The following is a 141,425-nucleotide window of genomic DNA, read 5'->3' on the forward strand; positions in this document are numbered from 1 at the left end:
TAAAATAAATGCCCCAAAACAACCCGGAGGGGGAAAAAAATGCCTGCCTCTAACCCAATAAGAAGCAAAATTAAGACCTCTTTCTTTTAAACAATATTCAATTTTTTTTCATATTTATTTTCACATTTATATTCATAATGTATATTGGTGTAAATGTAATTTATATTCTATATTACTTATTTATATTTCTAGTTTTGTACATATCTTTATATATCGATTATATATTTATATATTTCGATTTATATTTATATAATGCTTATATTGTGTAAAATAAAACCCCTACCTCTACCCAAATAAAAACAAGGACTTTTCTTTCACACTGTATTTCAAGTTTTTTAATTTCTATTTTTCATGATTATATTCACATTTACATTTAAAAAGTATATTGATGCATAGTGTTATTTATATTATATATTACATCTCTACCATAAAGATATATAAATATCATTATATAAACATAAACTCTTTATATATTTTATAAATATAAAAAATATAAATAAAAATATATCTATCTTTATATATTGATTATATATTTCCATATTTGGAACTATATCAAAATAATATGTATATTCATATTATCTAAAATAAAACCCCTGCCTCTAACCAAATAAAAACAAAAAAAGCCCTTTCTTATGTATATTCATATTATCTAAAATAAAACCCCTGCCTCTAACCAAATAAAAACAAAAAAAGCCAAGCCCTTTCTTTTAAATTATTTAAAATTATTTTAATATTTATATTTTTCATAATTATACTCACATTTGCGTTTGTAGTTTATATTGATAAATTACGTTTATAAATATATATAATACACATCATCATGTAATATAATTTTTTTACTTTTATTACATATCACTTTTATTACATACACATTCACTTAAATTTTTAATTTTTATTTATATCTTTAGGTATTTATGATGTGTTTCTACACTTAGATATCTACCGTTATTTTCTTTATATTTATATTTTTTATAATAAAACCTCTGCGTATTACCAAATAAAAACCAAAAACCCCCTTTCATTTAAACTATATTTAAATGTTTTTATATTTATATTTTTCATCTTTACGTTGACATTTACGTTTTTAAGTGGTTATATATTACATTATAATACATTGAGATTCTATATTTAGATATATAATATTACATATAATATGTTATAATTAAATAAGATATATACACTATAATTTGTACTATGTATTGTGTCGATTTATATTATTTTGTATTTATTGATATTTAGATACATCGTATATAAATGTATATATTTATATACATAGTATATATTTATATACAATATTTTCCCCCTTCCACTTAAAATAGAGCACAGGGATTCTCCGTCACCCCTGTGATACCCCTAACACCCTGGAAAAGGCAGGTTTTCATTTCACCAATACCCTTAAAACCACGAGTGAAATATATCACAAACTCTTAAAATACAATTTATACACTCTTGTCCAAATTACAGTTAAGCCACAACAATTAAAATTACTAAAATCATTACAAAAAAAATACTTGTATAATATTAATATGTAATATTAATTACAAAAAAGAAACCAAACAAAAAACCACAAAACCACAAAGAAGTTGCCTCAAAGTATCAAAAACATAGTTTAAAACAATGAACACGACTAAGACCAACATAACAATAGATCAAAAAAAATACATAATCACTCGAACACAAACATAGTTTAAAACAATGAACACGACTAAGACCAACATAACAATAGATCAAAAAAAATACATAATCACTCAAACACAAATTTACTCCTCTAGATCAATTCCCACGAGAGCGACAAACTGGGTCCGTTGGCCAGTTGATGAGGGGGTCTCGGCATAATACCACCGGAACGCCTAAAGCACACAAACGAGAACGGAGCCTAAGTGTTGCACCAGAAATCGAGACCTGAGCAATACCAACTGCTTCCATCCACCAGTCTCTGCTCACCTTGCCCACTTACCTGACTGCTAATGTCCGGCTTTACTTCCTAAAAACAAGGACGAACAACAATGCCGTAACACAGTCACCGTGTACACTTCTTCTGCAAAGACAAACAGAGACTGACCTGAGCCCCTCAGCACTGTGGGGCTTGTCCTTTACGTGGCCTAAGAGAGGTCACCTCTTGCACATCCTCACCTCCAGAGCTGACTCAAAAATTGTGGGGGGGATAGAAATATAAGAAAATATAGTGCAGAAAATAATCTCACCCCTAAGGAGCTGCAGCTGGGCCAATTACCAAAGATTAGGAACAGGCCTGACTTTAACAGGCCACAGCTGTGACCAGTGAGAAGAAGAGTGCTATAAAAGAGGGGGTTGGCTGGTTGAGAAGGGAAATGGAGCTAGTAGGTACTTTGTGAGGAAGAAGGAGTCGGTGCTCTGAGGGGCTGCCCATGAGAGAACGCTGAGGTATGAAACTTTTGCATTAAGATAACAACAAAAAAGTTCTCCCAGTACCTTGCTTTCATCCCCCCTGCATGTCACAGCCCTTGACTTATCTCTCGAGCATCCTGGGATGAGAATCCACGTCCGCTGCAAAGGAAGGCCGCCTCCCTCGCTGGCAATTTCCCGCAGTCACCAAAAGGAAGGCCGCCTCCCTCGCTGGCAATTTCCCGCTGTCACCGGGCTGTGGCCCCTTGGTTACGGCTACAATCAGGAACGCCAAACGTCACTGCACCATCTTAGCCGCACAGCTGCCAAAACCCAGCAAGCCTGCTACTCACCATTCTCCTAAGGACGCCCGGCTCCTCGGCCCGCACGCTGCGGCTGCCCTCAGAGGCTGACCCTTGCAGAGCTGCGCTCTTCACAGCAGTCTCACCACTGAACCAACCAACCACAGCCTCAGTCAGGGTTGTGAGCTTCCCTGGTTGTCAGGTACAGGCATCCCTGGCTGGGCTGGGAATGCTCCAGTTATCCCTGTGGGTGTGGACCCTAACCCTCCACTATTGCATCCTGCTTAGAGCTAGCATTACACTTACTGTGGGCACCTGTGGGGGTTCTGGCCTTGTCCTGCTTTTGGGTTGCTGTTTAGGGTATGGGTTGGGATGGGGTGAGGGCTGGTACACCTGTGTTCTGCCTGGTGCTGTTTAGGGTATGGGTTGGGATGGGGTGAGGGCTGGTACACCTGTACTCTACCTTATATCCCAACCGGTACCCCTGATATTCACTGTGTGCTCTCTAGCCCTTGAGTTGTTCACCTCTAAAGTCTCTCTCTGACACTGTCAAGCTTACCTGCTATTTATTCCTTTCTTCTCAGTCTCTCATTTACTGTTTCTGGCCTCTGGCATCTGTCTATTGCCCTGGGGCCCCGGCCTTGCTGTTCGAGATGCCTCTCACCTGCTCGCATGGTGTTTAAGGTAAGGGCTAGGGCAGGGGTGAGGACTGATGTACCTCTTCTCAACCTTATATCCTAAGTTGTACCCTGTATTTTTGCTGTGCCCTCTCTAGCCCCTTTACCCCTCTCTCTGTTCCTCAGTTTGTGACCTGCCACCCTTGAGCCCACCTGCTTAGCGCTGCCTCCCAGCTTATTCCCACCTTTCCTTTTTTCTTTTGGTTGAGTGCTGTGATGGTCACCAGCTCTCCTGCTCACCGTCGCTGTAATGGTCAAACGTGTGGCCAGGAACCGCCATCTAAATCAATGTATCTATTTCTATATATCGATAATCTGTCTCTGTAGCCGGGAGGGGCGTGGCCTGCTGATTATTACACGGTAATGAGGGGGCGGGGCGATGTGCCGATATAATGAGGCGCGTGGGCGGGGCGAAGGGACGTGCTGGTGTTCGGGATGAGTGGTGGGTGCTGCCGCGCTGGGGGCGATGGAGCGATTGGAGCAAAGTTCTCCGGAGCCTCCTAACAAATCCTCCTGCCTGACAAAACTCCGGCCCCAGCACGGTCTGCACTCAAAGCTTGTGATGAACATTGCCTTGGAGACTGGACGCGACCACGGCAAAAAAGAAACCAGCTGGGAGTGGGACAAAAGGAAGCTCAGCAGGGCCGGGGAGCGGGGGGCTGCGGGCGGTACCGCGGGCTGCGCTCCCGCCCGTGTCCGCCCCGCAGCGCTGAACGCGGGGGTCGCTCCCTGCCGTGCCAGCGGCGGCTGTGCCGGGAACGGGGAAAATCCCCTTGGCTCGGGCAGCTGTGGAGCCTGCCTCCGAAACAGACCCTGCTGGGCCACGCGAGCGGCTGGGGGTGGTGGGCTTGTTCAGCTGGAGATTGAGCTGGGAACTCTTTAGGGGTCCGCAGCTTCCGCCCGAGGGCTGGCTCTGCTCTCTGCTAACCGTGATGGGACCCAGGGAACGGCTGGAGCTCTGTCAAGGTTAGGCTGAGTATCACGAAAAAGTGATGGGACCCAGGGAACGGCTGGAGCTCTGTCAAGGTTAGGCTGTGTATCACGCCAAGTTATTCCCCCAGAGGGTACTGGGCACTGCCCAGGCTCCTCAGGGCATGGGCATGGCTCCAAGGCTGCCAGAGCTCCAGGAGCCTTTGGCTGTACAGCGCTCCCAGGGATGCATCCTCAGGGCATGGGCATGGCTCCGAGGCTGCCAGAGCTCCAGGAGCCTTTGGCTGTACAGTGCTCCCAGGGATGCACGGGGTGGGGTTGTTGGGGTGTCTGTGCAGGGACAGGGGTTGGACACGATGGTCTTTGTGGGTCCCTTCCAACCCGCGACATTCCAGGGCTCTATTCCATGACTGCAGCCAGCAAGAGGCCGGCTCCAGACGGCTCCCACCGAGCCGAGGCGCTGTGAGTACGGCAGCCCTTTGCCGAGCGCGGTGACTCAGTGGCGGCTCAGTCCGCACGGCTCTTCCTGACCCTGTCCCTGGGGTTCTGCTCCTCTTGGCAATCCCTCAGCGGGACTCGGGCCTGGCCGTGGCCCGCACACGGCTCGGTTCGTTTAAGCCGCAGCTCCGTCCCCGCTCGGCCCCTGTGCCCGCCCCCGGCACCTCCCATCCGGGGCGGGCGGCGCAGTGCGGAAGGACGCGGGGCCGGGAGGAAGCGGATCCCGCCGGCTCCGCGGCACCGGGCGGGGCGGGCNGGCCCCGTGGCTCGGCCGTGCCGCAGGGCGCGGCGGGGCCGGGGCCAGGCCGGGGCCGGCGGTGCGCGCCCGCTCCGGAGGTCACGGAGCTGTCGGGAAGGGAGGGCGGAAGGCCCCGCTCCGGAATGAGAAATCCTCGTTCTCTGCGTTTTCCCGAGCCTTAGCACGGAGAATTTGGCTGCTCTCGCATTTGTTTATGGTTTGCTGCAGTGTGAGAGTTCTGTGGGGTTTTTTTTGAGATCTCACTCGCGTGTGGCTGGCGGGCAGCGTCACCAGTGACACTGCGATGTTTCAGCCGCCGCAGGGCAGGGTTTGCATCCAAACCAAACGCTCCTTTCGTTAAAAAAAGGGGGAAAAAAAAGCTGAAAATAGATTGACGTTTTTGTACGGTCCTTTAAAATGTCTTGATGGCTTCAGTGTTTAAAATATTCTGTCCTTTTGTGCAAGGGCAGAATTAGTGAAATAGATCTAAAAAAATTGAAGGCTCCTGCTCTGCTTTTGGCACTAGTTTACCATTAAGGTGGCATTTTTCTTCCATATTGCTGGTAGCTGGAAAACCTTTTAGTTTTTTTTTTGGGTAAGAAAATTTTTCTGAGAAATCCTACTAATTAAGTATTGGGAAAGAAATTGCATTAAACTAAAATAGAGTGGGATTAGGTTTAGGTGTGTTCCTTGAGAAGGTGTTGAGGCCCTGGCACAGGCTGCCCAGAGCAGCTGTGGCTATCCCTGGATCCCTGGAAGTGTCCAAGGCCAGGCTGGACAGGGCTTGGAGCACCCTGGGATAGTGGAAGGTGTCCCTGCCCATGGCAGGGGGGTGGCACTGGATGGGCTTTAAGGTCCCATCCAACACAAGGCAGTGTGGGGTTCTGTACAATTCTAGTTGTCTCAAAGGAGCTTTTAAATAAATCCAGACTTTGAAAGGTGTTTTTCTGGGTAGTTCTGGTTTTGAAACACTGTTTTGCTGTCTTTAGGTAATCTCTGTGGTTTTTTTAGACATAGATAAACTAAGTCTCATGAGGTAGAATGAGGGAGCAGGGGATTTTGTTGTTAGTTTTTGCTGAACACGTTAAATCCCTAGGAAAGGCCGTGGGTCAGACCAGCCCTGCGGGAGGTGTGTGGGAGCGCAGGGAGGTTTCACTAACATCATCTTGTGTTGGACAGGCTGCCTGTGCTTGAGGCAAAATGGCTTTCAGTAAAGGATACCGAGTCTATCACAAGCTGGATCCACTTCCCTTCAGCGTGATCGTGGAAACCAGGAACAGAGAAGAATGTCTCATGTTCGAGTCCGGAGCTGTGGCTGTCCTCTGTGAGTCGCTCTGTTTTGATAACTGCTCTGTTAGAAAGGTGGCAGACTTGGCGTTGTGTGAGCTGTTTCATTTGGGGAATGGAAAGAAGCAGCTGTTCTGTTGTTCTGTTTGCTAATGGAGAGGCTTCTGATTTAAATGAGAAGAGACATTTTCTTCTCTTCATCTGTTGAGAGAGAATTTTGCACATTTCATTACGTTTCTTTATACATCCATATTTTCATGTCCAGTAAGTTTTCTTATAATTGCCTCCAACATCACCTTGTTTCTTGGTTTCTAAACAACCCTATTTTGAACTTTGAGGAGCTAATTCTGATGTTGTATTTCATAGCAATAAATTCTGTATTCTTAAATGTTGTATAATAATTTGGTTTTATCTCATTTTGTGTGATTTTTGATAGCTTTTTGGTTTTTGGCTTTATTTTGTCCCTGTATTTTTAACCTCCCTCAAGACTTGGCATGGCGTGATCTTGTAATAAAATGAATAATATATGGAGCAAGATGTCTTGCACCGTGAAGTTATTTTTGCGTGTTTTAAGTGAAGAATGCATGAGATATTTCCCCAAATTTTTGCCCCCCTCCCCCTTTTTTTTTTGTTGGAGAACACTGAAATGAAAAGTGCAGAAGAGAACCATAAGGGCTATACATAGATTTTTAAAATATGTAGAATTATGACATATGTTTGTTTTTTAGGAAGTCAAAGCACCTGGTTGCACAGCATGTCTGAGCTTGATTTTGGCTTTTCTGTAGAAAAAGCTAGAAAATGACTACCATTATTCCATGGTAGTAGTTTTCTCCTTAGGCAGCACCTCTTAGAGGCTAGGCAATGACTGATGTGGTTGCTGCAGCTGTATGATTGTCCAGGTGAACAGGGGGTGCTTTTCTCCTATTTCTAAAATTCTGGGTTTTTTTTCTGGTGCAGTTTATTCTTACTATGTATTTAAGTCATCTCCTTGGCTTTGGTAGCAGTATCCATAAGGCACTGTGGTGTGGATTGGGAATAAGTGTCCAGTCATGAAGGCAGCAAACAGGTTTAGTGCAAGCCATAAGGTGTTTTGAAGATTTGTGGAACAGGTTGTTTTATCCTGTGTTTAGTAATTACAGAACATGCTTGAGCTACTTAAGGGCTAACAGATGAAAAAATATTTATTCCTGAAGGTTATGCTGAAAGAGGGCAGTAAGTAATTTCTTGTGCTGGGATACACTGCAGGCACCTGGATAAAGGTCCTTTCCTAAAAATTAAAACCCATGTTAAAGTTCTTGTCCACTTCCCGACCTTGTTACTGAGCAGAGGAAGCCAGACCTGGAGAAGTTTGGAAGCCTCTCTCCTCTTGGGTTCTGTACTTAGTGGTAGCTCATTATTAATCTCAAAGCACTGTCCTTGGAATTCTAATTGGTAGGTTACGTCATAGCAAATGTTCATACTCGGCTGGAAGTAGTCACAGAGTATTGTTTTCAGTAAGCTTAACCAGGAAACTGGTTACTCTTTTTCTGTCTGGTACATGGGCATAGTTTTCCACTGAATATTTAGCAGTGGCATTTTTCTTTTAATTCCCTCTGTTTTATTTCGGTATAATTCCCTAAATTCTTTAGGCACTGATACTTTTCTTAATGGTTGGAAGATCACACTTTTAAACTGACAGCAGAAAAAGCCCAGGAGTCCCCTACCTCAGGTTTCTTTCTTCTGTTTTTCTGCTTGCTGTTCCCATCTGGTATCTGTTCTTTTAAATGCATATTTAAAGGTGTACAATTATTAGTACTCGGGAAGATTTGTGAAGTGTTACTTCTCTATCTCGCTGGTCATGTCACAGAATCCAGACAGAAGATTCCAGTCTGTAGCTGTACAAACTTAGAGGTATTTGTACAAATAATAGACCAAGTTAATGCAATACTACTGTCCCTTGGGAAAGATTTCCCATGTTTGTAAAATCTGTGTGAACAGATAGAAAAATGGTCAGATCAAGTGTGTATCAATTTAAATCCAGAACAGCATCACTTTAAACTGTCAAAAACTTCTGGGTTTTGGTGATGGTGCTACCACTTTTTAGACTACAAAAATTGACGATACTGACCCCAAAACTGTTAGACATCTTCCCGAATATTTTAATGAATACTGGAGATGAAGTAACATGTTTAGCCTTATACCTGATCATAGTTCTGCCTGTATGTAGAGTGGGTAATATATGCACAGCCTAGTGAAATACATTTTAGCATCAAAACTGATTCATGTGGCTCAGTTCTGAGAGCCTTAGTGCACTGCACCTCCTGGAATATCCATGTACAGAAATTTGGCGTTGAAATGGGCTAAGAGAACGGAGTGGAAGCTTACTGATCCTTTAAACATCATCTTAAAGGAAGCATGTCTGTCATTTTGCTGAGGGAAGGAAAACTGCTTTAGCCTTTCCCCCGTGCCCTCGGTGAGGCATTGCAGGATGATTCAGAGGATTTGGTTCAGCCTCGGTAGGAAATGCTGCATGGCTCCGATGGTGGGTGATTTTCAGTGCGTGTGCCATGTGCTGTTCCAGTCAGCCAGGATGGAAGGAAGCAGGGAAGGACGGTCAAAAGGATAGTTCAGAGGTGGTGGTTATATATGACCCTCAGTCTGAACATGGGCTTCTCCTGGAGGTGTTCTGTGTGGATTAACTAATGTTGCTGTGACTGAAACACCTGAGCCATACTTTGCTTTCCTTTGTGCATTTAACACCTCTTTGGTCAGCACGGTGCTGTTATTGGGTTATTGGAGTATGGGGGATCCTTCTCAAAGCCTGGTGAGAGCACTTGGGTTTAAATGTCAGCAGCTTCACTGCTGATTTGTTTGGAATTTAGTTGGAGTGTGTCATAGATTGATTTTTTCTTACTTTCCACGTGAAATGGGCAGTATATTCTTTGAACTAGGCCTCTCTGAGATGCCTTAACTGGAAGGGTTTCCCTGACTGGGCAGGAGTGTGCTCTCTCCCTGCTGGTGAGTCATCCCCCATGAGTGCTAAGCTGTCTTTGCTCCTGTCGCCTGCCATGGAGAACATTCTGTCTGGGAGAACAGGGAGCTGTGAGCGTCACGCACATCCTTGGACTGCAGAGTCACAGCGAAGCTGAGCAGAGAGCAGGTGTGAGCAGGAGGAGGCACGGTGCCTGCCTGGGCTCTGGAGCTGAAGTGGGAGCTGTGGTAACCTGTGTGCAGTGGGCACTCTGGTAGCTGCTCACTACCAGGGCTAGCAGAGCTGCTCAGACCATGTCGTAGTAAGGACATTCATCCATGCAGTTAGACCAGGGTGGTCTCAGCAGGCCTTGAAAAGTAATCTGGCAGGGTTTTCTCATCCCCCCATCCTGAGCTGAGCCAGTACTAGAGGTGTGTCAAAAAAAGATGTATCAAAAGTAATAAAATAGTTCTTTGGCTGGTTGATTTAATAGATGAAAGTGGTGAGTCTCTGTTCAGATTTTGATGTCCCCTCTGTGGTAATATTCGGGTGTTAGCTTTAATTTAAATACCAAAAATCTAGAAGCCCTAATTTGACAAATCCCTGGAAAACCTTAATCTTAAAAGATCAAAACCAAATTGTGTTCCTAAATTTTTTGCAGATTTTTCAGAATCTAAACCTTTTAAAATGACAGTTCTATGGACTTTCTCGTCTAATGTAAGTTAGAAGTCTTGGGCATGAAGGAAATGCACATAATTTCAGGATCGTGGTTTTGTTCCCAGCTCAGAATCCCATATTCTACCTGGAAACTGTAGCCACTAACTAGAAATGTGCTGTCTCAGGGCCCTCTGTGAGCACACCAAGAGAACCCAGCCAGAGACAGCCTACATGGTGGCTTTCAGTGTGATCTGAGCCTTTCAATTGTTAAAACTGGGAAACTGATTTCTGGATCTGGAATGAAGCAGAATATGTGTTGAATCAGATTATCCCAAAACCAGGATTGTTGATGGGGCTTCATTTCTGTAACACTGGTAGGGCTGATGTATTCCCTTCAAAATAATTGAATTGTTCACCTTTCTTGTGAGAGTTTGTGATTGAGAAGGTGTGCTTTTTGCAGATGGCATTTTAAAATGCTGTTGGCTGTTAATCCTTAACAAACGGTGAGTTGCAATTTTGTTGTTTTTCTCTTGACACTGCGAATGGGGCTTCCTGGCTTTCTCCAGAGGTACATGGCAAATTGATTTGAAAATCACTTGCTAAGTGTTGTGATTTTTGTGGCGTTGTTGTGTTAGTTTGGTTTGGGTTTCTTGATATTGCTTAATAGTGATCATGAAATTATAAAATCTTGCCATTTTTGGAGGGTTAAAGATAGGGGTAAGTAGGACTGGTGCCTTGGGCTTCCAGAGAGCAGACTTTGGCCTGTTCAGGAGACTGGGTAAGAGTCCCTTGGGAAGAGAATGGAAAGGAGTGTGGTCAAGCTGTGTCTTCCTGATTTCATCTTGGTTTTCAGAAGCTTCAGTGCTTTTCCTTGATGTTGTAACACTCCTGACCACAGGAAGTTCCTTACTGGGCACTGCCTCAAAAGCAGAAGCCTGGGGTTGGTGGGCATGGACCAGGGCAGGGTGTAGGAAATGATGCCATATTGGATTGCACATTCTCCCATGTGCCTTAAAAAGCAAATTGAAACACTTAGATGGTCATTGTGGAAAGGCTTTGAGTTCACACTGAATTAGGTCCAATGTAACTGAAAAATGTGGCATGAAATACTTCTGGTTCTTGGGCACTTTAAGAAAATAGTAATTGGCTACCCACAGTAAGTTGCTCTATTTTTATTTGGTTAGTTGGTTGGTTTTTGCAACCCTTTGCTGCTCTATTAGCCTTTGTTGGCCTTTTTTGTTGGTCTGAGTTTGCAAAGCCCATGTTACTTAATTTACTTTGGGCATTTACTTATTAAGGCTTAACAAGGATATCCAGCATTCTCTGCAATGGAAGGAGAGAATAAATCCATCTAAGACAGAAAAGGCATTGTTCTGACAAGTCAGTAAATCCCAGCAAGCACCTGTAAGAAAAATCCTGCAGAAGTTTGAAAAGAAACCTGATCTTTCTATGATAATTTCAAATGTGGAGGAAGAACACAGCAGCTTTCTGGTTAGGGAAAACAGAGTTTAGAAGAGTATCTTAGTACCATTAAAGCCTTCCTCAAAAACATATTGAAGGAACCAGGGTCTGAAGTTCAGAAGTTCTTTCCAGCCCAGTGGTCTTCTGGTTAAGAAAAACAGTTTGGTGATGCTAACAAAATGTTTTTAGATTAGCTGCAGGTTCCTAAAACTCACCCTGGGTGAGGACTTTAGAAATACATTCTCGTGCTGCTATAAACCTATTTTTATTGTATCTGTATTACAGGAATATTAGTGCAATATGGTAAAGAAACTTTTAAAAATCTACTGAATAAAACATTGAATGGGGTTGGATTTTAAGCTGTGGTTGAATAATAGTTTAATGTATTTTAAATTGTCTCATCCACTTTAATAAAAGAGCTGGCGGGTATTTGAACACAAGCGGTAGGCTTGTGCACAGGCAGGGCTATACTAATCTTAGGGGATGCTTGTTAGGAAAAGCAATTCTAAGTAAAATATAGGGTTTTAAAATTCTAAACATAGAATTTTTATTTTTTTTTATAAATAAAAAATAAAATTTTAGAAATTTTATTCTAAATGACATAGCTAATGTGAGAGAGAGCACAACAGAATGCCAGAGCAGATAGGCATTTTGATTTACTCATGTCATGTCCGGGGGTTTTTAGTGTAAAAGCAAAATGGTGCTGATTGTTGGTAACCATGGAATCTTGATCCTTGTCGATCCAGTGGCAAAGCTGGAATTGTTCATGTTGCCCTTCTGGTCTTGGTCATGAGCAAAAGCTCAGGATGGGTGGGCTGCTGCTGCTCTGCAGCCAGGCTTCTGGCCTGGCTGTTCTAGTGCTGATGAAAAGGCTAAAATAGACGCCTAACTCCCAGGAGAGCAATGGCAGATATACTTTAATTTCTTCTAAAATATGACAGGGTTGTTTTGTGGTTTTCTTTTCAAAACTGTCTGTGAAAATTGTCTTCCTAATTCATCTAAGACCTGGGTTTTAAATACCAGTTTTTGGGACCTGCAAGACTTTTGGTCTGCTTGGAATATATCTAAGATAAAATGGACTTGGATAGTCTTGTTCAGAGGTAATACTGCCACATGATGGTTTTATTATTGGAGGAAAAGGGTAACTTTTTTCCATTGAAAAAGCAACATTAGGCACTAATTTTAAGTACAGGAGAACATTCTTAGATGTGTTGTTTGTCTGTGCTCTACATGCTTTTTATAATAAGAGATGATGTTGTTAAAAATGCCAGTGTTCTCCTTTAATATCACTTGGAGTTTTGCTTTTTTATTGCTTAAAAACATAGCATGATCGTACTTTGTCACAGAATCAAACCCTCATTTTCCATTATAAAGTGCCATATGCTCATACATTTTGATTTCATTCCAGAAGTGTCACGTAAGCAGCCGCTTTTGTAATCCCTCAGGTTCTCAGTTTGGAGTGGCTCGTTCTTGCTGCCATAGTATTGGGGCTTTTACATCAGCAAATCTTGCATTTTCTCTCCACAGCTTCTGCAGAAAAAGACACAATCAAGAATACGTACTCCAAAGTCATGGATGCATATGGGCTCTTGGGTGTGTTAAGATTAAATCTCGGTGAGTCAAATATGTAAAACTTGAGTTTTTCATTTGGGGCAGAATACAGTGCTGCTCCTGTAAGAGCAGATCTTTGCAAAGAGGAACAGGGCTTATTTTTTTTCTATTTGTTTGGTTTGATTTTTTTTTTCCTTTGCAGAGCAACTTAGAAATTTGGAGCGCTCCCAGAAATGAGGGAGTGGACAAAAATAACTTCTGTTTTTGCAATATCTGTTCTTTGCAGAGTAGTTTCTCCTTTTCTTTTGTAGAGCTTGGGAATGTGTTCTTGGCGTTGGCTCTCTTTGTTTTTCAGGCAAACCGGGGTGGGGGCACATGAATGAATCAACATCTGCTCCGCCGAGATCCACTCTTTCCTGTGCCCTTTCTTGTTTTGCAGGAGACACGCTGTTACATTATCTGGTTCTAGTAACAGGGTGCATGTCTGTGGGGAAGATTCAGGACTCTGAAGTTTTCCGGGTTACTTCCACGGAGTTTGTGTCGCTGCGAGTGGACCCCACGGACGAGGATCGTATTTCGGAAGTGCGCAAAGTGCTGAACTCTGGGAACTTCTATTTCGCGTGGTCTGCAACTGGTGTCAGCTTGGACCTGAGTCTCAGTGCTCACCGCAGCATGCAGGAGCACACCACTGACAACAGGTTCTTCTGGTGAGTTCAGAATTGGTGCAGCAGGTGTCACAGAATGAGTTCTGCTGCAAACTAATGCCTGGCAAGTTTTTATCCTTGCCTTTCCCAGCTCTTACATGTACACCTTTCTCCCACAAATCTTGAGAAGGAATAGCATTACTTGAGCTCTAAGGGCGGAAGTATATTACTAATGACAGGATGGTTTTGTGGCCGCTTGGAAGTTTCTTAATTGGAAGACACGGATTTTTCACTGCTTTTATTGTGTTTTCATCTGAATATCTCCTGTGATGTTGTGTTTCAGTTCTTGTGCCTCTTAATTCTTCATCAATTGTGTCAGGTTTTTAAATGGGTGTGGTAATGAAACTTCAAAGAAAAAAGTTACTGATTTTTAGTATTTTCTGGATTCTAAAATGGTGTGGTGGTTATAGATTGATTCCAAGGGAGTTTCCAACACATGAAAGCACTTTAAAAGTTTTGTTCATCAAAAAATCATGATGTTGCAGCTTTTGTTGAGACAGCAGGTAGGCTCTGCTACAGAGTGCACTTTGCTTGGCTGCTGCACTCACTATCCTTTTACTGGATATTTTTGAATAAAGTATTGTTTTCACATAAGTAATATTTAATAAGAAGAATACTGCTCTTTCTGTTGATCAACAGTTTAAATAATGCCAGTAATGGACACTGACATGTCAGAAATTTTGTTCAGCCTTTGTTGAAAATGCTCTGTGTGTCCAGGTGCCTTGCAAAGGTGCTGAAGACTTGGCTTTATACTGTTGGAACAGGTGAAAAGCTACATCCGTTCCCCCCACTGGGCAAAATACACCAAATCACCTCCAGCATATGAGCCAATGCATCTCTAGTCTTAGCTGCTGTTTTGATCAGCTAGAGGAATCTGATCAGAGTGAAATATAAGAAAATTATTAAGGTAGGAAATAAGCTCAGGTGTGCAGAAACTTTATTTCCTTGATGTAGGTTTAGAAGGGTTGTAGAAACCTTGCTGTTGGAGCATGCATCTAGAAAAAGATGCATAAACTGATCCATTCATCAAGGCTTGAGAAATGATGCCTGTTGACCCTGTCCAAATAAGCTGGGCTGATTCTGACCCCTGTTGTAAAACTTTGGCAGTGACCTGCTTCTGTGGTTTTTTTTTAGCAAGGACCAGTCCTCCCAGGAGGTAGGTGGAATGTCCAGATTCCAAAATCTAGAACTGTAACCACTGTAAGTCAAGAACAGGAAGTATTCTGCATATGCACTTCAGTGAGCTTCCTGTGGATTTTTCTGTGCCGAACATTGAGGCTTAGAGTGCCCAGGGCGAGAATATTGTTTGCTTTCAATGTCCTATTATAATGCACCTGTATACTTAGGTTTAGGATGAAAAGGTTAAAATAAAAGAGCTTCCACTGTTATAATGAACATGCTGTTTGCAATTCCAGTAGAGTTCTCTGGGCAGAGACACAACCAGACATCTTCCTGGAGTTACTTTTCTTTGCTTTGCAGAAAACTTTGCTCCCTTCTTATACAAGTGAATGTTTCCACAGAAGATCAAAAGCCAAGCCCCACTAGAGTGAGGCAAAAAATTTTCACAAAACCTGAAGTTATTCTTAGTTACAGCATTGATTAGTGCTGGTAAATGCACAGGTACATTCAAAGTGTGGATATTCCTTTCATGTGAGCAGTAACTGCTATTAGAGAATCATATATGCAGTATATAAAGTTGTAGCTCTCAGCCCTGAAATGGGTGTTTAAAGACATTTGAGAACCAGCTGGCTGGAAATGTATTCCTGGAAGCCTGTCTGGTGACTGGCTTAGGATTAGGTGGCATATAATGATGGCATATAATGAGAGTATTTAATGTATATTGATAAGAATTTCCATTCCAGCTTTATGTTGTGGTGGTGTGAGATTGAATGGGGCTTTACACACTACAAAAAAGTAACCCTGTCATTGGAATCCTGCCATGCTTTCCTAGAGTCTGCAATCTCTGGCTTCTCAAAACAAGGCTAAGCAGAAAAGTATAAACAACTTGGAGTGTTGTTTTTTTTGATGGGTGACAAGCAAGGGCTACAAGGGTTATTATTTTAAGGTCATGGAAATTCATAGCTTCACCCCATCTTCTTATTGTGCTATTTCAGGAAGATATTTAAGTGAGAGTTACATTACAAAACTATAGCATGCCTCTTTTCCTGGTCTTGTGTTACTAAGTGTGAAATGTAAGGAGTTAGTAGTTGGCTTCAGAGTTGGAGCTGAATTGTAATTCCTTGCGGTTGTGTGATGGTTGTTTTCTCCCTGACAGGAACCAGTCGCTGCATTTGCATCTGAAGCACTACGGAGTGAACTGTGACGACTGGTTGTTGCGCCTCATGTGTGGAGGAGTGGAGATCAGGACCATTTATGCAGCTCACAAGCAGGCGAAGGCTTGTCTCATTTCCCGGCTGAGCTGCGAGCGGGCTGGCACCCGATTTAACGTCCGTGGAACAAACGATGATGGTCATGTTGCCAATTTTGTCGAAACAGAGCAGGTATGTTATGCTCCAGAGCCCACAGCTTGGCTGACAAGCCAATGTAAGACCCCAGTCATCGCAATGATGAGATTTTTGCTCTTAATCAATGAATCACAAGTCAAGTCTACCACCAGCAGATATTGGAATAGTTTCTTTGAGGCTAAATTAGGAAGCTAAGTAGGTTATGTAATTTGATGATCTTGGTTTTTAATGTGGCTTATAGTCAGGGCATGCCTGGGTCTGAGTTGCAGTAGCTTAAGAAGGTGCTGAACTCCCGTGGGTGGCTGTGCTTCTCCTGAGCCCCTTGAGCTGCATGGCAGCATGTGCCACTTCTGGCCTGAGCTAATCTAAAGTAAGAGAAACAGGCAGAAGGGATTGTTGGCAAATACCAAAACACCGGTGCCTTGTGGCTCAGCATTCCACTTAGCACAGCTCCTCTGAAAGGCAGCTTGTAGAGCCACTGTCATTCTGCTGCCTTGGATTTTCATGGCTCTGCCCTCATTACACAGAAATGTGAGAACTTGCTAAATCCTTCTTTGCTGGCTTTCCTTGGCTCACTTCCTATGGTAGCCTATTCCCGAGTGGTTGTTCCTGTGGCTGTGTTCGTGCTCCTGGCTTTCTTTGGCTGACTCGCTGGCTCCTTCCAGAACCCGGGTGACTGAAGGAGGACTTCATGCGGGAAGGGCTGTGCTTGTACACTCCAGTTTCAGGAGTTTAGTCAGAACACTCTTGTTGCACTTTCTCTGCCCAAGTTTGCTAGTGTGCCAAGGTTGCTGAATGGCTGTGGTGTGTTATTCCACTTTAGTTTTCCTTTCCTGGGTACTTCATGGCCCATGATATGTTGGTTTCTGATGCAGAAAATCTGTGCAAGTGTTCTGAGTAGGCTGCATGGTGATTTTCTGTGCTCTGGTGTTCATTTTAACTTTTCCTGCAGGAAAGTTTCACCAAGTTGTTTAAAACATATTACTCCTAGTGCAGAAGTTACTCAAGCCCAGATAATAAAAGCTGTATTTCCTTACACATTGTGAATTCTGCAAGGCAGCGTGAGCAGGATGGAACTCTTTGTAGGAGTTGTTCAGACTCTCAGAAACAATATTTTAGCTTGTAGCGTGCAATATGTAACACACAAATATATTTTATTTGCTCCATGTTTAGTTAAGGCTAAGAATTCTAAAACCTTACACTGTGATAATTATTAATACTATGCTTTACTGTCCTTAACAGGTGATATATTTGGATGACTCTGTGTCATCTTTCATACAGATTCGAGGATCTGTTCCATTATTTTGGGAACAGCCAGGACTACAGGTATGCAGGAGATAGAATTATTTGATGAATTAAATCTTATTCATGTCCTTTTAAACATCATCTACTAGCCTTTGGGCTCTTCTTCACAGCTGACTGTGAGGATGAGGTGATCCTTTGGGAGCATCTTGGTGCTATTGTGTCTCACCAAGCCTGCTTCTCTCAAGTCTAAACGTTGCTTTGCACACGACTTGAATGTCCATTCCTTTTTCCATGTCTCCTCTTTGAAGTTCTTTTTCCTCTTAAATGGCATATCTAAGGGCATCCCAAGAGGCTGTTTTCTTCTGAATTGCCCTTGAGGAGAAGTCTTCTCAAGAAGTCAATAAGGATCAACAGTTACTGTAATAGGATTTCATCACAATTTTCCTGAAAGAGGGACTGATTCAGCTCCTATTCCTGCGACACAGTTTGTGCAGGAAAGGTTAAAGTTTGTGCCTTACAGGGACTCTAGGTTCTTTAGATGTATACCAGCATTTTACTCAAAACAAGACCATTTATTGTACTCTTGGTGTTGTAGGTGGGATCCCATCGTGTCAGGATGTCAAGGGGTTTTGAGGCGAATGCACCAGCTTTTGACAGGTAAAAAGCATCTAAAGTTTTTGCTAATGCACTAAAAACCTGTGATAAGTTCTGCTGCATCACAGAGGTGGGATATGTTATTCCAAATGGGAGGCTTTGTTTGTACAAATATGGAATTCAGCAAAGCTGGGAACTTCCTGGGGATTACTGATGCCTTTCAATGCTTTGTTGGAAAGTGTGAATAAAATTTATTTTGGATGCTTTGCAACTTCTCAGTGTTGCAGGTGTTGCTGTTAATTTTTTATGTGCCAGAAAATGACTGTGGATTTTTTCTTCTGTTAACAGGCATTTCCAAACTCTTAAAAATTTATATGGCAAGCAAATTATTGTAAATTTACTTGGGGCAAAAGAAGGGGAACACATGCTTAGCAAAGCCTTTCAGGTAAGTATGGCAGTTGTTTCACTGTGCATATCCTTGGAATTTACTTGTTTGCAATGAAGCTTTTATAGAGCCTTTGGAAACCAAACCCCCAGGTATGCTGTGCTCTGGGAGCTAAATTTGCATTTATCATAACACTTAAGCACTGCTTAAGATGCTTGATGTGAAATGAATTGTTAAAATCTCTACATAATTCCTGTTTGATTCTGTTCAGATTGGTTACTGTACTGGAAAATTATAACAGCAGTGTAGACAATGTTAAGCGATTTTTAGTTATTATTTTTGTATTTCATGCTTACTAGGGCCTTTTTGAAAACATAAGTCTTTTTTACACTATGAAATTGATGAATAAATACATTATACTTTGATATTTAATGCTGTGATGTTTCTCAAAGATATTTCTTTTGAAATTAATGGGTATATCCCCTAATTTTTTTAAAAATACAATTTATCAATTTAAATATGGAGCTGCTTCGTGATGAGCAGGAAATGTTTGCTCAGAAGATGTTAACTATAAGTGGCTGCTCTCATGAATTCCCACTGACGAGTTAAAAGAAAACGTCATGCTGCAGTTCATAAACACTGACTGACTGAGGAGTTCTGTCTGAAGCCAGAGAAGATGTCAGCAGCCATCTGTTACTTCCCTCTCCCTTTTCCCTCTGCACTGTAGTGATGGAATGGCTGGGGCATTCACTGGGATATTTGCTGTACCGGCTCTCATGGTGGGAGACGGGAGCATTCCCAGATGTGCATTCATACCCAGGGCTTTTCCAACAAACATTGTGTGGGCACTTAAGGGTTTTTCAGGGAATATTAGGGAAAGCTTTGCTCGAGCTGCTCTGCACAGCAGCCTAAATAATTTGGGTGGGTTTTTTGCTGGTAGTAGTTGAAGTGTGTACTTGATCCCTGTTGCTGACCAGCGTGTCAGTGACTGTTGGTGAAAAGGGGTTTCCCTGAAACAGCCTTTTCCAGGTGAAAACATTTGAACAGCAGAAGAGGCCATGGTGACCCCTGGGGTAGTAAGGGAAAAACCTGACTTTGTGACAAGGAAAACAAAAATACACGTGAAATATTAATCAGTTCTGAGTGATTCATTTCAATGGTGATAAAAGTTTTGTAATTTTACCTAAAAGAAAGCTAATAAAACAACTTGGAAAATATTTGTAATCTCTTGTTCAGCTCCTACTTCTGTATGCTCAGGTACTGGTATATTTATACTGTTTTTTTCTGTTTACAATGCCAGAGCCATTTGAAAGCATCTGAACATTCAGCTGATATCAAAATGGTGAACTTCGACTATCATCAGATGGTTAAAGGTGGAAAGGCAGAAAAACTACACAGTGTGCTTAAACCTCAAGTCCAGAAATTCTTAGAGTGTGGATTTTTTTATTTTGATGGAAAGGAAGTGAAAAGGTTTGTGTGTATAACTTTCCTCAGATTAAATTGTGGTGCTGGGATGTGTTTCACTCCTCAGTAAGAAGATAAGAGTAAGGATGTTGCTTCTGTTATTGTGGTTTTTGTGTATCCTCAGTGATCCTTAACAGCTGAAATATGAATCACCTATTTTACTCTGATAAGATCTTGTCTCATCCTGTGTATTTTCTGAAAATCTCTAAAGAGGATCTCTGTAATACATTCAAGGGGCAAGAATTAATTTCAGGTCTTTCACCTCAGGATTTTGTGAAAACAGTCGCTAGTCCTTTTTCTAGCAGGCAGCCACATGGAATTAATGTCTATTTTTCCATCTTCCTATATAACAGGCAGAGTATGTCCCTCAGTGATGGAATGTGCCATTTTCTGTGTTGTAAATGTTTGTATTCAGGACACTGTTTTTGACTGTGCCTGGTTCCCCCATTTGAGAGACTCCATTCTCTGAAAGTGGGCTTGAGATGCACGTTTCCTGCTCTGCTGTGTACTTACTCCTGATTCCTGGAGCAAAGGCTGTGCTTATCTCAGCAGGAAAAGGGAAGCAGAGATAGAAGTAGGCAGCATTCCTTCTCTTCTCCCTTCCACACCCTTAGTCCTTTTAACTAATGCAGAGCAGGGTGCTGAGTGAGGCTCTCCCTGAGAAAGAGGTGCTGAATGATGAGCTCCAAAAAGCTTTAAAAGTGGTGTATTTTTTTTTTAATTGGGGGATTCAAATAATGCCATCACAAATTAAAATTCAACAGACTGAAAGCAAAAAAAGTGGCTTGTGACAGTTCAAAGACTTGTGTTAATAAAAGGTAGTTATGTGAGTTCATGGACTGTCTCCTTTGGGAAATGGCAGGCTTTTTGCTTTGTATTTCAAATTAAATGCAGAGATAGTAATGAAAAAAAAAATGGAGGAAGTTCTTCAGAACTTGCTGCGGTTTGTAGTTAGGTCTCTAAGTAAAGGTGCTGAAACCATAATGGCTTTGGTGGGTCAAGTGTGTAGTGGGAATGACAAAAGTAAGGGATACATGTGTGTCTTTGGGAGAGCCATTAGAATTTTGTACTCCTAGCTGAGCAAGCAGCACGTGGATGCTGCTTAACAAGATCCTTTTGAGAGCTTTCTAGCAGGAATTACTGGGCTTTTTCCCAAAGGAAGTGGAGCCATTCCGAGTGCTTGTGGGCTTCAAACATGCCTTGAGCTAAAGGGGGGAGGCTTGTTTTCGCTTTTTATAAGCAAGTGGTGAGGCATTGGAATTGGCTTTAGTTATATCATAAATTCTTGTTACTTTTAGTTAAATAAAATTCAAGAACTGACTCGGTTCTTTTATTATTTTTGTTGTAGTTATGACTTATTTCTCTCTGAAGTTTTTTGGAAGTGTGTTAGTTGAATTGTTTGAAAAGAAACCTTAATCTTGCATGACACTTAACCAAGCAAGCAAGGAGGACTGGGAGAAACCAAAGCAGAAGGACTCATGTTATTTACAGAAAATGCCTGCACTGTGCTCAGTGAGCACTTGAAGCTCCCCCTCTGCTGCTGACACGTTTATAAATGTCCTTGTGGGGCAGGAACGTCACACTGGCAATGCCCTGATTTGCTGCTCCGGTCCAGATCTCCCTGTCCCTGCCCCTGTTGAGGAGATGTGTGTTAAATGAGTTATTTCAGTTGTTTTCCCTCTCCTGTTGTCCTTGGCACAGATCCCAGAGCGGCACTGTCAGGACCAACTGCCTGGACTGTCTGGATAGAACAAACAGTGTGCAGGCCTTCTTTGGCTTGGAGGTAGGAAACCCACATCCAGCTGCTCCTCTGGGGTACCTGGGCTGGAAAAGGAGAGTCCCTTCCCTGGGAAGGGTGAATGAACTGTTCACAGGTGTACTTCTAGTGTGAGCTGTTTCTTGGTCTGACTTTCAGAAAGAAGCCCTTCAGCATGTTTGAATGTGAAAAAATATGGATGCTGCAAGGTCAAACCTAGGAAAATCATTATCCTTCTGTTTTCTGAATTTTATAGAGTTCGAATTGTCCTCTTAAGAGGAATTTATGTGACAACTTACAAGGTGTCAGACCTGATTCTGGAATATGTAGTGCCTGGCTGCTGTATTTACGCAAGTTTTCTGTGGCATAAGACTGTCTTTTTACATTCTTGATGTGTAGAGTACTTACATGTCAAATGTTGCTATTTAACTTTGTTTTTTTCCCTTCATATCCTTTTAAGAACTGCATAAATACAACTGTTTTTTAAACCAGGAGTGCCAAATTTTTTAGCAATGAGAATTAAATTATGATTTCAGCTGAAGTATGAGAGCTAGAAGTATAGAACTAATTAATAAGAAGGGAAATGGTTAATTCCGAAGAACTGCTTACTTAAATTTAAAATTCTATTAAATGAGATATATTAATTCTTACTTTAACACAGTAGATACTTAAAATAACAGGTACTGAACTCTAGATGACCCCCTAAAATAAGAGCAAGCACCCAATTTCTGAAACTTCTTGTATATTTCTTGCTAATTTTGTTTTGCAAGTTTGCTTTTGTGTCTTTTGTTGATTCCTGCCCAACCTTCAGAATTTTGCCTTTGCCATTCTGTGTCTGTTATTTGAGGCTTCTTCTTGCTGTCAGACACCCTAAGGTTTTAAAGATTTTTGAAAAGCTCTTGCAAATAGCTTTTGTGTTTAGTTTGGTGAACTTCAAGATGAAAACATTTACAACTCAGCTACATAATTTTTTCCTGTACTACTATCTATCTTCAAAGGAAAATGCAGTGTTAGTGCTAAATTACGAGTATAATGCAGCCTTTCAAGCATGTTATGCTGATACTTTGCTCAGAATTACACATATAAACCCAGGATTTCTGGGGTTTTATGCACATATGCTGAAAAGTATGATGGGCCTTTTAAGAAATATATTTGAAGTGGCAGGGTTTGTTTTTGGTTTGGTTTGTTGGGGTCTTTTTGCTAATGCTGTCTTCACCTGTTACAGATGCTAACAAAACAGCTGGAGGTATTGGGATTAGCTGAGAAGCCTCAGTTAGTTACTCGCTTTCAGGAAGTTTTCCGATCCATGTGGTCTGTGAATGGTGATTCTGTCAGTAAAATTTATGCGGGGACTGGAGCCCTTGAAGGAAAAGCAAAGGTAAAGTACATCTTCTTAAATGCTTTAGCAGTGTTCAGTATGGGTTTTAATAAATTCTGCCATTAATTTAGCAATTATGAGATTTTCTTTTAAAAATGTGCTCTTTGTAATTCTATAACAATCCCAGACAAAACCCAACCAACCAAAAAAATTAATTTGAAACAGTTGGTTCTGTTGATAACCAGGTCATGTTCCTCTACATCCCTTCCTAGCCATGCTTCTGCCTCCCACAGAACACTATTGTGTATGAATGGATAAGTCTGAAATCTTCCATTGCTTTAGAACACAGTTCAGAAAAATGTATTCAAATCAGCTTTAGTTTCTGTGAATATTTTTACTTTTCTCTTGGTACCTCTCCTGCTATTATTTCAGTTCCATTTACAATATCTCCTTTTCAAGTGTGTTTGATGGGAGGTTGTTAATGTTTTTAATGTTTAATAGTGTTAATACTAATCTAGTTGTAGCCTGGTGGGTTTTGTTTGCATGTTTGTCCAGCTTTTTCTTCTTAGTTCTGCAGTCACTGAAAAAACCCCAAATTTTGTTTCTACCCTGCTTTTTAATACTGTAAGAACAGTTCCATGCTCCATGACAGTGTAATGTTTCTCTTCAACTTGTCTGGGTTGATGCTTGAGTTGTTCCCATTTTCTACTGCTGCCTTTTGGGTTTTTTTCTCACAGTGTTGCTTTTTTGTTTCCCTAATCCTCTCCCTTGCCAGGTGATACCTGTCAAGACAAATGTTGACCCGTAGCAATTTTTGCCCTTAGTTCCTTCAAGAATGTCTTTTCATGCAATTCTTTCTGCTAAAGTATGTGTTGCTTCTCATTCCATGTTACAGCTCATGTAGCCACAGCCAGCTGTTTTGGATTTTCCATCATTTGTTCATTGACACTGTGCCAGGGTCCTTCTCCTCATGCAGGAGGTGTCACAGCAAAATACATTAAAAAAAAATCAACTTGTTGCTTGTTCTGCCCCTTGACTGGTGCACACAAGACTTCTTCATTTGGGAATTGCTTGTATTCTACTGTAGAGTGGAATTTGGTTCAAGACGTTTAGTTTTATTTTCTTACAAAAATGTCACCTAGACTGCCAGGAAAACTGCAGTAACTATTTTATGGAGTGTCTCCCATTGTCTTACTTTTGCCATTCAACCTTCTTCATTCCTTTTCCTAAATTAATATCTATTTAATCTAGTTTACTTGGCTATTTTTTGATTCAAAAAATGCATTTAATGCATACATTTCAATTTTTAATGTTTAAAACACAGAGTAGATGTCCTGGTTTCAGTTTGTTAAACCACGACAGCACATTTAATGTCTTTGGAATAATTCTGGATCCCTGCCCTGGGACAACTCTTAATTAGTACCACATCTCGTAAATCAAACATCTCTGCCATGAGTCCAGTCTATTCAAAGAGGATCTTTAATGCTTGCAAAACCATACAATACTTGCTCTTGTTTCAATTAAACCTGACTCAGTATGTTTTTGAGTACTCTGGGTATATATTTTAAAATGTAGTTTTTAAGGTGCATTCTCATTTCTCAAATGAAAAGTTTGATGCCTGAAACTGTTCCATTTCCTACTTGTCAGTTTAATTCTTCAAAGCCCAAGGATACTTAGAAGTAAAAATACAGAAATTTCACATAAGAGAAAATTATTTTAACCTTAAGTATGTTAATATACCTTTCTATGCTGAAACCCAGTTATTTTTGAAGTATTGTAATACTTGTTACATCTAACTCCTTACCTGCTCTTTCTTTTGCTTTCTCGGGGTTCCTTTCAATTAATTGCCTGATATGTGAATGGTGAGTGTGGTTTTTTGGATCACCAGTTGTATGTTGTCTGCCAGGAAGGGAGTGCATCCTGTCACAATCCTATTGCAATAGAGTGCTCCCCACAGCTCATTCCCATTGTCTGCCAAAGCCACTTAGCCTTGCCAAAAGAGTAGCTTCTGTCTTGCTCTGTAGTACAATTCACAGAACTAAATCCTAGGGTAATTTTGTTAAGCTTTTGCCCTCTTTCCATCTGCATTTAAAAAGCTTTCGTGGACAGTGCAAGCTTTAAACTTGGGAGTGTTTTTTTATAATAACACAATCCCTTGCAGCATCCCTGATGGATCACAGTCTGTATTTCAAGTACCTGCAGCAGTGTGTGTTCAGACACCTCACAGGCTAAGCACATGCAACAGCACATGTAACCAGAAAGGTGTTTGTGTGCCCAAGTCAAGGCTGCCAGGTTTGGAATCGAGTACGAGACTGCATTATGTGTGAGCTGCATTATCCTTCAGGTCTGTGTGACCCTCGGGCACATCTGCATCAGCAGCACACTTATCTGGAGACTCTTGTTTAGCCCAGGCAGTTGGACACTGTTCCTCTGGGGTGCAGAGCAGTCAGGCCAGGCTGTGCAGAGACAGTGTCTGGGTGTGTCTGTAGCCACATTAGTGTCTGTGTTCCTTCTGGGATGCTGCATGAGACTTGAATTTTATTTCAACAAGCCGGTCTTAAGTTGAATCTCTGTTTTTAACATGGATATTCCAGAATATGAATTCTGAACTCCTAAGTGCATAAACATATACATTCATGTGTCACGGCATTTGGATTTGAGTGCTTGCTCATCTCTTGCTATTTGGGGAAAAGCCCAAAATCCCTGTCATGGTCTAAACATGGCACTATATTGAATTAATTTTTAAAGACCTAGCGTTTAGGAAAAAAAATATTTCCCCTCCCTGCACTATTTTATTTCATTTCATTTAATTTAAATTTGCTTGTTAGATATGCCTTGTAGGTATTACTGTGTTTTTTAGCATCTGGGGGTGGGGGGAAAGCATATGTAGCACAGCAGGCTCAGACAACTTGATTTAACACTTAAAGGAGAAAATTGCCTTAGCCCTTAAAATCATTAACACAGTTTACATATATCTACTGAATATTGACAATGTATTGTGAGCAGTGTCCAACATAAAATATTTTATACATGTTCCTCCCTAACAGGCTGGAAAGCTGAAGGATGGTGCTCGTTCTGTGACCAGAACGATCCAAAATAACTTTTTTGATAGCTCCAAGCAGGAGGCCATTGATGTTTTGTTATTGGGAAATACCCTAAATAGTGATTTAGCAGATAAAGCACGGGCTCTCTTAACCACCAGCAGTTTACGCGGTATGTGTCTTTCAGGATTTTAATCTCTGATAACTATTTGGTGTAAGAAAGCTGTATCAAGTTTGTTTTCAAAGCACTGTTGGAAAGTATAAATGCTATTTTATGTTCTCTTGGCTTATTAAAAAAATGGAAGTTCTGCTTTACTAATAGTGCCAAACTAATGTGCTGCAGAAATTGCTTTGCCTGTTTATGATTTTTTGGGTCAAGTTCTACATCAAAACCAGAGAGATTTCCATAAGAAACTCTGCTTGTGAGAGCAGCCACATGAGTCTTGGGCTTTTTGTACCAGAAAGGTGGTTCCCCTGAAGAGAACAGGGTGCTGAACCAGCATCCTGCACCCCCAAAGAGGTGTAGCCTCCATGGTCCCCAGAACTGTAGTCAGTCCCATCTTCTGCCAGTCTGGTGGGCAAGAAAATAGTGGGTCAGTCATAGGGCTGTGTTCAGTCCTCTCCTGGGACATCAAAACTACAGGAGCTCATATCTGGGCAAAGAAGGAACTTAAATTTGAGTCTTCTTTCCAAGATCCCAGGTAACAATATTCTTGGTTACTGCAATTTTTAGGGAAGCATACTTAAGTTTTCCTTTTAATTTTTTTTTCCTTCTCCCGGACACATCTTAACTTAGAATGAGGAAGAATATGTCAAAGCTCTAGTGCAAATCTCTGGCTGAAGAGGAGAATAGTTGCCCAGTTGTGATCATGTTGAGGGTCCACATCTTGATTTGATGTGGAGGCTGAGGGAGTGGTTTTGTCCCATTTGTTTAGCACAAGGTTTCATTTTTTTAATTTTTTCATTTCACAGTTATTGTGACTTTTTTCTTAGATCTGAAACCTGGTGACTTGGCCTCACCTGAAAATTAGTTAAAATTTGATTTAATTTCCTCTCACTTTTTCTGGGAATGCAAGCTGTCCTTTCTGTATTTGCAGCTCCTGACAGCTGAGGAGCATTAATCCCTCTTCCCTGAAATCTCTCTGCATTCTCTGCTAGATGGCAAGTTAACCAGTGGGGCACTTCAACAGGTGTGAATCCATTATTAATGAAGGAGGAAAAGAGAATTTGCTGATCCTGTTGTGGAACTTGGTAGCTTTTGCAGCACAAAACATATGCTTTAACTGATGCAAATGGTTATGTGTAATAAGTTGTGTATTAACAGCATGTTTTCTCACACATTGCTGGAAAACCCTAAAAAGCAATAACTTATTTGACTAATCTTTTCTTGTTTCCCTCTTACTGCATCCGTAGTTTCAGAGCAATCATTACAATCAGGTATAGTATAGTACAGTAAAATAAACTGTAAATACCTGACCAGCTGTTGTTGTCCTCTGGCTCTTCTTGTGTCTGTCTGTGTAATATTTGGCTATGGGCTCACATTTTCCTGGTGGTGTTTGGATCTGGCATTCCTGTGCCCTAACATCCTTTAATCCAATAAAAGTGAGAATATAAGAGGTAAAAAATGTTGCATATGAGCTTGGGTGCAAGTTAGGAAATGAGGTTACCAATTTACAGAGGTTTTTTTTTTGCCCATGCTCCGGCTGCAAAGGAATTTTCCTTTGTAGCTAATTTGGAGGTTTCTATATTTTTGCTTTGTTTAGGATAAGAGGCGACATTCTTCAGTACAACTTGTAATTTCATCTTATTTGCTGCTAGAAGGTTCCACATGCATGTGTTCATGCAGAAAACTTGTTCAGCTGCGCAGCACTTCATGTTCTTGTTCCCAGAAGCCAATTTTAAAAGACAATATTCCTAATGCTCTTCTATTGATTTTACTGTGTTGAGCAAATTTAAATGGCCTTTTCATTTGCCAGTCTTGCTTTTCCTATATGTTTTACTCTACCTACTTAACTCTCAGTGAGTGTCTAAAGAATGAAATCTGAGTCACAAGTAACGTATGTCTGATGTTAAGTGATTCACTGCCATTTTGTCAGTGTAACCAAGTGCTTATTGGAATGACTGGTCACACTCACTGATGGGATTACCTTCTATCTTATAACTCTGGAACAAGAGCCAGCTATTTTTTATATATTTCTCAATTATTGTTGGTATTATTATTTGTCTAATTTTTATTATTTACTTGAATGCCTGTTTTTGTAAGAGTTATAAATTGACTGTTTTTTAGCATTTCAGGGTTTCAGCTGAGTACTAATTGCATATGTTGAAATATTCCTACAGGAATTTGGATGTTGCAGTAAAACAGTTCCATCAAGTTCCAACAGTTCCATTCAGTTGCACAGAATATTCCAAACAGAGTTTTAAATTAACAGTCCCTTTGTAGAACTGATTTCCAATTTTCTGCTTGCCTAGTAAGGGCAGCAGTCAAAGTATTTTTTCTGACACTAACAGAAAATGTAACTGATTGGATTTCCAATGTAGTAGAGTGAGGCACAATTTTGCTGAAAAGATAAGTAACTAGAAATATATAGGAAAATCAGTGTCAGGTGCTGTGAAAAGCACTTAGTTCACTCAGTATTTTGGAAAGCAGTAGAAATTTTTATTTTTAATTACTCCAATTTATAAAAGTGTCCTTTTACAATTTAGGAAGACTGCTAGTTAAAAAATATACATTTTTTGTTTGTAATAAGCTTGTTGTCAGTTCACTTCTAAAGTTAGAGTCTAACCTGGTAAGGCTTTTCATATTAGGGTCACATAACATCAGGAGTTAAATGGGCAATAATGAAATTGTGCAGCTTTTCTTAAAAGCTGCTCAGTAGCAACTGAATGGTTTGGACTAACTAAAATGAAGCTGAAAGCCAGTAAATTTTAAAAATGGTGGAACCCCAGAGGAGAAACGTGCAAACTCTGCTGTTAAACTGGCTCAGAGTGGTGCAGAGGCTCATCCCTGCAGGCCTGCACAGCTGCCTGCGGTGCTGCTTTGGGTTCCTGGGGTTCACCCAGCCCTTGGGATGATTTGGGGCTTCGGATGTGTTGTGGCTACGGCATTGCTGTGATTGTTTCCCTTCAGTGGCCGGGTGCTGAGGTAGCTCCTGTCCTCCACCTGCTGTGGCCTTTTGGGCATGTGCTGGACTTGTGGCTGGAGTCACCTGGAGTGTGGGTCAGAAGCAGATCCCATATTTGGCTCTTGCCTGGAGGGCTCAAGTATCCTGTTGGCTCCTTGCTGTCTTCTAGACTTCATTTCCCTGGATTTTGATGAAGAAAGCATGATCCCGAGCATGATCTGCTTGGAGCACCCCGGGGAGACACCAACCAGTTCATTGTCTTTTCTGTGTGGTTGGTCCATTTATGGATGTGTGATTTGTTCAGCAGGGAAAGCATTCACAGCCAACAAACACAATATATTTTCTTCTCTTGCTTCCAGTTTTTTTCTAATCCAACAGGGATAGAGAATACCTGATTTTTGTTTTAACCAGGTAGCCAAGAATAACTGAAAAGACAGCAGCAGCTCACTAATCCTACTATTTGGGGAATTTAAATTAAAATACTGTTCCCAGTAACTGACTGTTTTTCAAGACAGCAACAAGTGAAGGGAAGGATTCCATCTAATATTGTTTATATTGTTCTTTTGGTGTCTGATAACCATGAGAACATTCTAAATAGGTAAATTAATATAACTTAGGTGAAGTACCTGAGCATTGAATCAGCTTTTTTCTTTTTGCATTTTTTACAATGTTCTTTACATATGGGTCATTCCTCTCTCTTCATCTGACAGACAAAAACAAGGCACAGGGAAAGGCTGATGAGACAGAGGAATGAGTTTAATTATTTTGAATCCCAGCCTACTGTCCTCACTAAAGCAGCTCTTTAGGAATTCAACTGATCTAAAAAGAATTAAGATTTGTGGCTTAAATAGATGCACCCTGATGTGATGAAATAATGTACCTTCTCTATTTTAGTACTTGTAGTGTATCAGCAACTTTCACACTTCCAGAAATTAATATATGTGCACATTGATTCTGTAACAGAGATTGGATTTCCTGACTTTAATCTGTGAAAATGAGGCAGATATCCTTGTTGATATGTACAAAAAAATGGTTTCCTTAGAAAGTCATGGATGAGATGAAAGAACAACAGATATTTATAAAACACGGGAATTGTTTCCTTCCTGTATTATATCTCTGTATAATTCTGAACAAATTGCTGCTGTTTTTCAGTCAGTGTCTTACCCCACAAGTAGTGTGTCTCTAAGGGTATTTCCCCTGAGAAAGCTGCAGCATTCCTTGTGCTTTCGCAGTTTAGCTTTGTCTGTGCACATGCATTGGAAAGATCTCGCTGCCAAGCTGTCTGAAACACTCGCTATAAAGTAATGTCTTTTCAAATGTTTCTGCAGCATCTGTAAAAGTGCTGAAGAGCATGTGTGAGAACTTCTACAAGTATGCAAAACCGAAAAAGATCCGAGTCTGCGTTGGGACGTGGAACGTCAATGGGGGGAAGCAGTTTCGAAGTATTGCCTTCAGAAATCAAACTCTCACTGACTGGCTTCTGGACGCACCAAAGTTAGCTGGAATCCATGAATTCCAAGGTGGGATTTGTGTTCTCTCACTGCTTTTTCTTTAAAGCTCTGATTTTTCTAAGTAGATCACAAATATTGAAACAGGTATCACAGAAGTGTCGAACTGTGTAGGAAGGGACCGTAAAGATCCAGTTCCACCCCCCTGCCAGAGAAAGTTTTCAAAATAAGGATTAATTTTAAATCTTCTTAGAGACAACTAGAATTGTACAGAATCCCACACTGCTTTGTGTTGGAAGGGACCTTAAAGTTCATCCAGTTCCACCTCCTGCCATGGGCAGGGACACCTTCCACTATCCCAGGCTGCTCCAAGCCTTGTCCAGCCTTGCTTTGGACACTTCCAGGGATCCAGGGGCAGCCACAGCTCCTCTGGGCAGCTGTGCCAGGGCCTCCCCACCCTCACAGGGAGGAATTTCTTTCCAAGTAAGGAATTTTATTTTCTTAAAATTAGTGTGTATATATATATATGTACAAGGTGTTACTTCTTAAGTTAATTAGAAACAAGAAATAACTTTTTCCCCATTTACCTCGAGACCGCAAAAGCAAACCTGTGGACATATTTGCCATTGGATTTGAAGAAATGGTGGAGTTAAATGCAGGAAACATTGTGAATGCCAGGTGGGTGACCCAATCTACACAGGACTTGTTTGGCTGATAATCACCTTTTTCAAGTCATATGTTATTTAAAATTTTGGTTTCTCCAGCGCTTGCTGTCTTCAGTTCCTGTGTCTTGTATTGCTGGGAACAGCAAATCCTGTGAAAATCTTTCCAAAAGCATGTGTTGTTGGTGTGCTGTTATGTATCAGGTTGTGATCTGTACAAAGGAAGGCTTCTTTCCATACTGTTAGTTTTCACTGCCATTCCATGTATTGCGTGGATATGTTACTGTGGAGTTGGGATTTTTCACTCCTAGCAGACTGGGTTATGGAAATACATTTTTTCCAGTGGTGGGTGATACCTGAGATAAATGTGTGTGTAGTCCTAGAACCATATTCCCTTTGTCCATTTTTTATTCTGCCGGCTTTGCATGTGTCCTGGTGTTAGGGAAGGTTTAACTCATTGGGAAGAGCACATAAAGCCTCTAATACTGTAGCCTTTGTTCAGATTTTTGTCTATTGGGTACCAAGCGTCAGCTTGTCATCTGCTGATTTCACCCTTTGTGTAGTTAATGCTATTTCCAGGCCTGATATTTTCATTCCCATCTGCTGCTGGCTCTGAAAACCGTAGTCTGTTAGGTCTCTAAGGATGTTTCTTCTTGATATAATACTGTGATACCTGTTTTCCAATATTGACTGAGCTCTAGGCTAGGAAGTAACTCTCTAAAACAATTCTTAGGTTTTCCCCCTCTAGTCTGGGCTCATAAATATAGCAAAGACATCCATGGCTCCTAAAGTCATCTGTGGTGTTGGGAAAAGTGAGGCAGCGTTTCTGGAGGCTGAATTTGAAATAATGATGGCATAACTCTCTAGAGCCTGTGTCTCCAATATTGACTGAGCTCTAGGCTAGGAAGTAACTCCCTAAAACAATTCTTAGGTTTTCCTCCTCTAGTCTGGGCTCATAAATATAGCCAAGACATCCATGGTTCCTAAAGTCATCTGTGGTGTTGGGAAAAGTGAGGCAGCATTTCTGGAGGCCGAATTTGAAACAGTCTCTAGAGCCTGTGTCTCTTCTGAGCAGAGCATCATTCCCAAAGCCATTCCCATTGACTTTGGTTTTACTGACTCAAGGTTTACTTCAGGTTCTTGGATGTAACTTAGCTTCCCATTGACTTTGGTTTTACTGACTCAAGGTTTACTTCAGGTTCTTGGATGTAGCTTAGTCAGCTGAGTCACCAGCTAGAAACCTGCTCAGTTTGGTTTATTTCTAACCTGGTGCTTTTAATCTCACTGCCAGCACTACAAATCAGAAGCTCTGGGCTGCTGAGCTGCAGAAGACCATCTCCAGAGATTACAAGTACGTGCTGCTGGCTTCAGAGCAGCTGGTGGGCGTCTGCCTCTTTGTGTTCATCAGGCCTCAGCACGCTCCCTTTATCAGGTCAGTGAGTATGGCTGGCTACAGCTTGGGTCATCTTCAGTTTGCCTTGTGTTGGAAGATAACACCCAAACTTCCTCAGAGCCGCGTGGGGCTCCGAGAGAGCTGTTCCACCTTCTGCTGAAGTAGTTGTTTAAGTTCTCTTCTTAGTTTTTAAATGCCCAGAGAGCTTGAAAAGCTGAATTTTTATCTTGTTAATGCTCAGTGACTCATGGAACTTTTTAAAGCTAGCCCTGTGGCTGGGAGAACAATGTGTCCCTCCCCGCCCAGTGTCACACCCAGAGCCATCTGTGCCAGGTTCCTGGAAGGTTTAATAGCTGCTTCACTATTTCAGGGATGTTGCTGTCGATACTGTCAAGACTGGCATGGGAGGAGCCACTGGGAACAAAGGTGCAGTGGCCATTCGGATGCTGTTCCATACCTCCAGCCTTTGTTTTGTGTGCAGTCATTTTGCTGCAGGGCAATCCCAAGTCAAGGAGAGAAATGAAGACTTTGTAGAAATTTCTCGCAAGCTTGGCTTTCCGATGGTAAGCACAGTGTTCAAATTCCATAACAAATGAAAAGTGAAACCCTTGGAGCTTCAGCAGTGTCATCCCAAAGCTCCATTTGCATTTTTCCCTTCCCCAGTTTCTTGTGGAAATCATATTACTTTGGGTTAGAGATCAGAGTAATTGATTTCCTGCAGTGTTTATTAAAATAGAAGACTGCAGAAAGACTAGACCTTGCCAGTGCAATGACAGAGGTGATGAAACATGAGTTCACTTGAATTTGGAATCAAGGACTTAGCATAGGAAAGACACCTTATAGATCCCTGACATGCAGTAGAACTTCCGTAGGCACAGGAGACAATCACCTATGAGAAAAAAATCCCTGCAAACAGCACTGTTCTCAGTACACAGGAATGATTCTATGCCATGTTCTCATAAACAAACACCATGTTCTCATTATCACATCACCAAGTTGAAAGTGTTACCAGTGCAACACAATGCTTCCTTGAGACTTAAAGCTGTTCTAAATTTTATCATCAAACTTGTAATTTGTTAATTTCTGTGGCACTGTGCAGGAGTCTTACATCTTATTTTACAGGAGGTTTTTATTTTCTAAATTTGTCCCCACTGTCATGCTTCAGTTTTCCTAGCAAGTCCCCTAAATGCTGCTGTTTCAATCTGCTAGTGTATCTGCTTGGTTTTACTTACGGGCAGTGGAAAAATCAAAACAAAGGGGGAAGTAAAAGTTCTCACTCCGAAACCTGGGTTTTGTTTAAACTAATAAAGACCTTATGTCTCTCTAGTGATGAAAATCAGATGTAACTTAAAAGTCTTCAATTAAATCTGAATGATAAAGCTCTGGATTTGCAGTTTGTCCGGAGCCCGTGTCACAAAGTCCCAGGGGAGTGTTTTGTTCTGTCACAGTCAGCAGCCATCACCTTTGAGCAGACTTCTAAAACAGAAGGAGGAAGATGAAGAACTTTAGAATCCAATTCACTTGATTTGTGTTTCTTTAGAAGTGGAAACTCCACAGGAAATGTTACTTCTCTTGTGTTCCATATGTAAACACCGCACTGTTGATCACGTTGTTCTAATCATATGGACACTAAATACTGGGATGTATTTCAGTTGTCTTCATCACCCAGAAATGATACATATTTCTCAGCTAAAAACTGGATTTCTAAACCTAGAAGCAGTAAATTTGTCACTCAGTTGCTTTTAACTCCAGTGTGTGCTGCTGTTTTACAGGGAAGGATGCTCTTTTCCCATGACTATATTTTTTGGTGTGGGGACTTCAATTATCGAATAGATTTGCCCAATGAGGAGGTGAAGGACCTGATACGACAACAGAACTGGGATCCCCTCATAGCAGGAGACCAGCTTATCAACCAAAAAAACTCTGGACAGGTGTGTTCAAATGCCATCCTACTTGAGAATACTTCATTTTTTTTTTACTGGTTTTAACAATTGCTATGATGCTCCTGTAAATCTGTGTCCTTAGCATGGAGTTTTCTAATTATCATCTTTTTCTTTTTGTCAGATGTAACTATTTTAAAAGAATGTTGATAACATTGGCCATGTTACTCTTTGTTTAAATTGTGATAAGTCTAATGCTGTTACTGTTGGGAAAAGGAGTGGTCCAAATGGTAGCTTTGTTATTTGCAAAGAAAATACTGAATAACCAAGTCCGAAGAAAGCTACATTTCTTAGATTTGTAGGGTTTCTTGTTCTCTCTTTGCAGCTCTGCATGGAAAGGCTGGATATGATAAAAAGAGAGACCGTCCTCTATTGTTGGCTCTCTCTGCTTGCCAGCACTTTGATCACAAGCAGTGCTTTTGCTGATTTAGAGTTCCCTTCCATTTGTGCTGCTATCTTGTGCACCAGAACAGGAGGCAAAACACTGGATATTTTTAGTCACTCAATTTTTTTTAACAGCTGTTTGCTAGAGAAAACAAGGTATATGTTCACATGGGCAGACAGCATTGTCTGTTTCAGATTGTCTGTTAAGTGGATCAAAACATGATGTGTAGGGGTTTTGGAGACACCTCCAGCAGTTACAAAGCTGGAGAAATCTATGGAAACTGCCAGAATATGAAAAGGACTCCTGGCTGGGGAGCAGGAGTAGCATTGCACTGTTGGGGTGATATTCCATGATTTAGAAGCTGCTGGCTGGGTACCAGCTGTGTCCCTGCTGTGGCAGGTTCACATCTGTACCTGCTGCTCAGGAAAAGTGTTGACATAGCAACTTGCTCCATAAAAAGTAGGTTAGAAAATAATTACTGAAGCCAAACAAATTAATTGTCTCAGAAGTTGTGGAACTTCTAGCATTCTGACATTGATTTTCTGACATTGACTTTTAAATTGACTGATTTCAAATTATATTTCCAGCAAGAAAAGCAGGTCGGCCTGTCATTTGATGCAGGTTTGACTGTAAGATGGAAGTTAAATTTCTCTTTTACAGATTTCTGAAGTGACGTGAAGGAAAGATGCTCATGGAAGGTTGAACTCAAGAATGGAGCTGACTGAGTTAGCTAAAGGGTTTTATCTTGTGTGCAGTTTAAACACCTAACGAGTGAGAAGTTCACTTTGAATAGATTGTGTATTAAGGACTTTTTTTTTTTTTTTTTTAAAAACCTGTTTGCTTGAGGGGGCATCTTGTATCAACATTTTCCTGCAAGTGCTCAGGACCAGTTTGGATGGCTCCCTGAACAACCTGGTATAGTGAACCAGGTTAATACATGGCAAGGGGTTGGAACTGGATGATATTTAGAGTCCCTTCCAACCCAAACCAGTGTGTCTGTGAATTTGTGGGAAAATTTGGCATGTTCATATAGATATAAACCATAAAATGTACACCTTATTTCTCCACTTTTGCTGGCACAGGCACAAAGAGGCACCAGATTAAAATGCTGTGTTACAGTATCAGTGTTCTGGGTGACCTCCAGTTGGTCATGACATTGAAGGAACAGTAGGTTGTTCATAAGCCTGGGCTTGAAGATATAACTGCTGGCGTACTTCTGTTCACTGATGATTGTCTGGGTCACTCTCTAGTCATGGTGTCAAATGTTTTCAGCAAACAAAATGTGGAGATGAATCCATTTTAACAAATAGCAGGTTTTTAAATTCTATTTGAGGTATTTATACAGGTTGTCAGTGTTAGACTAGAGAATTCTGATTAGTTTCAAGCTGTTTCCCTTCTGTTTTTACAGATTTTTAGGGGATTTCTGGAAGGGAAGATCAATTTTGCCCCAACATACAAATATGATCTGTTCTCTGATGACTATGACACCAGTGAGAAGTGTCGCACGCCAGCGTGGACAGATCGGATCCTTTGGAGGAGAAGGAAATGGCCGTTCGACAGATCAGGTTCGAGGGTTTCCTTCAGCTGTTTGAAGTGTTCTTTAAGTGACTGAGAGGCTCCATTTAATGATGTTCACAACGCAGTGGTGCTGAGCTCCTTTTCCTGGCTTGGTAGGATACAGAACACTTGTAACAGACCTTCAGTAAACACAGTGAGGCTGAAGAGAGGGCCACGAATCAGATCCCACTTAGGGACATTTGAGGAGTGGAAAAGGAACTCTGAGGGGGGATGGTTTCTGTAAGATAATCTATTTGGATTTACTTCCTATGTTTTTGCTTTTTACAAATAGCACATCCTTGCAATCACTGTATTTTTCCTCCCTTGTTTTCACTGCCAATTGTAGCTGAAGACCTGGATCTCCTGAATGCAAGTTTTCACAGTGACACTAACGTCCCTTACACATGGAATCCTGGCACTTTGCTGCACTACGGAAGAGCAGAGCTGAAAACATCTGATCATAGGTTCCACTTTAATTTTATACATTACTTCCTAAGATTTAATACTCATGCTGTGTATTTTGTTGCTCGTATACTCTGCGGACAGGATTTTCTTGTCTGTTTTTTCCAAGGCCTGTGGTTGCACTGATTGACATTGACATATTTGAAATTGAAGCAGAAGAGAGACAAAAAGTGTATAAGGAGGTGATTGCAATGCAAGGACCACCTGATGGTACTGTGATGGTCTCCATCAGAAGTTCTTCAGCTGAAGAAAACTATTTTGATGATAACTTGATTGATGATCTTCTTCAGAAATTTGCAAGCTATGGTGAAGTTATACTTATAAGGTGAAAAAAGCAACTTCATACTTTTAATCTCTCTTATAGAATCATGGAATTGTTTGGGGCTGGAAGGAATCATCCAGTCCTACTTGCTGCCATGGGGACACCTTCCATGAGACCAGGTTGCCTCCAGCCTGGCCTTGGGCATTTCCAGGGAACCATGGGCAGCCACAGCTTCTCTGGCGTACCTCGAATTTCTCCCCAGTATCCCCACAGGAAAGAATTTCTCCTCAGTATCCTGTGTTACCCTCTGGCAGTGGGAAGCAATTCCTCCCTTGTCCTATCTGGACTTGGACCTGCTGGAGCAAGTCAAATTCATTTCCATTGTTCCCACCAATTTCCTGAATAAAGTTATTTCCTTAAGTAGGAAATAACTTTTCAGTTATGATCTGTTTCATTTTTAACATTTGAATTTCAACTCAAATGTGTTTAGAATTCATTTTGCATACCTGTGTGTCTCAGTTTTCAGACGTGATTTTTCCAGATAGTCTTATTTTTGAGAATTTTATACAAATTTTGTATTCTAGAATTAGGTCAGTAGTTTTAAACAAACTGAAAATAAGGATGTTGCATTTGCAATAGGCTAGAAATTGTACTATTAAGTGTTGTGGTATATTGCTGGTTATTGTTTCCAATGAACTTTGCAGGTTTGTGGAAGACAAGATGTGGGTAACATTTTTGGAAGGAAGCTCTGCTCTGAATGTTATGAATTTGAATGGTACTGAGGTAATGTAAAAATGATTGAACCTTTGTATAGCAAGAGAAAATCCAGCTTTTTTCAAGTCTTCTTGAGTGGGTTGGATTTATTGTTTTTGACTCTTAGAAGTGTTTTCTGTTCTGTACTGGACTGTAGCATCTTGGGTTTGTTTTTTTTTCCTTTTGATAGCCACATACCATATGTTGAGTCTCAAAAGCCATATAAAAGTATCAAACCTCATTTCTCTAACAATACACCTCCTAAAAACAAATGAAGATCTACTGAGAGGTGTCTTCATCAAATGAGGGGTTTGGGGTATTTTATGATTTAAAAAGCAGAGTTTAGTTTCTTGAATTAACCAGTTAAAAATCTTTATAGCCTGCAGTTATTCAAAATTTAGCACTTCTGTACTACAAACTCTGAAAAATGTCCATTTCAGCTTGCATTGACTTCTGTGGGGGTCAATATTTAATCTTTGTAAAAATTTAACTCCCGATGTTAAAATTTTTACTAGTCTGTGGCTGTTAAGACCTAGAAGGTGTGATGTTTACAGATGGATCCTTGGATCTGCTGAGATGTCACTGGCAATTGAGACAGGAAAGGGGCTCTAGGTAGAATGTGAGTTTATAGAATGAAGATCTGCTCTGTGCAAACCTCTAAAAATTACTTTATTTGTGTGGTTTATACGCAATTCTATTTTTCTTTATAAATAATAGTGTTTCTGTCAGAGTAAAGAAAAACCAGAAGCTTCCTGATTAACTGAAAAGGAGAAACATAGGAGATGAGTTGCTAGTTTTTCTACAAAAAAAATTACATGTTTAAGTTATATAAATGTAGTTACCTACCACAATGAAGTGAAAATCAGAATTGTTTTTGTTTGGTCACAGAAATTCCTGTAACTTTATCTGTGATATTTTCAGGAATGTTTTTTTATTTTTAAATCTGAAATGCTGAGCTTTTGTATTCCTACTCTTAACAACATCTATTTTGTGCATAATTTTTTTTGCCAATTCAGCTGCAAGGAAGGGTTATAAATATCAACTTGAAAAATCCAGACTGGATCAGAAGTTTGGAAGATGAAATGAATCTAGAGAAGATTAATATTGGGCTGCCTTCATCAACAAGCTCCACTTTGCTTTGTGAAGATGCTGAGGTTACTGCAGACTATGATATGGAAGGTTTGTTGAGATAAAGCATTCCTTGCTTGGAAATGCTTGCAGTCCTAAATAACGTAGTTAATTTAATATCAATATATCTATGCTCATCTAAAACAGATTAGAAATCACAGGTTTTCCAACAGTATCTCGACAGTCTGCTTCACTCTCGTCTACATTTAAATATATTCTAGATTGACAGTTTACTCTTCAAATACATGTTGAGCCTTTTTCTTTGACACCATTCCACCTTTTGCAAGCAGAAGTTCTTACAAATAACAGATATCTTGAAATCCCCTGCTCAGCCTTCTGAAGAGCAAATGAAGCTTGCCATATTGCAAACCAAGGAAATAACCTGCAAAGCTAATTGTTAGATTAATCAACTTCAGTTGTCATGCTGTTATAATTACCTTTAATATGGATCTATATTAATATATATTAGGCATTTGAAATATTTATAACTGGCTTGAATACATATGTATTTATGTGTGGTAATTTTGGGATGCAAGAATCATACTTTGGCTGCTGAGCTAATTCCTTGGAACTTTGGGGCTCTTCTTGCACAGAATCTCATGCCCAGAGTTAGCTTTTATGTGCTTTTCTCCTCTGGGGTTTGTTCTTTAGGAGACATCGATGACTACAGTGCTGAAGTAGAAGAAATCCTTCCCCAGCACCTACAGCCAACATCGAGTTCAGGGCTCGGAACCTCGCCGAGCTCTTCCCCACGTTCCAGCCCTTGCCAGTCCCCGACGCTGTCAGAGGGACCCACGCTCCCGGTGAGACCCAGCCGAGCTCCAGGAAAAGCTCCTGGACCACCTGCTTCCACACATGGTGTGTACTGCCTCAAGAACTGCCACACCCAAGTTCTGCTGCAGCATGTCTGTGGAATCCTGGTTCACCCCAGTCGTACTCTCGGAATACAGCCCCTGACAATCCCTACTCCTCTCAGCTCGAAGATATAAATTGTAATCAGCACATTTGTGAATTGGGAGCACAATTGGAAAACTTCTGTTTAAACGCGGCCTTTTTTTAAATTATGAAGTGAACATGTGAACACAGTGATGGTGCTTGGAATGGGTTCTTATTGAGTTTAACTGCTCAAATGCCTTGAGAATTCCCTTTGTAGCATTTTTTCCAGAAACCTGAGCTCATAGGTAAGAGTTAAAATCAAAATTTGGAATGCTGCAATGAGTAAGATTGTTCAGGATTTCATTAAAAACATAGTTATTAAGACATATGAGGCAAAAGTTTTGATTTAGGAAATCTGCTTCTTTTCATCATTGGTTCATTCCTCTTGTCTTCCCTCTCTCAAAAACTTCCGGATCGTTATTTCCAAGGCTGGGGTCTGACTGTCCTGTCTGTGAGGAAAACCTTGCTATTAGACAAGCTTTGCTGGGTTTAGAATGCCCAAGGTACTAATTGTTGTATTGTTTTCTGTCGTATCCTTCAGCTGAGTTCCCGACTGGCGCCCAGCAGAAGGAGCCTCCCCAGAGCCTGGAGCCGAAGCGTCCTCCGCCCCCTCGGCCCGTGGCTCCTCCTGCCCGTCCTGCTCCTCCGCAGCGGCCGCCTCCGCCCGCAGGTAACGGGGGCACCTTTTCTGGTGCCCAGGAATATGTGCTTTCCAGTCTGTGACAGGGACTTGAAAGTGCAAACCCAAACTGCATATTACGCTTTGGGCTCACTGGTTTTTAATTGAAATGTTTGACTGGTACATTTGAAAGCAATAACAGCATGGGCAATAAGTGTTTTTACAATCTAAATATTATTAGTGAATAAGTTTATAAAAACTTATTTTCACAGTTTTAAAAATGTGAAATTTTACAGCAATGTTTACTCAACACTTTCATTTTTTATAGCATCTATTTCAAAATTAAATAGAAATTAACTTGTGCATTCATTGGTTCATTGCTATTCCTTTAATTTTGGCATCAGTATATGTGTTTTGTCATGTCCAAGTTTTTAATGTAGAGATCGTTTGGACCATCTGACAATGTGAGCAATTGAGCACTAAGAGAAACTGGATGTTCAGAAGCATTTGGGCAACATGGTTAATAACAAACTGACCCTTGTGATTTTTAACTTTCTCATTCTTTTTCTTCCCTCCTACTATACTGATATTTTTCATTCTTGCTGCATTCATTTCTTAAATACTGTCAGGCGGTAGGAGTCCTGCACCTGCTAGAAAAGAATTTGGAGGTAATGATTTTAATTGTTTCTGAATATGACTGCATACCAAAACTGCTGTGGGGATTTGTCGTGGCAATACTTAACATGATGATTTCTGAAGATTTAAAAATGGGCAATTCTCAAAGTTACAGAACTGGATAATTCATGAATGTCACTGTCGTTTCTTTCTTCCCCCTCTGAACTATGTTTGACTTTCTGGTGAAATAGTATTTCTCCAGAAGTTGGTATTTTAAAGTCAGAGATGGAAGTTGTTCCAGATTTTTATTACTTTCTCCTGTATGAATACATCCAGTTAACTTTTCTGTGAAGTGCTTCTTCAAAGTAGGCTTTGTCCTTCTCTGGCCCACATTTTGCTGTTGTGCTTGGACTTAAATCAGCTCGTCAGTACATGAGACAGGGTGCAGATTGGAGTGGCATTTCCAGGCACTGTCCCTCAGTTGGTAGGAAAGAGGGATTTTTGACAAAATGCTTTGAAAGTTTTGAGTAATCTCAGAAAATATATAAACTATTTTAAATAGTCCATAACTATCCACTAACTTTGGTGTCAGGCAAAAATGTACTTGGCTCTTAGATACTGGTGAGACAAGGAAGTTTTTATGCCCAACATGTAATACTTCAGATGAGTTAAAATGCAGAAGCTTTAGAAAGCAGTTGATAGAGCACATTCAACATGGGTGAGATGTAAGTCATTGTTCTTCAGTCCCGTGTAGTTTTCTGTGTACTGACACAATCCTGTTTGCCTAGTTTGTCTCAATTGTGCAAAGACTAGTCAGTTGTCTTCTTTTATCATCTTCCCAACATAGCTTTCCATAGAGTTGTAACTTGCATAAAACTTGCTTTTTATGCAATCATTTGAGACTGTAGTATATTTTTTCATGTATTACTCCAAACCAAAAGCTCTTCACTTTTTTCTGCTCTCCATTTTCCACTCATGGTGTACATGTGTAAGCATAAAGACTGTTTTCCATGGGTATCTGAGCTCAGCTCCAAGCAAGTTAGCACAGGGCTGGAACCACAATAAATGTCCTTAGGGGTTACTTTAGTGGGGAAAAGGCACCTGTTTCTCTTCCCTAGGAGGAAGGCTCTTAAAGCTCTGTGGATATATCCCTGTGTAGTGTGTAAGTGGATCAAACTTTGGGTTTAGACTTCCATAGCACATGCAAAGGGACATTGATCCTGTCTTTAAAATGTTGTGCCTTTTAAATGTTACTTTTTTTGCTCGCATGTTTTGACCTTTTTTCCCCCCAAGTGCTTCAGTCCCTTCAATGCCTGTGGCACTTTTTCTAATGGCTCAGTATGCTTTTAAGATGAGACAAGGATTTGGACATCTAAGTATTTTAGTTTGGTCATATTTTATATCAGAAGTAACTCAGAATTCAGGTGAACAAGGCTCTGCACTCATTGCAGGGCTTTACAAAGTGTAGACCTTTTGTATGCTAATATCAAAAACAATTCACTGAGGATTCTATAAGCTCCAGTTGTTTATAGTTAAAAATTAAAATGTTGCACTCTGTTTACCCAGTATTTTTCAATACATTACAGATTAAATTCTCAGAGAACATTAAAAACTATAAAGGCTGCTAATTGTCAATTGAAGTTAATAAATAACATTTGTGTGTTTTTTCCTTTAATACTAGTAGTCAGTTTTCCTGATTGTTTCTGCCAAGGCTTTTATCATTGATTTAAACTGTTTTTCATTGTCCCCAAGATTGAAATATTCCCATGCTGCCCTTTGTGGTAGCATTATCAGAGCATGATAATTTTGCTTTCTCACTATTGAGGAGTATTATGAGTAAGTGAAATCTCAGGTACTTACCCTCTGTGCCATTTCTCTCCCTTGTGGTGAATGTTTGTTACCTTGCCAAATCCTCATGCTCAGAGATCTTGCTCCCTCTATCTGGTGCACTGAAGTAGGAATGTGTGCCTGTGTCTCCCTTCTGCTGGAAGGAGCTGCCTTTAGTTGTCCTCCTGCACAAAACAAGAGCGGTGGAATGTTGTCAGATAGTCCCCTACTCCCGTGCTGCTCCTCTCACAGAGTCGTTCACGGTCAGAAACTTGTGATGGGAATTGGCAGAGCCTGGGTCTCAGCCAGAACAGATAACACATGCTAGGGTTTAGCATCTTAGAAACAGATGTTCAGCCAAAGCAGAGATCTAACATCTCTGGAGACAGTCCCATTTCAGCCCCATGTGCAGCCTTCCCTCTGCCCACTCTGTGACAGACCTCACAGATCACAAAGAGCTCCTGGGCAGATCTCACACGTGGGCACATGGTGAGAAAGCAGGAGGCTGTGTCATAGCTAAGGGATGCCTTCAGTATTTCCATCATGTCTATGTCCTGCCATGTTTTTGCCATACAGTTTTAGGAACCCAGTGCATGCTTGATGATATTGCAGAAATAAAGTAATTCAGCATGGTTATGCATGATTGAAAATCTTCTTTCTCTCAATCTGAACTGTTAAACCAATTGGTACAGCTGTCCCAAGTACACAGTGCTGTGTAGAGGCAACTTAGTAATACAGTTCTTCAGGATACAATACATTATATGAAGTGGGAAGTATTGCTTTCATCAGATTTCTTATTCAAATGTACCATGGCAGAAACAGACTATGCAGTGTTGTGAATGACAGGGATCAGGCTTAATTTGGCAGGGTGTAAGTGCTGTGCTCATTTATTCCCCAGTGTTTAAGTACAGGTCTCTGCTCTGCTCATGGGAGGTTCAAGACTGGCATGTCAGATCACACTGGACAGCTAAACGTTTGTGGAGAGTGAACATTTTGAAGAATGAAATTGACTTTCAACTGTAATGTAAAATTGAAGTAACAGATGTTACTAAACATGACTGTACTTGATGATTTGTAATTCACACCAGTCTGGTTCCCCATGCTGCTACAAACAGTTATTTCCTACAGGTGACTGTAATCTATCTAGACCAGAGTTAAGTGTGTAAAGCTTTCTTGTGGCAGTGCTCTTTCTGGTTTTTCTTTCTCAATCTACTGCTTTTCTTATGCTATGTACAGCTTCTCTTCTTTCTCTGAAAAGGTCTTGGAGCTCCTCCCAGTCCTGGGGTAGCTAGGAGAGAAGTAGAAGGTAACATAACAATTTTTGTATTCTAGAAATGGATTTCTAATTTAACATCTGAGTAATATTATGGCTCTTGTGATACTAAAGGTGGTTTCATTAATGTATGTATCATGTAGGATCTTTCTTTTATTTAGCATAGGTTTCACCCAGCCAGGTTACTTCCTGGTTTTCAGTGGTGGTGGGAATTGTTACAGAAGGCATTTGTGAAAAGCTAAGTGAAAACTTAGAGCGTTCTAATCAAGAATGCTTTTAAGGCTGACCCTCAGAAGCTGTAGCTGGCTGGTCATCAGAGTGACCATTACACCTGTAACTAAATCAGGAATATAGGGAGCCTGACTTTTCATAAAGAACTATGTCTGTTCATGTATTCTGGGGAGAGAAACTTCCATTTAAACAATTTGGTCTATAATTTAATATTTTGCCTCTTTCTAAAAAGCACACTGTAGGTATTTTGATTCTGATAGCCAGCTGTGTTTACACACAGTTATGAGGAGCATTTCTCTTGCACCATTCTGGTTGGAGTACATGGGATTACTATTGGATGGGTCCTGCTTTAGCCGTGCCAGCAGAGTCATGCGCTTGGGTTTCTTCCTTGTCTCTCAGGAATGTGTCCTTCACAGCAAATAGCAATACAAGTCCTAATAGAGTCACTGGCAGGGTTTCCTCCTGTATGCTACAATTAATTTTGGCTGTATTGCTGGTTCATTTTTCCAAACTGGCAAAAGTGCTCTATGCATAGAATATTTGAGGTCAGAATGCACCTTTGGTGGTTATCCACTCCAGCTTCCTGCTCCAAGGAGGGTAAATTGGCACCACGTTGTTCAGGGGGAGCTGCTTCACTGAGAACAGCACCTAGAAACCCATTCTGACTGGTCCCAGGGCAGTCTGCTAGCTGGAAGTTTATTTGATAAACTGTGTGATGCACGACAGTGTTCTTTCCACTTGCTGTCACTGACATGGTGCCTTTGCCTTCCTGGGAAATAAGCAGCAGAAACTCAAGCCAAATCCTAAACCTCCCTGCCTGCTAGAAATCGTGTACTTGTCTGAACTGAAGGTTTTTTTCATCTTTGCACTACCCAGTTTGAATGTTGCATCTGCAGGTTGCCATCCGTGTGGCCATGGTGAAGCTGGTGCTCTAACACATTTATCCCATGAATGCAGAGAGTGGGGCCAGGAACTGTCACATCAGTTCTCCTTGTTCTAACCACTGCTGGTAGAACATCTGCAGAATATACCACAAAACAGCTTCCAACACGACTGAGAACACAGGGCACCTGTACAAGTGGGTGTCTTTAGCTTGCAAAAAATAGGATGTGATTTAAATAATCTGTAATAAAAAGGGTCAAATTACTTCATGTGCGCCATGGGATAGCAGTGTGTTAGTGACAGCTGGTGGATATGTAATAAATTTTGGCAAAATCACTGGTATCTCCTTGCTTCCCTTCTCAGTAGTAGTAATGTAACATTGCCCCTCTAACACCCATTTGTGGCTTATCTAATGCAGATAATCTGTTTGTTTTCCATGCTTCAAAGCACAAAAAAGCCCTGGAACACAAAGAAAAGATAACTTAGGTAATAGACACATGCTTTGTACTAATTATAATACAGACAGAAGTTGATTTTGAAATAAGTGCTAAGTCAGTAATCTCTAATCTCTGTTACAGTTCGTAATCAGCCTCCACATTCAGCGGGTACAACCAGACCGGTAGGTATTGTTTTAACATCCTTTTACTGCTAAGTGTCTGCTCTTTATTTCATCCAGGTTTCTGTTAGTCATAACAGATGTAAGAAATCTACCAGCTTACAAAGCAGTTTACAGTTTCTGTGAGTTAATTATCTCAATTTTTGTCTATTGACTGAAAATACTGTGGGATGGGGGGTGGGGGAAACCACCATGTATGTTCAGACTGGATGTGAGTTGATTGTTGTGCACTCTGCAATCACATGGTAGGCTCCCAAATACACATTTTGCATCTCCTTTCAAATAACTGCAGAGTTACTTTTTATTATATGTCCTTACTGATTTGGTGTGATAAAATGCATTAGCTTCTGTACTTGAACATAAATCGTGCCAGCAGTTAATTGCTTACAGGCCATTAATGGATTACATATGCAAATGACATCTTATGATTACTTGATGTGTTATGGAGTTTTGCACTTGTTTTAAAGACTAGTTTTCATAAGAGTCTTCATGTAAAAATGAAACCTTCATCTGTTTCAGCAAACATTAGTGTACTTCATTCCTTTATTTGTGGAACTGAACTGAAGGAAGGGAATGAAGGGCATTCAACTGCTTCACTCCACACAGGAAATCAAGAGACGAAATACATTTGCCTAGTTTTTTCTTAACAGTAGCAAGTAGGAGCCTTATGTGAGGGAAGAGGAAAGTGTTTTAATAGCTGCAGATCTTCTTAAAGAATTACTGTGTAATAGGATTCTGCTGATAATTCTTTGACTTTGCGGCATATTCCAGTATTGGAACTATTGAAAACTGCTGTTGAAAGTCTCCATTGAAGTAAATTTTACAGATTCATTTTTCTAAAATATTGATTCTCACAGTTATCAATTCATTATCTTTTTTTTTTTTAATATTTTCTGGAAATATAAAATGGCCTCTTCTAAAATTTGGATAAAGAAAAACTGGTATATATAGGAAAGAATGTATTAGTTTTTCACTGTGTGCTTGCCTTTGTCTCAGGTGATTTTTGGACTTCATTTGAAGGATTTCAGGACCAGGGACAGTAGCTGCAGTGGGTGCTGCTTCCCACTGAGGGATCCTGAGAGCTGGTTTACGCTTTCTTTCTTTTCCGTTCCTTTTTGATATATTTTTATTTTTTAAAAGTACATTTTGGTGTATAATCCAACCATCCTCCTGCTTACTATCAGAATGTTCACATAACAAAATGATTCTTGGCAATCTCAGATCAGATTGGAGATTAAGAAATTCAGAGAGGAATTTATGAGGTCAGGTGGCTGAAAGAGTTCAGAACATTGGTAAATGGACCCAGCCAAGCACAAGGAATAATGTGATGTACAAAGCCAGGGACGTGTCTAGTAAAACTAAGATCAAGAATGATACTATTTTTAATAGTATTTGCTTGTTTCTAATTAATTTTTGTGTACAGTTGTGCAATGGAGTTTGCTCTGAAAACCATTTCTAGAATGTCCGCTGGTACACAACATTTTACAGGAAACAAACTTGTCTCACAATCCTTTTTGTCTCACAGTCCTTTTCCCCTTGATCCCTGGCATTTTTATCCCAGGGGCTTTTATTCAGTTTTCAGTGTTGTTTGTAATTTACTCTGCTTCAGTTGTAATCTGGTATAGCTTCCTATGTCTCTAAGTATTGATGTAGACTTCGAAATTTACATTCCCAGCGTATTAACTTCTATTCCATCAGCCTCAGGAGGACTTCAGCCTTCAGATGATATAAAATGTTTGTTTCATTAATACTGTTTGTGAAACAGGAGACCTCCAAATAAAGTAGTTGCTCTTGTTGGTTTTGTTGCTTACAATTTGCAGACTTAGGTAAATTGTCTTATTAATACTAGCAAAATAATAACTATTTCTAGCATTATTGCACAGGTAAATATTTATAAAAAGTTGAAAAGCGTTGTGAAAATCCTTTGCTTTGAATTGAACCATCATTGTTTTGAAAATATATTCTTTGTTCCTGCATGTGCACTAAAAAAATCAGTTGAGCAGCTGTTATCAAAGAATTTATTGTTTACAGAGTCCTGATTATTCTGAATCATTTAGCCGTAGATGATTGCAGATCCAAAGCTGAACTAAAATACTTTTTTTACCAACTTTCCTGTCAGACTGTTCCTCCTCGAGCTGGAGTTATCAGTGCCCCACAAAGCCATGTCCGTCCCTTGGGGGCAAGACCAGCATCTGAGGCTCAGACCAAACCAGCTGAACCACCAAGGGGTGAGTTTCCCTCAGAAGTTAAATACAAATGGCAATATTCAGTCAAGCGCTACAGTGTGTGGTTTGAATGTTGTGTTTTCAACAGATGTCTCCACTTTTCACTAGAAATTAAGATTCCTGGATGTAATAGCATTTGGCACTTTGTGTTAAGCATCCACAAGTATTGCATATTTAGATGCCAATCTCAAGATCATGTGAGATCTTGACCCATAGATTCCATGGGATCAGGGAAACTGTGCAAAGATTGCAGTGTTTGGTCTGAGCTCGCTGGTGTGTCCCATTCTGACTATTGATCACCAGACACTCTATGCATTCTGTAATTTATGTAATTCTGTAATCTTTAGATTTGGAGTAGCATTTATGTCTGACTCTCAAAGCAACCTCCTAAACTTACAGTTTAAAAAAAATCCCTTTGTCTTTGTATGTTTAAAAATACACATTTTATAATAGCGACTTTCAAAATACTTTTCAATATAACTGAAGTACATTTTGGAGTGACATGGTTTGTGTTTTGGGTAAAATCACAGCATGGTTTGTGTTGTAAGGGACCTTGGAGATCGTTTAATTTCAAGCCCCTGCTGATGGGCTGGGCCACCTTCCACCAAGCCCCACCTGCCCTGGCCTTGGACACTTCCAGGGATCCAGGGGTAGCCACAGCTTTGCTGGGTATCCTGTGCCAGGGCCTCCCCACCCTCTCAGGAAAGAATTTCTTCCTGATATCCCACCTAACCCTGCCCTCTGTCAGCTTAAACTGAAGTAACAATTTTTAATGGCAATCTGCTGCGTTTTTGATGATTTCCAGTCCCATTGCCATGAACACCTGCTGCTCTTACAGCCCCTTCTCTGCAGCTCTCTCTGTTGCTTCCCCATCCTTCCATCCTTAGGATTTGTTACAATTCCTTACCATGAAAATCACTGCAAATGTACTTCCAGGCTCGCCATTGCTTCCAGAACCACTAAAGCCTCAGGCTGCTGGACCTGCTCAGCCCAGCACTCCTGTGCTAAGGATGCAGGAGCCCCTGATCCCTGTGGCACCGCATCCCTCTCAGGCAAGTGCCCCGCAAAGTCTGGAGCCGCCCCAGCCGCCACCTCGTAGCCGCTCATCTCACAGTTTGCCTTCTGAACCTGCTCCCTCCCAGCAGCAAGTAAGTAAAAAATACCCCTGTAGGTACCTTCTTTCACTATGTAAATTAACACAGCTTGTACTGGATGCTGCAGGCTTTTGAGGAGCCCTTAGAGTGAGCACAGAAACAACAATAAGGGTCTGAAGATTGGATTTAGTGATCATGGAGCTCTAGGAGAGTAATAATTGCTTGTGTATTGTTCCTGAATAACTAACATCTTAAATACTAAACATTTGGGATTTCTTATGATGGCCTTGCAGTTTATGGGCTTCAGTCTTAAAATTATGTTGCCATTTGGCAACTTTGTATGGAAAAATGCTTGATCTAAGAAATCTGATTTGATAATGATATGTGCATGACAAACTGTACAGTAAGTAGCTAGCACAGGTTTTAAATAGCTATTGCATGATGTGGTGCTTTATGTTGGTGATCATTCATTGAAGGGAGATTATATTGATAAATAAATTAAATTAATGTATTAATAAATACTTAAGAGAAATAGAATTCTCCCTGTTCCCCAGTGTCGGTTAAAATACAGAAACCTGTCCACATAATGTGGGAGTTTCATACAGTAATGCTAACATTCTTTTCTGGGATCATTTAGACTGTTATGACAAAAAAACAGCATCAACTTTTTGTAGGAAAAGCCATAGTTTCTTACTAGTGCTTAAAAATGCAGAAGCAGGTTTTCAGTGCTGCTCAGGTTTTTTTCTTATGCCTATATCTGAAGCCCTTTTTTGCTACAATAGTTAAAGCCTATTTTGTACCATAGTGAAGCAGCCAAATTCAGTCCTCAGTTAGCTGATTTTTGAATTCAAACTGAAAATATCTTTACATGCTTTTCCTTTCTTTCTCCAGCCTCTTTCTTTGCCTGTGAACTGCCTTTTATTTTGGAAACTTAGACCAAAAAGTAGAGTTTTCTGAGGAAAGATCTTTAAAGAAGTGCAAGGTCTTTTGAGAGGTAGTGAATTCCAAGCCCATCCTTCTATCTTCTATCCTAGTCTTGATTATGATATTCAAAAAGTGAAATCTGTTTGTATAAAAATAATCACTTGTACAGTGTGAATATTCAGGACTCTATACAATCCATACACTGAAAAAGAGAATTAGTTAAATAGATCTTCTTTGTTGTGAAGCAGGGAGATGGTACAGTTCCACAGAAGGAAAGGCATTATGGTTTTTTTCAGCCTCAAAACTGTTACTTTAGATGAGGGATTATACTGACATAATTCCCAGAATGAGAGCTGTGGGGCTTTTCATGTTAATAGATGACTAGAATTAGAACATCCATGCTCAGATTCCTATAATGCATCTCCAAAAAGTAGCACAATCAGCTGCACAATGGGTGTCTGTATGGAAATACCATTAGAATTGACTTGAGGGTTTTTTTTATGACTCTTAATGGTCGAGCTTACAGTAGAAGACAACAGGAATTGAAAATTTAGTGTTTAGTAAGTACTTGTGGTTTGTATTCAGAGCTCCAAAAAACAGCTTTGTGAAAACTTCTGGAAATATTTTTAACATGAGGTTGCTTTGTTACTTGGTTTTTCTTCCTAATTTTCTTTCCTCTGATATCTGTTTCTCTTTCACAAGCAGGAGCAACCATCAGGGTAACAGGTATCTAACTATTTACCAATCTTGTATGTGGTCTCCATCTATTCGAGCAGAAAAGATGTATGAATGTTGTTTTCATACATCTGCAGTCCCATCCCTGTTAAAAACCACCTGTCTGCATTCATGGATTGACTGTCATACCATAGTTTGCTGTTTCCTTTCATAGTGCATTTAAAAATGAGACTGCTTTTATTAAGGCCAGAGCAACTATTTTGTCATCTTTTTATGAAACAATTGGACCCTCACCTACGTTGCTTAGTCACTGCTGAGCCTCCTGATCTCTGTCTATTTGGGGAAAGCAAGATCAGTGTTGGCAATAAATGTTCTCTTTAACGCAAATAAATCCTGATGCTACTGCACTGCCAAATTCTTTTCCAAAATAAACCTCATATATTGCATTGCTCAAGGAAAAGAGAACTTACTGTGACCCAAAGTAAAACAAACTGTTACAATTTTAAAAACACTTGGTTCCAGAATTACTCAAAGCAAGTTTTTACTTAGAATAAGGAGCAATTTGCATTCGTAGTTTCTTTGGGATCTTGTACTTTAAAACGACCACAGGACTTAACCAGCTGGTGCCAGGCTGCATCTGATTTCTATTGCTCCTACAGTCCAATTTTCCACATTTCCCCTAAGTTGCTCAGTACCTTTGTTTTAATATTATTCTTCAAAAAAACTTCAACTATAGATTGCCAATTCAGCTGTTTTGGTATATTAAATTTTTCTGTTAAAATCTTTTTGTGACATTTGAACTCTTAGAAGTTGTTTTAGCTTAAGCTTAACTCATTGGATAAGGGGAGGCTCCAAACTCTGTTCTGTCAGTGTGCATACTGAACAAAGTAGATACTCCACCTTTTTGGACAGCTTGTACAAGGTAAAAAATACCTTGCATTGTTTTTTGAAGCAATGTATAAAACCAAGAATATTTTGGTTGTAAAAGCTGAGAAGTTCTGTGGAGAACTGTCTTCTCCAAGGATAACTTATTTTAATTATGAAGCCAGCGATTGTCCCTTTTCATGACAAGAAGTACTGCAGATGCTTACGGATGCCTGACTACACAGAAATGTCTGACTGCATATACTAATAACACTAATGTTTCCTTTCATTGTGGTGCTGTAATGCTGCTTGTAACATCAGTATGATGAACTCCCAAACAATGTAACCTAGAGCTTTTCATTTCATAGTTGCACTGGGCTATCTGTTGCTTAGAATACAGTAGCATTTCCCAAACATCATCTTATCCAGAGTTCACTTAGTGTTTTTTCTGGGATTGGGACCTGCAGGAAGCAGGTTCCAGCTGCATTAACCTCTGAGAAGGGGGGAGTGGTGTTTAACAACTTACAGGCTTTTCTGTAGACAGGGGGTTCAGGCTGTTGTTTCAGTTTTGTTTTAACCAGAATGGGATTGAAGTTTCAGCTGAGGAGTGAGAAGGGGGGCAGTAGGAATAACCTGGAACCAGCTCCATGATTCCTGAGCATGTTGCTTCCTTTGCAGCTGAATCCCAACGGGACATACGGCACTAACCCTGAACCCCAGCTCAGCAGTGACCCTTTTGAAGACCTGTCATTTCAGCTGCTCGTGTCCAAGATGCAGACGTCTGTCCGAACATCACCTGCTCCAACCTTAAACCAGAAGGAGTTGATACAGTTGCCTTCAGCAAGGCAAAGAAATGCGGATAATTTGAATACTGTAAATTGCATGTCAGCAATGCCTCCTATTCCAACCTTTCACTCATCCCAGGAACATCAGCGCAGCTCTCCAAATCCATTTATTACTGGGCTGAACTGCTCAAATCCATTCACTGAAAGAACTCCTAATGCTGGGAACCCATTTAGGACGGAAACACGGGAGTCCAGGATAACCTCACTGGTAGGACCTGCTGCTTCCCACCCATTCCCTCCTCTGCCCCCGCCCAGCTGTAACACAAGCAAGCCTCTATTTCCTGTGGATGCAGCTGAAAATATGTTTTGCCTGCGAAGTAAATCTCTCAAGGTAGAAAACGTACAGCCCAAAGGGTGGGTGACGTTTGACGAGGACGAGAACTTTAACACAAAGCTGAAGCCATCTGCGAGTGTTCCGGATTTTAAGCGACTCACCTCTGGAAAATCAGGTGGATGCCCAGGTTTGCTGGGAGCTGAACAAAAGACTTTCCTTGGTTCAGACTTTAACTTTGATGGTGACTGGAATAAAAGTTCTACTGATTGCTTCTGTACAATGCCAGCAAGAAAGCCACCTGCACCCCCTGTGCCATCCAGAGCAACCAGCAACAGGTCCCCTGCAGATCCCTCCCCGGCACCCAAGGTGTCACCAACTCATGATTTTACAGAAAGATAGATGGTCAGAGATACAGAAGGTTGTATCTGTTCCTACATTTATCCAGTAGAATAATTGGGCATTTGAGATTATTCTGTGTGCAATAATTAATTGTTAAATGCACTGAAACTTAACTCTGCTCATAAACGGCCACTTCAGCTTGTGTATAAATTTTGAATGTGTATATATGGTAGAGCACAAAAAATGGTCTGAAGTTTATTAAAATCTCGATGTAATAGTATTTGAATAGACAAAAAGAGAAGGGTGAGCTACTGTCTCACTAAAACTTATCAATCCTGGACACAGATTTTGCTTAGGGAGCTCTTTCATTTCTGTTCTCCTTTGTGGAATGTCACAAGAAGAGGCTCCCTGCTGGTAGCCTCCCCCCTCCCTTTTGACTGTTTTGTTAGTTGATATTTATAAGTATTTACCAAAGAGCTGCCAAAGTTTATGGAGATTTGAATGTTGACAAGTATTGTTTAGAAGCTGTTTAATTTATAACAGAGGCTATGGGTATTTGTAAGGCTTATATTTGAAATTGAGGCACAACAAAAATGGTTTACTTTCAAAATAGAAACAAAACTTTGCATAGTAATATATTCAATTAATCTCCTGTGTCAGTACATTTCAGTTGTTAAATCCTATTGTGACATACACTCACTAGCACTAATTCAGAATAATTGTTTCATATCATCCATTTATTCATTACTATTTTAATTATACTTATATTTTTCCACAAATGGGAAACAGCTGATACAGCAAGCTTTTCCTCAACCTCTGGAAAAAAGCCCCCTTGTCTTTTGAGCTACAAAGCAGTATTTGCCAGTTGCAGACCATGTAGTCTGCCAGCCAGGGGGTGAAACAACACGCTTGGATTATATTTAGAGTAGCAAAATATCCCAGGGCAGCACGTTTTTGAAATCCTCAAATGCCCTCACAACATGATCCATGAAGTAATCCGCTATTCCTTCGGACAGCCCCTGGTTAGCCACGAGCTGCAGCCGCCTAGAGGAGTGATAGTGAGTTTTCTTTTGCGCTTTTTTCTGTTCAGGTCATTCCAGTTGTACATTTGGAACAGCAGTGGTACTACTTGTGCTTCGGTGTGTGAGTTACCTTGTTTTACGCTGTTGCTGCAAACATCCGTGTGGTTGGTGTTTTGGTATATTCTTACATTAGCAAACCAAATCCAGGGGGGAACTTTTGCTAGTGGGAGTCACGTGATAAATATGTTGTCAAATACTTAATTGAATTGCAGTGATTAAAAACTCTGTCTGAACTGTACCTGGCGTGCGGCTCCTCTGCGCTTCACAGGACTGCGGGGACCACAGGGAATGCTCCAAAATTTCAGGGTCTTCATATATATTTATATATACATGAGCTGTAGTAAGGCGCTGGCATGTGTTGATGGGAGCAATGAGCAACAGCAGACGCTCTGAAAACTCAGAGGATGGAGGTGAGACCCACTCCCCACGTGTCCCTGGACTCTCCGTGTTCCCACTCACCTGTCCATGGCTGTATCCACCAGGACACCCAGGTATGCCTGAAATATTCCCGCTCTTATGGTCTGGGGGTCATTCTCTCTCTGTGCCCTCGTGCTAATCCTCCTAAATCATCAGGGTAAATAAAACCCTCTACAACAGTCTTTTTGGTGTCAGCAGGTCAGGCATTCCTTTATTCTTGGCCAGGGGTTGTGTGGCTGACAAAACTCCAGCCTCCACACAGACACTGATGCAAAACTTTTCCACTTATTTATACATTTTTAGTAAACAAAGACAATGTTCATAAGTTGTAAATTACATAATTATCTTTAATTAGTATTCTGTCATTTATTGGTGATTGATTTCTGACTTCTTATGCTAATTAGGCCATATTTTTAGTCCTTTTATATCTTTCCTTTTAGTAGGGAATTTTCAGTGCCTATACTGAGTTTTTATCTGGTATTTTCTGCATAGTGTCCTTGTGATCCTTAAATTCTGCATTCTAGATGTCCAACCTCCCTAATCCCTCTTTCTCTCCCGGGCTTTGTTCATGGGACATATCAGAGTTAGTGTATCAAAACTGAATGTGTCAGGCCTTTTCCCAAGCTGTCCCCACAGAAGTAGCTTGTAACAACTTTGCTAAATACCGCCTGAGAGTTAATTTTAGAATAGTCCAGTAATTATAATTTTTACGCATTTAGGCGATGATTAACTAGAACAATTAATTTAAGAGGTAGTTACACTCCTTACCTGCGATTAGTAGGACGATCTGTCGTTCCCCACAGCGGGCAGGTCGCGCGGGCCCTTTAAGCGGCTCCCGTGCCCTCACGGGCGGCCGGAAGGAGAAGCGCTGGCGGCGGCGCCGTTGCGGCGGGACCGGGGCCTCCCGGCGGATCCCGAAGGATCCCGAAGGATCCCGGTGCTACCGGCAGGGGCGGCAGCAGCCCCCCCGCGCTCTCAGAGCCTCCCGAAGCGGCGGTCGCGGCCGGTGTCCCCGCGCTCGCTGCCTGCCGCCGGTATCCAGGGACTCGGCTCCGTTGCTGAGGGCCCGGCCATGGTGCGGCTGCACGTCAAGCGCGGCGGCGAGAGCCAGTTTCTGCTGGAGGCGCCGGGCAGCGCCCGCCTGGCCGAGCTGGCGCCGCTCGTCGCCCGCATCCACAACGGGCGGCTGAAGGTGCAGCGCCTGTGCTCAGGTACCGCTTGGGGCCGCGGCGGCGGGAGCGGCTCCCGGCAGCCGCCCTGGCAGCGGGGCCGTGCGGGAGTTCCCGCCTTCGGTGTTCGGTGAGGGCACTGCAGCGCGCTGAAAACTCTCCCGCTGCGTGTGCCGGTAGCGGCTGCTTAAATCGGGGAATCGCGGAATGGCCGGGACGCCTTCCGCTGGCCCAGGGTGCCCCAAGCCCCCTCCGACCTGGTCTTGGACACTTCCAGGGTTCTGGGACCAGCCACAGCTTCTCTGGGCAATCTGTGCCGGGGCCTCACCACCCTCACAGGGAAGCATTTCTCCTCAGTATCCCGTCTAATCCTGCCCCGTGGTAGTTTGAAGACATTCCCCTTGCCCTGTTACTAGGCCCATGTCCAGTCCTCCTTCAGGGCAGTGAGAAGTGCTCCTTCAGTGCCCTCACGGGTGTGTGGTGTTATACTGGCCACCACCAGCATCTCCTGCCGTGCAATGGTGTCAGTGACATGTCTGAATAAGTGCTGAGTCCGCTTCTGAGGCAGTTTTAAAAACCATTTCCCACCCCAGCGTGGGGCTGTCAGAGCAGAGATTCCTGTCAGGTAAGCCTGACCTGAGGGTGCAGCCCACCCACACCAGCTGTGTGACAGCCACGGTGTTTGTGGGGTGTCTGAGGCTATACTGATGCTGATCTGAAATTTAAAAAAATCTGACCAGGAAAATATAAAAAAAAAATGTGGCCACTAATTACCATGAGGGTTTGCATCGCTGCACGCGTCATTTGTTATGTTGTTTTATGGGTATGTAAAATGTACAAATTTTAACATAATTACACCATCTGTATCTATATGTGTGTGTTTATATCCCTTATTCTTTATTCCCTGTATTTACCTGTTTAGAAACAAAAAGCTAGGGGCAAGTTTTGCCTGCATGTACATAATGTGAAAGGCTTTTGTAAATGGACTGACTATAGTAACAGAGACTTCTAATCTTGTTCTCTAAACACTAAAGAGATGGAGGAGCTGGCAGAGCATGGTATTTCCTTACCTTACAATATGCAAGGACTGACAGATGAGCAGATCGAAGAGCTGAAGTTAAAGGATGAGTGGGCAGAGAAGTGTGTCCCAAGTGGCGGAAGCGTCTTCAGGAAGGATGAAATGGGGCGAAGAAATGGATTTGGTAAGTCAAATGTCAGTGCTTGTTTCTTTCCCTTCAGACACAGACAATACAACAGGGAGTAACAAATCCCTAATTCTGGAATGGGGTAGCCAAACTACAAGTTCCACACACAGGAATTCTGTCTTGGTTTAGAATCTGGGGTAATGCTGATTAACAAGCCTAAAGAGCAGTATGTCTCTTCAGCACATAAACAATCACCAGGAGCAAGTTTGACTGTTCCAGTTTGGTTTGCTCTCCCCATCTGTAAATGTACTGTGGAGAACTGGGTTTCCCCGGGGACTCCAAGATACATTAACAGGTTGTTTTTCTAATATTTCTCCTTTTTTTCTTGTTGACTGGAGTTCAGATTCACAGAGCATGTTTTTGTGAGTGGGAGGATAGCCTTGTGATATTGACAAAGTTAGATAATTGATCAGTGTGTATATGTAAGCCAAGTCAAGTGCCATCAAATGATGCACCCAAGTGGGACATGAGCTGGGAATGAGTATGCTTTAGCTGGATTTTTGTTTTTGAGGACAGGCTTTTTATAGCAATTGAAATGGATAACTCTGATATGAAATGTACAGTGTGTTTGTGGAAGCGTCTTCATTGTTAGATTGAGATTTTAATTAGAAAAGACAAGTCAGAAAGGTGCAAGCTGTTATGCCCAGTTAAAGCATGTCTGCCAGTACAGCCCACAATAGTCCAGCAGGGAAGGAGCCTTGGTTTGTCGTGGAGGATATGGGATTATGGTTGTTGCTTTCTACTGAGGGCCTTTGTCCCAGATGAAGTTCCAGATCATAGAATCACAGAATAGTTTGGGTTGGAAAGGACCTTATAGCTCATCCACTTCCATCCCCTGCCGTGGGCAAGGACACCTTCCACTAGACCACACTGTGCCAAGCCCTGTCCAGCCTGGCCTGGAACATTCCCAGGAATGGAGCAAATACCAGTCACATGTTTTTGGGAAAAGTAAGTTTGTGTGTCCCATGAAAAATACTGCTTATTTCTTAAGTTAGTAAGAAACACAGGAATGAACTATATAACTTCTGCTTTATGATATAATGCTGTTTCATTTGCTCACAGTGGAGTCTGGACAGAGTATGTGCTTGGTTTCTTTACAGTAAGCATAGACTATGAGATGTGTCTCTTACTTTTAGCTCCAAATGAAAAAATGCAGCAAGTTATAAAGAAAACAATAGAAGAAGCCAAGGCATTAATCTCTAAGGTAAGTTTCTTCAAGTGATGTGTGGGTCTTTCCTAATCAGTTCTGTGGAGTGGGACATCTTAAATAACATCAGACTTCTTTCAGTGCAAGGGCTGACAGTTGTTCAGAAATGCTATCAAGTGATGTGAATAGTCTAATAAAACCTGACATTTAGGTTAATGTTTTTCGTTAAGGTTTTTGGCAAGTGGTTCAACAGGTTAAGGAATCAGATACTAAACTCCAAGGGAATGCTGGCAGCTGAGCCCATGTGGAACGATTAAATCACATTCAGTTTTATCCTTGCAATTTGCTGTTGGTGTGTTCTTTGGGTGAATGCTTGTCGTGCTTTCTGGTCAAAAATTAACTGCATTCTGTGCTGTTCTTGGAGTTAATTAAGTCTTTTGACTTTTATGTGTAATTAATTGAAGAATGTGTTCTAATCTCTTAGGTTATCACAGAATCAGATTATTTGGTTTGGAAAGGACCTGAAAGCTCATCCAGTCCCACCCCACTGCCATGGGCAGGGATACCTACCACTAGACCAGGCTCAGAGCTCAATCCAGCCTGGTCTTGAACACTTCCAGGGATGGGCCAGGGTTAGGCCTTGGTTTGACAAGCACTTGCACTCATGCTCAGTCCTGCTGAGTGTCTGTGTGTGTGTTCAAAGACAAGCACAAAGTTTGCCCTGATGGGACGGTGCTGTCAGGTATTCAGATTTACATTGCAAAATCTGTAGGTGCTCTGTGTTGTGTTTCAGCTTTTGTGTGACTTTGAAACACAAATTTAGTAATATTTATGGGTGGCATTAAGAATAGTTTGGAAAGTGATTTGTTTGGTTTGCCAGTTTATCATGACAAAAAAGAAGAAACCATGCCTGTGTATTTGAGGTGGTACTGGCCAGTCAACCAGATCAAGAACGTCCACAAGGAGGCAACATTCCCTTACCTTAGTACCTAAGAAGCTGTTAAATCTGCAGGGAATGCCTTTATTTTTTTTCTTCCAGATGTGTCATGTTTCTCCTTTATCCTTGCAATGGGGTTTGGAATGATCTCAAGTACTTGGTCTTGCAGTTCTCTGCATGAGCTGTGCAGTTTGCCAAGCTTTACACTTCTGCTCACATGTGCTCTATTTTTTTCTCAAGTTTTAAGCCCCTTCTCCATCCCCCACTTGAATTTTACTGGCTTGAATTACGTTCATGAATCACAAGTGCTTGGAGCCAAAGCACCCCTGTCTGGTATTTGTGGTCCGTGTGTCCTGGTGTGAGTCCTGTGTTCCATGGGCAGTTGTCTCCCACACAGTTTAGTGAAGATCTCCCTTTTTTGTTTTCTCCCCCACCCCACATAAGCAGGCTAAACAGAGGGGCCAAAGGTGACATGTACTCCCAAGTCAGTATTCTGGTGAGGAAATTTGCACTCGTGATGTCTTTGTGCAGCCTGTTAGCTCTGCTCTGATATCCCATCACTTAACCTTTGAATTGGCCACTCCTTCTGCAGGTTTGCTTGTATTGCCAATGATCCCTGTCTGTATTTCAGAAACAAGTTCAGGCCAATGTGTGTGTTAATATGGAGACGGTGAAAGATGCATTGGAGCAGCTCCGTGGGGCTGTCATCATTGTGTATCCAATGGGATTGCCTCCACATGATCCAATTAGGATGGAGTTTGAAGATAAAGAAGACTTGTCGGGAACTCATGTATGCAGTAATGTATTCCCATTGTATGTAGTCCTGGGTTAAACATGGCCTATACTGTTATTCACCTTATCAGTGAAAGTTGTTTTCACCTCCAACATGGAGAATTTGTTGCCCAAAGTGTTTATATTAGATCAAGATTGAATGGAATGTAAATAAAAATGCCATAGATGAATATGAGGAGAAAGATGTAGAAGTAGAGTGTAAAATTACACTTCATGTTAGGAATACCTGAAAGACTTTTTTTTTTTTTTCCCCTGAAAAAAAATCAGGTTTTGGAAAAAAAAAAAGTCAAGAAACAGCACCCTCCAACTCTTCACCTTGTTTATATTGTCACAGGCTGGAACTGAAGTTATAAAAGAATCAGAAGCACAGTTGTGGTGGGCAGGAAAACAGTTAGAAGAAACAAAGTTGCTCTCTGACTATGTAGGCAAAAATGAGAAAACGACCATCATTGTCAAGATCCAAAAAGTGAGTATTGCTGGGAGATTGCTCTACAAGTTCCTCACCCTTGGTTGTCTGTTCTCTGTGGAAGAGAACTATCCATAGGAGTATAAAATGGATTAGATTAGTTCCAACTTGAGCATCTTAAAACTGTACATCTATTTTAAGGTTTGAATGGATTATATCTGAGTTTTTCTTCAGTAATTCTTTAGCCTGCCAGTTACATACTGTAGTTGCTGTTTCTTACTCCATGGTGTTTTTGTGAAGTACAACAAAGAGGTATTTAAAGAGGAAATACAAACTGGGAAGTTTTGTGGCAAATCTTGCCACCCTGCAGTGGGTTCTGCAGTGCATCCCTAAGAGGTAAGTCAGGTGATTTATGTGATTTAGGAGATTTATTTAGAAAACCAGATTTGCTTTCTTTCCTCTCAGGGTCACTGGGAAATGGTGTGGCATCTCAATAGCCACTGAAGTGTAGGCTCCCAGGAATGCTGTCTTTAATTAGTTGAAGGACTTGCTCAGAGAGCAAGGGCAGTACAGGGGTTCCTCCCTGCCCAAACCACCTCAGAGAACATCCACCATCTCCATGCAAGATGGCTGTGTTTGTAGTTGCTGACAGCACGTGTTTTCTGCTTTGTCCATCATTTCTTCCAGGGGCACAGTGGCCTGGATAAGAAATTTCCTTTTATTTGTAGTGGTTTGTAACTCCCTTACTTCCCTGCTTTACTGAATCCTATGACATCCTGTCTGTATTAGTAGAGGAGCTAAAGATATGGGCCCATCGTGAGATACCTAGAGTGACCTTAAAACAGATTTATTATGTCTCTTAAAGTGGAAATTTATGTAAAATACACTTAATCCTGTTTGCATCTTCTATTGATGTCCACAGAATTGACAGCATGATTCAGATACAGAGATGAAAAAATAACCCTCACTTCCCTGTGAGGGTGTTGAGGCCCGGCACAGGGTGCCCAGAGAAGCTGTGGCTGCCTCATTCCTGGGAGTGTCCAAGGACAGGTTGGATGTGGCTTGGAGCAGCCTGGTCTAGTGGAAAGTGTCCCTGCCCATGGCAGGGAGATGGAATTAAATGATCTTCAAGGTCCCTTCCAACCCAAACCATTTTCTGATTCTATGAATGCAGCCACAGTTTCTCAGCATTTATTTTCCTGTCCTGAGGGACCTTATTAAATTCGAGCAATCCAGTTGTCTGAAGAAAGCTTTTTGATGCCTTTGTGTAGCAGCTTCTCCTTTGCATCACAAATGCCATCAGCAACATTTACAATTTCCCTTCCAGAAAGGACAAGGAGCTCCGGGGCGGGAGCCTGTGATCAGCCATGAAGAGCAAAAAGAGATGATGCTGTACTACTACAGGAAGCAGGAGGAGCTGAAGGTAAGTGTTCCTTTGGTGCCCCAGAGCTGGGCTGCTCCGACAGAGACAGAGCTCAGGCTGCGTCCCTCACTGCGTCCCTCCCCTCTCTGCCACAGAAACTGGAGGAGGAGGACGACGACTCGTTTCTAAATGCTGAGTGGGCAGACAACCATGCTCTGAAAAGGCAATTTCACGGTGTAAAAGACATCAAATGGGGTCCAAGATGAAGCTCTGCAAGCCCCTTCTTAAGCTGCTCGGTTGATGCTCTTGTTTGAAGCAAGGGGTTGTGTTGTGTGTGGTAGATACTTCTGACAGCAGCTGAAATTGTCACTTCTGTGGCCTTAGATGTTCAATAAACGTTTGTATTTCTCTGTAACTGTAGCAGCACTTTCCTCTGCAAAGAAATGGACAAATTCTCTTGACGTTTGGTATTTTATTAGAAACTTGTAATTTGGATATGGAAATGTCAATCTCTTTCATAGGTAAGAAATGTAGTAAATATGCACTGGAATGTTTGGTGTTGTTCAGAGTGGTCTTTATACTCTCTTCTCATTCTTGCATTGCTATTAGATGGTGTGCTCTGCAGAAGGTAATTTATTTTGTAGGAAATCAGTTTCCCCTGACTAATCCAGGGAGAATTAAGGTTTTTCCTGTGCTTCTTTACATTTCAACATAGCTGTTTCCAAACTGTCATTTTGAAATTAGTTATCCTCTTAATATTGTTTAAAGGAAGTGCTTTTTTATAAACATTCGTAACATCCTCGTGGAATGCTTCATTTTCATTCTTCGGGTTTAGTTTTTCTTTCTGGTACATAGAGGTTGACAGTAATTTGTATACAAAAATAAGCATCATCTGCAGGTAGGTTGGATAAACCCAAGTTTAATAGGACCAGATCTTCTAGGATGGAAGTAAAAAAAATAATCATAATTTTCTGTATTAGTATGGTTGAAGAGACACTGATCAAGGTAAAAGCCAAGTGTTTGCTGAACTCACAGCTTGAAGATTGGATGCAGAACAGGTAATGAATGTCATTCAATGAACTATTAATGGTGGTTTTACTTCAATCACTGATTATTTTTTTTTTACTTTCAGAGAAGTTTTGTGTCTGGTAGTTTTTCTTGAATCTCAACTTTACAGTAACATGACTTTTTACAAAAAGAAAAACCAGCATTTCTGAATTGAAAAACTTCAAATATTTTTAATTTACAATTTATTTGGAATTATTTCACATGGCAAAAGAGGTTTTTGAAAAAACACTTTGTTCTTCCACTTCCTAAGAGGAAAATCAGTGTCCTAGAGCTTATAATATTCTCATTTCCTCTCTGAAAGCAAGGGAAAAGCAGGCATAGGAGATATTTAACCTGGATTCTGTGCCCCTTTAACTGCTGTTCTCTGCTGTAATTGGTGCTGGTTTTTTCTTTAGCTGAGCAAACTTTCAATAGCATTGATCCTTTTTGGAGTTCTCACACCAGTGTTTGTGGATCTGCTGGATTCATTTATTGTGGGTGAAATTGAATTAACTCACTGGAAAATGATGGAAGAGTACTGGAACCCAGGAAAGCCTGTGGGTATTTAACTGTCCAAGGAGATAATGAGATAGAAACACCACACATAGGTTTGCAACTTTGCAAAAGCGTTTTGTCTTTTTTTGTAGACCACTTATTTTTGCAAGTTTGAGAGTAGCCGTGCCCTTCCACGGAAAAAATCCATTCTCTCTCAAAGGAGATATACAGCAGAACATTGCTAAAATTTTTGTTTTATGCCCATATCACCATCCTGATGAATGGAAATAATTTCCACACCTGGTTTCATTCCTTTTCTTTTTGCGGTTTTGCTTTCCCACATTGCTGCATTCTGTGCCTCACCCAGGATTTGGAAGGATTTATTTATTGCTTCCTGCAACCTCACCCAGCGTTCCTGGTGACAAACTTGAGGCTGATTTCAAGGCAGGAGTGGGGAGTTCAAACAGCCACACCAGCACTGCATGTTGCCTTCCAGCAAGTTCAGTGTTGATGCTGGGTTATACAATTTCCAGATGTGTGTCATGCCCACAGCTGTGTGTGGGGCACGAACCAATTAGTCCAAACAGCTTGCTAGCTCTTCTTTGCAGTACTTTCTCCTTAGGCTGCTCTTCTGGGAAACTGCAGGGATATTCCTGCTGAAACTCCTTCCCAGAGCCAGCCCTGAGTGTCCTTCCCATAGCATTGCTGCTGCTGCCTCATGGCACCATCCCTGTGGATACCTCAGCACTCATCCTGGAGAGATTCCAGCTATGGCACTTCAGCTGCTCGTTTTTTAGGGCTTGGGACAGAGAAGTGCATACCTCATTAATTTTCTGTTTTGTCTACTGGATACTTTGGGTGTTGTTTCAGAAAGATCCAAATAATTCCATGTCTGTTTATCAGGTTTTTTTGTTTATCTTCATTCTGACTCTCAGACTGCTGTGAACAGTGAATGTTTGGAAATGAGGTGAACCACTAATTGACAGCTTTCCCCAGTTAGACTTGGAAAGTTTATGCAAAAAGAAAAAAATAGCAACTCAAATGCAGAACTATAAATAGCTCAGTCAAAGGAACAGATCCTGAGTGAAGCTTGACCTCCCAGCCTGGAGCAAAAGCTGAAAAGCTGCTTCCCTGCCCTGCTGAGTTGCTCCTGGTGCTGGGGCTTGGACAGGGTCTGTCACTATGTTTGAGGATCCATTTAAACAGGCATGCGTTATTAAGCACTGCACTTTTTTTTTTTCCTCAAAAAACAGTTCCCAGTGTCTGTGAAATGCTCCATCTTAGGAAGCAGCTGCTTCTCTGGCACCTGGAGGAATTTCTTAGTGTCTGCCTGATGGTGAGTGGTGGCAGGCAGGGAGGAAGGTCAGGAGGAGATCAGGTCATCAGTTAAATCACTATTTCAATGTAAAATGTCTTTTTCCTCCGAGGTTGTAAAAGCAAGGAGAGGACTGGGAGTTGGGAAGAATGAAATGTTTTGTCCCAAGGAAGGGACTAAGTTCTAAGCTGCAAACTGGTTTTTGCTGATCCGCTGCCACTGCAGTTGTTTTGTCACCAGGAGTGAAGACCCTGGTTTCAGCTGGGAATGCTGAGGGGTATCAGATGGACGGAGGTGTGGATGAAGTGACCAAAGTGGGGAAAGGACCTGTGTGCCCAGTGGCAGGAGCAAAGGCAGTGGACACAAGGTGAAACACAAGAGGGTCCCTCTGAACATCAAGGAACACTTTGTCACTGTGAGGGTGGCCAAGCACTGGCACAGGTTGCCCAGAAACGTTGTGGAGTCCCATCTTTGGCTGGACCAGGTGTTCTCCAGGTGGCCACCCCTAGGCCATGCTAACTTTACCTTGTTTTGAGTAAAGTGAAGTCTGAAGGAAGGGTAACTCCCAACTTTTGTTAGGATGTCTGCTTATGGGCTGAAACCCCAATTAAAAATGAGGGAAGGCTTCCCAATAAAAAATGAGGGACGAAAATGGACAAATTTTAGTGACTTACAAACATTGACTGCCAGCCAGATAACTTCCAGAAAAGATCAGCTGGAGATCAGCTGGGCTTTGGGCCCCAGGCTCTCCAGAAGGGAGTTTCACCAGGACTCAGTTTTGGGGAGCCCATGAGAGCAGGGGCCCCTACCCTCAGCCCTGCAGGCCAGCATCCAGCCTGCTCCATAAAAACAAGAGGATCAAATTTTTTTCACTAGTATGGTTTGTCAGCAGGAGGAATTGTTAGGATGTAGATCAGTCCCTTTGTATCTGCCTGGGAAATGGGTGGGCACCTGCCCCGTGAGTCGGGAGGAAGGGGCCAGGTCTGGCCCAGAGCCCTCCCCAAAGGTAAAAATTTGCCTTCTTCCACTCTCAGGACCAAGGCATGGGCTTCTCCAGACCTAAACCAAAATCATGCATAGCACAGGCTATGACAGCTTCCTACTGAAAAGGGGAGAGCAGCAGAGCAGTGGGATTGCAGCCAGGCTTAGGGCTGTGCCTGGCCTCTCCTGCAGTTTCCCAGTGCTCTGGATGACCTCAACCCTCTGTCCATCTCCTTAGCCTCTCTTCCTTCCGCTGATAGGATGCTAGTTGCTGGTGAGATTTTTCCAGTTGAGCACAGGATTGTGCCTTAGTCATCTGAGAAAGCTCCCTTCCTCCCTTTAAAGTTTTTCCAGGATTAATTTGACTTTGTATCGGCAGGAAATGACAAGCCATGTCACTGTTTGCTTTCCAAGTGTTTCATACTATGTTCTACCTGGGCACACAGCATCTAAGTGGGGAAGCACAGTGAACCCATGAAGTATTACCAGTAGGAAGTGACATTTTTCCTCCTTTTGTTCAGTAAATTCCCTGTGGGCTAGAGCAAAAATATTGGAGACATTTTTAAGACAGGAAGGCTGTTCTGGTTTCAGCTTAGATACATTACTGATTTAATTTTCTCTCCAACTGAAACCAAATCTGACTAACAATTTTCAAGTGAAGATTGGGAACTGATAAAAAATCCTGAGAATATGACCTGCATTCAAGTGCTGGCTCTAACCCTGCTTTGGGATCAGAAAAATGAACCCAGTGTTTCCCTTAAGTAAAGCATTCTTGGTGTCTGGTAACTTCCAAGAGTCTTTTATGAAAGCAGCAGCCATTTTGAAACTTGTCCTTCACAGATTGGCCAGCACAGGTAGCAGCAGGAGTGCATCTTGGGCAGATCTGTTCTGATGGTTGAATACATCTCATTAAATATTTTCCACCTTTTTTAATATTCCTAAACATGCATTTGGCAGTTACAGTGAAACTGTAAATTACAGTGAAAAGTAATCCGTACCACGAGTTAAAACTGTAGAGTGTTTTTCGCAGAAGGATTTATAGACAGTCAAGGGTATGAAGCCCTCTTTTTATTGTATATATTTCTTTTTATTTTACAAATAATTATATTCACTGATACAAATGTTCCTTCACAGAAGGTACATTTTTTTTTTTAAAAAGGGGTAGAGTGTCATCCAAAATAAGCCATTTATTGTTCATTAATATAAAATGTATTCATATTTCTAGGGGGTGTCATATCCAAACCACTGTTCATCCAGATTTCCTGTATGATCTGCTCCCTGCGCTCAATCCTTTCAGCCAGTTCTGCTGCCTCTGCTGAGTTATAACCTGAGTAAGGAGGTCTGTAAAGTCTGTCTGTCTCATCCTGGGTGTTTGAAAGGGAGGAATCCTCCCCCTCCTCTTCCTCTTCCTCCTGTTCACTGCTCCTGTAGGCCCTGGCACTCTGTGGCACCAGCTGATCCTTCTTCCTGTGCAGTTTCTGGATGTCACTAGGACACAACACGCAGATCACTAAGACACACAGTGTGAGGATTAACCCCACACAAACGCTGGACACAAACAGGAGAGCGACTCTTTCAGGGTGATCTGCAGGCAAGAAAGCCAGGGCTTAATCACTGTACAAACTGCCAAGGCTGGTTACAAACCCCAGCAACCATTCCCGAGTGTTCCATAGCCACAGGGCACCCAAACCTCCCGACACTCACAGCCCAACCCCGCCAGCTCTGCCTCTCCGAACTGCTGGGCAAGAATCCATTCTGGATATAACATTGTAAAATAACAACATGACCCCAGCCCTTTATGAGCAGCTCAGTGCTGTTGTCAGCCAGCTGCCAGAACTCTGCACACCTTGTCTGGTGTTTCCAGCCATCCTGCCAGAATGGGCCTTGCCCTCACCAACAGGGGGCATGAGAAGAGTGAGTCTGGGCTCTGCAGGGCCTCGGCAGCATCTCCAGGCCAGGCTGAGTAGGGAGCACTTTTCTTCCTTTGCACCTTAGTATTGCTAAGTCACAGAAGCTGCTTCATCTCACAGCAGGGATGGCTGGGTTTGGGATGGCTTTTTGCTTTTTTTTTATTACTCCTTGATGATCCATGTATGTATGCAACCCAACAATTCCAAAGATGGATGTCAGGAGTGCTCTCACAGGTCAGGGCCAGGCTTTCAAAACTACTGAACAACCAACAGTCCCCATCCAAAATTTAAAAATATCTTGGCTGCAGTTGCTAAGAGAGTTTGAATCCTTCAAGGCAAGGAATATTCCCTAAATATCAATTATGCTGGGATTGCCTCATCTACAATATTGTGATTATATTATAATATCATTACCATAAACATGGGATTACTAGTTGTAACCTTTGGAGTTGATCCTCCTTTTTCCCACAATGCCACAATCTCAGCCTCATTTTCCTACCTCTAATGTATGCGAATGTAGCCAAATAGTTAGAGCTAACAATAGTTCCGTCTTTCTTTGGAAGTCTCGATTCCCTTGGATCAAGGTCGACACCTGTGACATGAGGAGGTAAAGCACATTCAATGAAGCTACTAAATTGATATTCACCCAGTAACTTTCCAGCTAACAAGTCCACCCAAAACACAGGCAGGCTCTTGCTGTGCTGAAGGAGCTGCAGAACACTAGACCAAACAGTGGTTGGTAAGTTAAAGTATAATTAACAAATTATTGAAAATATCAAACATCTAGAAAATGGCAAATTGATTTAAAAGAGTCTACTGCCAAGTGAAAGTCCTTCTGCCTATTCCCATTGGGGTTTCTGAAATAATTTTACTTTATGAAGCTTCACAGTTCTCCAATGGCTTTCCCAGCCCAAACATTTCAGGCACTTCTGTTACTGAGGACATGCATCAGGCTCATCCTTAACTTTGTGGCCTTCGAGAAGAGCTGGTGTTAGCATAACTTGTAAAAGATTCTTCACCCTGAAAGAGCTACAATTTCACTTTTATTCTTCCCAGCATGCGGCTCTGGGCAGGCTGGGCAGGTCACTCTTCCTACAGCTTTGCCAGGACTGCAGGACTGTGTTCACATCCCACTCCCGGCCTGTCCTCTGCTCTGGGAAGAGCAGCTCTTTCAGCAGGGTTTCCACTGCTTCATCCCAAACCCTGTGTCTGTGGTGGTACATACCATCGTTCTGTTTGATGGAAGACTTGTTATCAGGGACCAGGGGGTTGACTGCCGTGAGGATAAATTTAGGAACTGCAAAGAAAAAAGATAAATTGTGTTCTGTTAGTTTTAAGAACCCTCTCCCCAGTTAATTACGCATCTCACTGCTAGCCCTGGCTTTGTTAACTGGGTTTCTGACAGTTGTATTAGAGGTTAAACTTGATCCTGGAGGTCTTTTCCAATGTTATGATTGTGTGGTTCATGTGAAGTCAGGGCAGCTCTTGGTCTGTGACGGGATTCACACACCAGCCTGCTCCAGGAACATCAGTACATCTCCATACAGCCTGGCAACCTGCCCCATTTTCAGCCCCTCAAGGGTGTGCCAACCAGTGGATGGAGGCAAAATTGGCCTCTAAATTTGGCATAAAGTGGCTACAGCCAGATGCTAAGTTGCGTCTAAATATTGGGTTTGGATGAGGAGAATTCACTGTCATTCTAAGATAAATGTTGAAGTCTTGTGTGATGTCATTTGGGAAACTTCTGAGACGGACAGTTGCTGAGGAAGGTGAGGAGGATGGGAATAAATGAGCTCCATCTTTCAATTTCATTATTTTATTCCCTTGATAAGTGTTCACAGTCTTCTTCAAATAATTAAAAGAACTACAACCAGGTGCATTGTACAGGCATTGAGAGTTCACATATTCTGTAATGGATGAAAGGGCCCTTCAGCCCATCAGATCTTGGCACCTGTTCCTGTACTGTGTGAAGGCAGATTGATTGATTTTCAGACTGATGGGCGGGGGGGGGTGGTAAAAAGAGAAGAAATTTCAAGTATGGCACTCACCTCTATCCCACATAGAAACATTTGCCAAGAAATAGTTTTGAGGGAGTTAAATGGAACAGCAGAGACTGAGGTTTGCAGCTTAGCATAGTTTTTGCTTGGAAAACAACTAAAAATAGCACTTCTTTTTGAGCAGGACTTTTCTTTCTGTGTGGGCTCAAAGTCAGAGCTGTTTCCTTTCCTGATGAAGGAATCCTTCTGGGAATCTTAGCTCCTGTTTGCAGTGGAAAGCCAACAGATACAGGGGTAAATAATCTCATTTCTATTTCGTCTTGTACCTCGTGGTAGTTTGTAGCTGTTTTCCAGCAGCTTTCCTCGGTGTGTGGGGCAGACAGGGAGCAGGATAGTTTCCAGCCTGCAGTCTGCATGTGCAGGCCAGGCTGTTCTGAACAACATGCCTGTATGGTGAACAACACCCTGGGAGGATGCACCTTCTCCAGTGCAGAGCTCCTGTTGCGTGGCCTGGGGCTCCCTCACCTGTGCTGATGTTCTTCCTCCCAGAGGGGGAGCTCCCCAGGGCTTTGCTTCCTCTTTTCCCCTATGCCATTCAAATATTTATTGCAGGGGAATGTTTAATTCAAAATGGCATGGACAGAAAGGGCTCCTGGCTGCTTGCATTGCTTGTTTTCAGTATTGTCCCTTGCAGATGCAAGGACTTTGACTGGTATAGGCTACATCAGGTCTCTGAACAGAACAGCTGGTACCAGAATAGGAATTTTTATTAAGATAATCACATCTGTATTACAACTTGTGCCAGCACTAGTTTAGCAAGTAGGAGTCAGTCACATCCTGCAGGCTGCCAAAGGCAGCCCACAAAGGGACTCTGGCAGCCAGGGAGTGTGATACACCGCGGGGCTGGGGGAGCCATGTTTCCTGAGAGAGAATTCCCTGATCCTGAAGTGCAGGCTCAGCAGGAGCCAGGAGGTCCCACCTCATGCAGACAGGAGATGGTGCTGAGCAGATCACTGGGGCACTGAGACTTCCAGAAACCAGCACCTCCCAGCTCCTGTCATTTTTTACTGTCAGGATTGCACTGCAAGTGTAAGAATGCAGCCAGACACACCACCCCTAAACAGCTGCTGACCACTGGGTGGGGAATATGGGATTTTTTCACACTCCTGACCATGATAGAAATACTTTCAAGTGTGTTACAGCCCTGAGAACAAAAGTGCTCTGCTGAGTTCCTGTCAACACAGGGGGAGATCTATTTGCATTATCTTGGGAAGTATCAGATTAGCAGGCATCCTCTAGTAAGGAGAATGAATGGAAACTGTCATTCTGGAATATGCCAAATTCTTCCCATGTTCCTTAGATGATCTGTAAAATAATCGGATCTGCAGATCATTGGCTAATGCTTCAGACTGCACAGCCCAGTAAGATTTGGCAGAAGTAAAACTCTTCCAAATGTGCCAGCAACACAAAAGAACACTATTTGTTACCCACGTGTTTTTGCAAAACCATATCCCTAAATAACAGAATGCATAAATCCAGTGCAAACAAACTCACAAGCAAACTCACTCTGCTTTTCTGGTACACAGACGTGCAAAGAGGAACAACTTGTTGTAATTATGCTCATGCTAACTAGAGAGAATTACATTAGCTCATTCATAAAGGAAGCTGCACAATACTATAATGTATTGGTCCAATGGCAGATTCCCAGATCTCTCCAATAATAGGAAGCTGAATTACTGCACTACTTTTCACAGCTGACAAACCAATTCCTGGGGAGACAGAAAATCTCTTGGGTCTCATTTTCCTCTGAACTTCAGGTAGAGGTGATCTGGCCATCAATCTTCCACTTGTTCTTAAAAGCATGTCTCAGGTAACCTGTGCCCTTTGACCACTACTCACTAGGGATGCAGCCAAAGGACTCTGCAGTATGTACCTGTGGAGCTGCTCCTATTGAAGTATTTTAGGGAATTCTGCTTGCCTCTTAGGAAATTATATTAATCTATAGCAAGCAATATGGAAAACTGTTCCCTCTTGTTTGAGGAATGAGCTGAAGTACTTTTCAGTCCTGCAAGGGATGTAGAACCTCAAACCTTCAGTTTTCATAAACCTTCACTTTGCTTTCCATGAGAAAGGAAACCCCTCTGTGAGGGAGAAGCTGTAGATGTACTCACATGAATCAGATTTCAGGACTGGGCTTGTACACAGTGCTTCAATTATGCTGGACTGTTTTACCTGCACTGATGCCAGGCAATGCCAGTTTATTTTTCCTAGCTCTGTTGCAGGTGAGCTCTGTGGAACAAACTCTTATCTTGATAGTATTTCTTAAAAATATTGAACTACATAGTTATTTTTAATAGCAAAAAACCCCTTAAGGCCAGAGTCTTTGTTAGGTGCCGCTGTGCCCAGGGGGGTTATTAATGTATTTTGTATGGCTGTGTCACACACTTCCTGTGTTAAAGGGAAATGGGTATTTAGGAAAGCTCAGTGGACATGCGTGTGTGTCTCTGTAAGCAGAAATGAGGCCTTGAAAATGATTGTGCATTTGGTCTTACCACATGCATAGCTGACATTTAGGTATTTTGTCACTCCAGGTAGGCACGGACTTCCAAAATCCTGGCTAGAGACAATGATTTTGCATCTCTGTTTCCCATAACACCTCTTTGATAACACTTCCAGCGCTGTGTAAGACAAACAGTCTGAAAGAAAAAATACATACAATAAATATACAACACCCTGGTGTTATCTGAAATGAGAGCTGCTGGATGCATGACTAGAGATGCAAATCTGCACCAGATCTCAGGTGTAACTTCGCCTTAGCAGGACTTCAGGGTTAAATATTAAGATCTGTCAATGCAAGGAAGTCAGCTGCAACAAAAATGTGAACTTGCAGTGAGGTAACTCTCCCATGTTGCCTTACAGGTGCATACAAAGGGTGCAGAAAGAGTCTCACCAAGCTCCAAACAGGTGCCCAATGTAAGGTCTCAATATTCATTCAGGAGGTGTTGGAAAAAATAAGGACATCCAAATAGCTCTCCATCTATGCCATCTCAAATCAAGAGAGATTAAATGCTGTTTCCAAGTCTATTTCTCAGCCCTGGGTTACTGAGATGAGCCGACTGGATATCTATGTTCAGTTCAAGCCAGGTGAGATCAGTTTTTATGTGTTGCAACAGCTCAGGTTACAGGGAAGTTCAGGGTATTAAAAAGTAGCTTTTGGTTTACTATGAAGAGGTCAAAATGGGCTCAATATTTAACCAGGAAAACATGTGGTTTCCAATAATGGGTTTTGCACTGGAGCTGAAATTATTTGAGTGGAAAGTGTGTGAGTCACACTGCTTTAAAAAACAGAAGGTCTCTAAATGTGATTAAGTTATCTGTATCCACATTTGCTAAACTCCAAGCCACAAAGCAAAAAAACACCCTGTAGTTTTGGTTTCTAAACAGAAAGGATGCAGAAAAGAGCAAGTTTGGAGAAAGTAATACTTCTCTGAGTCCTTCTGCATCACCTCACACACTGCAGCTTTCTGTGTATGGGATATGTTTCACTCCAAGCTTCTGAGGCAAGGGGGCTCTAAAGGTCTGAAATATCATTCTCTGGGAATTAAAACAGCCCCTCTTCCTACAATAAAGGATGGCCTCCAGATAGCTGCCAACTGCAGAAGCTCATTTGTGCCTCTGTAGAGGAAGGAGAAACACTGTTTGCAAACATACTCCAAAGGTTCCCCAAATTTGTTTGAACAGAAGAGAAGGTTTGAGACAGAGTTCCTGACATTTAATGTTTGAAAATAGGGCAGATCTGTGATTTTTAGAGTGAACTCCCTGACACCAGTACTAAAGAAGTCATATACCTGGGCAGTGTCATCAAGAGATATGGGGCTGATCTGTCTGGAAATGGGCTCGTGGGTTGCTTTGGACATTGATTTTAGGACAGAGCTCTTTGACTTTTCAGAGACCTAAAATCCCAATACCTGTGTGTCTCAAGAAAGTGCTGGGAAGGCAGGGAAAGGCTGACCTAAAGCATTGAGGAGTTCTATTAAGTAACTCAGCAGTTTTAGTGTCCCTCCCTGGTAATGCCAGATGAGTAAGGATATATTTGCATGGATATTTTGGGCTTACTTTGGCAAGTACAAAACCAACTGGAGAGTATCAGGAAGAGTTGTCAAATGATTAATAAATTAATAGATTGGGAGCACAAAAGCAAACTGGCAAACTGAATGATGTTTTTTATAGAATTTCCTGCCCTGGGAGCTACTATTGGTGCCTTAAAAAGCCAGGAGGATGCTGTGCTGATGGTTTTCTACATATTCAGTGATATGGCAAGTGTATGTTTCATTTTGCCTTTGTTCATGTTTCTGTGGGACTTAATAGCTTCTAATCATCTCTATCCATGTTAGATTTGGCTCCTTTACCTGAGGAGCCACTCATTATATGCCTGCAGGTTCTTAGCAGACCAGTTTCTGGAGAACCTTCCAGGGCTTGCCTGGTGTCACAGGTGAGTCACTGCAAACCGTGGCCTGTTTCTTCTGCAGGACAGGACAGACATTACTTTGAAAGTGTTGTAACATTAAAAAAAACCACTTATTCAAAACTTCTTGCATTCTGAAAAGGTTTTGGGTTTTAGTGATTTAATAAAAAATCCTGTCTGGTTTACATGTGGCCTTGCTATCTTCCCAGTAGTTCTCCCAGCAGCCCTGATGGGATTAACTTGAATAACTTACCCTCCTCCTGGTCAAATACCTTATTCCAGTGACTGAGGACAGGTCAGCACTGTGTTTTGAGTAAAGAGTCCCACGGATTGGCCCCAAAGAAACCATGAGCTGGGAGATGAACATTAATACACAGTGTGGCTTCTTTCTGACTAGGTGTTTTTTGATCTACAGATATCCCTGGGGCTTGTTAGACTGGCACCATGTATTTTCAATAACCTGCCTCTGGAAAGGCACATTCCCAGAGTGTTAAAAGGCTGATGGCATCCAGCGGTGATGGACAAGGCAGCAATATGTGGCTGGGAAAACACTCCATTCTCCATGCTTTTCTCCCAAAGTTCCTTCTTACACACCAAGACTGTTGGTGGATCTTTTGTACCAGACGCTGCTATGGATGGCACGGGGACACGGGTGTCAAGACGAGGTTCTTAATGCAGTAATAAACTATCCAGTCTGACTGCAGCTATTTAATGGTTGGAGCAGAAAGCCTTGTTTCTGGAGGAAAGGCTCTTTCAGCTCCCTAATTAGCTTTGTTTTGAAAAGTTTTGGCATGCAAATGACATGCCATAAATCACACAGGCTTTAATGAGAAGTAATTTGTCTTCTGGTTTCTTAAAGCTGCTCTCAGTTCAGACAGGAGGAGCTTTCCCTCCCTTTCTTTCCACCCTGCCACACGAAACCTGCAGGTGATGGAGTATCTTGTGCAAGGCTGTGGCGACAGCGTCCTGTCTCACCCTCTCCCAATGCTTCCAGCTGCTTTCATCCCCAACTGCTACTCACGCCGCTTTATGTGTTCTGGGCTGTGCCCACACACAGAAGAATAAGGAGCTCGCTTTTAAAATCAACTGAAAGCAAAGATTTCACACCTCCAAATCAGGATGGCTTGTGCTTTGTGGAGCCAGATTATCAGCTGTGGGGACATGAACTGACAAGGGAAAACTGTGGAGTTTGGAGCAAGCTAAGGCTGCAGACTCCTAAAGAAAGTTGCTGAAATAATATGGTAATTTATGCAAGAGCATGGCACACAGGGTCCTGCCTATGCATCAGAAAAGGGCCACTCGGACTGCTGATTCCAGCAGAAACACACAATGTGATCAGCAGCACTTTTGTACAAAAAAAAAAACAACCCAAACTTGGTGTCTCTCTCCTCCTTGCAGATGCATGTGCAGAGTGGGGGGTCCACCCCACCAAACACCAAGAGCAAGAGACAAGTGTGGGTCTCCATTTCCTGACAGCAGGAACCAGACTCCCTGTTCCTGCATGTGCAAAGACAGGAGTTCCTTGGCTCCTTTTAGACTTGAAGGCCAAGTGTACTTTTCCAAACCTTTCACAAATGTGAGCAATTAAAAAAATAGACCCAAGAAACCCCTCAACTGCTGGTAAAGAAAACATTGCTAGTTGAAGGGATATTTGTCTCAGCGTGCTCCAAGCAGCTTCCACCAGCAAAATCTGATCTTCCCTGTTCATCTCAGAGGAAAGTTATTTGGACTCTAGAAATGGTGGCTGGTCTCTTCCCCCCTTCAAACAATCTTCATCCTGCTGCTGCACTGAAAACCTCTTCTTTTAAGGGAGTTCTGTCTTGATAACATTCACTGGGGCAAAGGGATGCAATGGCTCCTACTGGCACCTCTTGGGACCCAAAGCATATATTTAGCTTCTCAGTTAGCTCAGGCTGACACAGACAAGGACCTTTTCATATCTGATGTCTGCACATAGACATAGCTGACTTGAGGGGTTGTGTGGTGGAAGCAAAATTGAACTATTTTATCCTTACTTTTGCATCCACAAAATTAATTTGATTCCTGTCTCCCACGCCCGAAGTGCCAAGGCAGTGTGTAAAAATCTCCAGATCTGCCTAAAGCTGCTTGTACCTTCACTGCTGTTAATTCTGCTCTCAAGAGACTTTCCTAGGGGTCAGGCTCACACCAGGCAAAGAGTACATCTTTCAGTAAGGGACAGAAACCAAAAGCTTATCAATCAGTCAGTGAATAAGAGCCCCTTTGAATTGGCTACAATATCCAAACAAACAAAAATAATCACAGTATTATAGAATCCTGTTACATTAAAAAAATCATGAGACCTAGTTGGACTGGAAGGAACCTACAGGATTCTGAAAATCCCTCTTGCTTGACTTTCTCACCCCTTCTTATCTGAATTCCCCTGGGAAGAAAGAGGAGACTAGGACAAATCCCAACCCCAGGGTATGTCTTGGCACAGTGCAAACTGTGATGAGAGTTTGTGAATTCTCCACCTCCCCTCTCAACCCTCCAAAAGTGGGACTGGGTAAAACAGTGAGCTGTACTGGAAAGAACCCACCTTCCAGCAATGAGAACCATGACAGGGGTGTAATTCAGGGCTCTGCTGGCCACTGGTGCTTGAGGGAACATACATCTGACCAGCCAATCTACATCCAGAGGAATTTCTGGGAAGGATATTGCAGTGTTCTAGCTTGCAAGTTGAACCTAGAGACGACCTGCTACCAAGCCTTTTTTCAAGTATTTTCATGTATTAACAAGAGTAATTTATTATTTGAGAGGTGTTTGTTGACCTGAATTTTCCTGGTGCTCTCTATGGTAACCTGTTCTGGCACAGTTCTTTAACTTTTTCTGACCAATAAATTTTCTGTTTCCTCATGCACATGTTAGTACAAATACAAGAGATAATGGGTCAGAAAAGGCAGTAATTCTCACAGGAACAGACAGCTATGGTTTCCTCCTTTGGTGCTGGGCACAATGGATTCCTCTAGGCAGAACCATCTGCTACAGAACCACACCCAGAATTTTCTTGTGAAGTTGTTGACAGTCTTAGTAAAACAGGAAAGTTGCTTGCTGGAAAGTCTGTACAGGCTTAACGGTGCCAGGCATTTGGACAGCTGCAGAAGCTGGCTTTTACCATCAAAGTGGCTCAGAAAACCAGTTGCTTGAGTAGATACTCATGCTCAATGTGGAGGGTGAGGCTCATGATCCTACAAGTGCTCAAGGCCACACAGATACCTCCCACAGCAGAGAAGGATTTATGTAGTTTATTTCCTATATGGAGAAGAGCCTTTATGCCAAAGAAATGTTATGTTTTCCTGGGATCCCTTTGAAGTAAACTCTGAAAATCTGTCAGCTGATTTGACAGGTAGTTCACAGAAAGGTGATGTTGAGAACCCATCTGTCCCAGCCCAAAGCTGCTGTCTGTCACTGCTATCCCACATACCAGCAGGGAGCCAAGATCTCGAGGAGCATCCAATTCAATACCCAGTACACCTGCCAGGACCCAATCATGTATTGAGATGTGCAGAACTTCTGAGCTCACCAGAGACTTTCTGGGCCTGTCATTAGGACCTATGGGTAACTTCTCTTCTGCATAGTGCTAAAAAAATTGCCTCATGGTTTCTCTGGAAAAGAACTGGAGTGGCTTGAGCGCTGCCCTTAGGCTGAGTTGCACCAGTGTGAGCAGAAACAAAAATGCATGTGTGTTGTAGCCAATTTAGCTTTTGGTGCAAACATAAATGGGTACATGGGTTCTGATTCAGGAGGGAAGAGCTGTCTCAAGTCATTACATTCAAATTACCACTGTTTTCTCTGAAAGATACGCAATCATTGCAGAAATCTAATCATGCACCCACTTACATCTGTAGGTGCTTAAATAACCACATAAATAAGATTCAGGCTCAAGACAGATAGATCTGGAGCCAGTTTGGTCTGGCGCCTAAGTACCAAATCTTCTATGATAACTGAATGTGAACTCCCACGCCCCCCAGGGGCTCTTGGAAATTCCAGCGCCTGCAGAAAGTCACTGACACCATGCAGGAAGAGGCCAAGCACTTCCATTAAGTAGTAGGAAATCTATACAAGGATCTACCTTCTGCAGATCTACCTTGTGTTTGTCTCAGGTTTTATGCTCTCTCCTATTACTACTGTCTTAGGCTGCTTTAAATAACACAAAACCAGTGCTAGCCAGGGTCTTGCTTCTCAGGTGCTTCTTTCTACACAAGGGTCACAGCAGAGCTTGTTGCTGTTGCAGATTCTTTCTCTTTATCCTGGGAAACTTTATCCATTAGGAAAGGTTGGCAGAATTCTGATCTGTGAACTGTGAGTGCTGACATTAGAGGCAAGGGAGTGATTTTGAGAGGTCAGTGAAGTGCAAGACATGAGTGTGCTGGCAGCTTCTCTTGATCAGCCGAGACATCTCTGCCCTGCCTTGTGTCACCTGTTTATGCCACTGTCAGATGGGGTATGGGGCCTGTCGGAGACGTGATAAAATGTTTTCTCCACAGAACAGACAGGCACAGCTAAGTCTGTGTGAAGGCCCAAGAGAGTCGCTGTGAAACACAGACCTGGCAATCTTAGATTGTTCGCTAAGAACAGATTGCAATTTTCAGCCAATAAATTTTTAATAGTATCGATGTAACTAAATAGAAACACTGGCTTGCAGACAAAGGGCTCTTAAGATTAATTACTGATCTCTTCTTGATGTTCAGAGATGCTTCTCATAGGTGACGTGTAAAGCATGTTTCTTAGGAGCAATGGTAAGCCTTTGCACAGGGCTGGCATCAGTCATGCAAGCCCTTCCCTGTGTGGTACCAAGGGGTTTGAACAGCACACTCAGCTCATGCTGGCCTTCTCATGGCATGAAAAGTTACCTTCATGCCCTTGGTGTCACCGCTGAACCTATTATTCAGTTTAGCACTAGGTACATAGGACATTCCTGACTTGGTGCCAGAGAGAAGTCCCAGGCATATTTAACTTCCTAATGTGCCACCACAGCTTGGGGCCTGGTCGTACAACAGCATCTAAAGCAATGGCCCTGCCCCATGGACCCTCTCTGTACAGTCTGCAGCTAAGGCAGGGAATATCTGGCAGAAACAGGTATCAGAGAAGAAGAAGAAGCAGTAAGACACAGTGTCGTGACTCTTGGGTCACCTGGTCATTGTCAGAAGCTGGAGGAAGAAGAGAGACAAACAGCTGATATTTATTGTATGTCACCTAAATTCAAGGCAAGGGAACTAGTTTTTGATGCTAATCATACTAAGAGCTCATTAACTATATGGAAGTTCATTACTTTGCTGCATTTCTTACTCTATGTTTGTCCCTCATATTGGGCAATTTGTTTGAGTTTCAGAAATAATCTCTCTCACTTTGTCATCATGGATGCTTTCAAAACACCATTGCTCTTGCACCTGACGTTTCTCCCCACCTGTGTTCTGTCTTCCCTGTGCTCCTGCCTGGAGAAGGTCCCTCAGTGGTGCCCAAACATACCAAAGGGGGGTGTGTGCTCCGCCTTTGTTGAGCAGACGCTCTCCTCGTGTGCCCATCTGCCATAGGTGGCCGAGTAGATGATAAGGAACTTGGATTCCTGACAGTGGAGCTTCAGTTCCTGGTTTTCACATGCTGATTTGGTTTTGTATTCAGCTAAAGTAGAAGCAAACAGCAATATGAGAGCGTGAGGCAATTTAAATTGCTGGACTGTTAATAGCAAATAGTAGCAGGACAGAAACCAGCTTTCCTGCAAATGCTGTTGCAAGTGACACGTGGCACCTGTACAGCTAGACACAAAGTCAAGAGCAGAGTGCTTCTTCCAAATGAATTGTGCCCAAGTGACTATCTAGAGCCTGTGGCTCCATCTTGAACAGAATAGAAATCCCTAATTTTGCCAATCTCTTTTCCTAGTGAAACAGGCCTCCCTGCTTTCCTGGCTTTTGTTCCACTCCTGCTCAGCAAGAGAAGCTTCATCCTTCCTTTTTGTCTCTCCTGGGGACACTTGCATTCTACACGTGCCTCAAGCTGCCTCTGCACCTTCACCAGTCACAGGCAGGGCTGGCACAGCTCAGTGACAGTGCTGGGCGAGGCACAGACAATGAGAGGACAAAAGGCCAGGACAGGGTCCCCATCCCCAGCCAGTCAGTGATCTCAGCTCTCAGCTGTCTTTGCACTGTTCCTCCAAAATCACTGGGTGTCCGTGGGTGGCACTATCCAGCAAGGGCTCATTTGAAAGTCTGGCTGGCAAAGTGATGTGAATTAGAATCCTGAAAAAAATCCCCTCCTCCCTTGCTCAGCTGGCACAGGCACCCTGGCAGCACCCTCAGCAGAGGTGGGGAAGGCACTGAGCTCCTCTTCATGGTTTATCCCTTCTAGGGTGTCCCTTTAAATCTGCCACTGGCCAACAAAGCTCTTCCTGGCCAAAGCAGCCACTCTGTTGGTGGCACTCTACCTTCTTAAGTCTTTCTGGTTAAGCTGTGGTGCCAAACCTTTTTACAGCAGATTAGGTCAGGGAGAAGAGTTTATTCTCTTCCAATTTTTTTGTCTTCAAAAATGTGAAAACAGGAAAAGGAGATTCCTGAGCTGAGCAGAAGAAAAGGGAAACCTTATTGTTAGCAAGTGGTGTCCCTGTGAGTGGAGGGTGGATGCTGGTTCTTCGGGAACTGGAGAGAAAAACCTCCTATCTACTCATGAATTAAAGCAGTATTGTTTCTTCCAGAAGAGAACAGATAAAACAATGGGTTAATGTTCTTGCTAACAGTCCAGTTTTTACCACTCAAGCTCATCAACAGCCATGAGCTTAAGTATAAAAATGAGTGATTTTGAAAACATTTTTTGAAAATATTTTTTGAAACATTTTGAGAAATACTTGACCTATTGTAGGTTGTGACTTCTGCAGAAGTACCTGCCATGCTGTACCTGCCTGCACACATAAACAGGCCAAAAACCTGGGGTTTGTGCCCAAGGACTGACAGCCTGCAGCTGGACTCTGAGTTTGACTAGCTAAGCTGGAGAGGCTGTGGAAGTATGTGTAACCCCAAGTGGTATCAGGCAAGGAGAAGAGCCCAACATAAACCTCTGCAAGGATATGGCAACAATAATTCTAAATAGGGATTTAGGCAACTGCTTAAGTGCTCACTTGAAGGCAAGGACACTGCAAAATATACCTGAAGTTATCCTGAAGGGATTTCCTGAGTAAGGATGTTTTCCACTGCCAAGACTAACAATATTGGTATCTTACCTACAAATATAAATTTCCTGTCACTAAAAATCCTGTCATTTGCCCTGGAATTGGACTGTCCCTCAATTCTGAAGGCAGTAGCTGCTGTTGAATACACTTTTCACCAGCTTTTTAAAAATTCAGATCACAGAAAATACTATATACTCTAAGAAGCTCATCTCCCATGGGAAAAAATATTAAGCATCTTCTGAAAGTAATAAACAGGATCCGAATTCACTTTTGTTTAGCAAAAAGAGATTTCTAACGACACAGACACTGCTATGATATTCAAATCCATCTACTATTAATAATGGACTATTAATCTACTATTGATAATTGCAATATACAAAAGTAATTAAACTATTGATATAATAAAACAGATAATGAAAATTTTAAATTTCAGGCATTTTTCCCCCTAATGATTGGCCCACTGTTTCTCCCCAGGAGTTCTTGAGTCCGTGCTTTGCCAAAGGTAACATCTGCCTACTCCACTCCATTTCTCTCCTCTGACTTCCACTTTCCATTGTGAGCTGGCCCTTCAGTTTGCTTGCCACCTACTCCTGTTCTACCACTGATATCTATCTTAGTGCTCTGATCAAAGAAAACCCCTTTAGTGCTTTCTCTAAGGTTGATATTTCTGTGTTGGCTGGTGAACCTCCCCATAAATCATCATTCAGGTGTTTTCTTTGGGACCCATTTCAGCCACACTGGGAATTCACTGCCAAAAGAGCTGAGCCCCCAGGCTACTGGAGCTTGTTCTCACATACCATAGCAACAATGAGAACGATTAAAAACCACCAATAAAGGAAATCTCAGGAGGATTATCTTAATCATTCTTCCCCTTTCTCATGTTTACAAAGTGGATTCTCTTTAAGGCAGGATTTGTCCCTTCAGATATCAGCATCAAATACCTGCACATAGCACAGGTGATTCTACAATAAAAGCCAAGTCACCACATGTGTCTTCTGGCCATAATTCCATAAACAGAAGGAATTTTTGAATCTTTGAAAGCATTGGGCCCAGCTCCTTAAGTATTTTTTTGCATATTCTTTCCTAGGGATACCTTCTTCATTTGAATCCTTAGCCCAAGCATCTGGTTTTGCTGTTCAGCTCTTTCTAATACGACATTATCTAATAAGAAATTATAATTTCCATAACATTTTTCCTTTCTAGTCGGATGTCTGACATCTGCCCCTGCCAAACTACACTGGTCATTAAACTGGCAGCAAGCACCCTGAAGCTGCAAACACAATGGAGAGCTAAGGTAAAGTGGAAAAGAACAATTTGTTATCAATCCAAGAGCCCCAAAACCTCACGTGGATTTATGCAAAGCCTTGTGCAGTGGCATTTTAACCAAAACAAGCAAGAAAACACACAGAAAAACACATTTGCCTGATAAAGATTACTTACTAGGTTTGCATTTAAAGGAGACAAGGAGGAATTTAGTGGTCCCTGGACACAGATCAGGCCCAAAAACCCGACTATTGACAAGGAGTTGGCAGGATCTCAGGTTTTGGCATTCATCCAGTACTTTCTAGAACAATGGGCAAAAAGGATAGTCTTGACAACAAGGTATGAAGCTATACAGCAATGAAAACACTTAGTTGTACTTTGTTCTACACAGGAGAGAAATCACAAATTTTGGCTATAAACATGCAAGAAACATCTGTATCATTGGATCTAGGCCATAGCTCTACTGGACTTGGAGTCATGGCCAGCTTTATGGGAACACATTCATCACAAGCGCACTCACAGCAAATTAGGATGTTACCAACTTGTTGTTTGTCACTTTTCCCTCTGTCCCTGGGGAGGCTGGCCAAGTTGCCCTGAGTGCCACCACAGCCTGGATGGTGCAGAGCAGAGAGCACATGGAAACACATGAAGCCCAAAGCTGTCTCACTGAGATACTTGAGGCACTTGTACACTCCTGAGCACATTTATGGGAGTGCAATGTCCAGGGAAGGCATGGCAACAAAAAAGGTGTCTTCTTAACTACTTCTTGATCTGCTTACATGTACCTGAACATGCTCTGTAAATAATCTTCTCTTGAAAGAGTTCTGACTAATGATAACTACAACTCAAGCTTTAAGCCACGTGTAGGACCTCTTGCTTAAGGGTCACTTCCTTCTCGCTTGCAGTTACACACATTATCAGGTATTTACTTGATTTGCCAGAGCAAATTTCAGAATTGGTTTGATTGGATAGCACACTTGTGCAAGTCTATCCTCTGCCTCCTTGTCTTGTTTTGTAGGGTGGTTTTTATGCTGTTCTAAAGACATATCTACTCCAAATTTATTGGTCCAGTGATATATCCTGGTTCTTCCAGTGCAGCTTCCCTGGGAGTGGCAGCAGAGGAAGACCACAAACAGGTCAGCAGTGTTATACACAAAGTGTTATGTGGACTCTCTCCCAGTCTGGCAAAAGGACTGAATGCTTGTACTGCTCACACTGGTGCTCACACTCCAGCTGTGCTCTTGGAACTGTCCCTGCAGAAAATATGAAGACATTGCCAGGGCCAGCCTGTCCAGTTTTTAACACAGTCAAGAGCCAAACACCTAAAAACACCAGTTTAAATGCAGCAGTGGATTTAGGAAATTCTTATTCACCTCCAAAACTCAGTTAAGAGAGGTCTTTTCTGACACTGTTTTTGGATAGTTTGTGTGGTTGTACACAGGATTAATGATGTTTAAAATTACAGCAGGCTGTGACAAAGGAGGGTGTTATCTCCAGGTCACCCCACTCTTAACAGGAGTAACTGTAATAAACCATTCTGACAGTTGTAGGTAGTCGCTCAAAACCTATGGGAACTTTTGCTTTTTTTTTCTCATCAGAAGAGGTCTCAGTCATACCAAGAGACCAAATAACGAATTTACCACTGTGGTGGCACAAGCTGCATTCCTTTTTCCAGGCTGAGAGAGTTGGCAGTATCTGGATGTCTGTTGTCATCACTGGAAATCTTCCCTCCCAAGCAGCAATGACACACATTGGCAGCACATTGCAGTGATCCTACAGCTCTCATTGGCAGAGGAAGAGGACATGCATCCAACACCTTTTCAGCATTAAATGCATTCTAAAGAGTTTAAAAGTGAAGCTAAGCACTGACTTAATTTTATCAGTCAATTTTCCTTTCACAGAGTTGCAAGTCAAAAAAATAACTCCTCCTTAATTGGGATAGTTCTGGAAGGGACCAGTGAAATAGAGTTATATTTAGTAAATAAAGATAGCTGTCCCCTGCTGAGTCACCTTCTGTTTGCACCTGAGCTGAATCATCTCCTGTGCATCTGGTATTTTCTCCTGCCTAATGTGAACAGCAGTCGCATTTTCTGTCATGATGCTGTGCAGAAGCACACAGCCCCAAAAGCAAACAATGATACCCAAAATAGCACTGGGCAGTTACTGTCTCAAGCCAGATCCAGCTTTGCAGTGATCCCTCAGACAAGAGGTCTCTGTAATATGTGCCTGTGATGCTTCCTCCCAGCTACAGAGCATCATCTCAGCTGCCTGTGCAGGCTGCAGATCCACTTCCAAAGGGAAGGGAAGGAGGGATGAGGTCACTGGTGCGCTTTTCTAAGAAATCAGTTTACAAGATGTGTTCCTTCTCCTTAACAGAACTGGAACTCCCTGAGATGCAGAGCATTTGTATCTGACAAAAATTCATGGCCTTGCCAAAATGCTTTCATGCCTTTGATCAGCCACAGTGCCCAAATGATGATGGTAGTTTATATAACAGTTACCCCATGCTGTGTCTGTTATATTCGAGGGGGGAACGTGCCCATGGAGACCTCACAAAGGCACTCACAAGCCCAAAATAATAATTGGTGCCACTTTACTGCAGCCAGTAATATAATATTAAGGATCCATCTGGCCTGCTGTTTTTGGTGGAGAGATGTACTTTCACATGGCCCATAGGTCATGTCTGGTATGTCCTCAAAAATTTCAGTACATCATGGGTGAGCCACACTTACAAAATTGCCCTAATACTGTTTCTGGAGAGAGGATATTACTGCCAAACCACTTCATAATACCCTTCAATTCAGTAGTGGTGGGAACAGACATTCCTTGATGTCAAGAAGGAACGTGTGGCCTACAGACAGAAATAGAAATGTTGCAAACTCCATCAAAACTTCTGTAAAGCATTTACAAGTTTAACAAACAGAACATGTTCAGATTCCACTGACTACTCATTTTTGGAAGGATTTACTGAATTTGGAACAACACTGGCTATTTTTCACTGAGATGAAACAAGTCTTTGACAGCAGTGTAAGTCAGACCTTGTTACAAAAGTCTCTACAGCAGAAATTAAAAACTGATTAAGTATTTTAAGCTATACTGAAGTAGGCCCAACAAACAAACCTTAGGATGTTGCTGATACAAATCAGGTAGTCACAGAAATGGAGGTATCTGCAGAAATTCTTGGGATTTGCTGTTTAGCTGTTGCTGTGCCTTTTCAGTGAGGGAAGACAGGCATACAACAAGCCAAATGCCAACCAGCATGTCACCTTATTCGCTGGATTTGTAACCCTGCTCTGATACAAGCACTGGCTTGTATCCTCCCCTGGGGTCAAGGAGGGCCTCTGTGATAGATTAAGATTGGTCAACTCAGCCATGACCATCCCTTGAATGGCAAGGAGTGGACTATTTTAGTGAACTTTAAGAATGGGGTTTCCAAAGCAAGGTTTATCATAATGGAAGGCAATCTTCAAAGCTCTCACAATCTTACAGTGATACCCTGCTGTGCAGACAAACCCTTCCAGCTGTGACACTTTTGGTGGCAAACTGCCATAGGTGCAGTGTTGTCTTGGTCAAGGTTGAGAACACTTGCACAGAAATGGTAGGGAAACCATAAAAAACATTCTGTACTTTAAGAACCTTTACAACATGTGGTACCTGCAAAGAGGTGGGTGCCACGCAGTTCCTGGGTTCTGTCATCGTGGTTTCAGGCTCCCAAGCACTGCACATGTGGGGGTCCTGCCCATAGAACGCTGACTGAACACTGATGGTGGAGTGCCGAGGGCAGTGCAGGCTCAGGTGCTGCCCGTCGCAGGCATAGGCAGTGTGATTCTGCAGGAGCTTCGTTAGGTAACCTAGAAAATACTCAGCTCTGTTACAACTAGCACAGGAAATGACAAGCTCGTTAGATAATAAGAATACCACAATCAGTCTCCGGAAAGGGCATTGTAGTCAAGGTTATACGTCTGGCCTCTAGCCACCCAGTTCTCTGAATGGGTCACCCCTTATGTGCTCGTAGCGCTCTGGGCTGGAGAACACAAGGTCTCGTGGCAGGGAGTGAGAGCCCTCCCAGCACTCCAGCAGCAGCAGGATGTGTTGTACAGACAATCCATGGGCTCAGGCCCTTGCCAGTTGTGGCTGCTCACGATCCCAGGGCGTGCCTGCAGCAGTCAGAAGGGTATTACTGGGTTTTCTGGGCCAGGTTCCTGCATTCCAGCTGCCTAAGGTATTCCTTATACGTCTTGTTGAAAGGATGTGCTGCACTTTAGGGTTGGTGGGCAGTTGTGTTCCACACACTCGTTAAGTATAATGGAAGAAAAAAAAACCCCTCACATTTTCTTGTGGGAACATTTTCTTGTTGTGGGCGAATCAGGGGCTTTTTTATATCATTAAAACAAAAATCAGTTTTCTCAAAGAAAATACTGAAAAAAAGTTCACTCTAATTTGCCCTTAAAGTAAAATGTGCCATTTAATTTTCACACTTCTGCTCTTCATAAACTTTCCTCAAAGACAAGTTATTTTAAAAAAAAAGTTGTAAATAAAAATTTTAGTACTTCAAGCAAAAGATAGGAAAATGATGTAATCATAGAATGGCTTGGGTTGGAAAGTTCCTTAAAGATCTCCTAATTCCAACCCCCCTGCTACCTTCCACTAGAACAGATTGCTCAGAGCTCCATCCAGTCTGGCCTTGAACACTTCCAGGGATGGGTCAAACATGTCAGTTCTCTGGCATCTTTTCCAGCTCCAGCTGTGCATCTGGGTAATGAAAATCAGCTTCCCTGTCAGTTACTAAGTCTGGAGGAAGGAGAAGCCTGTTGCATTTTTATCTTTACTGTTCCCTGTCCAGAGCCCAGGGGAGGACAGGAGCAGGCAGATGCACCTTCCAGCGCAGCAGAGCTGTAGTTGAGTTCCCCACCTCACTGACCTCGGTCTGAGCACTGGCACTGGAACTGGGACAGCACAATTTCATGCCCTGCATTTGCACTCTGGATCTCAAAGAGACCAGTCCGGCAGCAATCCCCACCGCTTCTCATGGGTTAAAAAGAATAATCAAGCCCACAACCAAACCCATCCCCTACATTTTCTGTGTAATTGAGATCACAAATAACTGAAGTTCCTTGCCAGAGCCCCTCCTCTGTCAGCCTGCTCCTGAGAGATGCCAAATGCTGCCAGGAAAATGGGCCGAATGCCCAACTGCACCCAAGTGACTTCACTATGGCCAGTGCTGCAGAGGGGCCTCCTGTGGCATTTGCTGAACGCCTTTGGCATCACCGTTGGGGCATAAAGGGCCATGGGGTCAGGGTATTCAGCCCTATGTGAGCTGCGGGCACTCACCCTCACAGATATGACGGAATATTTTTAATCATTTCAATTCTTCAGGTTTTAAGTTACTTGGGGCCAAGAGTGCTGTATACAAAACAGTCCAGTATTCCCTAAAGAATATCAGCTATGCTGTGATTTGGATGAGTTCCCTGGCATCTTAACTGCTACTTTGATCCTGTAAATTCCTAATCCAGCATCTAAGCACCTTTCTCCAACAATTGCAACTATTCAATCCTTTAAGAAAATGTTTTTATAAAAAACTTGCTCTGATTCTGTAGGAGCAATATGGTTAACTTGTTAAAATGACATTAGATGGACTGGTGAAAATAAGATATCTTGCTCTCCAGCCTCCCAAGCAGCCTAAACATGACTCTGCTGTTACTAAAATGCTTGTGTATTTGCACACAATAAGGGATAAAAATAGTAATGGAAATTGCTGAAACCTAATGTTCTCTGATAACAGGAGTGGTCATAGTATCTAAATTGCTCATCTCACAAGGCAGACACATAAACCTGCATTTTTCATTACTGCAGACACAGACATGCATGGAACAGTCAGTCCTTTGCAGCTCACAGCCCATGCTGAGGGAGGACTCCCACTCCAAAAGTCACGATTTCTTCTTATCCTTCCCTGAAAAACTCCAGGTTCTTTCCTGTCCTCAGCTGGCCCTCTCCTCATTGGGGGGCACTACCTCCCTGCACTCATCAGTTTCCTCAGCAGCTCCTGCTTGTCCTCCTTGTAGTGTGGCTTGTAGTTGCTCTGGTAGAAGCTTCACCTTCTTGAGACCATGCACATCCCTATATTGTTACTGACTTCTGCTCAGGAACTGATTTTCCAGGAGGGAGCAAATTCAGCCAAACAACAATGTAAAACTGGGGGAAAATCAGGTGTGATCTCTATTAGTAAAAACAGCCGTAGTGATCAGGAGTGAGGGCATTGTGAGGGTTGAACTCTTCCTGGGGCAGCTTCCTGTCCTCTCCATTTGTGTTTACTTTATCAGTATCAGTTAGCTGTGAATTTGGGGAAAACCTTCTTTTACTATCTAAATATGGGAGCTGGAGGCTGTTCCTGGACTACAGCAGACCTCCAAGTCCTGGTCCCCTGCATGTCAGAGAAGTCTTCACTAGCTCCTAGATGGTCAAGGAGATTCCCTTTCCCTGAAGAGCAGGGCAGAGGGAGGGCTGGAGCACAAGCAGCATGGATAGAGTGAGGTCATGGCTCTGTTCGTTTGGGCTGGGCAGTCAGAAGATTTGTGAGTTTTGGGGTTTCTTACCCTGAGCAAAGAGAATCGTAACCAGACCCTATAAAAACCTTAGATTATTTAATGTTTTAAACCTAATACTGGGGGTTTTTTTCTTTGTTTTCTGGGTTAGGTAATGGAGGGGGAGATGGTGTTCAGCTGCACCAGTTACTTTTGCAATTGTCATTCTGCAATGAGGAGGACTATAAAGTTCCTCTTTATTCAGAAACAATAAACGTCACTCTTTAAAATATGAAACTATACAAAAAAAGTTAACTACCATGAGAATTGTCTAAATTAGAAAACCTTGGCAATACTGCAATGTCCCAATAACATCTCTACACCTCTGTGTGAAAGCCCCACTAGGCACTTTCCCATTTATCCAGGACACACATTCATAAGCAATGTATGGAGTGGTCTGCATCTGGAATCATGTATGAGATGTTAGAGACTGGCTCAGAAGTTAAGCCTAAAGCACACAGGCACAAAAAGATCCCATTATTTGGAGGCCAGAAGGTATCATCCCATCCAACTGTCTGTTATAACCCAGACTACTCATTCATTATAATCTTTTACTGAGATTCAAAACACCAGTACAGAATCCAAGCATAATCCTTTCTTCCAGAATTAGCCAAATTAGTCACAGCATCCACTGTGTTGACAAAGAACTTCAACTAAAAAAACATAGCACCAGAGAACCCACAAAACACTGAGGCTGAGCAGCTGAACAAAGCCTTACTGATCACTTTTTACTGAAAAGAACTGATAAATTATTTTAAAAATGACTGACAAAAAAAACCAAACTGGCATAGGAGAATAAATATATACTTCTTTGTATGAAAAAGAATTCTTAGGGGGTTATAGCTTCTCATACTTAACCACTTGCTCCTGGCACAATCACTTTGAATAGTAATGATAAGGGTAGCAGTGGACCTGAAGGTATGGAAATCCAAATTTGATTTTTTTTTTCCCGCTTAAAAACACTGAAAATCTGGGAACTTAGAAAGTCCTGTGTATGTTTGAGCTCCCCGGATGCAAGGATCAAGGAGAAGAGCATTTCAGGCTGTCAGCCCAATGCCCAGCACACACTAAAAGCAACCTCAGCATTGGCTCAGGTAATGTCTTTTGGGTAAGAGAGCAGCTTTGCAATGCAGTATTTTTAGAGGCTGAGTAGTCCACAAGCTGTGAAGGTTCTCAGAACTGGGCCTTCATACACAGTTTTAGTAACATCAGTTCCTGTGTATCATTCAATTTAGTTTAATTAGCACAGAAATGTGCTAGCTTATTTTAAAGACATACCCATCTATTTTAGATCAAAATAGATAGAAATAGCACACGTATTGTTGTGGGAGTCCCAGAAGGCTAATCCATCCGGTAAATCTCCATCAGCTCCCACAGTTCTGTGAAGAATTGTGCCAACACTCATTAAAAATACACAAGCAAGCTTGGTGAATTTGAAGGAAGCTATTTCACACACTGATAGCAGAATAGTTAATAAACTCTAGTACAAACACCATTAGAAGCACAACTCTGATATTGATTGGTGTTTGGGACCCAGCTGCAGTACTTCTCCAGCAGTATTTTCTCTGTTGGTTTGTGAAGGAAGCACTGAGGAGAAATTAACTCCTGAGTTTCAGCCCCAATCCCATCTGCCAGACGCCCTGCTGCTCTCGAGGCAGCTGTGCCACAGATCATGCTGTGCCAGGGTTCTCTGTCCACAGGGACAAGGATCTCTTGGCATTCCCTGTCACCTGTCTGCAAACTGTCTGCAATGTTTCTAAAATTCATGACACTATGTTTCTTGCTTCATCATTTTATTCTTTTTTATCTAAGAGCCTTGTCAACATTCTGTTTGACTCACTCTAGCCACACTTCACATCACCATCTTTAATCAGTAAGACACGTAGATCAGTAATCACTTAGACAGAAACATTGTTTATTCTTCTTGCTGTTCAGAAATTAGCACAATTAGCTTTACTCACCACCACATGCACATAAAAATCTGTAATTCCTTAATATATGCCTTCTTGCATGTCACCAAACTGATTTAATTTCCCTCCATGCCTTATTTTTTTCAGTGTGTCTTTTTCCACTGTTCCTCTCAACCCTTGCTTTCTTTACTAGTGACTACCATCCTACCAACTTCAAACTTGCACTTGTACTGCAGAGATAGCATGAAAAGTTGGTTTTCTGTGCAAGGAAAATGTTTTTCATATAATCACTCTATTTTTTGTATTATCTAAATTTTTTTAAGTAAGGACAGATGTTTACTTGGAAAAACTAGGCATAATCTAGTTTCACTAATAAGATAGGGACCACAAAACCCCATTCAATTTCCATATGCATACTTTGGTTTCAGAGCACTCAAAGTTGTTACTTTTCTTAGAATCAGTCCTTGAGACTTTTCAGATGCCCATTTCTAAAGGAGATGAAGCTTATGAGATCCTGACCTCTGTCCATCTGCCATTCCTTAACTCAACACCTTTTAAGTTTAATGTCCAGTTTTAACCCTGAGGGGTACAGGGCTCAAAGAAATAAAGTTCCTACAAAGTTTCATGGAAATTGAAGCCTGAGCTGCCACTTTCAATTCAGTCTCAATGACTAATGCTGCAAGTGAGCTGGCAGCTGGAGAGACAGGATGGTTATCCTGGAGAGCCTTCAGCCTGATGCCAATGGAGCAATTTGTTTCCACTGGCCTTACTGACAGACGAAGGATTAAGTCTGCAAGAAGAAAACGCTTAAGTTAGTGGTGAGGATGCTTTTGGGGTAGTATGGCAATCAAAGCAGTGGTCAAGATAGCAGTCACATTTTCCATGAACTGTTCTATCCACATGTATGCTTTCCTAAGAAGGTTATCTTCATTTTTTTCCCCCTCATGGATCATAACATGAATCATAACCATCTGACTGAATCTAATTCCCTCTGTGTATTAAATCTGAGGGTCAAATTGAGCAAGAGCTTGATTCTACTTAAGCCAGAGAAAAGGCCAGGTAGCCATTGGATAATTCAGCACAAAACCTCATTCGCACTCCAGTTTAAACAGGGTTTATTCAGAGAGCAGCAGCACACACAAGAATCCAAGCTGTGAGCTCTTGCTAGAAAAACAAAGGCAAGCCATGATGAATAAAGAACAGACCTGTAACTTTTTGGTCCCAGTTTCTCCAGGAACCACACAACCTCTCTCTCTCCATGCCACTCAGCTCAGACTTGCAGTTGAGTTACATTTTTGCAGAGTGGAAAAGCCCATGAATCCTGCACTTACACACCACATGCCTGTTCTGTTTCTCACATCCTCCACAGGTGTTCTCTGTCCTTCATATCTACACTTTCCCATTCCCTTGTGTTGTCTCCTAGGAATCATGCCTATGAGTTTATTGTATCCCAATGACTTTCTGAGGAAATTGGAGAGATCCCTATGCACTTTTGTTTTCTCACTTGCTTTCTGTTTTTATTTCCTTCTTGTGTCAGGAAGAGGTAAACTGTTCTTGATCCCCAAAATCTTGGGTCTGTAGTAAACTTCACCTTGTAGTCAGTTATATTTCTCTCAGCTATTCCATGAAGCCAGAAGGGCAAACACTTGTCCTGGGACCTAATGTAGAACTACTCAGTAGAAAAGGAAGATTTTCTCCATCCCATCTAAAGAAGCTGACAAGAGGCATGGGTTAGGGGAGACTTAAAAGCGCTTTTCTGACCTTGCCAAAAATCCTCCTTTTAACTGGAGACACAGTAGCCTCTTCTAGTGTCATTAACAAGAAGTAACAAGAGAAAGACTCTGTGGGCAGCAACTGTTTCTGGAGACAGAATGAGAGACTCTTTATGCCCAAAGACAAAAAACTTTGAATATTCCCAAAGACTGCAAGTAGGAGAACCTCAGAGGCTTCAGGAAAACATTTGTCTGCAAACTCAGATTTATGATCATGAACCTTCATGGTCCCCAAGAGAGCCAGGGGGCTGTTCATTGCCACCTCAGAAAACAAAACACAGGTTTTGTTTTGCAAACAGAACTTTGACTCAAGCTCTGCATTTCTTTGTATCCCCACTTATATGTGACATTCAGAAAAAAATCAGAAAATCTAGAAAGATCAGAAAAAATCAGAAATCTGGCAGCTCACAGATTTGCAGTGCTATGATGGTTTATAGTACAGTAAGTCCAAGCTAGAAAAGCAAAAATATACTCTGCACTTCACTCTCAGTGCTTGATGACTTTCTTTACACCAACATTTCTTCGTCCTCTACTCAGTTCTAGCCCAAAGAAATGAAAAATTAAAAATCTGCAAAACTATTCTGAAAGAGTAATTGCCTTCCCATCCAAGATTTCTTCCAATGAAGAAAAATGAACAGATATTTGCGGGTTTGGGACCCTCATCCAAAGCCCATCCAAAGTGAAATCCCTGGGAATCCTCCAGTGACCATATGCTTTTAATGAGGTTTTATATAGTGAGTGATGTTTTAAAATTAATTCTAAAATTAAGAGCCAAACCTCACTGGTATTTAATTTGTTGCCAGAAGCCACACAATAGAGCTTTGAAGCAAAACTCTTAAAATGCCTAGAAATTCAGATTAAATGACTCACCAATGCTGAACAAATAAGGCGTAACCACGCCTCCTTCTGCTCTTCAGCTCCCTTAAAACACTATTTTCTCTGTGTTGGGTAATATATCAAAATATTTCTATTTTAATTGTAGATTATGGCTGGCAGATGACAGAATTCTGCTAAGTGTTGACTGCTCAGACAGTGCCTTATCTGTCTGGGGACACTTCCAACAAAAGCTGAGTATTTATCTGGAACAAGTCTGTAGTCCTTTTCTCTAATAAAGGTGAGACTGGAAGCTCTGCCTTACTGGGAAGGATAGCAGCAGCAGATGGAACAGGAAGGCACAGGGGAGCTAATCCCTGCTATTTATTTTGAATAAAAATAGCATATGGTGTGTCAGGTGCCAGCAATCTGCCCAGGGAGAACAGAGAGAGTTCTGCCCCAAACTTCCTGCCCCAAAATTGTGAGAATCTCATAGACTCAAACGTGTTGGTCTCTGAGCAGTGGAGCTCAGGAGCTCAAGTTTTGTGTCTCGTGTCTGAATTCCCCAACATCTGTAGGGGCAAGGCATCACAGTATCCCTCAATTCATTTTGGAAGAGCTTTGGGGGCAGTGGCCCTTCTTGGGGATGAAGACTTACCTTACTGTAAAAGCCTCCTAAAATGTGTAAGAACTTGACAGGACCAAAGCTTTTACTTTCTCTAATGAGGATAACTAAATCTCATCGGTGGATTTAACAAAAAATATTAGCACATCTTAAATGGGGTTTCATAAGTTATACTTCCTCAGAAAAGCAAAAAGAACTGCAGGAAAAAGCCTGAAACAAAAACTTGGGTCTCAGCACCATGATCTAAACTAAAATCTCTGTTCTGACACACACCTCTTTATTCCACAGAACAAATCCCAGACCAAAGCCCACTTCACTCAGAGAAACTTTAAACCAGACTTTGAGGTTTAACTCACACATTACTGAAATGAAACACATTTCTAAAATGAAATGCTTTTCTTTAAATAAAGCAATGAACACTTGACTTTTACAAGGCAGTATTGAGAAGATGCATCATTGCATTGCTCCTTCTAGCACTTCTTTAAACATCCTGGTTGAAGGACATGCTACAATTGCCACAGTGAGTCAACATAACTGACTCAAGAAAATTTGTACAGGATTTTATCTGACCAGCACAAAGCCAACAGAAAAACCTCTGCATCATTGTGGTTGGTAGTGATTGATCCTGCCACATTACTACAAACAAAGCATTTGCTCAAAGCATTTGTTTGCTTTCCTTTTACCTGGGGGAATCTGGGATGGGTGAATGCCACAGAACTTAATGGAAACTTTTAATGCAGAAAGGTCACAGGAGCAGATTATATTTCTTGGGTGAACTGGTTTGCTTTTTCATTAGATCCACTTGTTTCTGTGGTTGGGTCAGGAGACCAAGTCTATGGAGTTAAAGTGAAGCTCAGTTCTGTCCGAACTGTTTTGCAAGAAAAGACAGAAAACTTGACACCAGTGGACAGAGATTAAAAGGTTCTACCCCTAAGCAGTGGCTGCTTTCTGTTAATGTCCAGAAAGTCATTCCTCACCCCAGTTATGCAATCACAATTACTTCATTTTTGATCTTCAGTTACAGCCACATTTCTTGAAAGCTGCCCAGAAAACCTGGCTGGGACTCAGGTAAAGAAAGGGAGACTGACTGGTGAGTGAGCGAGCCAAGGAGGCGAGGTCAAGTCTGATCTCAGAGCAGTAAGGAGAACAGAAAAAGAAGGAAGGAGCATAAAAAAGGGGTGAATGGATGTTCCTCAGTGTTACCAGAGAGGAGTTAGTTCCCAGATGGATAAGGGGTCAGGTCACTTTGTCAGCAGTCAGGGAAAAGGTGGGAGAAGGAGTGGGGACAGGATGGAAAGCTGAGGACTTTCCCCACTGCCAGCATGGAGAGCAAGGGGATGAGAGGAGATGAGGAGCAGTGATCCCTGCCCTTGGGAAGGTACCCACAGAATGCCACCATCCCCAGCCAAGCCAGCTCTCTCTCAGAAGCTGGACTTTCTATAGCACCAGGACACCTACAGTGTGAATTACTGGAAAGAAGTCTGCTGGGTTTGTCAGCTCCTTGTTTGGCCTATTTTGGGAACCAGTCCTTGAACATAGAGGAGTTGTGAGGAAATGGCTACCATGAAGCCCTGATGTCCTGAAAAATGGCTCTTCTGATGGTGTCCTGAGAGCCCAGGGTGTTCAGTGACTGGAGAATGAGCAAAATTCACAGCAGCCCCCTGGAATGGGACCTGATCCAAAATGTGAAAGCTACTACTATTTTAGAAAATAAAGAAATATTTTAGTTAAAAGGTGTGTTTTGAAGAACAGGCATGAGGGGAAGAAAATTCTGTAGTTGTAGGATCACTCTCATATTCATGAAGGTCTAAGGAAAGTACTGTAGATTAAATCTCTCTTTCTTCCAAACCTTCAGCTTTCAGTTTAAATTTGGGCATGAATACTTGGATTCCACTTTGAAAAATTAATCACACTGAGGACTGCAGACCTCAGAGCACGTCTCCACTTCCAGTAACTAATGGAACTAATAAATATAGATTCGTGGAATCATTAAGTTTGGAAAAGACCTGCAAGATTATCGAGTCCAATCTTTAAATTTCTTGTTTGCTGCTTCAAGCTGCTAGAGAAACATAGATTATGCAGATTCTTATTGTGTCAACATAAGAGAAACCATTGTGTCAAAATAAGAGAAACTCTTATTTCTAATAAGAGAAACTATTGAGTTGTTCTCACAGAGTTGAATTATAAACTGCTGCTGGTGTCTTATTTCAGAACATTTTTCTCCCTTAGAAAATACCAATCCACAAAACGTTATTGCACAGTGAAGAAATGTCTCTCTTAAAAAAAAAAACAAAAAACAAATGAAAAAAGCCAGCAAAATAGACAATTTTTTTTCCTCATAGTTAAAAGGTAGACAGATGAGAGCAAGAGCAAGAACCTGCAGCTGTAGGTAGTAGAGAGGATATAGACCCCAAGTACAAGCCAAACTTAGTAATAATAACCCTTCACTATACACTGCTCCCTGATCCCTCTTCCAGAGCATCAAACAGATCCCAGGAGGGAGCATCTTTGGGTTGTTGCAAGCAAACAGCGAGGTCTGGTGATGAACAAAAGGGATCTGGACAGGGCGAACTACTGGCACAAATAAGATTTGCATTAAGGGAACAACAGAGATTACATAGGCAGGTGCTGGAACCTGGCAACACTACAGGAAGGAACTCTGGAAAGCTGTCAGAATGGTGAGGAGAGGAGGAGAGAGGAAAAGAGTTTTTGCTGTTGGGGGAGAGGCCTCATTGCACTTGGCAGCTCCAAGGCACTCCAAACGGGCCAGGTTTGTGGCCATGTATATTCAGCAGAGTTTAGGAAAATCGAGTTGCTGCTCCTGCCGAGGGAGGGAGCAAATAAGGGAAATCAGCAACTCCACAAACTCATCTTGAAGCTGCTGTTTTGGAGCTGTATTAAACAGCCTGAGGATGGCACTGCAGGGTGTCATCTCACCTCTGCCAACTCCTGGTCCACAGCACCTGCTTTTGAAGCAGCTAAAAACTTCTCCCCATGCTCTGCATGCATTTTTTTTAAGGTTACAGTAACATTTTGGTATTTTCTGCCATTCTGGATTAGATCTCCATGTTAAAATTAGAATGTGAGCAGAATTTGTTCAGGCCAGGGAACTTCCCAGTCTGGTAGGAATTCTGGAATCTTTCATTTTCTACATTTTATTTACTAAAATGACAGCATGTCATGTTTAATACTGATCTCTGGGGTGAGACAGCTGTTTTCTCCGGTCATTCTACCTAATTGGAAAGCTCAGTGCACAATGAATACTGAAGACAGCTATACTTCTGAAATTAATCTTGGATAACCTTATCTAAATAACATAATTTGAAAAATTTACAGACTTTTGTGAGAGGAACTTTCCTACATAAAGGGATAATTTTTAACTCAGTGGCTAGTTAAAAAGGAACATTTGAACATTTGTTTTATGTTATTGTGGAGAACCACCATGTGATTCCAAAACTAACATCCCAAACCAGCAGTTAAGCAAAAAAAACCCCACCAAAGAATGAGACAGCAAGCATTTAAAAGCCTTTTACATGTGAAAGGAATTTAAAATGAGAAATATAGCTTATCCAAGAACGTAATTCTGGTTTTTATATTTCATGGCTGCTTGCTTAGAAATTTTCAGGCTTGTGGAGCCAGATGCAATTGAAAAAATTACAAACTGTATTTTTCTGTTGCTGAGGAAGTAGTTTCTACAGAACCACGACCAGCATATTGAACTGTATTACTACAAACAATATCAAAATGCATAACAACACATATTGGCTATTAATTATATCTTAACTTTGTTCCAGTGCACTCGACTGGCTTTTGGGAAGTTCTGCTCTGTTCAATATGATTAAGGTTTGCTTTCTGCCCTAGAGGCAGTTCCTTAAGCTTCCAACTGCCAGGAATATGCTGTGCTCCCTGTGACACATAGAGAGGAGAGAAACAACTCTTCTAAATAACTTTCTAACAGCAGTGGGATGTCCTGGAGCACTAGAAAAGTTACAAGAGTGCAGTTTTCACAAAGAATAGAGATTGCTTCCTCATCTTGATGGAAACAAGGATATTTTCCCAGTTCCTGCAGTCATTCACTTTGCAGTGATGCAGCACCTTCCCAGAGATCTGTGATTCCTGGGCAACAGCTGGCGCCTCTGCTCTCTGGGAAGGGACCCCCTCATCCACTCCTCTCATGCTACGAGGCTTCCCTCCCAGCAGAGAGAAGTGCAGCACTTGTTCGCTCCCTCAGGGCCCGACTCCAAGTCTCCAGGAGAAAGTGGGAACCTTTCCAGGGACTTCCACGCACTTTTGGTCAGGCCCTGGCCGATCCACGCCCAGCGTTCCCACCGCGCAGCGACTGCTCAGCTCCTCGTGTCCCTTCCCACCTGGCCCCTCTGGAAGCCCTTAACCCTCTCCTCCTTCCCGGCACATCGGGCCCGCGCTCCCGGGGCGCAGGCCCGGGACACGGCCCCGCAGAGGGGTTACGGAACACGGAGCGCTCCGGGGCATACGCGGCTCCGCGCGGCGCTCCGGCCGGAGCCCACGGCCCCGGCCCTGGATGCGGCCGGTCCCCGCGGGGCATTGCGGGGGGCTGACAGCCCCCGCCAGACCCTGCCCGCGGCGCGTCCGCCTCCGCCCGGCCCCTCGCAGCTCCGCAGCCCCCCGCACCCGGGAGCCCGTCACTCGGTGCCCGCCCCGTACCTGAGAAGTCGGCGAGAGCCGCGACCTCCGCCCCGCACACAAGGACCACGCAGGACAGGAGGCGGAGGAGCCGCCCGGGCTCTACCTGTGCGCGGCGTGGCTGCTGCCCCGCATCCCCGTCCCTCATGGTGCGGGAGAGGGCGGCTCGGGGCGGGGGGCAGCCCCGCCGCCTCACATGGTGCAGCCGGTCCCGGCTGGCGGCGCGGCCCCCCCGGGCCGCCGGGCGCCCTCGGGGCTGCCCTTGCCCCGCGTGGGAGGAGGAGGAGGAGGCGGAGGAGAAGGGGGAGAAGGAGGGCGAGGGCGGAGCAGCCCTGCCAGCGGCCGCGGCGGGAGCGGGTGCAGCCGGCGCGGGCACTCGGGACGCGGGGGCGACGGGGAAGGGACGGGAAGGGACGCGGGCTCCCGGCGGCGCCGTGCCGGGCACTGCCCTCGGCGCACATCGTGCGGCCGGGCTGACTCAGAGCCGGCTGCACCTCGCCCGCCCTCCCCAGCTCTCCCCACCCCTCTCCGAGCCGTTCGCGCCTCCCTCCTGGTCAAGAGACTCGATTTCACCGTCTCTCCTCTCACTCTTGGTTGGCAATGGTTGGAGGACTGTCACGGACTTACACACACATTACACTGCGACTCGTGACCACATTTCCCTGCTTGTGTTTTTCCCGAGACAGGTGCAAGGTGCTCCCCATCACTCCCTGTCACCTGCAGCCCAACTTCCCCGCTTTCCCTACTCCAGACGCCCTCGGCTCTCGTGCCAGACCCTGCCAAGTCTGCCTCTCCAGCCCCCCGCTCCTGCCCTTACACCTCGGCTCTCTGAGGAAACCCAGCTGGGACCTACGCCTGGCAGGATCTCTGGATGAGGGATTTCAGTGGGCAAACAGCACTGACTCTGCCATGTTGCAGAAGGACCACTTCTGTTTCCTCACACTGACGGTGCTTGACACCACTTTAAGCGCAGCCCCGGGGCTTGACGACTCTGGTTCAGCGTGCCTTGAGTTTGAAGTGTGTAGGCTTGGCTTAAAGCTTTCACTGCGAAGTGAGGAAACACCTTGAAGTTACTTTGAGAGACTTCAAGTTGTTCCCTGAAATCTTTTGTGGTACAGAAAAGTGAACCAGTGAGAAGTTCAAACAATTTGTCATTACTACCTGCTAAACTACCATCCAATGTAATTTGGTGCTTCTTTTAAGGTATGAGGGACTCAAGGGAACAAATCAGGACAGCTCCCAGTTCCTGTAAGAGCTGTCCTCAGGAAAGAGAGCTTAGAACCAACACTGGAAATGGGGCACGAAAGCATCTTTTTCCTTGAGGCTGTGGGGTAAACATGAATATCCAGCTGTTTACATCCTGCCATGCATGATCACACTCATCTTTCTCCTGAAAACAGCCCATGAGTGAGTTGGTGAAAGATGATGGAACCAAATTAATTGTGTTAAATCTGTTCCGCTCCTCCTGTTCCAACTCAAGTTGGAACGCATCCACATTTGAATTTCCAAAGTTTGGCACCTCTTTTCAGAGGTTACACTGAACTTTGACCAACTTGGTCTTCACGTTTGAATCTGAATCCACTTTTGTTCCTCTTCACACACAGAAAAACAACTGGGTAAGATATATATTAGCCTATGCTTCCTTAGTCTTAAGGCAGATTAAGAGCAAAACAGGTTTCACATGAACCTGTCCAAGGTCAGGGACATTCCATCAAGTGTTACTGAACTCAGATAAATGGGATCAAAGATGCCGAAATAACAGTATAAAATCACTCTGAAACATCTGCAACTGCAAACACAGATGGGGAGAGAGAACAGTAGCTCTGCAGGTGAAGCCCTTGCTTCTGGCTGTTTCAGATAAGGACAATGTTTGCCTCTGAACTCAGCCAGTTACCCACTGCCTTCCTGCTGGGAAACTGGAAGGAGACTTGTGGGAGTCTCTCCCTACTCCCCTCCTTTTTCCCCTTGACCTTGCCTTACCTGATCATTCAATCTGACACTTCCTGCACTTGCTGACTAAGGTGAATCCCACCAAAGGCAGAAATGAATGCTGGGGATCAAGCAGCACAGATTTTTACAGAGAAGCATTCAGAGGCTGTACTTGGATCCTCTAGAAATGTGTTCAGTCCATCCCAACCTCCTAGCTGCTATAACCTCGTATCTGCCATAACTTCAGGTGAGTGCAGTCAGACCATCTGTGGCTTCAGGATGCCAAACTTCCACTCCTATAGAGCCAACTGAGAGATATATTCAGGCCAGCTGCTACAGCTCTAACAGGAAGTGTTTCACCTCCTTCTCTCACATCTGCTCATTAATCCCTGGAACAGATGTCAATAATGACCACTCAGCCTCTTGTGATTGACTGAGCAGACGCTAGATCTGTGACAAGTAGATAATCAATGCAGAAAAGTATATCAAGCATCAGAAGTAACTGGGAAGTTACTTCTGATGCTTGATACAAGTTACAAGTATCCCATACTTGTGCTTGAAAGGCTTTGAATCAGAAGGTCTGCCAGGGCTGTTGCCTGATGAGCACTTGTGAATCTTCTCTTCCCAGTGAGGTAACATAGCTTTTCCTAGACTGGTGGTGCTGTAAGCAAAAGACCATCCCAAAGAGCAGGAATGAGCCTGGTATGCTTTTGGCACTCTGCAGGTATAAGCCAAAGGCAAAGGCAGTTTCCAAGTGGAATGACTGAACTGGGAGAGGTTCAAAATGTAGGTAACCTCCAGGGAGGTGAAGCAGTGAGGGTTCAATGATGGCACAAGAGGCAGCTGGGTCCTCCTGCTTGCAGATATCTGCCTTCAAGAGAAGCCTTCTTATGAAGGAGGAAAACTTAAGGACACTGTGGCTGACAGGACTGAATGTCATTTATATTTTTGTAGATAGATAGATAGATAGATAGATAGATAGATAGATAATGTTTTTTGTTTTTTTCTTTTCCCTCTGAATGGGGGCTACTTTGCTATTTAAAATGAACCTAAAAGCAAGTAACCTAAAATATAAAAAGTAATCCTCAAAATCTCTGCTTTTCCCTGTGATGGGTAGTGCTTAAACAGTAAACTTGGAGACAGTAGTCTAAAACACAAAGGCAGGAAGGGAGAAAGTGTTTATCGTGATTTGCAGAATGCAGCTCCTAGAAGCTGGCAATCCTCAGTTGCTGGAAGACAATATAACTAATCCAGACATGTTCAGCATGTAGAATTACAGAATCTCAGCCTTGTCCTTTCCTCACAAGCAACAGGAATTAGATTCCATTTTTTCCCCACATGCAAAGTCCAGAAGTTAGAATCCAGAAGAGATATCACATCTGCTTCAGACAGTTTCTCTCTTTTGGACTTAGAAAAGAAATCATTGCACGGTGCAAGAAATGCAAGATTTCTGTTGTTACATGGAAGCTTGGCAAAAGCAAAACAAAATCTGAGCACTTAACTTCTTTTTCTCCATGTTAGTAATTTTTCCCTGAGCTTCACTCAAACTGCCAATTCAAAACTCATATCATGACTTAGTGTATGGAAATTCCAATAAAATTAGTAGGTCAGTTAAGAAGTAAACAATGTGAAATAAAAGATAGTGAATGTGAAAAAAATAATGTGAAATAAAATAGACAGTTGAGTTAGATGGCCTAAATTTTTCTATCAGTGAAAAAAATCACTAGATCTACTGTACAATAACAAAAATTGTCAGAAAAATATCTCAGAAATACTTTTTCACACACACACGTCTGTGTGTACACTTCTCACCACTATACCCCCTACTGCTTTTTCTTCCTGCTTTCTCCCCTGTAATTTTTTTAAGAGCTGGTATTTGTTACTTTCATTTTATTCTCCCAGAATAAAGTTTCCAAGAAGTTCTCTAATGTTCTTTTTGGCTTTTGAGGATTAAAACAAAACCAAACCAAACAAAACAAAATTAAGAACAAAACCCCAGGCTTTTCCCACATTTTAAAAAGTTTTATATTCCTGCATTCTGACACAGATAGAATCTACAGGACAGTTCAAACAAGTGGGTTGCTATCCTCTGTCTGTTTCTATGGAAATGAGTGTCAGACCACTTAAAACAAAGCACATACTTTACAGTAATCACTGTATAGTGATTATTTAAAATAACAGAGTGAGTTTTTCCCAATCCAGCCTCTATTTCTATGGATACAAGCCGAAGATAGTTGTAGAGCAGCTTGTTCCACAGTTTTTTCTAATTCTAAATGTGTTTTGGATGCTGTAAATTCTTACAAAGTACTATGGATAATAAGAGCTAACCAGAACTTCAAGTGTACTGTAATTTGAACTTGAGAGGACCAATTTGGTGAGCCAGAGTTAGGAAACACTCTCATGTGTGTAAACAGAAATTTGAATGAATACTGAGTGCAGTACTCCACACATCAGGTTTAGAAGGAGAGAAAATATTTGCTGTTTTCTGCTATTTTTTGACTCGCTTCAGAGACAGCAAACTCAGCTAATCAAGTTTTGAGTTTTGTGCTCATGAGCTGCTCCTTGGCCAAACTAGTCATAACACCACAGAGACCCTGACCACTTCACAAGACAGAAGATGTGACCCATGTAAAGTTGTAAAGGCAATCTCCTCACGTTTCATTTGGAATGAAACCTCGCTCCATTTCCTCACCAGGCGCAGCAGAAAGTCCCCACTCCTCACCCTCCTGAATGCTGCCAGTCTTTCTGGCACTTCTCCTGTACACAGATTATTTTTTTTAGCAGTGCACCTGGCACTTGTATAGACATGAAGCAAGAGGCATGTCCCATCTTACAGAGCTTACTGCTGGAAGCAAGAGAAAACATGACCTAAGGTGGAGGCAGAACAAATGCACCAAGGAAAAGGTCCTGGCTTTGTTGTTCTTGCCTTCTTAAAGCACCCAAATTGTCCCTGGTCACTTCCTGACATGATGCTTCAAAGACACACTGGGAAAGACTATGTGTCTTGCCTCTCAGTTTAGGAAGGACATTAGGACAGAGTCACTCTGTGGACCACAGTCTTGGAAATCAACTTCTTTGTGAAAATGCTTTATTATGGTTTTATAAGCCTGCCTTTGATTCGTTGTTACTGTTCCCCTTTAACAAGTATTTAAGGTAATATTTTCCAAAATTATTAATGATTATGTACTTGAAATTCAAGGCTGAAGCTTTTTAAAGCCACAGAATCAATGTCAAAACACTGAAAAAACTGTGGCTTTCCAAAGAGCCTTGAAAAAATCAGGCTTCAGGGTCTCTCAAGTTAGATATGTAAAGGCATGAAAAACTGGTAGTTTTGCAGAAAAGAGTAGCCCATATCAATATCTAATCAATGAGAGTTAATAGTTTTGAGATCCAGACCTCAGGCTAATTCGACCTGAGCACTGTGAAATTAAAAGCAAATATGAAAATTTGATAATAATTATTGCAGTGTTTGTAAGTGCCTGCTTTTCCCATCAGGACTGTAAGGGCTCCCTGGTAAATCCTGTGACTCGGTGACTATGTCAAACTAACTCAGACTGGATGATGCTTGAGGATTATTCCATGTGTACAAGGTGGGAAGATTTCAGTATACAGAAGATACCCCGAGTATTGCAGCAGATACTCAGAGGTGCTTCCAGCATGTGCCTCCTCTAGCTCTTTACAGACTTTGACCTCCCCACTCTTCTGTCCTTTTCCCTTCTTTTCTGATTTTTTTACCCATCTTCAGCACCTGGGCATGCAGCCCAGTTCCAGACTCACACCATGCTCTGACTCAAATCCCTGATGCTCATAATGCCTTGTTGGCAGATCCTTCCATATCGACAGGCTCTAGTATTCCTTGTGGGAGGAAGAAAAATTGCCATTAGTCAGGCCTAAAATGCACTCCTTGTACTCCAGCTGAAATAACTATGGGATTGGAGAAAGGAGAAGAGAGGTGATTTTGTTTTACAGCATCTAGAGTAAAAAAAGTCGTGGTTTTACTTCAGCCTTGCCAGCCCACTCATCTTCTGGGTCCATACACTGACCTTGCACATCACCTGGCCTCCTCGATGCCAAACTTCTGGAATTCAAGCACTGCAATGACTGTGTCTCCAAGTGTATGACCTAGCACTGGGCTGATCAGAGCAAGGATCATGGGACACAGGGCATTTGGCACAGGGCATTGGGACATGTGATGACAAAGAAGTGATAGTGTTGGGAATATTCCCTTCCCAGGAGGAGGTGCTGAGGAGGTGGTCCTGATATCCTCTCTCTTCGCAGCATCTGCTCTCTCTCCTTCTGTGATCCCATTCCTCAGGGCGTCAAAGGCTGGAAAGCAGGAAGATTTAACAAAGAGCTCTGTATCACACTTGAAATTTTGGGAAAAACTGAAGGAAACTTTTCTGTGGAATAATTGTGTAAACTAAGAGCAAACATTGAGAACTAGAGTTTTAGAGATGGGATTTCAGATTAAATCCATTTTCTCTGAATGCTTTCTATGGTTAATTTATACATAAAATGAAAAAAATATTTTAAGAAATGAATGCATTTCTTATTAGTGTAGGGTAGGGAATCTCAACTCACAGATGGCCTTGAAGTGAAACAACCACAGGGGTTACTTTAACTGGGGCTCCAGTACCCAAACACCAGTGGGTTTAAAGGACAGATTTGGGATGGGATCAGCACGGGCTATATAGCTGGGCTCATGCACAGGTCTGTCAGCAGTCCTACTCAGAGGTAGGGAGAATCATCTGCAGGGAGACGTTGGAGGCCTGGAGATCAGGGTGAGTTTGGGAAGGGTCATGAGGACATGGTTAGGGAGTGATGTAAATACATATCAAGAGATTTAATCCTGAGGGGTGGCAAGTATTAGCTATAGAACAGCAAGTATCTATGGCTGAAGGCCGGAGAGAGGGGCTGGCTGAGAAGGATAGCAGTGTTTAAGGCTGAAATCAGAAGAGAAACCTTGGTGAAGCTTTGCATTAGAAACAGCCTCATCTGCCAAATCAGATTTTTGTCTTCAGGACTGCATGAGTGAGGATCCCACAGCGAAGAAAAAGGTTCAGGTTTGGGAGGCAAAGGCAAGTAAGCAGGACTGCAGGGCTGGGGCTTGGCTGTTTACATACTGCTCAGGGCAGTAAAGGTTTCAGAGGTCGTAACTGGGGCAGGAAAGGATTGCTTGGCTCAGTTAGTCTTGTGTCTAGAACGGTTCCCTGAACAAGGCGGAGAGCTGAGGTTCATGCAAGGGACCAGAAATTGTTTTTCAGGCTTGAAAATGCCAGAGGGGCAGTGTGTAACTTGGATATGATGATCTGTTCATCTGGCAAGAACCACAGAAGAATATTTTGATTTACTGAAAACCAGGCGGCTCAGAAGCTGCTACTTGACTCATTCGCTGCTCCCATCTGTTGCACATATAAGCACAACAGAGCAGATGCATTTTGTCTGAGCCTGAGGTCTTCGACTGGCCCTCCATAAATGCTGCTTGCCAAAAAACAGACTTAGGGGAGGAAAGCTGTCAGATATAATAGAGAAAGAAAAGGACACGGGCTTCAAAGTGCACTCCAGCAGAACATAGAAGTGACCTGGCTGGGAGTAAAAGCAGCAGTCTGCTTCCCCAGCCTCTTGGAAGCCTCTAACAGCTACACAGGCAGGGAGAGGAGAGAATAATTGAACTTAAAATGAAATGAAATGAAAATAATTTTCAGTACCGTTCTGAAGTAGTTTTTAAAATACTAGAACTATGAAATATGGTGTGATGGTAACTATCAGGCTTGTAAGTCTGGTAACTAGGATTTCTACCTTGAAGATCTCAGTGTGGGTTCTTTGAGCCTTTCCAAAGCTGTGTTAAATCATAATTTTTTTTCTAGCTCTACTAGCTCTAGCCTTCCTTTTCACCCCCTCAATGACAAAGCAACTCCCTCTTGAGAATGTTATTTACCTTCCATATTATGTGCCTATCAATTTCTGGAATTGCAAATGTATTTGGATACCTGCATAAATTTAAGTTTCAAGAAAACTGTAAGGCTGAAACAAAGGATTCCCATCATCCAGAACAAGCACTAAAAATGTTTTACAGAAGAAGAGAAAAATCTGTACCCTTGCATAGAATTTGCTATACTGAGATGAATTTCAAATGAAACTGCCATCTAAAAAAGCAGAAAAATAGTTGGAATGTAGCGAGTTAAATTTAAGTATTCCTAGAAATAGGAATTATTAGCAGAGCTTGGAGCATGATGTCACTAGCAGCAGTAAGATGCTTTTAGCTTTGTTCTCATAAATTACTAGAAAAATCCCTTGTACCTAGTATCTAGCAATTCATACTTTCTCATTTCCCCCCCCCCCCCCAGTCTTATGTACTCCCTTTATTTTACCCTTTTCTGTTCTTCTAATTTCAGCTTCTTTTATTTTGTTCTATCCTCTGTTCTCAAATCATCGCAGCAACCTCTGTCAATGTGAAAGCATTTGTTCATCCTAGGTCTCAGAATGACTCTGAATGATGCCCTCTTCTGGATCACTTTTTTAAACTGTATTTTGCTAAAAAAACAAAACAAAACAAAAATCAGTTTGAAAAAGCCCAGGAAGATACTAATTTTACCTTTATTACATTCACATATGAAAAAAAAATCTGGTTTGGATTTGGATAGATCTTTATTTTTTTCTTACTGAAATAATCTCCTCTATCTTCCACTACTGTTTCAACTGTTGCCATTCCACATGAAACAGTATCTTGGAACAAGGCTTTTTTCATTCCTCCTTATCACTGTGCTTGTCCTGGAATAACTCTTGCTGAAAACAAGGGAACAGTTTAGCTGTTAATTAATCTAAGCCTGCCCTCTGGCAGTGGGAAGCCATTCCCCCTTTCCTATCACTCCTTCCCTTATAAATAATCCCTATCTTTCCCGTGGGCCCCTTCAGGTACTGGAAAGCCACAGTTAGGTCACCCCGAAGCCTCTCCCTTTCCTGGAAAGAGAGGAGTATCTGAGCAAGTTCTCGCCCCTCCCCGATTCCCTGCACTCTGTGCTTTCCCCTTCCACTCCGAAGTGTTGGTTCAGGATCGCAGGGGCTGCAGTCTGGGGAATGACAAAAACCCGCTTGGCCTTGCAAGCAGCCGTGGATGAGAGACTGCTGCAGATGGGACACTGGGAAGGAATACTCGGCTGTGAAGCCCTGGCACAGGCTGCCCAGAGAAGCTGTGGCTGCCCCTGGGTCCCTGGAAGTGTCCGAGGCCAGACAGGACGGGGCGTGAAGCAAAATGACCTAGTGGAAGGCGTCCCTGCCATGGCAGGGGTGGGAATGGTTACGGTCCCTTCCAAACCATTCCATGATAACTATTTTTAACTCTTTTTGCCCACCTCGGCACTGGTAGCTGGAAAATCCTTCCCGCTACTCCGGGCCGGGTCCTCCACGGCCCCGGGCTGCTCCCGCTCAGCCCGCCCCTTCCTGCGGGAGCGGCGGCGGTTCCGGGGCGGGCCTGGGCCGCGTTCGGATCGGGCATGGCCGGGAAGCGGAGCGGCGAGGCCGGGGAGCGGAGTGGGGAACCTGCGGCCAAGCGCGCCTGTGGCCCGCGGGACGAGGAGTTCAATGGCGCCCGCTTCAAGGCGCTGCTGCGGGACCCCGCGGCCGCCGCCAAGGGTGAGGGGCTCGGCAGGGCGGCAAAGGAGCGCGGTGAGGGAGCCGGCCCGGGCTGAGGCGGCTGTCCCGGGCTGAGGGGGCTGCCCGTGGGACGTCGCGGAGTGGCACGGATGCTGCTGCTGGTGAGGATGCCGCACATGGGCACGGCCCGGCCCCTCAGGGCCCGGCCCAGAGCGGGCCCCACGCGCGGCGCTGGTGCCCCGGGTGACGCTGTGGCTTCGCAGGGCTGGAGACCTTCGTGTCCGTCGCCAGGACGCTGCCGTCGCCCGAAGTGTACGATGTCGTGGAGGGATACGTGAAAATTTCCATGGAGTGTGCTGAGATATTCAAGCTTCTGGATGGAGAAAGGAAGCCTGAAAGTGAAGTAAGTTGGATATGGGGGCTGTCATTCAGGGACTGGCGGCTACAATCGCAGCAATCCCACCTGGACAAGAGCCAACAAAAGCTCACCAGGGAATGATCACAGCCACCAAGGCTGCCAGAACTCCAGGCATGTTTGGACAATGCTCTCAGGCACGGGGTGCGATTGTTCAGGTGTCTGTGCAGGGCCAGGAGTTGGACTGGATGATCCTTGTAGGTCCCTTCCAGCTCAGGATATTCTGTGGGTCTATGAATAAATAGTGCTTTGATGTGTAAATAACTCTGTAAATTTTTGTTTGTTGTTTTTTGGGGTTTTTTTTCTGGAAGTAGCAGTGGCAGAAGCACCTACCAAGTTGGAGATGCTTCTTTCTGTTCATAGATGTTCCTGGGTTTAATGACACACGCAACCAATAGTCCTGTCCAAATCACGCTGTTAAGGTTCTTTAAGTGTTATCAAAAGGCCTTTTAGGAAATAAGAGGATCAACAGAAGCAGTTAAGAAAGCAAAACAAAAGTAGTCTAGTGAAAGTAAATGTTTTTAGTTATCTGATTGATACATCAGTATTTCTAGGAAGCCACTGGTACTGAAGTTGACTTCATTTTTCTTATTTTAGTTGGACACAATTTATGCTCATCAGAATATGAAGAATGAACCAAGAGTTCAATAACTTTTCACTGTGAATTCTAGTGCAGCATTGCTTACGATGTAGTATGCTTTCTGTGTAGCATTGTTTACAATGCTTACAATGTACAATGTTATTGCTTACAATGTAGTATTGTACTGTGTGACTTTTTTAACCATCACTTGCTGTTCTTTGCCTTTCAGTATATTTGTCTGTATATATATCATTTTTGTCTCTGTAGGGGCTGATGTTTGTAATGGACACAGTCCCAGTGCTGTATGGATTCTGAATTCTTCTGGCAGGAATTAATTGCCAGATTGGAACAGCCCTGATCTGTTTCTCCAGCACATTTAATTTTTCGTTATTCACTTAGCAGAAATTGTCTCTTGAAGCATTGGTTCCTTGAAACTACATGCTCTCAGAAGTGATCTTTTCAAAGAGGAAGCATTAATTTGGGAGAGAATCTAGAAGTTAATGTCACTTTCATATGTGGAAGCTTTCCTCTTGGAGTGGGGTTACTCTTTTTATTAATGGTGGTTATTACTGTTTGCTCAGCTAATAATTTCAAGTCTTACCTGATATTGTCAGATATTAACATAATTTTTTATCCTGCAGATGCTGTTAATCTTTCAAGCTCTAGAAGCTATTTTACTGAGGACAGCCAGTGACCTCTCACATTTTTCTGTTGTGGGAATGAACATTGTCAAAAAGTTGATTCATTCCTATATGAAACTGGTCTATGCTGCTTTGTATTCTGAAAATCACAGGTAAGTCTTCTTGTGCTCTGGTGGAGAATCTCTGTCAATTGGTCAGGAGGGACTGTACTAGATGTTACAAAATTCATCTTGACTTACTGATAATAATCCACCTTTAATTAATAATCCTTTTCCACTTGCCAAAAAATAATTGTCTGTGGAAATCTTTGCAAAGTGGTAACTGATACATCAAGCAGTCCAGTGCTGTAGGATAGTTTCCTGAAGCTGTAGTTTTCATCAGTTGGGACTGTCCTAGTGAGAGCTAACGTGGGTGGTATCTTGAGTCCTGTTACTTTAATGCTGCTTGATTTGTGGGGTGAAATGTATTGTGTGGAACAGGGCTGGGCAGTCTTCCTGTGATGGCAAAAAGAGCTGCTCTTGAGTGCTTTATTTCCCTGTATTTTTTGGAGTCAGGTTTCCATGTTTATAAAGGATTTTTCTCCTTCAGACTGGCTTTTCTTCTGTAATTTTTTCAGTCTCTTAAGTCTGAGGTCATTTTAGGTTGTTCGATAATTGTGTTATCTAATCTGGACCAAAAAATTTCTCATGCTCATGTGAATAGGGGAAAGAAGTTGCAAATGTCAAACATTTCAGTACAAACCTGGGAGGAAGAGGAAAGCAGAGAAAAAACCAGACTGAAATTGGCTTGCCCAAGGCCAGTGACTTGTCTTTGAGCAGAAGTGGAAAATCTTTCTGTGCGTTCCCAGTTCATAGACACAACTGTCCTTCCTGCACTGCACAGTTGATCTTATTGCAGCAGGCATTTTAACAGGACAAAGAATCTCAAATAGGTATACTGGAAACAAATTTTGAAGCTGTGCAAGATCTGCACTTCTGATTTAACTGTTTAAAGACTGCGGGTTCTGGAGAAATCCTTCTAGAACCTGCACAGAGGAGTGTGCAGATTTCTGGTGGGAGATGCTCTGCATTTTTTGTACAACCTCTTTGATGGGCAGAGGTATTTTCTTTACTGTATGTCTAGATGGGATCTCTGCTTGAATCATGTGGCTTTTTATAGATTGTCCATGACAGAAACACAATGGACCGATTACAAATCTGTTCATGGTAGTGGCTGTTCAGATGATGGAGGTCTGCAGTTCTGAGTGTAGTGGCCCTGATATATTCCTGTTGAAATAAATGGCAAGACTTTATGAATTTAGGAGTTCATAGAATCATGGAATAATTAAGGATTGTCTAGTCCAACTCCACTGCCATGAACAAGTATCTTCAAGTTGTTAATTTCGTCACTTTCTCCCTATTAAACTGCTTTATAAAGGGAATATCCAGCCTCACGTTACAGCTTAATTTTGGGGAAGAATATAAAAAGGCGTTTCCTTCTCCCTCCTTCCCTCACCCCTCTTTCCCAGCTGCTGATATTACTGCCTAGAATAATTACTTTGATTGTTTAACTTCCTCCTATTTTTTCTTTTAAGTTTTGATCTCTTGGTTTGGCGGTTTGTGTAACCATCATCCTGGAAATAGCCTGCAGGTTTGCCTGTGCTTTGTTTTTTCAGGATGAGCCGAGGGTGCCTCACACTGCTGTCAGCGATGGTGGCTCAGGGCCCGGATTCAGCAAGGGACCTATATAGTCATTTTGATTTCAATAACAAGTACCTGCCTGGATTGTTGAAAAGAAGATGTAAGCAGGTAAATTAAGGTGCTGCATGCCATGGCATGCTATGCCATGGCTCTGCCAGCTTTTTTAGCTGTCTATTCAGAAAAAAACTGTTGCCAATGTTTGCTGTATTTTCATCTGCAAGCTTAACTCTCCCTTCCTGTGCTGTGTCAGGCTGAAGTCCTTGATGTGCCTAACTGGAAACATGAAAATGCCTTATGTGTTTCCAACAAGCTATGGAGAAATAAAACTGTACAGCTTCTGTGAACTGCCCTGCTAATGTCTAAAGCAGAGTGAAAGTGATAGTAAACTCCTGAAAACTAGTCTTTTTTTTGCAGTTTGGTCCCACTGAAATAAATGGAAGTTGGAGAGGGGATATTGCCCAGTACTAATACAGAGTAATTGCATTTGAAAACATAAACAAGAGTTCTAAATAATCTCTAGCTGGAAATTCTGAAGAAGAATATGTGAGTGAAGAGAAAAAGTCACTCCTCTTTTTCCAGAAGAAACTATTTAGTGTTCCCTCCCTTATTTGCTAAAAATAGTCAGGATTGACCCAAACCAGTGCTTTAGAACAAGAATATTTGTGTCATTCCAAATGCAAATGTATAATAAATCCAGTATTGTTTTCAATGTTGACATATTGTTTCTGGATTTTTAAGATTACTTGCAGAGTGAATGTGTACATTTATGTTGGGTTTGTGCCATCTGAGATGAAAATTCAGACTTTTTCTTTATAAAGCAATCAAGTGGAAGGCAAAAACCCAAACACATCCCTTTTTCCCTGGAACCACCTTTTATAGTTCCGGAATTGTCAGATTCCACGGATTTTGACCTCACTGCAGGAGTTATCTGCAGGAGTACCTCCACCCTTAATTTTAAAATGCTTGGGTGTACTCTTTTGACCACAAGCTGCTTAAATACACGAGTAAGGTACAAGGAGACTAGCCTCTAAAAGGTCTTAGTCTTTTACAGCTTTCCATGAAATTGTGTCACAGCTGGCTGTCAGAGGTGAGTTTTTAACACAAAAATACCAGGCCCAAAGCTTACAGCAAAATCTTGTTTAGTTTCTCTTTATTTCTTCTTTCAACCCTTTCGTGAGTCCCTGCTGCCCTATCTTTTGCTTGCTTAGAATCTTCTTTCAGGCTTCTTTACATGCAGCTTAATTTCGCGCTGCAGGTTTAAAAAAAATTGTAAATCGTTGCAGGACTCTGCCAGGGAGTGTAGTGGTAGGACGCGGGGTGACTCTTTGAAAGAGGCTATATTTATGTTAGGTATTGGGAGGAGACTCTTGACCACGAGGGTCATGAGATGCTGTCCAGCACAGGTTGCCCAGAGAAGCAGCTGCCTCGTCCCTGGAAGTGTCCAAGGCCAGGTTGGACAGGGCAGGGAGCAACAGGGCTTGGGATAGTGGAAGGGGTCTCTGCCCATGGCAGGGTGTGGAATGGGGTGATCCTGAAGATCCCTTCCAACTCAAACCATTTTGTGATTCAATGTTCATATCCAATGGTGCTGTTACAGGTCAATTTTTCACTGCTTCCACTGTGCCTGGGTTGGTAGTTTATATTCACCCCTTTTTATGGGCATTTTTGTGAACTGACAAGCAGTGCTCAAGTGAGGAAGTTCAGTGATGCAGGGTTTGGCATGAAATGCCTGTTGGTGTTTCCTTTTTCTTTAAATTTGTGGCCTGGTCTCATACACTGAGAATTGAAAATCACATGAACTAGTACATTTTTCTTTTTATGTAAAAGTGATCTGTTTAATGCAAGAAGTTTTTTAGCTGAATACACTGTGGATGTATTGCATGTAAATGTAATACAGTTCTTTCAGGCTGCATGCAACATTTTTATAGCATTTGTTTCATGTACCCATTTATGGTGCTTCTAGGGATAATCAGCAGTTGCAGTATCAGTTCTGCAGTTGGGTACAATGTGTGTCCTAACAACATTTTTTAATTTTATATTTACATTTTTACGTTTCCAGGGGAGACCAGATGTCCGCATGGCCTATATTCAGTTTGCTCTCTCCTTTCTCATTGCTGGTGACAATGCAATCTTGGCACAGGTGCTGGAATTAAAAGGTACTTCATAATTGCTTGATGGGTTTTTGTTTCTAAGGCACAGTCATTTATAGGTGATAATAAATATGACCTAATTAAAAATGTGAACCAGGTAGAGAGCACTAGTAAGAAAGAAGCAAAATATATATTTTTAATCTTATTATCTGAAAAACTTTAAACGTCTTTGGTAGTGTAGTAAATAAGCCTCTTCTGCTTGAGAACAATATGCTATCTGCTAAAACTTTGCAAAAATAAAGTCTTTGGTCACACAGATTAAAAAAAAAAACCATAAATCTGATATAAAACTTTGAGGTCATAGAGTCAATAAACAAAAAAAAAAATTATGATCTCCAGCCTTGCTCATGAGACAGTAACAGTAGATGTGTTGCATTAATTTTCTTTTGAAAAGGGTGCACTTCAGTTACCTTTCTGCCCTGTGAATTGTGACCCTTGGAAAAGCTATGAGACAATTCAGAAGGGATCTAGGAATACTGTTTAAAAAAAAGTCATCAAGCCACTAACTGGCAGCAAGTAGTGGCAGGGGACTGAGAACTGGCTGTAATTATTTACTTCTCGTGCTCCTGGTACCCCAGGGCTGCTGATTTCCTTTAGGTGCTGGCAGTTGTTTAGTTCTTTCAGGCTGGGGATTGCACACCTCAGCCCAGTCAGTACAAATGGCTTTCATTTCCCTGTAAGAGCCCTAAGTTCTCTGTAAACTGAAGTTGTCTAACTTTGGGATGCACAGGTGAGCCAAAAGGTGATGCATGTAGTTGGAGGTGGAACCTCCAAACATTTTGCGGATCACTCAGTGAAACAATTGCAAGTGCTTCAATGGGAGGAAAATGAAATTACTTGAATTTTAGTATGGTGTTTCCGGGCCCAAAATGTATTTGAAGTTGAAAGATGCTCTAGCAGTGTTAATCTGCAAGTTGGCAAATCGGCCAGTCAAGATGAGAGTAGGTTTGGCAGCATCACTTGCTCATAACCATAGTCACAGACACATCATCCTTCTGAACTCTGATTGCTGCCTTTTGGTTCGTCCTGGAATATAACAGCAAGATAAGTAATGTGACATGGAAGAGGAATGGGTATGAATTCCCTGAAGTATTTTAGTGTGAAAAGAGCTTTCACATTTTGACTTAACATTTGAAATGTCCTCTTAGATTTCATTCCAGCTATTCTCCGCTCTGAAATAAAGGAAGACAGAGTTTCTACTGTCAATCTTCTACTTTCCACACTGAAAACTAAGGTATGGTACACCCTTGAAACTGTGTTGTCTCACATTTTCTATTTTCCTCACTGCTGAAAACAGTTCTGCAGTGATTTCTCACACAATGTTCAGTTCTTAGGACTGCTGGCAGTGTGCTGCTGCAGTGTGTGTGACTGATAATACGTGTTGGAGGTTGGTAACTTGGCTATATTACTGCCTCAGGATTGAAAACAGGGAAGCAGGAATTGCTGAAAGGTGTGAGAGTTTGTTTACTGGTGGCTGCCTTTCCTGTGCTCTGTCACCTTCTGAGCAGGGCCCTGTCACTTTTGTAGGGTGCTTTTGTTGCTTGTAGAGCAGCTACACCTGAGATATATTTTATTTCTTTAAAATGTTTTTAACTCCAGAATCTATGACTTTTTAATATCTGTTCTGAGCTACAGTAGCAATGTTGCGTAGCTGTTGCTTGAACAGTTGAGAGAATGAAGAAAAAATAGTTTCAAATTTGGAATGTAGCCATAAGAGCCTGCTTCAGACTCGGGCTTTTCTCAACTGACCAGCTAAAGCCAAAAATGTTCTTTCATTTTGTTGTTGCAATAGCACAAAAAAGCAGGTTAATAAAAAAGCTATCATTTAAATGTAAAATAAACCTCCTTGGAATTTGATTTTTCAAATGAAGCTTTTCCTATGTGGGAATCATACATCATGAGCTGTTGCATTATTGGTGGATCCCAGCAAACTGTATGACTCTTTCAGCTTAGCAAGAAAAATGAGAATTAAAACCATGTCAGCATTAAAGCACGGAAGAAGAACTTTTGAGAAATTTCCTCCACTGTATTCCCTGTCATTCAAACTTTATTTGTAGTAGGCTTTACTATGTCTACGCCCGGGTTCCCCTGGTTCATCTCTGTGGCTGTGATGCTCTAAACATGATCTGTGCTCTTCAGTTGAACATGAACATCTGTCCTGTCCAGCATGTGCAGGGTTTGCAGAGGTTGGTGTGGGGTCAGGGTGGAGCAGGAGCATGTGAGAGAAGTGTTGACAGGAGAAGCAGAACCTTTCTTATGCTGTGGTCAGGAGAGCCGGCTCTGTGTGTACTAGAAGGATGTGGCTATTTTGCCATGATTTTGTACAACTTGCGATAAATAGAAGAGTTTGCATTTTTCTCATTTTCAGGTGGTTCATAACAAAAATATCAACAAGACGCAAAAGGTGCGTTTTTTCACTGCAGAAGTGTTGCTTCACATCGCTTCACTGTACCGTTGGAATGGGATTACTGATGTCAGCCCTGAGGATTTAAAGGTCTGGCCATTTATTTCTTTGTTACTCTTAGTCCTTGTTCTGCCTTTATTTCCCCTCCTCTTGCTGCCCACAGCTTTTGAAACAGCTCCCAGTTGCTCTGAGCTTGATGAGCTCAAGAAGAGGAATCTACTGAGCCTGTTTAAAAAGAAACCCAAAATTTCTGCGGCTTCTCACTGGATTTTTGCTACAGATTTTTCACCTTTGTTTGTGCCCTCTTGTATTCCTCTACCACATGCCTATGACCTTGCCACTCCCATCCTGATGTACTGTAAACACCCTTTGGAGGAGATCTGTTTGTAGTAGGTATCTGCTTGGAGCTGTGCAAATCTCTAAACCCATTCATAAGCGTTCATTTCAGTTCTGAATCACTTTGGGTTCTTACAATTCCTGGCAGTCCCTATTAATCATATGATTCATGATTTCCCAGCCACAGTTTTCTAGAGTCTTCTCATCCATAGGCATCTTGAGTTGTTCCGGATTTAGAAGGTTAATGGAATCGTAGAATCACAGAATGGTTTGGGCTAGGAGGGACCTTCAAGTCCTGAAGCTTCTCTTTTTAATCTGAACAAAAGCCAAACTTTGTTTTAGTATTTCTCTTAAGAGGAGCCATATAAAATGAGTGAAGCTGATATCTGTGATGCCAAATCTCATATGCCTTTTTTACTCCTTTTTGGTTTTTACAGGTGGCTCAAGGTTCTGAGGAGGTGGGAAAAGCAATGGTACGAGAACTTGTGCATAATTTCTTAACAGACCTCTGCTGCTCTCTGAAACATGGCATAACATTCCATGATCCAAGTCTTGGAACTTCTGGCAAGTAAGTCACTGGGCAGCTGGGATTGTATGTGGTTTCTTTGCTAGAAGCAAAAGAGGCCTCACTAGTTACCCTGTTTGCCCTGAGATATGTGGTGTTAATTCACTGTTTGTCATGCAGAAAATGTGGAGGTAAATTATTTTTTTACTTCTTTGAGCATAAACTCAGAAATTATGCCATGAGGGTGAGAGATCTTACCTTCAATTAACACTTGGAGAAGCTGCAGAGTTCACATCCCACAAAAAGTATCAAAATAAGGATTTCATATTCAAATTTATTTTTTTTTTTGTCTTCAACAGGGGAGGAAATGTGGTACTTCTACATTTCCTGCTTGGTTTAAAAACTGCAACAGAAGATGAAATGGTTGCTGAACTCGTGGTAAATATTCTCAAAGTATGCCCAGATTTATTGAACAGATACTTCAAGGAGACCCAGTATTCTTTTGTTCCTAGAGTGAAGTCTGCTTGGATGGACAACATGAAGTTACTCAAGAAGGTAAGAGTATGGGTGATGGTACAAAGCCATGCTCAGAGCAGGAGGCTCTATAAACATTTAAACTTAACTGGTAAAGAAGGAATTGGTCTAAGAAACAGTGGAAAGCATCATATCAGGGACATATTTTTTGAGATGCAGCAACATCAAAGCTCAACTAGAAAAACCTTTTGTCCTTTTTGAGTGTTCCACTGCCTCTTTGTTTAGCTTAAAATGGGCAAGTAGGATCTGGAATCTCTTGAAAAGGGATGGTGGTTGCATACAGAGGGTCCATTTAGTTGATTAGGAGTCTGGAGGATGCTCTGTAGCATTTTTGCATAAAAATTGACATTTAATGTTGCCATTACTTCCGACAAGTCAAAATCTTTCTGTAAAATGCTCCCCAGAAGCTGTCATCTCCAGAACTGTATCAATGGGGCTTAAATTTTTGTTTCTTTTCTTTCAGATCTATGAGGCTCAACCAGAGATCTCCAGTGCTTTTAAGATTTCAGAATTTATTCCTCTTCCCAGATTGCTTTCTATGGTGATGGTGACAACAGTCCCTGCAGTGTGCAATAGAACAATGTTCACCCAAGGGTTAAATGTAAGAGCAGTCTATAGTATTTCAGTGACTTTTCTGTCCTAGTTAGTACTGTTTCATTTTAGTGTGTGATCACTCAAGAAATTTCTTAAGTTGGTTAATTACTTGTGTTTTATGTTGTCTGCCTCAGCATAAATTTGGCTTGGTGAAGCACTGGAAAATTAATTAAAATCACTGATATTAATTCCAGGTGCCTTTCACAAGCACCAGTTCTGCCACTGTCTGCTAGTGTTTTAGGCTGGGAATCTGAAAATGTATGGATTCTTTACTGCTAGCTAAGATGTAGAAAATAAGTAATTCATTGACCAATTTTAACACACATTCAGAGTATGGAATCTGTACATAGTGTAACAGCAATCACTGAAATGTCATTAATTCACTTCCTTCTTTTAGCTGCCCAGCACAGAGGTGAAGCAAAGCATCCTGTCACTGGTATCCATGGTGCTGAGAAGAGCCCTGAGGAACATTCAGCGCTGTTTGTCTGAAGAAACCTGGCAAAGGTCACAAATCTACACACTGCCGGCAATGCAGGAGTTTGTGCAGCTCTACAGAGAAGCTGTCAGCAAGGTAGAAAGAAAGAGACAGTTGGGGGCTGACAGGAGGCACTTTGCAGGCAGTAGACAGCTGCTCTCCCCTGTACTTTGTCCTCGAGTGGTTGCAGCTGAGAAGCCAGGAGATGGTACTCTGGGGGAGGCTGTGGGTTAAATGGTGAGGTAGGAGCCTGTGCTTCCTGACGTGTCTGTCTGATGGGAATGCAGAATTCTGTGGGGAGATGGATTTGCAGCATTAATGGCTGTTGTGCTCCAAATGATTTCCAAGAGCGGGAAGCAAGTTCTCTTCCTGGTTCAAGTCAATATAGCCAGCAGAAGTTACTCAGAAGTTACTAGACAAGAGACCACTTGAGTTGAAAATACGCCATGAGGAAGAAGAACCGAACAAATTTTTCACAGGAAGCCTTTTCAATAAAATGTTCTTTCCAGTACTTAAGTTAGGCAGAAGTGGAAGTACAGTGCTTGATTTCAGGTCATTCTCTGGTTGCTCACAAGGTCAATTCCAGCCTTTGTGAAGAGCAGCAAATCTTCCTGTTGGGTGTTTGGGGAAGTATTTATCTTATTTGTTTGGGGAAGTATTTGTCTTGCAAAGGCGAGCTGTTGCAATTTACCCTTTTTGCTTTTAGATTTTACCAGACATGACTAGTGTAGTGGCTGTCTGGCAGTCCCTTCTGAAACAAGAGAGAAAACACAGTGACAGCCCAGCAGAGAAGAAGGAAGGTGATGTCTCCACTGTGAAGGCAATGACCGAGACAGAAGTTGCTGAGCAGCATGGTAGGCAAAGCAGGTGGTGTTACAGCTTCTTATCTCTGTGGGAATGAGTGTTACGGAACCCTCATCCCACCCTTAACTTCAGCAGAATCCAGATCTCACTTGTGTATTTACTGCTCACCTTTTCTTTGTTCAGTTCTTCAGGCCGTTAGAATTGCCTGAGTTCAACATTTAGGCTGCCTCTGCTACTCGAAGGTTAAGCAGTTTGACTTGGCTGTGCCAGGATCACAGAATGGTTAGGCTGGAAGGGATCTCTGTAAATCATCTTGCCTTATACCTCTGCCTAAACCTGGTTACCCAGGTCTGCATTCACACAGCTTTTGAACATCTGCAAGGATGGAGTCTCCAGAACCCTCTTGGGTAACCTGTGTGGGTGCTCTAGTCAAAAAGTGTTTCCTGATGCTCAGAGTGTTCCTATTTCACTTTGTGCCCAGTGCCTTTGCTCCTGCCACCGGCTGCTTCTGGGAGGAGCTTGGCACCATCATCTTTGCACTCTCACACAGGTGCTCATAAGCATGGATAAGATGCCCCTGAGCCTTCTCTTCCATCTGAACAGTCCCAGCTCTCCCAGCCATTCCTCACAGGAGAGATATTCCAGTCCCTTCACCGTTTTTGTGAGCCTTTGCTGGACTCTTCCCCAGTGTCTCCATTTTCTGGGGAGTCCAGACCTGAACACAAAGCTCCTGATTTGGCTTCCCCAGTGCTGAGAGGAAGGGAAGGAGCAGCTCCCTGGCACCAGGACACCAGGGCCTTCCCTGGCAACCTGCTCTCTGCTTGGGTGGGCTCTAGAATGTACTGATGAATGGGGCTGTTCCTTCTCAGGTGCAGGGCTCTGCTGTTCCTCTTGTTGAACTCAGCCCTCCTGCCCTTAACCTTTCCATGCTAGTAGCTGTTTCACAGCCACAAAATAAAACTGACAGGGAGACTGATATGCTTGAAAAATAATTTTTTTGAGACATTTTTGTTTGTCCAAGTTATTTTACTAGGAGGTCTTTTTTTTTTGGCAGTTAGTTACTGTGGCTACACAAATGCTTGTATTGCTGTAACACAGGAGTGGAATTATGAATGTTGGAAGAGGGGGAAAGGGATGGAGTGAAGGCCTCAGTTTTCCTCTCTCAAATCCAGCATCCCTCCCCAAGGGCTTCCTTCCACAGTTCCATTACAGGGAATGAGGAGTTTCAGGGTTGTCTGTATCTGGGCCAACTGCCTGTGAAGTTTTCCTTGTGGGCTAGAGGTTAATCTGCAACCAGTTTTGCCCTTCACAGGGCATATTCCACAGAGATATTTCCGGGAGCAAAATTTTCAGTGGATGTCCTTCTGTGCCTCCCTTTGGGCAGCAAAATGTTGTCGGCACTGGCAGTGCAAGGCTTGGAAAGCAGTGAAACAGCTAATTTCTGTAGGACTGTAGGTGTAGTTCCTCAGCATTCTGAGGTGGTAATGCTGTGTCACTTACTCCCAGTTCACTTTTTACAGCTTTATTTGCATTGTGGTCTCTAGAGATTTCTTTTCTAATGGGAGCTGAGACTCAGGCAAACAGAGTTTATCCATGGCATTCATCCAGTTCTTCCTAACTCAGTGAGGGAGCCCAAGTAAATAGGAAAAAATCAGGTGTTAAATGTTTTCACCCATATACTTTGATTGCTTTCATTAATGACTGGATAACAAGTAGCTTTTATGAATCCTCATGTTACAACTGAAACCTGAGATGGCTTTTCCTAGGAAGTAAACAGTTGCCTTAAGTGCTATTGGTGTTTCTCTCATACTGGTATTTGTTGTCTGCCTCTTGCAGAGTTTAAACTCAGGAGTTTACACTGAGAAAGTGTTACTTGGAAAAGGAAAGAAAGAAGTTTCTAACTGAAATAATAAATTTGCATCAAACTGTAGTGCACTGTCTTCTGCTCTTCACCAGCCAAACCTACCTGACATTAGCTCAAAGTAGTGTCCCCAGAAATCAGCAGCATGACCATATCTTTTCCTCCACTTTTTCCTGTTGTTCAGCCTTAAACAGCAGCGGGATGGGTGGGATTCTTACAGCAAGTATTCAGATCCTCAGGTTGTGTTTTATATGTGTGAGGACTTCTGAGTCTAATTAGAAATGTCAGCTCTCAATCTAAGCACTGAATTAGCAGATTTAGTTTTGAAAGTATTCATACAGGAATGCTGGGGAATGAAACTGGAGATTCCACAGGTGTTTTTCTCATTCTTCTTGTTGGGAAGACAGCAGGTCATTGCCTAGGCAAATCTGCTGGAAATACTGTTACTAATTCTCATGCTGGGTAACGGAAGTGTGACACTGTGCACTCTTGCTATGAAAGAAGAAGAAACTAATTATGGAAACATTTTGTTTAGGTTCAGATGATGCTGAGACGCTGCTTCTGAAAGCTGCACTGCTTCAGGTCATATGTCTTTATCAGAAGGTTGTGCCCCACATGGTAGCACAGAGCAACTTTGATTTTAGCAAGCTGATAAAAGGTATGTGATGAGTATTTGTATTTCCTCCACTGTTTTCTTTGGCTGTTTACAAAGTCCACACCAAAACGGAATGTTTGCTTTTCTGTGGAGATAAAGAATTGTTTTCTAAAAGTAGCCCATTTTAATTTCTCCATTGTGTTGGCATTTATTATTGCTGTTTCTGCAGTGCTCTGGCACTGTTAAATTCCACAGCTGCTCTGCCACCCCCAGCTGTCAGCACTACATTGCACTCCAGTCTTCCTCTCTGTGTGTCGTATTCTTTGAAGTGTTTGGTCTTCATGGGCTTGGAATTCTAATCTTTCTGAGGAAGGTTTATCTTCAGCTCTTAAAGAACTTTCTTCTAGTCCTCTGTCAAGAATCCACTGTCAGTAATTATTTCCAAACTCTTATTAGCTGCAATGGTAAAGAGTTTTTTGAACAGGATAATTCACAGAAATTTCAGGGTGGGAGTGAAGAACAGCACCTCTTAGTCTGGAAAATCCTCTAAAAAATTCTGTGTCCTCTGAAAAATCTTGTAACAGAGATTTGGCCTTTGTAGCGTCCAATAGAGACCGAGCCCAAAAGGGCAGAGAGGCCTTAGAATGCTGGCTGATATCCAAGGACCACCTCCTCCAAGCTGTGAGTTCTGAAGAGGAGGAAATTGGAAAAAAATGCCAGGGGGCTTCCGTGGATGGATAAGGAGCTGAAGAGCAAAATGGCAGAAAAAAATAAGCTTTCAGGAGGTAGAAGGGAGGACAGGTGGCTTGGGAGGAATATGGGGAAATTGTATGGGAAGCTAGGGATAGGGTTTGGAAAGCTAAGGCTCAGTTAGAACTGATTGTGGCCAGGGATGTTAAAGAAAACAGGAGGTGCTTCCATAGGTGTATTGGCAACCAAAGAAAGCCCAGGGATGATGTGGGCCCTCTCCAGAAGGAAATGGGAAACCTGACTGGCTTCAATGGCAAGTTCTTCAGCCAAGCTTCCCAAGCTGGGAAAGGCAAATGCCAGGACTGGGAGAGTGAAGACCCTGAGCCCACTGTCAGAAAGGATCAGGTTCAAGCCCATCTGAGGAACCTGAATGTGCTCAAGTCCATGGGATCTGATGAGATCCATCCACAGGTCCTGAGGGTGCTGACAGAGGAAGTGGCTAATCCACTACTCATTGTATTTGGGAATTTGTGGCAGTCTGGTGGAGTTCCTACTGACTGGAAAAGGGGGATACATAGCCCTCATTTTTACAAAGGAGAAAGGGGAAGGCCCAAGGAACTACAGATGAGTTAATCTCACTTCCATGCTGGGCAAGATCACAGAGCAGATTCTCCTAGAAATTCAGCTAAAGCACATGTAAAGCACAGAGGTGGTTGGTGACAACCAGCATGACTTCACTAAGGGCAAATCATGCCTTACAGATTTGGGCAGCTCCTCCAGTACTGCTTGTGGTACAGTCGATGTGGCCATGTACAGCTGAGACTGAGGGAGAAAGCAAAGGGTTAATTGGGCATCAGTGCTCTCTGTGGGTCACCCAGGTTGAGCAGCTGTCTGTGTGTTAGGCAGGGCCTGGCATGTGTAGGGATGGGAGTTACGTAAATGCCTTAGTTAACCTGTAAGAGAAAAAGGGACTTTGAACAATCCCTCTCTAAATCATCTCTCATTCGTGAGGTTTTTCATCCCTCTATCAAAGCATGTTTAATTAATTTTTGTGCTTGGTGACTTACCACATCACATACCCGTTTATCCTTTTATTTCTTGCACTGGTCTGCTTACTTCAAACTGAACAAAAGGCAGGACACGCTTTTGTGAGGCAGAAATCTCTTTGTGGGTCTCTTGGGTACGTTATGAAATAATCAAGTTAAACAGGCTGGAAAATAAAGTGTCATTCTCAAACAAATGTAATGAAGTGAGCCTGGGTATTGATTTTGAAGAGAGATAATGATGGTGTAAAAGAATCATGAGACTTTGTTTCCTCAGATGTGTCGGTGTCAGAGTTCTGTTCCTCCTTCTGATGGAAACATGGACACCAAAGGCACCCTGTTTCTCTGCCTTGTAGCAGTATGTTCTTTAAATAGCTCATGGGGTTTTATCGTTTGGTCTTACTCTTGGATTGCCTTAGTGGTGACTGTTTAAAATGTTTTGTTGTTTCTCTAATGTGGCCACAAAGATCCTACACAGGTTCTGAGAGGCTCAAGCTGTGCCTTGCACAGCTGATGTCCCTGTGTAACTTACCTACAGGTCAGGTATGAGCAGCCCAGGTTTTGATGGCACTGCAGGAGCTCCCTGACCTGTGACAGAATAAGGGAGGTTGTGCCTGTGCTGGTGATAACAGTGATGCAGGGAGGTACATGAGTGTCAAGTTCCATTGGGGCAAATATTGTCATGCTGTGAGCATTAAGATTTCCTGTTGACTTAAGTTCTGTGTTTTCCTTTCCAGCTTATCCAACCTTTGTACTGCCTGTAGGTCACAGCTTTTCAGGGTTGCTGAGACTGATAAAAGAAATTTTATATTCCCATGCACAACCAATGGTTTCTGCTGGGCTCAGGTGGTGGAGTCTCCCTCTGAGGGCTGGATTCTCACCTTGGGTTGGCCAGCCTTAGTTGCAGTACGTCTGGGGATCCCATGATATGAAGATCTTTGAATTGCCAGCTTGTTTCACAGTTGTGTTTTAAACGCTGAAACATGAGTATTCTGAGATTTCAGGAAGATGGACCAAACTGAGGTTGGTTTCTTGCTTTCACACCTCAGGTATAGTCACTGAAAGGGGCCTGCGGGAGGAGGTCCCTCCTCTTCTGCAGCACCATATCCTGAAAGTGGCTTTGGAACTTCCCGCAAATAAATTTGCCTGGTTCAAAGTACAGGTAAGAGGCTGATGCAAATTGGTGTTTCCTTGGTCTGTTGTCCTCAAATCTTTGCATCTGCCATTGCCTAATTTTAAATTAGCCCAGTCATTTTAAGAGGTGACCCTTTTGTAAAGCCAACAGGAATTACATTCTTAGCAGTGGTGAAAGATCCCGTCTGATCAGAAAGGTTTTTTACAAGGACAATATTTTTTACCTCCATGGTGAGCACAGGAGAAGGTTCCAGTAGGTCTTCCTGTCTCTGGAGAGGAGCACAAGTGACAATGTGTTGGTTTCCCCTTGTCTGGAAAGCCTGAGGTTGCAGACCAGGGAAATGAGCCACTGATGGGAGCCATCCCACCCCTTCCCAAGGAAGATTCCAACATTTTTTAATGCTCCCCATAATTACTGGAAACCATCAAGGCCCCAGCTCTTTCTTCTACTGCAGGCTTGTAAAATAAGAGCTCTGTCAAGAGTTTGCTTGTCATGTCAGGAGAAAGGAGTGGACGAGGCTTTGAGGGGAAGCAGAGACACCCATGGAGTGTTGTAACAGGGATAGATGTGGAATGATTGGGGAGTAAAATATGATTGATGAGGGAGGTGCTTTGTCTTGGGTCCTTGTAGTAGTTGGGGTTTCTGTTACTACTGTCTTCTTCCACTTTCCAGGAGGGCATTTTACAAATGAGTACAATGATCCTGGCTCATTAAATGCAAAGTAGTGTAAATGATCCCATTTGTTTCTGGCCTTGGGACTTTTGGGCAGGTCTATAAAATAGCATATTTACCTTACATGTCAGTCTCAGTGCAGCATAGTCCTGTACAGTGTTGCTGTAGCAGAGGAATTTTAATATATTTTTCTTGTAGGACATCTCTGAGACAGAGAAGATATCTGGTGAAAAATCAGTCTTCTATTTACTGATGAAAATGTTTGTTACAAGTACCCATTCTCATCTGAAAATTTCCACCAAAAAGTTAATCATCAAGGTAAGCATTTGAATTGAAATACCAGGATATTCACTATATCACACTGGTCTGAAATTTCAGGATTGTAAAATTTTTTCTTCAAGCAGATACCTTTACTGCATGGTTGAGTGGTCAACAGTCTCCTTTCCTGTTTCTTGTGACTGTTGTTGAAATTTGCTGTCAGATAATTGGCTATTAATAAAATATTTTATGGAAATAAATGCTGTGAACTGACTTCCCTGCAGCAGTTGATGTAAGAGTAAGGAAAATGTCTTTAATGTTTGCCCACCCCCCCTTAGGTTGAATTAATTATGGCACTGTAATAAATTAATATAATTTTTGCCTGAAAAGGTCTTGACATTGATCAAGAAGAGATTACTTTTGAGTTTTATTTTTTTATCATTATTTATTTAATCTGTACTTCATCACTACAGCCTTGTGTAAGCCTTAGATGGTTTGCTCTGGTCCTGAAGAACAGTCGTCTCTGCTAGTGTCTGGTACAAACTTTGATGCTAGGAGTACTTTTTGTCTTAAAAATTAATTAAAATCCCCTTCTGTACATTTAAATTAGTTATTTGATTTTTCAGAAAACTACAACTCCACAAGACACCAGAAGCTGATGTTTTTAGCAGCTTATTAAAAGAGGACATCTTTTAGTTATCTGAGTAGGGATAGAGATTTACAATAGGAATAAATACAACCAAACTGTCCTGCCAAGAGAACATCCAGGAAGCTGCACTGGCCTTGGACAGGGCTCTTCATGCAGTGTCCTGCAGTATTTGTGGCACACAAATTTGTACCCAGCTTTGTGATTGAGTCTTTGCATTTAGCTCAAATCAGAGAGTGCCATTTTAATATTCAGTCCCCCTGACCAAAGTTACAGTGGTTGAATTGGGGTTTTGTTGCCCTTGACCCTTGCAAGGGTTTAAAGGCAGATTCTCTTGGTCTCCAAGTAATGAATGTCTGAACCAAAACCTGCTCAAAATGTGCTGTTTTTCTGGTGGTTTTCTGGTGTTTTTTCTTTTGCCAGGTGGAAACATGGGCTGCCTTGTTCTTGTGTCCACTTTCCACTTCAGTCCATTGCATTTTGTCTGAAGGGAATGCAGGAACAGGGAAGTTAGGGAGGACAGTTACGTCAGCAGAAAGGTTGCTAAGAATAGATGGTAATGACTTATTTTTCTACACAGTGCCATGTAACTGAAGGCTTGTTTTTGGATTTCACATTCTGTTCCTGCCTGTTTCTGTGAGAGCTGCAAGTGCATTTCTATTTCAAGACTCTGCCAAAAATAGTTAATTATATTAAAATGAATCCTGTTTCCTTCATTTTTTCTTTATTTAAATTAATTACCCTGTCAGATTAATGTAAGCAGCAGTTATTTTTAGAGTCGCTGGTGTTGTGCACAGAGTAAATGTAGAACAAATGAGTTGTGGTGGCTTGCTTTTATTGTGTGTATGGAGAGGAGCAAAGGCACAGATTGATCCTGTGTAATGTGAGTGCCAGAGTCAGGAAGCTGAGCAAGGTTTTCCCTCTTGTTGACGGATAGGGGCAGGGAGTTTAACCATGGTGTCACTTTTGATTCCTTCCACTCCTCTTCTCCCTCCTCCTTTCTTGCTTCTGGAGCTGGAGCACAGGGTCACCAAGTTGCTAGATTGGGTGCCTGAGGTCAGGGCCTGAATTTAGAGAATAGGAAAGTGGGAAAAATTTTAGATATGTCAAGGCCTCTCTCTTGGTTGTGGTACATCTGGATCTACCTCACCACAACTTGCACTTCTCTCTGAAGCTTGCTGTGGTCACAACCTGCTGCTCATTTACGTGACTGTTTATTCATCTGCCTAATTGTTTTATGTATAAGTAGCCTGATTTAGGTTTAATCTGGCAATGATTTTCCTTTATGTTAGATCAGTAGTTTTCTAAATGTCCCCTACAGGGTATTTTAAGGCAATTTTTTTTTCTGCCTGTGATGATATAAATATGTACAACCCTCTGAAAGCAGTATAACCTGCTTTCCAGAAATTATGGAAGTAAGATTTTTATTGTCCACTATGCAGTTGAACTCACCCTAGTGAGTGGGAGTAAGGCCCCTTGAACTGAGGGGGTGAGGAGAGTGACAGATACTTCTTTTCATCAACCTGCTCTTCTTATTTTCTTTCCCAAAAGAAGGAATTGTGAAGTTACTATACAGAAAGATCTATATCTCTTGGGGTTTTGTACTTTAGGTATTTTGAGGTTTATTTACACACCTCCCCCTTTGTTTCCTGGGCAGGTTTTACGTGACAGTGGAGTGTTTGAGTACACATGGAAGGAACTTTCAGTTTGGCTGGAACACTTGGATAATACAAAAGAAGACCAGAAGGAAGCAGTGATTCAGTTTTTGGAAAGGGTAACTGTTCAAATTAGCTGGATAAACAATGTGAAGAACAGTGTTAGTGGAAACTAGAGATTTTGTTGCTATTGTTGAGAAACCTGTCAAATACCAGTGAGTGAATTCTGAGAAAAGCATTGTTTGGGATTCTTTATACAAAGGTGGCATCGTTCTTGTCTTCAGTGGGAGGGACAGCAAAATGATTTGTGGGAAAATTAAATCCAAAAAGATCAGTTGTTATGACAGCATTGTTGGTATAAGGGTAGAGTGTTGTATGTGTGGATAGCTTTTATCTCCTCTTTAGGTGCCAAAATTATCAGACCTCAGTAAAATGTGATCTTTTACAAGGAAAGCTGACACTTCCTGTTTACTCTTCAGGATGTCGAATGCCCAGTGCTTCATTTCCAGCGCGGTCTTCCCAGGGACTCAGTCTGTGGTAGCAATCTAGATGCCAAATTGCAGTGGACTTTTATCTTTTCCATCAGTGTCCCCTGTAGAGCAGGAATCGTAGACGGAATCCTGCAGAAGTAATATGGAACTTGTCCTCCTAAAACCTGCCCCGCTTCCAACCACTTCTAGCACATGGTCTTTCTTAGCAACAGATGGTTCTCTTGCACTTGACAGCAGGTCCACTTACTTTTCTCCCCACCTTTGCTGACAGATCCTGCTGAAGCTGGTGACAAAGCCCTATCCCTACACAGACAAGGCAGCAGACGTGGTTCAGGAAGCCAGCATGCTCCAGGTTGCTATGTTTAAACAGGACTCTGATAACATCAGCATCCCTGTCTCTCACATTGATGGTATGTGGTAACCCCTCAACAACAGAATTCCACGACTTGGGGCTACATTTTCTAGCCCTAATCAGCAAACTGGGGGTGGATAACTATAGAAATCCTGCTATGTAAGGACCTCCAGGATTCAGCCCTCCATGTGTACTTGCTATTGGAAGTCAGAATTGCAAAGTTGCCACTTTACCCCCAAACGTAATTTTTGATGAGGTTGTGCCACTTTAACAGTATTTGAAATCTTTCTTCATCCTCTTGCAGCAGCATTTTCAAACTAAAGTGGAAATTTAGTCCTTCTGCCTGGGGCTGTTCCTAGAATCCTGGAATCCCAGAATGGTTTGGATGGGAAGGCACCTTTTAAAGCTTATCCACTTCCAACCCCTGTCATGGGCAGGGACAGTTTTCAGTAGCCCAGGATGCTCCGAGCCCTGTCCAGCCTGACTTTGGACACTTCCAGGCATCCAGGGGCAGCCACAGCTTCTCTGGGCACCCTGTGCTGGACAGCAGCATTGAAAGGCACAGTGAAGTACAGCTGTGATTTTTGTGTTGTACTTAGCATTTTATCGCCTGACAAATGTGGCTTTTTTTCTTTTATTTTATTTTCTTCTTTTTTTTTTTTCTTTTGGGGAACTAAAAAGATGCCTTGTGTTCCTGGAATGTTGCATTCTACCTCTGTTGTTTTTCCAGTTAGTCTGGATCCTCTCCTTACATTTTTTCCTTCACTTATTAGATGTCCTGGATATGGTGGATGTTCTGATCGAGGGCAGTGATGGCTTTGATGAAGAAATTGGGTTCTCTTTAAATGAAGACATGATTATCCAAACATTTCCTTTCAGTGCTGTTGTCCCTGCTGCATTAGAAGCCAGGAATGTACTGTTGCTTCAGTCTGAACATGGAACAGGTACAGATTTTTTTTTGTTTTATGTGACATTTCTACTGAAGGAGTGGAAGTACCATCATTTTTATCCATTTTTAATAATTTTTTACCATTTATAATTTTTTACCTTGAGAAATTTTATTATCTTCCCTGCAAGCAGAAGGAGGTGCAGATTCATGGTGTTTTGTGCTCAAGAGAGGCATTGAAGTTCTGTAGGTGCTTCTGCCCTTTTTCCCTGATCCTGAACAGAAGAGTCACTGTCCCTGCATGGACGGTCTTGGTCTGGAAATAGTTGGCTTCAGTAACACAGTGTTTTAAGGACACAGCGTGGAGATCAGGAGAGGAAAGTGGTTTCTATGTCTGTAGGCAGCTCTTCCCGAGATCAGGGAGAGAGGACTGCATTGTTAAGTAGGATGTGGATGCATTTTCCAAAGAAAACTTCAGAAATTAAGCTCTGGTGGCAAATACTGGAAAGTTCTACCACCTCCTTGAGGAAAGCGTTAAAATCACCGGGCATCAGGTGGGCTTGGGGCAGGATTTGCCAACGCCACAGCACCTCACTAAGTGCTCTGTGTGTATTTGGCAGTCAAGTAGCACCTGGGGCGTACTGAAAGTCCCAGTTCTGAAAGGAAATTCTATTTAACTTGTACACGTTAAGTGGGGTGTGTGCCCCCCCAGTACAAATCAGTTCTTCTCTGAGGTGGTGCTTCCTGTTAAAATATAGGAATGTTCAGCACAACACAGCGAAGGTGGATTATTTGCTTCAGCAAGAATGAATGTGTGGAGGATTTTTCAGGTACCTCAGTGGTCAGGAGCACTTGTCTAGGTTACTGTAAACACTTTTTGATCTTATTCAATAGTATTCTGTGTGATGCTCTGTGGGCTGCTGCCAAGGCCCAAAGTAAGGGGGGTTGCCCCAGTGTCCGTGCTCGTGTCAATAGTTTCATTTATTTTTGCTTTTCTAGGAGCACACATCGTGGAGTACCTTGTTGCTGTTTTCACTGACCTCCTGCACTCTCAGAGAGAACCCCTTGCTCTCTGTTTGATGTTCCAGCTCTATGACAAAGATCTCAAGTCCCTGAAAGTTGCTAAATATCCTCAGCTCTACCAGTTTAACCGATACTATAAACTCTGGATACCCAAGCAATCCCAGGAGCCTGTGGTACGAAATACCTGAAGTCACTGAATTCTTGAGCCAGTATTCTGATAAAAACCTCACAATTTGTAGAGGTTACATTTCCATCAGAAACAACATTTTTATTGAGCTAATTCTGCATTTCTTGTTGATCACATTGGAACACAAATTTGCTCCAGGCCTTTTCTGTGATGGCACAAGAGGTCTTTGTGGTGTTTGGGAGGTGATACCAGGGCTCAGGGGTCATACACAGGCTCCTCACCAGGCACAGCAGAGCCTGGTGCGTGCTGTGGCCTCCGTTTACAGTGCCTGGAGTTCCCTCTGGGTGAGTGGAGGATTACGGGCCCCCTGGGCTGGGTTTGGTGAGTTTTTCTCAGTTCAGCAGTGAACACTACAGATTCCTCTGGGGACACTGCTGGACAGCTCTGTTCTAGCAGGACTGCACACTTGTGCTCCTGGAGCTTCACCCGAGTTCAGCTCAGAGCTCATCTCGAAACAAAGGTGGCTGTTTGTTTTGTACTCATCACTGGTTTTCTCTTATGCTTTTTTTTTTTTACTTTAAACAGTTTAAAAACCACAAGGAGGTTAGTGAAGAACCTACTGTGGCACTGGATTCTGTATTTACCACTTTGCTAAAGAGAACCTATGAGAGAGGAAGCAATACTCTACTGGAGGATGGTGTTCAGACAAAATTAAGAGACTTGGCTTCCTGGCTCCCACCTGACCAACTTTTGTTGGCAGTAAAGCACGTGCTGCTATACCTGAAATCCACAGTGGAGAACTTCAGCAGTGTAAGAGCAATATTGTAATAATATTGTGGTTATATTTGGTTTATTTTAAGGTAGAAGGCATAAATGACTTGTCTGTTAAAACTTAGGTTCCAGTTCTGTAGCTCTTTTTTCTCTACGTGGCTCTGAGCCATGCAAAACTGCACCTAATTTGTAAACAAATGTCAGTTCTTCTGATTATTGAAGAGTGATGGATTTACTTTATATGGGTTACCTTACTCATGGGTGTGAGTGCAAATAACTCAAGATTTTAATCCAGCTCTCGAATCTCCCTGAGCAGCCTTTCCAGAGAGTAAAATTCACTAGCCTGTGTAACTCCAAATGTCACAGTATAAATGAAAATCTGTCAATATTTATTTGGCAACCTGAGACTTCTCTTAGAATCAGGTTTCTATATGAGGTAGTGGTTCCTTCCCCAAGAGGATGTTGTAATGTAAGTAGTTCTTAGTTAACTCCTATTCATGTTGGATAATTGCCCTTCCGCTCGCATTCTCCTCTTTTCTTGACTTCCAATATGCCTTTATTTCCATAGGTTGGTAAAACTGTGGGTCCTCAACTCATTGACCTCTATGTGGACATTCTGAGCATCTTGTTGTGCCGGGGCAATCAAATAAAGCTGGATCAGCAACAGAAGCAGGAAGAGCATCAGGCTGAGTCTGATCTCTTTATGGATGAGGAGTCTTTGATGATAGAAGTGTCTTCAAATGACAAGGTACCAAATCCCTTGATACAGAGGCACCTATTAATAAACTTTGATTTGATGGGTTCTCTAGGGAATTGTTTTGCTGAACAGAGAGGTGCTGCTGAGGTCTTGGAGGAGAATTTAGGAACATAGAGAATGTGGTCCAGCAGTTGAAAAGCTACTCTCTGGAGATGTGACCCAGCTGCATCATCCACAGTCTCACCCCTGAGCTGGAACACAGTCAGGAGAGGTCCTGAAAGAGATCACCTTTGCAGAAAAATATGTGTTCCCTCAGCCCTGTGTAAAGCCATGTTGTGAAAATTATGTACTTGAGGAGTGAATTTTTCCCCCTCTTTCATCTGTTCTGTGAATTTGTGGAGATTAGAATGTGTTGATGAACCCTAGAATATTCAGTTTTCCTCTGGAGGTGAGCTTAGACATATTTAGAATGTTCAGTATAACAGCATAAATGTTGGGAGAATGATGTTTATGTGCTTGTAATTAATGAATATTTTTTATCCTCTGGCCAGCTAGTAGATAATTTCATGTTCAATAATTGTATTATTGTAATATTTATAATTGTAATATTTACAAGCTGTGGAAAATAGGCAGATGAATGAGGAATTTTTTTACCCTGCACTGTGATTATCCATTCATTGATACTGTTACCTCTGTTACAGACACTGGAGGATACACTCTCCTTGATTTTCAGACATCCTACGCTGGAGAGCTGGTTCCTGGCCTTGGAACTGCGCTCTATTCCTCAGCCGGGTTTGAACCCTGTCACTGTGAAGCTCCTGTCAGCTCACCTCAGTTCTGGGGTGCTCCGGCTGCTGAAGACAGGTGCTCCCATGGTGCAGGACATCGCAACAAATCACAGACACGTGTTGTCCAAGTATTTCGAAGCTGTCACAAAAAGCGTCCTGGAAGAGCTGCAGACCGTGGGGAAGGACAGAAGCCAGGTCATTCCCAGGAAGTCTCACCAGCTGCAGGCTCTGGAGGAGCTGCACATGTACATGACTGCAGCTCAGCTGAAGGAGATCACTCTAACCATGCTGCAACTCCCTGAGATGAGCTTGACTGATCAGAAATCTGAAAAATCCCCTAAAAAAGGGAAGCAGTTAAACTTCTATGGACAAATTTTGGTGAAGCTCCTTACAGACAGCTATCAAAGGCATCCCCAGCAAGGAGAATTTCTGCTGTCCACAGAGCACATTAAAGCTTTGGGGATATTGATGTCAGCAACAGCCAGCAAAGATTTGGAGGAAGTTTTCCTTCAGACTCTCCAAAGTGAGCCAGTCCTTGCTCTTGCAGTTGGTGTCGAGGTTCAAGCTCACTGCCTTGCCCAGTGCTCACACACCTCCCTGGCCATTGTGGCCATGCTGATCCAGCACTCCAGGACTCACCTGCTGCAGTTTGAGCTCTGGTGTCTGAGGAGTGCCACTGGGAAGGACCTCAGGAAACACATGGAGAGCTTTCTTCCACTCATTAATGTGTATTTGCAATGCAGAGACCAGTATGGTTTCAGCCGACCTTCCACAGGTAAGGACACTGCTGAGCCCTGCTTGTGATTCAGGAGGCCAAATTCCCTGTTTAGATTCTGCTGGCCTTGAGGTCATGGAATCTTTACACAATAGATAAAGGTGACAAAACTTAGATGTCTGACTTCTAAGGACTCATCACAAGAGATACTTGGAAGTACCTCTGCAGCAGTAAAGGTGAAGAGCTTTTCTGAGGGTCGGCTGTTAGTCTGAATCCAAGTGCTCTTACTGCTGCCCAGATTTCTCTTTAGAAGCCCTTATTTAATGCTTAGTGCATGTGAAAATCTATCATTGTGATTCTCTTGGTTTAAGAGGTAAAACCTTTTGCTCAGGCACAGATAGAAGAGTGTCTGGAGTGTGCAATGCCACTGCCAGATGGTTTTTGCAGAACCTGAGCTTTCACTTTTATAGAGTCCAAAAATTTCTTCTAAAACAAATCTCCAGCTGTGGGCTGGCTACAGTTATGCCTGCCTAAGATGGCAGTCCAGAACCTTCCAAACCCACAGCAGCGTTACATCTATGGAAAAGTGTGTTAAATCTCTACCAGCAAAACAATGAGTTAGGGTTCAACTGGGTAGAACAGGATCACTTTGATTTCATTTCTCTTATTGCCCAGAAATGTAAATAGCAAAGGAAACAAGCTAACTGGGGCTATAGCTCTACCTGCAAGGTCAAGCAATGATAAGACCTTGTCAGCACCCTGGGAAGTAGAGGATGGGCAAAGAAGTGAGCCTCTGTGTAGCATTTCTCTGTCACAGACTAGCAGCTGCTGTAGCATCATTTCCTAGAACTTGAGTAGTTTGGGCCTGGATTAGAAAGTGATTTGGGATTAGCGTGTTGTTGTTTAACACCTGCAGGTGGTGGAACCTGTGCCTTCTGCTCTCCCAACAGTTGTCTCGGCTGTCACACCTATCCTGAGGAAAGCCCTGTGGAAGGAGCTCTGTGCCGAGATTCAGGACACCGGGGCGTCGCATGAGGCCTCTGTGAAACTGCAAATTCTTTCAAAGCTGTTGCCACATTTGGAAAGCAAAAGGCTGCACAACCTAATGGACTGCCTTCCTGCTGCTCTGGAGAGAGCAGGGAATGAAGAAAGGTGGGCAGTGTGTGTGTGCCTCCCTCAGGGCTGTTTGTCCTGGGAAGCACTGTGATAGGAATGGGAGCAGTGACAGCATCCTCTCTTCAGAGAATCCTTTGCTTTGCACTTTGGCAGCAAAACATCTTTGACATATACAAAACCAACTTAAAATATTAATAAAGAAATCAACAACTATCTTTCTGCAGTTGGGCCGTGGCAGATGCCATATCCACAGTACTTAAAAACTCAGAGGAGCTGCATTCCTGGAGGAGAAATCTCTTGTCAGCCTGCATAAAGGGGTTAGTTGCCATGTACAGCAGCAGTAAAGATGAAAGCAAGCAAGAAGTGGAGAGATCCATGCTGCTGAGGCTAGAGGAATTACTGGTGAGACTTCTTATCTGCTTTGCCACAGTGGGACTGTATGCAAATGTGTGATTGGGCAGTTGTAGATTTTGAAAATACAGATTGGGCTTGATATCCTGTTTTATGGATTATGGTTTCCATGGACTTCTAACAGCTTTTGCAGAGTCCTGATAATCCTTTATATGAAGCAATTTTATGTTCTTGATGATGGCTTTCTTGTAAGAATCCTCTTTGAGGCCCCTGCTCCCAGACCAACAAAACACTTGCAGTTTCCTTTGAACCAGGAATTGGGATTGTTGTGTCCAAGAGCTTTTTTCCCTTTATCCTGTGATCATCCCACATGAGTGTTTGGCTTGCTTGTTCTTAATGTGTCCCTTGAACAAAAATTGCTGTAGAAGCTCCGTGTGCCAAATGTAAACCAGCACCTCTTTTTACTTGCTGCACACAGTGTGTGGTTGAAGAAGTGGACCCAGATGACTGGTGCAACCTGGTGAAGACAGGACTCAAGTAAGTGTTTTAAATTTGATTTGGTTTTACTAAGTTCATTTTCTTTGCCAAGTTCTCATTTCTTAAACAACTCTTAGTTAACTCAAGCAGGTTTCCTTGGGATTGATTACAATCTGACTTCTCTGTGGTCCTTCTCCCAAAGGTACCGTTACAGAGATGAAACATTTCTGAAGGTCCTGAACGTTGCCATCCAGTTACTGTACAAGAAAGACTCCTCACTTAGTCAGAGCTTAGTCAAGCTCTCCAAACTTCACATGATGGTCACACAGCACTCTCTATTTTTGTCAGCCATCCTGAGGTCAAGAGAAGAAGATGGCATGAACACCCAGACAAGAGGTATTTTTTAGTCATCTTCCCATACTTAATACAGGTGATCTTGTCTTTCTTGCGTTATATTCTCTCCATCCAGTGAGACACCCACCTACTTGCAGAGTTACTAACAGTTCCAGAATATTGGCATTTAGATTGGATACAAATGCTTGCATACACTTGTTACACTGATTTTAGCTGGTTTTAAACACTTCTGTTTATAAAACTACTGGAAAGGTGGGTTTAGGTTTTTAGTTTGGTTTGGGTTTTTGTTTGTTTGTTTGTTTTTCTGGTATTTTTAACCCAGTCGAAGTCTTGGATTGATTATTTTGGTTTCTGTGAGGCAGTTAGTGTAAGATCACTAAGGTGCACATAGGTCCTGTGATGTTTAAACCTGTTTTAAAACAGGTTGATACAGGAGATTTAAAGTTGATTTTGCAAGTTTTATCAAAAATGGGAATTTAAATTGCATGTATCTCATACTGCCACCTTTCATGAGGAATATCCTTCCAGAGGAATATAAATTGGATGCTAGTTCATGTATAGGATTGGCTTTGTTTCTTCTTCACTGGCAACTAAAATCCTGCCTGACTTTGAACCACATTTAATCTACATAGACCTCAGCTTTTGTCCACTGTACAGGGGTTTGGGATTCAGTGATTGAAGGAGCTGTGTAAGAGAAGAGGGGGAGGTTTTCAGAGCAGCATGTTGATAACAATTTTTTGTTTATTGATGAGCAACATGTAAACAAGCTTTCAAGTTTTAAAACACCTGAAAAGAGAAAAAAGCTCTTGTGAAATCACCAATTGAGTGAAATTAAAAATAAGGAATAGATTTTGCTGCTTACTGTATGTATACTGTACTGTCTACCAATGGAGTGTGTTTCTGTAGATCAGCAGGATGGATTCTTTGAGGCCAGCTGCTATTCCAGAAGCTTGGTGTCACAAGTGCACTCACTCAGGCTGGTACTTCAGGAGCTCTTCAGTTTTGGCATGCATTTTATATTCCTGCACATAACTAGGGTCAAAGCCCAGGCCTTTGTAGATACTGGGAGTAGAGAAATCTGGAGTCGAGCCTTGAGTGTGCTACAGACAGCCCATTTGTTTTTGAGGAACCCAGTCACTTACACTTTCTGCTTCTCAGTTAGTTACAGAGCAAAGGTGGATAATTTTTGTACCCCACAGGACAGAGTTCCTGTGGTTCACAAACAAACTGCAGTGCTGGAGTCCTTGAGGAGGTTGCTAGGATGTCTGCCTTTCTCTGTGCAACTCCTGAGCTCATTCCAGATGCCCTCCTGGGGAGGAAGGAGTGAAGCTGAGCAGGACAGGGCACAGCACTCCTCTTCAGGGAGCGGGTGTGTTGGAATGCTCCTGCAGAGTAGTGTTCCACACTGGGGACCTCACCTGGCCAAGTGGCTTCTGTGTTCAGCTTGGGAATACTGTTTTAAGATGTTCCCTTGAATTAAATGCATCAAAATGAACCTTCAGTGTATTGGGGAAATGGGCTGTGGTATCTTTAGAGATGCTGATGTAAAATGTCCAGTGCTGTGTGTGCATCCATTTGGACTGGGTCTTGGGGTGTTGATTTGTGACTGAGAGCTGCAGGGCTCAAGCTGTGCTTGTTCCAGAGGCGCTGGTGGACATTCTGCTGACAGCTGTGCAGCTCAGCCCCTCTCTGTGTGAGAGCAGTCACCTCCCAGTGCTGCTGGGAGCCTATGGGGCCACGCTGAGCACTGTAGGTGAGTGTTAGCCTGGCAAAGGCACTTCCTTCTGCATCTTGGTCTTGTGTCCACACGTCACTAACTTTGGGTTCAATCTTGGGTTTTAGATCAGAAGATGCTGCTGTTGCTTCAGTTGTATGAGAAGAATAATCAAAGTCTTTTAAACTCCAGGTAAGCTGAACACCTAACTTTGTTGGGCAAACTACACACAGGTAGTCTCACAACTGGTATTTTTCCAGGATCTCATTTTCAAATGAAGGAGACAGTGAAAAAGGTGAAACCTAAAGATGAATGTTGCTTTTGGAAACACTTTTACTACACATTTCCTATTCTTAATGTAATTCTCTTATGTAGCCCAGACTTCTGTGTGTCTGTAGGTTAGATGACTCTCATTTCTGGAGTCACTCACTCTCCATAATTGGGAATCACTGTAGGGGTCTTCTCACAGATGGGAGGCTGAACCACAAGTCACTAATGAACTTTTCCCTTTCCTATACCCAAGCAGTCCACAGGAAAGTCTGTTGCCAACAATTGTGTTTTGGTCTGCCTTCCTCACATGCACTTTGCTGTCTTGGAGGCAGGAGCAGAAATAGCTTCAGCAGTGCAAGAGCACTGGCTCAGGCAGCTGAGGCAGGTCTGGATTCCTGTCCCTTCATGCAGCTGCTGTCATCCTTAGCTGCACTTACAGCTTAAATCCATAGGTGCCTCTGAATGGGCACATTCTGGCTTGGATGGACAGGGGAGGGCAGAGTGAGTGAGACACCCTCAGACTAAATTTGAAAAGCTTTGGGATGGATGGAAAAGGTGTTGCCAGTGAAACGAGTTATAGTTTCAAGTCCCACAGGGTACTAACTACAAGTGAGGACAAAATTTTGGTACTAATTGATCTCCTCTGTAATTGCTTTTGGCTCTGTTGCCTAATGTGTTTACCTTTAACAATGTTTAAGGATCCTGCTGTGGGGTCCAGCTGCTGTGGAGCACCACAAGACTTGCAAGAGTCTGGGGAAGTCTTTGTGGCAGCAGCCAAGCATGGAGGAGATTCTGTGTCTGCTGGATCGAGAGAAGATGATGAAGACTATTCTGTCGTTCCCTCAGCATCGCCGGCTGCTGCCATCACAGGTGCTTTCAGTTCAGCCTATCCATGGTTACCCTTCTTTGGATATGCAGGAAGACCCTTGAGCCGTTCATGTCTTGCATCCATGTAGTACACGGCAGTTTGTTTCCATCAGGAGAGTAATTTCGATTCATAGGAGGAATTAGTTCTTCAGGAGCACTTTTCAAAGTAATCGCAAGATACGGGCCACATCTAGTCGGCAGGGGTGATAGTGCATTGCAAAGGTTGTCATGTATGTGAGACCAGGATTGGACAGCCCAAGGATCCACTGGCTCTCCAGCCTTTCTTACAGTTTTCTGGATTGCTTCTGTAGCTGTTGATGCTGCTCAGGGTAAATAGTTGTGGATATAGTCTCATAGTGAAAGCCGGGTTTAAACGCAAGCATGTCTCACCCTGTGTTGCATTGTATTTTACCAGGTGTAGTATCAAGTGGTTTATAGTGGGATGAGGTGGTTGTGGAAGTTTGAAACCAAGCCTGAAATTGGTGTTGTTCCTTACAAATACTGATTTGGATTTGGTTTCAGGGGATACAAGAGTCACTATATAAAGATGAAACAATGAAGAGCCTAGATGACTTCTATGATCCTTGTTTCCTACTTCCGCTCTTCAGTGAACTGACCAGACCAGGTAAGTGCATGTTTCTCTTTGGTATTTAGTGTCAGGTTGCTCTGCTGCAGGAGCTGCACCTGGAGTGCAGTTATCCCTGATCCAAGAGCTAATACTGCAAGGAATTTGTGCCTGACTCAAGAGGGAAGAAACAAACTACTGTGAGGGCTGTGACTGAACTGGCTGGAGATCTGGCCTGTTACAGAACAGGGAAATTTCAGCCAACTAATTTTCTACCAGACAGATGGGCATGAGGCCAGTGTGTTTCACAAATCGGCTGGTGCTCTGAACTGTCAGCAAGTTTATTGTCTGGCATGAATCGGCTTTGCACATGCATATCCCTGCTGTGCTCCACGGACACACTGTCCCTGAAGAGAGCCCTCAGAGGTCAAAGGAAGACAAGAAGCCTGAGGGATTTCCTAACCAGCTCTCTCCCTGTGTTGGTTATGGTTAAGCACTGTGTAGTTACAGCTGGATTTGTCTTTCCACAGCAGTAATACTAGAAACAATTGGCAGGCTGTTAGTGTCTGTCAGTGAAATCACACTCAGTCCTTTGTTCACCCAGACCCCTGCAAGTACAGCACCTGTTTGGGTGTACTTAGCCTGTTCTTAGCTATGGTTTGAACTGCTCTGTATAATCCCAGCAGCAGGAAAAGAACTGTCTTTTAAGTCCTCTGAGGAGAAAAGGTACCTGAGCTATCTGGCACTTTGCAGTTGGAGAGATCTTAGACAATCCAGTTAATGCTGGGGCTTTGAGGTGCACAGGGAGGAAGAGCATGGACAGCTGGTGTCTTTGGAACCTGGTGCTGATAGCTGGAGAAGGGGCACCCTGCCAGCAGCACTCACCCTGTGGAGGGAGGGATTTGGTGTCTGTTGCAGCCCCCGCAGCAGTGCAACTACTCGGTGGCTGCTGATATGGGAAGCACCAAGGTGGAGGCAGTTGTGTACATCATGTTCTTGTGGAGCTGTGAAGACAGTGGCTGTTCTGAATCTGAACCTGGAGAGGAGAAAATAGCCCTCTTAGCTTCTCCATACAGAGTGAGAGTCTGTGTCTTAGGAGGGGAATTTTTAAAGGGCCCAAATGATTTATGAGTCCCAGTCCCATGGTGCTTTTAAACCATGTCAGCTCCTCTTGGAATTCCCAGTTCTTTATTTATTTGCTCTTTGTCCTGGCTGCACAGTGCCATCAGAATACATAAACATGGACTTCTTGCAGTGTTTAGTGCTTGCTGAGGAAAAAGTAAGTCTGGGGCTGGGCAGATAGCAAAGTCTATCTATCTTTAGCTCTGATAAGCATCTTATGGAAAACTTTTCCATCCTGGTTCTCAAGGTCCTTTAAATAAGCTGTGTGTCAGACATAGAATTAAATTGGGGTGCTTTTCTAATAAGAGCTTGTTATTTTATGTCAGTTATTGAACACATTCTCCAGGGGCAGCAGGATGGAAAATATTACCACTGCATGTTTTCAGTGAAGGAAAGTTTTCCAAATAAATCTTCTTGTGGACTGCTGAAGTGAGAACCTTGGATTTCATTCTGTAGCACTTTGTCACAGTGTGAATGGTTAGTGCACATCAGCTTGAAGGAGGGCAGAGTGGTGGCCCTGGGACAAATGGCAGTGGCTGGTGGGGAAGTCGAGACCCTGCTTTACCTGGCCCATAAGCAACAGAGATGGCAGTAAGAAACTGCCAGGCATAAAACTGAGTTTTAGTAGTTCTAGTAGTAGAGAAAAAGATGAGAGAAATAGGCCAGGTGCTGGTACAGGGACAGAAATAATCTGTGATTTTTTAAATGTAGTTTTTCACATAAATACATACATGCATATATACATGTGTGTACATATATATACATATTTACAC

General features: G+C 42.5%; 4 protein-coding genes and 2 long non-coding RNA genes across 22 annotated transcripts in view; 4 read left to right on the forward strand and 2 right to left on the reverse strand.

Moving 5' to 3' along the window:
• Window positions 1–2,611: 2,611 nt before the first annotated feature.
• LOC120496508 lies at window positions 2,612–3,671 on the reverse strand. The gene is made up of 3 exons (XR_005626325.1): window positions 3,529–3,671; window positions 2,718–2,814; window positions 2,612–2,640 (listed from the first exon to the last, which is right to left on the reverse strand). It is a non-coding gene; the product is annotated as an uncharacterized LOC120496508 (long non-coding RNA).
• Window positions 2,742–54,561, forward strand: SYNJ1 (synaptojanin 1). 15 transcript variants are annotated; one of them, XM_039697010.1, is made up of 33 exons: window positions 4,934–5,026; window positions 6,183–6,333; window positions 12,892–12,978; window positions 13,355–13,622; window positions 15,895–16,120; window positions 17,327–17,410; window positions 17,925–17,986; window positions 18,272–18,368; window positions 19,609–19,778; window positions 21,474–21,555; window positions 22,754–22,906; window positions 25,894–26,059; window positions 27,301–27,324; window positions 30,341–30,532; window positions 31,054–31,138; window positions 32,414–32,554; window positions 32,886–33,078; window positions 34,288–34,446; window positions 36,249–36,405; window positions 36,744–36,861; window positions 36,969–37,184; window positions 37,826–37,904; window positions 38,891–39,053; window positions 39,654–39,860; window positions 40,480–40,608; window positions 41,187–41,225; window positions 44,258–44,305; window positions 45,833–45,871; window positions 45,964–46,004; window positions 48,121–48,229; window positions 49,163–49,374; window positions 50,950–50,970; window positions 52,462–52,722. In XM_039697010.1, the coding sequence occupies exons 2-32, from the start codon at window positions 6,210–6,212 to the stop codon at window positions 50,965–50,967; spliced, it is 3,888 nt and encodes a 1,295-aa protein (XP_039552944.1). In that variant the 5' UTR covers window positions 4,934–5,026; window positions 6,183–6,209; the 3' UTR covers window positions 50,968–50,970; window positions 52,462–52,722. The 15 variants fall into 15 exon arrangements, with proteins under 15 accessions (XP_039552933.1, XP_039552932.1, XP_039552944.1 ...); XM_039697009.1 differs by having other exon boundaries at window positions 50,947–50,970; window positions 52,462–52,596; XM_039697011.1 differs by having other exon boundaries at window positions 25,903–26,059; window positions 50,947–50,970; window positions 52,462–52,596.
• On the forward strand, window positions 53,651–62,313 carry LOC120496506 (cilia- and flagella-associated protein 298-like). 2 transcript variants are annotated; one of them, XM_039697017.1, is made up of 7 exons: window positions 53,651–54,814; window positions 56,944–57,111; window positions 58,251–58,318; window positions 59,830–59,988; window positions 60,325–60,456; window positions 61,724–61,819; window positions 61,915–62,313. In XM_039697017.1, the coding sequence occupies exons 1-7, from the start codon at window positions 54,685–54,687 to the stop codon at window positions 62,023–62,025; spliced, it is 864 nt and encodes a 287-aa protein (XP_039552951.1). In that variant the 5' UTR covers window positions 53,651–54,684; the 3' UTR covers window positions 62,026–62,313. The 2 variants fall into 2 exon arrangements, with proteins under 2 accessions (XP_039552951.1, XP_039552950.1); XM_039697016.1 differs by lacking the exon at window positions 53,651–54,814 and adding an exon at window positions 55,616–55,951.
• A 4,349-nt stretch (window positions 62,314–66,662) lies between these two features.
• Window positions 66,663–99,118, reverse strand: EVA1C (eva-1 homolog C). 2 transcript variants are annotated; one of them, XM_039697013.1, is made up of 8 exons: window positions 98,794–99,116; window positions 86,064–86,260; window positions 82,587–82,710; window positions 79,457–79,609; window positions 72,057–72,200; window positions 68,733–68,804; window positions 68,007–68,099; window positions 66,663–67,182 (listed from the first exon to the last, which is right to left on the reverse strand). In XM_039697013.1, the coding sequence occupies exons 1-8, from the start codon at window positions 98,918–98,920 to the stop codon at window positions 66,785–66,787; spliced, it is 1,308 nt and encodes a 435-aa protein (XP_039552947.1). In that variant the 5' UTR covers window positions 98,921–99,116; the 3' UTR covers window positions 66,663–66,784. The 2 variants fall into 2 exon arrangements, with proteins under 2 accessions (XP_039552947.1, XP_039552948.1); XM_039697014.1 differs by lacking the exon at window positions 79,457–79,609 and having other exon boundaries at window positions 98,794–99,118.
• LOC120496507 lies at window positions 68,115–79,444 on the forward strand. Its single transcript, XR_005626324.1, has 3 exons — window positions 68,115–68,246; window positions 69,689–69,798; window positions 72,424–79,444. It is a non-coding gene; the product is annotated as an uncharacterized LOC120496507 (long non-coding RNA).
• Window positions 99,119–107,583: 8,465 nt separating the features above from the next.
• Window positions 107,584–141,425, forward strand: part of URB1 (URB1 ribosome biogenesis homolog) — a 42,046-nt gene continuing 8,204 nt past the window's right edge. Inside the window, 32 exon segments of the mRNA XM_039696986.1 lie at window positions 107,584–108,052; window positions 108,055–108,174; window positions 108,177–108,333; window positions 108,558–108,697; window positions 109,931–110,082; window positions 111,585–111,717; window positions 113,669–113,765; window positions 114,908–114,993; window positions 116,128–116,253; window positions 116,937–117,067; window positions 117,364–117,559; window positions 118,002–118,139; window positions 118,530–118,703; window positions 119,314–119,461; window positions 121,808–121,930; window positions 124,650–124,762; window positions 125,606–125,725; window positions 127,969–128,085; window positions 128,729–128,867; window positions 129,583–129,753; window positions 130,695–130,891; window positions 131,431–131,655; window positions 132,185–132,364; window positions 133,015–133,876; window positions 134,767–134,968; window positions 135,157–135,334; window positions 135,762–135,820; window positions 135,963–136,156; window positions 137,757–137,867; window positions 137,957–138,020; window positions 138,797–138,968; window positions 139,488–139,590. Coding sequence (XP_039552920.1) covers window positions 108,023–108,052; window positions 108,055–108,174; window positions 108,177–108,333; window positions 108,558–108,697; window positions 109,931–110,082; window positions 111,585–111,717; window positions 113,669–113,765; window positions 114,908–114,993; window positions 116,128–116,253; window positions 116,937–117,067; window positions 117,364–117,559; window positions 118,002–118,139; window positions 118,530–118,703; window positions 119,314–119,461; window positions 121,808–121,930; window positions 124,650–124,762; window positions 125,606–125,725; window positions 127,969–128,085; window positions 128,729–128,867; window positions 129,583–129,753; window positions 130,695–130,891; window positions 131,431–131,655; window positions 132,185–132,364; window positions 133,015–133,876; window positions 134,767–134,968; window positions 135,157–135,334; window positions 135,762–135,820; window positions 135,963–136,156; window positions 137,757–137,867; window positions 137,957–138,020; window positions 138,797–138,968; window positions 139,488–139,590 — 5,158 coding nt within the window. The 5' untranslated portion in view covers window positions 107,584–108,022.

The sequence above is a fragment of the Passer montanus genome, unplaced genomic scaffold (assembly GCF_014805655.1).
Source record: "Passer montanus isolate IOZ18808 unplaced genomic scaffold, ASM1480565v1 scaffold116, whole genome shotgun sequence".
NCBI classification, from domain to species: domain Eukaryota; kingdom Metazoa; phylum Chordata; class Aves; order Passeriformes; family Passeridae; genus Passer; species Passer montanus.

Excerpts from the sequence above, each read along its gene's own strand:
- SYNJ1 (XM_039696999.1), top strand. The coding sequence starts at position 6,210 with ATGGCTTTCAGTAAAGGATACCGAGTCTATCACAAGCTGGATCCACTT. Across the intron at positions 16,121-17,326 it reads ATTTTGTCGAAACAGAGCAG|GTGATATATTTGGATGACTC; the intron begins GTATGTTATGCT and ends TGTCCTTAACAG. Across the intron at positions 17,411-17,924 it reads GGGAACAGCCAGGACTACAG|GTGGGATCCCATCGTGTCAG; the intron begins GTATGCAGGAGA and ends TTGGTGTTGTAG.
- LOC120496506 (XM_039697016.1), top strand. The coding sequence starts at position 55,813 with ATGGTGCGGCTGCACGTCAAGCGCGGCGGCGAGAGCCAGTTTCTGCTG. Across the intron at positions 57,112-58,250 it reads GGGGCGAAGAAATGGATTTG|CTCCAAATGAAAAAATGCAG; the intron begins GTAAGTCAAATG and ends TCTTACTTTTAG. Across the intron at positions 60,457-61,723 it reads TCATTGTCAAGATCCAAAAA|AAAGGACAAGGAGCTCCGGG; the intron begins GTGAGTATTGCT and ends TTTCCCTTCCAG.
- EVA1C (XM_039697013.1), bottom strand. The coding sequence starts at position 98,920 with ATGAGGGACGGGGATGCGGGGCAGCAGCCACGCCGCGCACAGGTAGAG. Across the intron at positions 79,610-82,586 it reads CTCCTTTAAATGCAAACCTA|CTGAATACAAAACCAAATCA; the intron begins GTAAGTAATCTT and ends CTTCTACTTTAG. Across the intron at positions 67,183-68,006 it reads TACATTCGCATACATTAGAG|ATCACCCTGAAAGAGTCGCT; the intron begins GTAGGAAAATGA and ends TCTTGCCTGCAG.